We start from the raw sequence: 144,179 nt of genomic DNA on the forward strand, positions 1-144,179 counted from the left end.
TATGATAGTTTGTGCATTTTTACTATTTTAATGAATATAGTTTTTTTTTCATGATTTTTTTTACCACCAAGAGGTACTAAATTATACACCAAGTCCCTTTGATTTAGAGCAATTTAGGTTGAACAGTAATTTCTTTGGACAAAGGCTGGATTGGTTTCATGCTTGACACATTTCCTGAAGTTATGCTTTTGGCCATAGGTGACACTCGTGAGCAAGATAAATAAACAAAATTACAACTTATACTGTGCCTAATGAATAACATGACCTTTATGGATTTGTACTTTAGCTAAATGTTAATGTCCTGCCTTAATTCCATACATTTGAAATATTATTAAAAGAAAAGCAAAAGGATTTTATTTAAAGTACCAGCGAGAAAACATTCCCTACTGATGAATCCTTGACCCAGGTGGTGTATATATTATTAAAATGGACGCTTTTCCATTTCAAGAGAGTAGGCCGCAGAGCCATCTGGAGAAACTATTTTTACTGAGGATCCGCATGAAATGGGTGCTTTACTTTAAATACGTAGAAGTGTTATGATTAAAATGCTTAAATAGAAAATACATGTCATACAGTATGCTTTAGATTTACACCTTACTGGTTACGATGTCTTGGCTGCTGTGTCTCAGACGGTAGAAAACCCTCAGGCAATTTTCCCTTCTCCGCCCTAAGCTACAATAATCAAAAGCGGTTTAAACAGTGAATCGTCTCTATTTCCGTGTGGAGTCATTTAATGCATCGAATTTTCATACTAAAAGTTTACAGGAATAATATTTGCCCTATACCTGATTGCTTTTCCAGTTAGGTCTGTTGTGGTTTCTTAGGAGGGAATTGACGGCGGCCTGCAAGAGCCACATTGACAGATGGAAAATGTTGTCACAACCCCCCAATATCCCCTTCAGACTCATTTACATCACATCATCTGACTTAAATATAGCAGACAGTGTTACCTACTTACCTACATTGGTTACATGAGGCCTAACCACAAACTCAAAATGGAGTTTAATCCACAGTTCCTCTGTTTATTTTTCCTCCTTATTTCACTCGGGTTTAAAACGAGCATCTTACTCATCCTGACTAAACTGGGACATGGAATAAACCCTATTTTTCATGACATTATTGTTTCTCTCATGCTCCTACTTTGAAAGTAGAGAGCTATGAATGATTTTCAGAATCAAATATATGAATTAGGAGCGGCACACAGGCTTGTTTGAAGCAGTGTTGATGTCTATGCTGTCATGAACCAGAACAGGATCAGGATCCAAACGAGAGACGTTACTCACTCAAGCCTTTTATTTTATGGGAAATGGGGAGTCATGCACGTGAGGCAGCACTCTGGCGTGAAATGATAGGAAGCCAGAGGCCGACGAGATCGATACCAATTGCCCGAGTTGATATCGGACAGATGGGGTCGATACCGGACAGGTCGGGACAGACAGGATAGATAATGAAACAGGATATTAAAAATGGTAGGGCGCACGCTTTGAGACTGGGAGGTCGCTGGTTCGCGCCTCGGCCGAGTCATACCTAAGACTTATAACATTGGTAAAATGGCGGCGCCCTCTGTTGGCTGCGGCTGCATCGGCTCGCTACAACGGGTCAGGTGTATCGACATTTCGTTCTTACAAAGAATGACAATACAAAGGAAATTATTATTATTATTATTATAAACAGGACAAACAAGACGGGAAAGAAAACTGGAGAGAATGATAAAGAGGACAAAAATAGAAGGGAACGAAACTGGAAACCAATATTAAACAGGACAAAAATAAACGGGAACAATGCCGGACAGGGAATACCAACAGGAAACAGGACCGAGTCAGAACCCACGTCTTGCGGGGCAGAGGTTTGTTGACGGACTGACAAACGAAAAATGAGAGCGCTGACCTTAAACAGACGGAAAGCCAATCCGTCAATGAGCCGCAGCTGGCGCCACTTGGGCGGGGCCAATTGGGCGCCATGGCAACCGTGAATATGCTTTAATGCTCGTCTAAATAATATTGCTGTGACTTTAACTCAATTTCCAGTTAGATGATGTACAACTGGAATTTTTTTTTGTTTTTGAAGCTCCTTTACAATAATAAGCACATATGTGAAAAATGTAAATACCTCTTTATAAATTTAGGAGGAAGAAATCACTCACAATTGAATACATTAGTTTGTGGAATTTCCTATGTGCAGTGACTGTGTAACACACTGACCCATCTGCTTTTTGTTATTGTTGTTTTTACAGCCATTGCAGCCAATAACCAATATTTGTGACCAATATTGACTTTAACTAAAAAGGGAATATACAAAGAATCAAAATCTTCCAAAACATTGCAAACTCCATCTGGCAATCTTTATGGAAACCGCTCAGAGGACAAGAAAAAACTCCCAAACACCCAGCATGAGGTAAAATGAAAAACCTCGAGAATGGGTTCCGCATGAGGTAATCCCCCTTTCAGAATGAAAAGGCTGCAATGGATGTTGTAAAGGCATCAAAAGACAATACACAGTCAACATCAACATTAAATATAGGTAAAGCCGGAAATCTTACAAAAAGTCCAGTCGACAGCAACAACTAACATCCCCTCTCAAAATTTCGATCCATGCAACAGGTTCTGGAATCTAACTGATAGCCTGCATTAGGCCCAAGTGCCAGATGGCCAAGAAATGTGCAACAATCAGGCTCATCCTACTCTCTCAAGGACAAGAAATCAAAAGTAAACGGTCAACACGACTCATAAACTATAGAACAAAAGTGTGTCTCAAGTCTAAATTTAAACAGTTCCACTGTGATGGCAGATCATATTTCAGAGGGTCGTGCATTCCACCGCACAAGGGCCCCAATAGAGTAAGCTCTTGAACCTGCTGATTTCTTCTTGGCTCTTGGAATCACTACTACACCGGCATTTTCAGAGCAGAGGCTCCAACCAAGGACAAAAGGTGTAATCATAATAATGTGTTTTTGAAAAATAATTCAAGTCCCCCCTAATCCAATCAAATGGGTAGCAACAAATCCCTCTTCCAGGAAAACCCCTCTACAATGGCTATTGAGTGGGCACAAACCAGTCACACATAGTCAAGAAAAACAATAAAAATAAGTACTGGAATCGTGCAAAAGTCCAAAGCAGTAGAAAAATCCTGAACACAGCTGCAAGGAAAGCCTCTGCCTTAGTTAAACCAGAGTTGAGTAATGCTTTTGACACAGTCGACCATTTGAATTTACAATTTCACATCAGTCGAGAGGTGTGTTCAAATCTCTGGTGTTGTTCTAGAAGTCTTTTCAGTCCAATCTAGAGTACAGGATATAGGTCTAGATACTGCTGCTGGTCGGGACGATAATCATCCAGGCCAATAATAATTCTATTTCTTGTTAAAGCCCCAACGTGTAACTGTATTATGTAGTGCGAACAAAAAACAGTGCCTCAGAGCCAGGGTTGGGTAGGGTTACTTTAACTTGATTAATTTCAATTACTTTTGGATTACTCCAATACCAAATATGCTAATAAAAGACAAAATAAACTAAATATGAATAAAATTACTAAATTTTGTGCAGGCTTGGGGAGTAACGGAATACATGGAACGGCAAAAATGATGTTGGCAAGCTGTTTGGATTTATTTTCATTTTGTTTCTGTCGCATTTTATGTTAGTTTTGCCGGAGATCAAAGAGATCAAAGCCAGGAGAGAAAGCTTACCACGTGTTTTGAGTCATAATTTTATTCATATTTAGTTTCTTTTGTGTATTATTAGCATATTTGGTATTGGAGTAACCCAAAAGTAATTGAAAGTAATCCAGTTAAAGTAACCCTACCCAACCCTGCTCAGAGCACTGCGTGGCAGCACGATACCACACAAACATGGCGACGGCTTATGGGTAGGAATTGCACTTTGTTAAAAAATACATATTTCTTGACCTATGATTTTTATCAAAAATAAAATTTTTTCTTACTATTTAAATCATTTTGTCTCATCTCATCTCATCAGCTGTACCGCTTATCCTTATTAGGGTCGCGGGGGGGCTGGAAGCCATCCCAGCCATCTCCGGGCAGTGGGCAGGGGACACCCTGAACTGGTTGCCAGCCAATCGCACGGCACACGTGTACAGACAACTCACTCGCTCAGTCACACCTAGGGACAATTTGGACCGGCCAATTCACCTGAAATGCATGTCTTTGGAATGTGGGAGGAAACCGGAGTGCCCGGAGGAAACCCATGCAAGCACGGGGAGAACATACAAACTCCGCACAGTAAGGCCGGTAGCTGGATTTGAACCCACCCAGGAGCATCCCACGACCTCAGAACTGTGCCGCACATGCGCTAACTAAATCATTTTGTAATTTATTTATTTTTTACTGAATGAATGCTTTTTTTGCACCACTAAGAACCACTAAATATTACACAGTGTCCCTTTAAAAATTCTGAACAAAGCTGCAGGTAAAGTTTCTGTCTTAGTTCCGCTGGAATTCAGTACTACTCTTGACACAGTTGACCATGAAAATGTACAATTTCACAGCAGTCGAGAGGTGTGTTAAAATCTCTGGTGTTGTTCTAGAAGTCCTTTGAGTCCAATCTCGACGACAGGAAGTACTCGGTATGCTTGGCAAATATCGCAAACCAGATGAAAAAGCAAGGTCTAGAATTTTAGTGCAAAACTTAGTGTGGTATTTCTATGTAGTGTAGATGGTAATAAAGTACAAATAAAGCCTTGGTGGGATTGTAAAGCTTTCAAGGTGGTTTATGTGTTTACCTCTTTAGTTTATGCTTGAATGACAGACTACAAAATAATCACCCATATCGACCAATCAAATCAAATGTCAGATGCAGCAACCTCACGGTGTGCCTGGTGGGCACCTGGTGGCCATGGCGGTGGATGTTTTTGGCACGATGCCCGCCAGTCTTCAACAAGGCACCACCATCTAAATAAACGTACGTCTGACCATGAGCGCCTGCAGTGTGCAGTCTCCTGACCACTTGACACAAACGTTCCTCCCACAAGCAAGATCCTCGAGACTGGGTGGCCATGAGGGGAAAGGAAACCGGTTTTGGCACCGATTCAGGAGAATAAACACGAACAGGCGCTAGAGTCTATATTGACACGCGGCAAACAATTTGACGTCTTGAATTATTAACATTGTTTGACTTGGCTTTTATTTATTTGACGGAACTTTTTATAGTGTCCATTATTTAAAAGTTTCCAGACTCCGGGACCAGGAGTGTTTCATTAAAGCTCACAAGGAAGATGAAAACAAAGTAAAATTGCTACAATAGGTCCAAATCTTATTTCTGTTCAATTAGATATTTGAAGTTGGCAGTTCCTTGTAGACCCTATTATTCAAAGTGGTCTGAAGAAGAAGAAAACTTATGAAAATGCACAGGAAAAAAATAATCTACACCTACAGTGTGTAATTTACATATTCTTTTGTTGTTAAATTTGGTTGTAAATTGTCGTTATTGTCATTGATATCAACATTGTGAAACATTGTACTGTATGCAACAAGACTGGACATGGCATTTTAATTTTAATAAAGACTTTAGAGATGAAAAAAAGATAAAAGAATAGGCAGAATAAACAATATATTTGACAGTAAGGAGAAGGAGGAAGGGGCGGGGGTCCCCTAGAAACTGTACAATGTATATTGTGATGCAAACAATGTGAACATTTCTAAATGTAAATATCAACTACTTTATATGTATCCCGATTGTGTGTGTGTTTGTATGGGACTTATAAGCTCAGAAATGGCTCAACCCATTTCCGTGATTATTTACACAGTTGTACATTAGGCCTCCGTAAGTGTCTTTAGCCAGGTTTCGTGTCAAGGCACCCCAATAAATATCAACAAAATCGATAAACATCTGCTTTTTGCGGTTGCTTTCTTGGGGTCTCCAACAGTAGCAAAATCAGGTACTGCAGCCCCTAATCACTGACCACACCGAGCAGCCGACTTCGATCTTCTATTGTCTTGCGGACAAACAGATGATTCCGATCTAAATCTAATGTAAACTACTTTATAAATCCGGATTTGTTTGTGTGAGCGTGTGTTTGTGTGGGTGTGTGTGTGTGGGTTTTTGAATGTATTTGCATGGGACTTTGGGCTTTAATGAAGAAGCGGCTTTGGGGCTGCATGCGGCTGTTTGGCGCTCCCCGGTGGCACCCTGGCAATTTTCAGCAAACCACAGCCCTGACAACCTCGGCCAAGTAGAACGCCCGGCAACAGCGATCCCGGCAACAGCGGGCCATTATGCTTGAAATGACATAAGGGATGATAATGAGTTCATTGATTGATATAAAAAGAGTCATTTTTGGTATGGGTCTTATATCTCATATCATTCCTTTTTATTTTCTGGTGATTTGTTCATTTTGTGAAGTTCTATTTGCAGTTTTATTTTCCTCATGACTCTAAATTTGGCAGCCGTTTTCCACTTCCTTGGGACTAAAAAAAACTCATACAAACTGTAGAGCGATCAGCAGTCAGTCACGGCTGAGTTTCAGAAAACAGCCGTGCCCGATGATTGATCGGCCAGAAAGTTGCAAAATTGCTGCCCCTGTGACGGAACTAAAAAGTGAACTTGAATACTTTTCCACTTTCGCATTATTCATCCATATGCCAACGTAAGACCTGTGATGCCACATTGTTTGACAAATCTTCCCCTTGAAAAAAAGTGTTTTCAGTTTTTAACAAGTCCTCTTAAATTCTCCGTTTGGTGAATCATCAACATATATGAATAAATGGATAAGGAGTCCCAGTTAGCAGTTAGGTAACTCGCTAGCTCAGGCTGTGACCCTAAAATTCCATCTTCTCTGGATACAACATACAACAACTTGGTGTTACTATTAAAACACATCTTGGGCTTGTGATTTCTAATCACTAAGATTTGGCATTGTCATGACTCTGAACACTGAGTTCTGTTCCTCTGTACATTTTCTCACTTCCTCTCTCTCTCTTGCTCGACCTTACCTTATTTGGTCATTTACTTTCAGTTTGTATTTTCTTCTTCACAACTCTTGTCGCTTGTTTTGATTTTTTTTCGACTCCCCTTAGTACTCAGTCTCCTTGGTTCCTAGCTAGTTTGTTGTTTTCTAATCACCTTCAAGCTGACACGGTTGCCTAATGCCCCGCCCGTTTGGCGCCAGCTGTGGCTCGTTGACTGATTGGCTTCCCTACTATTTAAGCTCAGTGCTCTCACTCGCGCTTTGTCAGTCAGTCAACAAACCTCTGAACCCGCAAGACGAGTGTTTTGACTCTGTCCGGTATGTGTTTCCTGTCCGGTATTGTTCCTGTCTATTTTGTCCTGTTTGATATAGATCTCCAGTGTCTGATATCGTTCCCATCTATCCTGTCCTGCTTGTCATCAGACTCCAGTCTCCAGTGTCTGATATCATTCCTGTCTATCCCGTCCTGTATCGACGCCATCTGTCCGGAATATGCTCGTGTAATTGGTATTGATTTTGTCGGCCTCTGGCTTCCTGTCGTTCCACGCCAGACTGCTGCCTTACGACTTTCACCCAGCGATCGCCGAAACACTGGCGTTTGGGTAACGTGCACAATTGCCCCATTTCCCGTAAAATAAAGCTTGTGTGAGAAACATTAAGCATTTGGGTCCTCCTCCTGTTCCAGTTCTTGACTCAAGCACCCTTGCCACATCATTCTTGTCTACTCAGTGTACCTATCACCTAAAGTACCTGACCTCCAAGACTACGTATAATGCCTGATGAACTTTTGGACTGACAGCTTCGCTGTTCGGACTCACTGGAACTCCCAACTTTTCGCTTGTCTATTAGCCAACTCTTGTTTGCCTCTGGTTCTCTGGATACAGTTGCCTAGCTGCCTGCCCTATGTTGTGACTAACACTGCCTAAATAAAGGAAAACCAATTGTACTAATCAGTGATTCTGCATTGTGCTTCCACACCATCACAAGACAGGCCCTGAGAGGCATTTTAAAACAGAGTGTCAGGATTTTTCTATGCACTGTTCAGTACGTAGGGAAGGTGCAGCTCTTCTACATTCCCCCAATGTGTAGCCACCTAACTGCCTCCCTCTAGGCTTCCGCTTTCTTTCCTAAATCTTTTTTCAAAAGTGAAAGGTCTGTAATGAGGGGCTTGATGTGAAGGCGATCTGGGCTTAGAAGAGAGCTTAGTGGTGAGGTAGTCAAATACAGTGTGGACGTGTGTGATGATTAAACCCAGTTTTTCTTTTCTCCCAGAACCTTTACAAACCCAAACTATCCTAGATATAAATGTAGTGTTTCGATTTTGCTGCATAATTTCACTTTGACCTATCCATTTGACATTCTATGTTCTATTTTAAATGACGTGTTTCTCAGAACTTTGATTCTTTGTCCTAGTGTGTTATGCGATGAACACTTTTCACATAAGTGGTAACAGAAAGGAAAAACAATTTTATGATCCCATATTTACTGTAAGTCTCTATGTTTGTATACTTGAAAAATAAAAAGTGGTTTATGCCACCATATGCCCTCTGACATACAAAATACGTTTTTTATAATACAAGCTCTGGCACACCTGTCAACGGCATAAGTGAAAATAAGCAATGATTTTGTCTGCCATAGTTTTGGCGCCGATTGTGTAACGCTATTTTGGTAAATATGATGAGGTATAGGCAGACAGATACTAAGCTTTGTATTACAAATATGACAACTATTCACATTGAATCTTTTGATCGTAGTAATGACTTATTTGAACACAATAAGCTTCGGACTATTAGCAGTCCGACCAAAAACAAATTTAGATGACTCTGTGTTTCTTTGACCTTACAAAAGCTGAATATCTCTAATATTCAGACCTCGTATTAATCGGAAAATTCCCTGCATGTAAACGTGCTGCGTGTATGTAGAATGGTGTTATGAAATAAATATATTTAGTTTTATTTTAGGTTTTCCAAGAGATTTTAATGCTTCTATGTTCTATACTCCTTATGTTTTTGTGACACATATTTGAGCGGGTCGCAGATTAAAATGCTAAATCAACAGAGTCAAACTGATACATACAATTTAAATACAGAGAGTCTGAAACCACTCCACAAATGATCGTCAAAGTCCAAATATGCATTACCAATTTTAATGAAATTAAAGAAATACATCTATCAAAATTAGGATATATTTGGAATCTTACAGATGACGGGGTCAAAAGCACAACAATGGAATCTGATGACTTTGAATGGTGATGATGTCATGTGTCAATGAGAATGCCTAAATAGGCTGAACTAGTATCGGTTCTAATGTGCCTTATCTTCTGTTTGAGAGTTTCCTTCAAAATTTATGTAAAACAAACTACGTAAACTTCAAAATAACTTCTTGGGGGACAGAACAACGGTCATGTTTTGTACTTCAAAATGTTGTTAACATGTTGTTATTATAGTTGTTAGTTTTAGAAATGATAATAGTCCAAATAATAGATAATTGCTTTTTTACCACTACCTGTATCAGCCTAAACGAAATAAAAATATCATATCGGTCGAGCCATATAGAGCACATCATTGTCTTAAAATAATAAGGAGATGGTTCCATTTGACTGGAAAAAAGACCTGCATTCCCAAAAATATTGATTATATTGATTAACAGTATGCTGCCTGTCAACAAACATCAGGGATAAATAAAAGGACAATCAAATCAAATGTTTTCATGTCTGGTTACATCTTTCCAAAATATTTAAAGAAAAGATCAGCGGTCGATTTTTCTATTCTGCTATTTTGGCCAAACAATAAGTGCCAGATTATAGCAATTATTCAGGTGAGCAAAACCGACAAGAAAGCGCAATAGTTCATAAAGGGTCTTGTACCTAACACACGAATAGTCCCATGTTCGAGACTGGGTGGAAATAATTATCGGCCTCGAGAAGAATGGGCGCCACCAGGCTGTACTGGCCCAAGATACACCACAAGAAGTGGTGCCCCTACGACGACCCTTATGGTTAAGGGAACTACTCTATTGGTAGATATTTAAGAGCTTAGAATTAAGCAACCCCACTTTCGTTCTCTGAAAGTGCCAAAAACATTCGTCACGTTTTAAAATACGTGTTATTTGAACTTGGCGTAAAGAGAAAAAGCATTCCAGAAAGTAGCCAGTACCCATATTAAAATGTCAAATGAAACATGTTACTCAAAATGGTGCAATATCACTGTATTTACTGAAAATTATGTTGTATTTTCAAAATAATTAAGTCAAACAACCAAACAACATGATGGCAGCCTGGAAATAAAAATGTTTCTTTTCACTTGTTAGTGGTTCCTATTTTGGGTGAAGCGGCAAATACTGATCCTGTGATTATTTGTTATTTTGTTCACAAGATGATTCAACAACTGTCAATTTCTTTTTTTTTCCTTACACAGTGTCTCTGTGCACTGCCATTTTTTTCATGCTCAAGGAAATAATGCACTGTGATCAAATTATAGTTTAGTAGACACTCAAAATGGGGAGAGAAGACAATATTGAATTCTTAGCTCACAAGCAGAACATTAGAGGACCGTAAAAAAACCCTCACAATGTCAAATTGCAAATCTGTTCTAAAAGACCTCCCCTGAGCCTTTGTTTTTATATTTTCTTGGTTGCTAGAAGCAGATCCATCTTTAAAGCCCCAATGTTTAATATTTGACCACTAAATGGCACTGTGTTGTCTGGTATGAGCCAGGGCCAGTGATACATGGCACAGCGTTGTGGCAGGATGCCGGACAAACATGGTGCTGATCCAACTCAGGATTCCATCGTGACAAAGGAATCCAAATTTCTCAACCCATCATTTATTTTCAATAAAAATGAACAGTATGGCAGTTCATGTATTTTTCCCTAGTATTCAATGTTTTTTTTTTTTGTGAGATGGAAGTTTTTTGTACCACGAAGAGGCACCAGAGTAGCATGTTTCATAACTCATCATTTAATGTATGGTGCAAATTGAGGGTCGCTGATGTTGCCAAGCAACACAATGCAAACATGTTGGGTAAAAAACAACAACAATACATCTATAACATGTGTATGTAATTATAATGATTGCTTGTGATTGGCACATTATTTCAAGCTCCATCAGCATGTGAAAATGCTCCTTGAACATGCAAATCAGCTAGCACTAATTCTATTTTATATAATTTTGATTTCGAGCATCATCGTGATTTAGGTGGGTCAAACATACAACGAATACATTGAACAGTCTAGTTAGAGCTGTCAATTAAATGATTTTAAAACTACAGTATTAGCTCAAGGGGGGCCAATAGTTTTGCAACACCTAGTTTTCTTTAAAAAAATAATCTTTTAGCACTGACATTAAAATAACAGTGAGAAAGAAAAGGTTTGAAATGTTGCTGGAACCTGTATTTCTTTTTTTTTAACATCAAATTGAGTTAATGTCAAAATGGAAAAGGGAGTATCCTATATCAGTGGCATCAATAAAACTTTCTTCCAATTGGTCAAACGTTGACTTTTACTAGTGTCCCCTTGTTACTACTGTACCTGGTCTCTCTTACTACAATACACAACCTTGGACACTACAAAGAAAAGATGATGTATTTAAAGTTGGAAACAAAAACACTCTCGATTTTTCTATTCTTTGGTGGCATTATTGTTTGTTCTTGTTGTAATCAACATGTCTCGAAAACACAGTGGCAGGTTAATAAATAAGTAAAAAATTCAAGGTATGCTGAAAAAGAGACTCCTGTAACATTCCACAGGTGACCACATTAATTGGAAACGGATGAGTGTCATGCTTGGGTCCAAAAGTTAATCCCTAAAAGAATCCGTTGTTCACAAGCAAGGTTCAAAGTGAGCTTCAACATTTAACTCAAACACAAACAGCATGAACAGATAGTCCAACAATTAGGAAGAACATGCCAAAACAAACAAAATCCAGAAGAAATTTTGGGATTACATCACGAAAATCTCAACACAGGCTTTAAAAAAAAAAAAGAATTTTTCTGCAAGAAATTACAAAAAAAAACAACATGGGATGACCTACACCTTGATCACCTAAGCCACTTAAAAACACAAACACACAAAAAGAGAAAGAAAAAATGGGCTACAGTAAACTTCTGAAAAGCTTTTTAGTCAAAGAAGCATGTCACAACATTGTCAAGAAACGGGACGGGACTGTCTTGAAACGGGTCGGGAAGCAGGAAGTAGGAACTCATTTGCGTAGACGATCTGTCACTTTAATTGAGAAAGAAAAGTTGTCTAACACACAAACGGACAAAAAACAAAACAAAGCAAGCTCAAATGCGGACAAAATTACAATCCAGGCATTTCTCAGAATCAAACAGAACTTGCAGGAATCTCTGCATATTACACCGAAGTCCAAAAAGCAAAACAAGAATAAACAGGTATCAACAAGTTTTCAACAAGGGTAAACAACGATCTGGCAAAGGGCAGTTCCAAAAGGCACGTTTAAGTACCCATAGGAGTAATCATGAAATGCAGGTCAGCTGGTGTCAAGGAGCGGGGCCAGCTGGGCGCCATGACAACTGTGCAGGACATGACAGACATCCAAGATGAAAGTTGTGTATCCCAAAGAAACATAAACAGCTTTTCTGTACTTCAGCGCACATTTAAAATAAAAAGATTAAAAAAGACATGACCTCAATGGCACATTATTTTTAATAGATTAAGCTTACTTTATATTACCTTGATATATTTTTACTTCTCAGTTTTTTGTTGCAAGGATCATATAAAATGTTAAAATAATTTAGTTCCACTCCATGATTGTTAGAAAATATTTGTTTGTTTGAAGCCTGAAATGTAGCAATACGACAAAAAGCTCGTTCACTAAAGGCTGTAAATGATTGTCAGCGAAGTTATTAAACAATTACAGCCTAGTTCTGTATTCCTCACAAGCCCAGAATATTCCGTTTTTTTAAATTGTAATAAAAACCTTAACAGAACTGCTCAACTCCAGCACTTGTTTTACCCATTTCGTTGCACAGGCTGGATGTTAAATAAACATGCAGAGGAAGTAAATTGTCATGAACCAGAACAGGATCAAGACCAAACGCGTTATGTTCTCACACAAGCCATTTTTTTATGGGAAATGGGGAGTCATGTACGTGAGGCAGCAGTCTGGCGTAAAATGATAGTAAGCCAGAGGCTGACGAGATCGATACCAATTGTACCGAGTTGATCTCGGACGGATGGGGTCGATACCGGACAGGACGGAACAGACAGGATAGATAATGAAACAGGATATCGAAAATTGTCAGGGACCAGAACAAGCACTCGGATCCAATAGCAACAGTTTTATAGTTTATTTGGACAAGGTTCGGTGGAGCAGGCTTGAGACGTCGGGTCTTGGTAGCAGAAAGCCTCTTTGGACGGAATGGCAGCTCCGTGGTGAAACGCGTGACGAGTAACGTAGCAGGTAAGTCGGTGGCCGGGGCGGGAGAGTAGGTCGTAAACTTTTAACAGAAAAGGGTCAGGCAACGAGAAGCAGGCTTGGAATACACAAAGGGAACGTGGGTACCTTGAATGTTGGAGGCTCACTCATGGAAACGAGGAGTACACTCGAACGTCCATCTCTGGACGCTGACAGCTTAAGTAGAAAGCTTCCACCAATCAGGAAGCACGCCAGCTGATTACCTCAGGTGGCTCCAGTTAGGTAATCACGACAGAACCCCCCCCTCAAGGGACGGCTCCAGAAGTCCCCCAGGGAAAAAAATTAATCCAAAACACGTCACATGGAAACACAGGTAATCCAAGGGAACAAAAAGTCATAGGCCAGTTACGAATAATCCCCAAAACCCAAAATACGTCACCGATAATCCAAAATAGAGAGTCCAGCGGTCGACCGACGAACCCCAGAGGACCCCTCAGAATTCTTCCGAATGGACAGACACCCCATCGTCTGCATCTGAAGGGGCGGTAGCGGGTGGGTCCGCAGGCGGAGGAGTAGCAGCGCCAGACCCCCGAGGACGACCACGGCGCGGTGCTGGTTGGTCTGGATGTAGTCGATGGAACTCCGCCACAAGAGACCGGTCCAGGATCTGCCTGCTGGGAACCCATGATCTCTCCTCCGGACCATATCCCTCCCAGTCGACCAAGTACTGGAAGCCCCGACCCCTGCGTCGGGAGCGAAGCAGGCGGCGCTCTGTATAGATAGGCTCCCCGTCCAAGGAGCGTGGAGCCGGGGGAGGAGGTGGAATGGGTGCCAACGGGCTCTGGCTGACGGGCTTGATCCGGGAGACATGAAACGTGGGGTGCACTCTCATAGATCTTGGTAGACGGAGACGGACTGCTGAGGAGTTGATAATTCTAACAATAGGAAACGGGCCAAGATACCGAGGAGCCAGTTTCCTCGACTCAACCTTCAGTGGTAGATCAGCGGATGCAAGCCACACCTTCTGGCCCACCTGGTAATTTGGAGCAGGACTCCTCCGTCGATTAGCCCCGACTGAATGAGCCTTGCCTGCCCGAAGGAGTGTGGCCCGAGCACGAGCCCAGGTTCGCCGACAGCGGCGTGCGTTCGCCGTAGCTGACGGGCAGTTAACTTCCTCTTCTTGACTAGGGAACATAGGAGGTTGGTAGCCATATACGCACTGGAAAGGGGACATTCCCGTGGAGGAGCTAACCAAAGAATTGTGAGCATACTCCACCCATGCCAATTGCCGAGCCCAAGACAACGGTTCACTAGAGACCATACAGCGAAGTGCCGTTTCTAGATCTTGGTTCACTCGCTCAGACTGGCCGTTGGATTGGGGGTGGAACCCCGATGAGAGGCTGACTGAGGCACCCAACAGACGACAGAACTCCTTCCAAAACACGGACGAGAATTGGGGACCCCGGTCAGAAACAATGTCCAGAGGGATGCCATGGAGGCGGAACACGTGTTGCTGGACTATCAACGCAGTTTCCTTGGCGGAGGGGAGCTTCGGTAGTGCCACGAAATGGACCATCTTACTGAACCGGTCCACGATAGTAAGTACGGTCGTCATCCCCTCAGACACTGGCAACCCCGTCACAAAGTCCAGGGCGATGTGGGACCATGGCCGGCGGGGAACCGGTAGTGGATGTAACAGACCGGCCGGACGTTGGTGGGATGCTTTGTTCTGGGCGCACACTTGACAGGCGGAGACATATTCCCGAACGTCCTTGGCCATGGAAGGCCACCAGAAGCGTCGGGACAAAAAACTGTGGGTCCGAGCCGACCCCGGATGGCAAGAAAAGTGAGAATTGTGCCCCCATTGGAGGACCTCAGACCGTTAGGGTTCGGGGACGAATAGTCGACCCTCGGGACAGGAGCTGGGACCCGCCTGATCGGGTAATGCCTCTCTGACTCGGGACTCGATATCCCAGGAAACTGCCGCCACCATACGGGAGGCCGGAAGGACCGTCGCAGGACCCTGAGGTATCTCATTAGAACTCTGGAATTGCCGGGAGAGCGCGTCGGGCTTCACATTACGAGATCCGGGTCTGTAGGACAGAGTGAAGTTAAAGCGGGTGAAAAACAGAGCCCAACGTGACTGGCGAGGGTTGAGCCGCTTGGCCGATCTAATATATTCTAAATTCTTGTGGTCAGTCCAAACTATGAACGGCACCGTTACCCCCTCCAACCAATGCCGCCATTCTTCCAGGGCTAGCTTGACGGCCAACAACTCACGATCCCCCACGTCGTAGTTGCGTTCGGCCGGGGACAACCGTCGGGAAAAGAAGGCGCACAGGTGCATCTTCTGGTCTTTGTCAGACCGCTGGGACAAGACGGCACCCACTCCCACATCTGAGGCGTCCACCTCCACTACCAGTTGGCGTGCGGGGTCAGGTACCTGGAGTATGGGGGCCGTAGAGAAATGATTCTTTAAACAGTTAAAAGCTGCATTTGCCTCGGGAGACCACCGGAATGGCTCTTTGGGGCTGGTGAGGAACGTGAGGGGAGCTGCCACCGAACTGTAGTTCCTGATGAACCTCCGGTAGAAGTTGGCAAAACCAAGGAATTGTTGGAGTTTTTTGCGAGACTCAGGGACAGGCCAAGAGGTGACAGCTGATACCTTGGCAGGATCCATCTGAAGGGTCCCCTCCGCCACGATGTAGCCCAGGAATGAAACCGTCTTGGCATGAAACTCGCACTTCTCCGCTTTAACAAATAAAGAGTTCTCTAGGAGACGACGGAGAACAAGCTGGACATGTTTTCGGTGTTCCTCGAGGGACTTCGAGAAAATTAAAATATCGTCCAGATACACAAAAACAAAACGATTAAGCACATCTCGTAAAATGTCATTTATCAAAGATTGGAAAACGGCTGGAGCATTGGTTAACCCGAACGGCATTACCAGGTACTCGTAGTGACCGGTGGGTGTGTTGAATGCTGTCTTCCACTCATCTCCTTCCCGGATACGGACTAAGTGGTAGGCGTTGCGCAGGTCAAGTTTAGTGAAGATTGTGGCCCCCTGTAGAAGTTCAAATGCAGAGGCAAGGGATAGCGATTTTTAACAGTGATTTCATTAAGGCCCCGATAATCTATACAGGGCCGGAGTGACCCGTCCTTTTTTCCTACAAAGAAGAACCCCGCCCCCGCTGGAGAAGAGGAGGGTCGAATAATACCAGCCGCCAAGGCATCGGAAATGTACTCCTCCATGGCCTTCCTCTCGGGAATGTACAGGGAGTAGAGGCGGCCCCGAGGAGGAACGGACCCTGGCAGAAGATCAATCGCGCAGTCATAAGGTCTATGAGGGGGCAGGGAAGAGGCCTTAGCTTTACTGAAGACCTCCCGTAGGTGGTGGTAACAGGCTGGGACCTTGGACAGATTAGGTGGGGCCCTCGTGGAAGCAGGGTGATCCGGTTAAGGAGCGGCTCGCAGGCAGGTTTGGTGACAGTCCATGCCCCATTCTAGTATCGACCCAGTGCGCCAGACGAAATGGGGGTTGTGTTGCACCAACCAAGGATGACCCAGAACAAGGGGTTGGCTAGGGGAGTGAAGTAAATGGAATCTGATCTTCTCTCTGTGATTTCCAGACAACTGTAGTTCTATGGGTTCAGTTATTTGGGATACGGTGCCTAACAGGTGACCATCCAAAGCCCGAGCTGATACCGGATTAGGAAGGGTTTTAACAGGTATCCCCATCTTGTGTGCGAGTGACAGATCCAGGATATTGGCTTCGGCGCCAGAATCGATCAGGGCATGTAAGGGCTGAGATGAACCGGAAAGAATGAGATTTGCTCGGAGAACAGGTCTATCAGTCTTGGGGAACGAAACTAAAGCCGAGCTCAATCGGACGTCCCCTATGTCCGACGAGCGTTGGCTTTTAACGGGCAATTGACCACCCTATGTCCCTGGCCGCCGCAGTAAAAACATAGCCGTTCGGAACGCCTTCGCTGGCGCTCTTCGACGGAGAGAGAGGTGCGGTCCACCTCCATCATCTCATAAGGTGTGGTAGAAGTGGAAGAAGGTGTGGTAGAAGTGGTTGGGGGGTTCGGTACCTTACTAACGTCTTGACTATGCCTGGTGATGAATTGGCTGGTATCTTCTCTCTCTCGGCGTCTTGCCTGGACCCTACGGTCGATCCGGGCGGTCAAATCGATAGCATCGTCAAGTGTTACCGGAGAAGCGTGGGATACCAATTCATCCTTGAGATAACCGGACAGACTGTGGAGGTAGGCGTCGACCAGCGCCTCTTCGTTCCAGTGACTCTGGGCTGCTAGTGTGCGAAAGTCGATGGCATAGTCGGCAATGGAACGTCTCCCCTGGCGGATGTTCATGATTGAACGAGCAGCGTCGACCGATGAGGAACCAGAATCAAATACTTTAATCATTTCCTGGCTTAGCAAACTAAAAGAGGTGCATGCTGTCGCCCCCCGTTCGTATTCAGCCGTTCCCCAAAGGCGGGCTCTTCCAGTCAAATGATTTATTACATAAGCCACCTTCGTCTTTTCGTTCACAAAGGTGCGCGGCTGTAGATCAAAAATTAGTCGGCAATTTATGAGGAAGGGGCGGATCTGGGCGGGCTCTCCACTGAATTTCTCTGGCGAACCTACTCGTGGTTCAACAATGCCGGTTCCGGCCTGATCGGAAAGGGGCGGAGCCGGATTTTGTGGTCGGGCTGCCAGGGAAGTGTCGCACTGTCGCTCGAACAATTGTTGGTGATGTTGTACTTGCCGAACCAGTGTGGACACGTCATGGGCCATCTGTTGTACCGCGCCTTCGGTGTGCAGTAGGCGCTGTAGTGCGGATTGCTGCTCGGCATTTCCGCATTCTTCGGAGGTGGGAAAAAACGTCGCTGGATCCATTTTTTGGTTCGAGTGTTCTGTCAAGGACCAGAACAAGCACTCGGATCCAATAGCAACAGTTTTATAGTTTATTTGGACAAGGTTCGGTGGAGCAGGCTTGAGACGTCGGGTCTTGGTAGCAGAAAGCCTCTTTGGACGGAATGGCAGCTCCGTGGTGAAACGCGTGACGAGTAACGTAGCAGGTAAGTCGGTGGCCGGGGCGGGAGAGTAGGTCGTAAACTTTTAACAGAAAAGGGTCAGGCAACGAGAAGCAGGCTTGGAATACACAAAGGGAACGTGGGTACCTTGAATGTTGGAGGCTCACTCATGGAAACGAGGAGTACACTCGAACGTCCATCTCTGGACGCTGACAGCTTAAGTAGAAAGCTTCCACCAATCAGGAAGCACGCCAGCTGATTACCTCAGGTGGCTCCAGTTAGGTAATCACGACAGAAAATAAACAGGACAAACTATACGGGAACGAAAACTGGAGAGAATAATAAACAGGACAAAAATAGACGGGAAGGAAACTGGAAACCGATATTAAACAGGACAAAAATAAACAAGAACAATACCAGACAGGGAATACCAACAGGAAAACAGGGCCGAGTCAAAACCCACGTCTTGCGGGGCAGAGGTTCGTTGACATACTGACAAAGGAAAAATCAGAGCACTGAGCTTAAATAGAGGGAAAGCCACTCTGTCAATGAGCCGAAGCTGGTGCCACACAGGCGGGGCCAATTGGGTGCCATGGCAACCGTGACAGTATGTGTTCAGTGTCCTTTAAACGGATGCCTGTACAAGTTACTTTTGCTCAACATAAATTATTGCTTGGGGATAAAGCTCACTTAAACATTTTCCCCTTTTTTTGCTCAGCTGAGTTCTTTTCATGTCCATGTATTAATGCAACTGAACATGTTTTTGTTCTATTTTATCTTTTATTTTGGTGGGGAATAAATAACAATAAACCAACAGTCAACAATTTGTATATATTCCTTGTAACATTTATTCTTGCATGCCGTCAAAGCATAACAAATCTTGCAATCTGTGATCCGTGGAGTAATCACTGCACACAGCAGTTACCTCCAATTTTCCAGTGAGCAGAAATGCCTCCCACATAAGAGCTTTACTGCATTACAAAGTCTAATTGGAATTTGGTTTTGTTCCCTGAGATGCTTGTTTTGGTTTTTGGCTCCAGAATAAATGGTATTTCCCGATAATACCAGTTGTCCTTGACTCTATGGTGCGGGTAAAGACGATGAATCACCCACAAAACTATTGGTAGCATGCTCGGAATGGAGAGGAGACCCATTACTTGCTGTGGAGATACTATGAATCCTGCTTCCAAAAATTCCCTTAAATTAGTTGTCTGACCTTATCATCCTCAAGCATGATAAACTCGTCATTGATGACAACTGCGTTGAAGAAACAGACATCAAGTTTGTTATGATGGGAATGTAGATGCTATTGTAAGAATGTTTTCAGCAGTTCATTGAGGCAGTGTTTTTTTTAAACCAGTGGGCTGTGGCACACTAGTGTGCCATGAGCTCTTGTCTAGTGTGCCACAGGGAATTGCCCAATTTCATCTTTGAAAAAAGCATGAGATTGTTCAGTATCTATGCTCTCCTCCATTGGTCAGCACTGTAACTGTAACAGTCATGCATTTCAGTAGTTGGCAGCAAATTACCATATTTTTTTATTTTTATATATTAATTGTTTGTTGAAGTGGTAGCCCGGAAAAATATATTTAATAACACATTTTGTTTGATTAAGTGTCATGATTACTGATTCGGGGCACCTGCGGCTGCCCCGTTGGCACCAACAGCCACGGGATCTGATTGGCTGTTGGACTCATTTTAAACTCCCGTCTTCCAAAAGGAAGCCGTCAGACTGTCTGCGAACCTATGCTCTCAGCTAGGCAAGGTTTTGTACTCTACGACACTATCCTGCCCGGTTTCCTGCCTGATACCTGTTGCCGACCTTTTTTCTGGACCTGTTTCTGCTTTTGCTCCTCTGTCCCGACGTCGACCTGTTTTTCCCGCTGCCGACGATTACCCTCGCTCGACACGGACAGTGGGCAGGGGACACCCTGAACTAGTTGCCAGCCAGTCGCAGGGCACACAGAGACAGACAACTCACTCGCTCATTCACACCTAGGGACAATTTGGACCCGCCAATTAACCTGAAGCGCATGTTTTTGGAATGTGGGAGGAAACCGGAGAGCCAGGAGGAAACCCACGCAAGCAAAGGGAGAACATGCAAACTCCACACAGGAGGTTCGATCACATGACCTCAGAACTGTGCCCCACACCTGCTAACCACTGCCCCGCCATGCTGATGTTTTAACTTTTTTGGGTCAACTATGGCTCTTTCAACATTTTTTCACACTCTATAGGGCTGATCTTTTTTTTTTTTTTAAACTTTGACGATTTAGTAAAAAGAAGGGGCTAGGAGGCGAGCTTTAGAAAGGGATGGAATTTTCTTATCTGAGAGCCCTTCACCCAGGCTTCCCAACAAGTTCAAAATCCATTGATGTCTTCTCACCTTGTTTTGAGTCTCTACTAAAGTTCAAACTTAACAGTCGTCTTTATATTAATGGTGGTATATTCAGCATACTATTGTTAGGAACTCCTTAGGGGTGGACTTCCTTTTTAAAACAGGAAATATTGTAGTTTATGGTTTGGGTTGATCTTTGTGTTTTGTGATAAAAGTCTTGGAAATGTTCTGCCCTACTACACAAGTGATATCCAAAACATGCCACTACAATACACACCCAAACTAAATGGTATCAGCTGTACTGCAGGGCGTTGCCTAAACACAATCCGGGCCCAAAACGGGACTACTCAAATCAGAGTACTCTGTCTACCACTTGAACACCGACTTTTCCATCTAAAGCAGATGCTTTCTCTTCAGGGAATCGGACACATCATTACTTTTGACAAACACTTCTAATCTTACTAGAGACATTTCATATATTCTGAATATCCCAGAGGCGTCTGGTGATTAAATGTGGGGTCATATACCTAGTTTATTGTGAAAGTGTCCTTTGCAGGTCGAAAATATCATTTATAAATCTGTCGTGATATAATGAAAAGCATAGACGGTACTTATACCCATATGAAGTGCTTTCTTCCATACCATTTATTCCACGGTTTGTTCCATTACATTTTTTAAATGGAGGCACTTAAAAAAACTCAAATTTGTTTAAATATTAAAATAAAAAAACTCAATTCATTTTATTGAGCATGTAAACAGAAAATATCTATCGATCTATATACCCTGGTTATATCCCTCGAGATGGGTGACAGACAGCAGGACAAATACATACACAAAAACAAATAAAATAAAAAGGGAAAAAGTAGCAAAAAACACACACAATTTTTTTCTACCATGGCCAACCCAAATGCCCAAACACCCAAACAAGTTAGGCACCTCGGCACCCAAGTTGTTCATGCTTTCATCCCTCAGAGGAAACGGGACACAAGAAAGCCGCCATGTCGCTCGGGTCAGGGTGACACAACACACTATTCTGTTCAGCAGCAGCTTTCACTGGTTTACCCCTGCCGCATCATACAAGTGCCCTGCCCATCCCTTAGAACACGTTTAAACATCCCCCTATCCTTTCACAACACGTCTTCACTCATTCTTATCACCAACAAGAGCTCTAGCTTCCACGATATTTAGACCTCTTTCCTCCAGTGCACTCATAACACCATCCATCCACGTCAATCGCGTCCTTCCTCTTGGTCTCCTTCCATTGACTTCTGTTCTGTAGATCCTCTTCAACATTCGCTCTTCATCCATCCTCTCCATGTGTCCAAACCAACCGAGTACACTCTTATCCACACGCTTGCTCAGTTCTGTCTCTCACAATTTAATTTCTCAATCTATCCAATCTTGTCACTCCTAACATACTCCTCAAAGACTTCATCTCAAAAACATTCAATTTTCATCTCAAATCTGCGTTCAGGCTCCAAGTCTCTGCACCATACAACACAGTTGGCACAATCACACTCTCATACAGTCTCGTCTTAACAGCCATACTCATACTCTTGTCGCTCATCACTCTCCTCAGAGTACCCTAAAGTAATATATTTAGAAACAGGGATACAGTCGTCAGAAAACGAGGTGCAAGCATTGATTTTTTTTTTTTACAGAAGTACAAGAATGTATCAAGTCCTACCCTCAACGTAGTGTTGGTGAGCATGGATAAGGACCATTTGTTAGCTTAGTTCGTGTTAAATGTTTACCCTTTAAGTGTCAAATTAACAATGGTTATTTTTAGCTTACACAGCAATAGTGTTAAATTAACACTTAAAGAGTATACAGTATACATAATCCTACGACATATTCATGAGTGTTAAATCAACACTGATTATTTTACAGTATATGACCTTCAGTACTGCATATTTATCTAGAAGTGTGGTGCAATGCACTACAAATATGGAGGCGTTACAGACAAAATCTAACAAACAGACTCACAAAGAATAAACTTATCATGTATAAACCAACTGGGTTATTTGCTTAAAATGAATTGAATTGGAATTGTTGTGTTATCTTCCATGTCAGCGTTTCTCAACTTGTCGGTCCCGACTCAAAAGTGTGTCACGGACACATTTAAATAACAATACATAATAACTAATAAATACATTAATTACATGCTAAGAAGAATATAAAACAGAGGGTCGATTACACTCCTACAGTATCTGCATTTTTGCCCTGCTTGATCTCTTGTTCCTGTTCATTTATTTGGCACCGTCTCCGTTAGAGAGGGTCTAAATCTCATTTGATTGTGATTTTGTTGGTTTTATTTCCTGTTATGCCCATAATAATGGGTCCAATTAAAGTTCAGGATAAGGCGAAGGAAAAGTGGAAAAAAAACAACACAACGATCCAGTCGAAGAAGGAAATGATTGCCAAATTTTAAAATGGTGTACCAGTTCCATTAAAGTGCTGCTGGTAGGTATGGTAAATGGCTTAAAAATGTTATAATTTTAGCTTTTCACCAGTATATTAATCTTTATTATCTACCCAATTTAAAAATCCTTGTTGTTTAAGTACACATTTTCTTGATATTTTGAATTTCTTTTACTGTGTGGCAGGTTTAGCGAGTGGCTTATATGCCAGTATATTCGGCACATGAAGTTGTTTTGGTTTCGTGACAATTTTGTTTCAAGGTGAATATACATTACTATTTCGGTTTTAAAGTGTACAATGCTTTCATTTTATACATTTGAGAAGTGAGAATTTTTTCTTGATTTGGGTCGCAGCATATCATTAGGGGCGGACTGGTGGGTCCTTAAGTCAGACGAGCTGAGAACCATGGTTCTAGGTGACTGAAAACCATAACAAAAAAAAATACTCCGAATTTTACTACCATGCTACAAGTCCTGACAGCTGTGATAATAAGTGACTCTGCGCCACTTTTCCTGAACGGATGAGCCACAGTAAAAACAGCCAACAGCTACGCTACACTTATGCTTTGGACTTTCTCTCAGGGGCCGACCCGTGACAAATGGATAGAGGAACACGTCTTTACAAGTGACTGTATCGTGTTGCTGCACGCCGCCAGCGGTATTCCCAGTTGGCGGAGCGTTGGCCTCCCTCGCTCATATTGCGCCTCGCCAGTTGAGTTTGATTAAGCACTCGACTAACCATAAAGCCTCGTCGGCAACGGCTGAGCGCTCGGCAGGAGGGATGGATTGGGTAATGAGGTTCATGAGGTGAAAGTTGCTCGCCTGAAATGCGATTCCTCCGGCCGTGCTGAACTAGAGTCGGCTGGAATCACCTCATTTCACACGTTAGCTCTTGTGCTCGCGCAGGAGGGAAGCGTTTACATCCTTTAGGCGGTGTCTGCTAACTTAGGGCAGAAAAATGCTGGGAATAAGAATGTCTTCGATGTGAGAGGAAATGTTGGTGTGTTTTGAATGTGACGCAAGTAAAAGGATTGGGAAAAGGTAACGCTCGTAAACATTGCAAAAAAATAAAATCTTACCTCATTGGGAAAAAATGTTTTAATTATTTTTTTGTTTAGTTTCAGGTAACTATTCCTTTTTTTGCTGAATAAGAACCATAAACATAGACCCTTCTCATTTTTGCTTCGGTTATCGCTGGTTTACTGCTTCGCGGATTTTGAATTGAATTGTCTTTGTATGCTATAACAGAAGTAGGTTTTATGCGGGGTTGGGTAGGATTACTTTAACTAGATTACTTTCAATTACTTTTGGATTACTCCAATACCAAATATGCTAATAAAAGACAAAAGAAACTAAATATGAATAAAATTACTAAATTTTGTGCAGGCTTGGGGAGTATCGGAATACATGGAATGGCAAAAATGATGTTGGCAAGCTGTTTGGATTTATTTTCATTTTGTTTCTGTCGCATTTTATGTTAGTTTTGGCGGAGATCAAAGAGATCAAAGCCAGAAGAGAAAGCTTACCACGTGTTGTGAGTCATAATTTTATTCATATTTAGTTTCTTTTGTCTTTTATTAGCATATTTGGTATTGGAGTAATCCAAAAGTAATTGAAAGTAATCAAGTTAGAGTAACCCTACCCAACCCTGGTTTTATGTATGTGTGCTTGGTGGGCGTGGCTGTCAGGCAAACACTGAGGGACTGCAAATAAATCGGATTCTGAGGATAGAGTGCAAAGAAATGGTGATCACCAGCGGGTACTCCGTGGATTATTATCGGGTTCGGGAAGAGAGTAAGGCGGCGTTGGGATATGCAGGTCTGGCTCACTGCGGCTAGGCTACAAGACAACTCCATCACCCATTAAATGGATGACCTGGAGCTTCAAGTCGTGGGAAACTGCTACATTTGGGACCGTTGTATTTTAAACATTGCAAAGATTGGGCTCAATTTGGGGTGACTGATGCTAGCATGCAGCTAGCCAGACATTCTCTAAATTGCTTTCTCAGACTGAAAGGAGAAGCCCTCCAATTCTATTGTAATTTTGTATAATGAGAATAGAGACCATTGATTCAACTGCAATTCCCTGTTTTCATTTGTAGATCTATAGTTGTTATTTTGTTACAGTTGTATACTCTCAGTCGGCAAGGACGTTATCTCGAGGTAAATTATGATCCTTGGGTTCACTACTTTTTGGATTTTCACATATTGCACAGGGTTCTGGTCCCCATCATATCAAGGGATTATTGTACCGTATTTTCAGCACTATAAAGCACACTGGATTACAAGGCATATTCCCTTCAGTAGTCTCTAGTCAAATATTATTCATACATAAGGCTTACCGAAGTATAAGGTGCATTAAGTTGATTTTGCAGTAAGACGTAGTGTTGGTGAGCATGGATAAGGACCATTTGATAGCTTAGTTCGTGTTAAATGTTTACCCTTTAAGTGTCAAATTAACAATGGTTATTTTTAGCTTACACAGCAATAGTGTCAAATTAATACTTAAAGAGTATATACATAATCCTACGACATATTCAAGAGTGTTAAATTAACACTGATTATTTTACAGTATATGATTTTTATCTTTTTTAGTTAAATTTTCTAAATTTACAATTTTATTGTAAAATTAACACAATTATTTTTATCACTCAATTATTTGCCTGCCTTAAAGGGACACTGTTACAAGCGGAAGGAATATTTGACATAAATGATGTAACCAAGATGTCTGTCGGTGAACAAAGATGGGACAAGTGAAGGAGTTTTCCAACAACACACAGTAATTTCAAATTTTTTTTTTCAATCTTATTTTTTCAATTTTTTCACAGTTCTGAAAGAAAAAATAGGTCTGATTCTTAGGGGAAAATATTTCATGTTTACCTTCATTCCTAAGACTTAAAAAGTGGTCGGCGGCGCCCTCTGTTGGCTGCGGCTGCATCGGCTCGCTACAACGGGTCAGGTGCAATCGACATTTGTTGACATTGTTACACAGAATGACAATACAAGGAAATTATTATTATTATTATATTATTATTTACAAGTATGCCCTTCTATTTTGAATATTTCAAGCTTATACATTTATTTTTACACCTATTTCGAATAATCTTCAAAAAAGCAATATTATTTTTGGCTTGACCTGTGCGAGGCATGCTCAGTTTTAAGTGTGTTTTCTAATCTTAGTAAAACATATTTTTTAAAATAAACAAAAGTAGCTACAATCTCCTAGACAATTTTTTTTCTTACTTTACTACAAAAACATTTTTTCAACCCATCGGCAGAAAATTTATTTTTTTGTTTACTTTCAGATAGTTTTACTTGATTTTTACAATATTCTTAATAAAAACAAAATCTACCAAATGGTGGATTGTTGAGAGCTTTTTTGTTTACTTAATCGATGAGACTTTTTATATAGTGGAAAAAGATAAAATATATTAAAACAATAAAAAATATACTTTATTCATATCTTTCTTGACAACCTTCTGTTTTCTCCATTCTCTCATATTCATTTCTGGCTCCGTGATGGAAAATAGTGTGATAATGAAATAAAATCAAATGCCTTTTCATATGTCATCTGTATTATGAAAGGTCTAGTCTTGTGGTTAGGTTTTTAACACTTTCATCGCTGTGATGAAGGTGTTGATCCCGTTGCATACACCGTTTAGCAAATTTGGTCACTGACATTTATTTTTTATTGCACTAATACATACCATAAATGATTATAATGCGGTGCGCCTTATAATGTGGAAAATACAATAAGTCATATTGTGAAGCTGTTTTTTTGAGAGAATGATGCATTTTTCACCACTAGGAGTTGCGAAACAATATACACTTATTTACAATCGCTTAAATAAGACTAGTTTCTATTGTTAAGGATTATTTTTCTTTCCTTTTTTTTGCCAAGACACCACAGAAAATGAGCAACATTTTCAACCGGCAGCAAAGGAATTTATTCTGGTAGTGTTGGAATGAGAGCACATCAAGACTCAATCATGAACTTTTCAAGGACAAGAAATGGAAAGAGAAATGGTTATGATTTGTGTTGGGGCCTGTGCCAAGAAAAACAGTGTGGTAGTTTTCCCTCCTACTCATTTTTCTCCCGTATTTAAGCCGGCTGGTGGTAGACTTTCACCACATCAAGGGCCCATTCAAGTTTCTGTCACTCGAGTTTTTGCGAGAGTATGTGTGTTGTTGGGTGGAGGGGGTCGGGGGATTGAATGAAAATTGCTGTAAAACAATAAAGAGGGCGGAGAGGGGCTGTGATGCTACGATACTCCTGTGTGGTCTCTGGTTTCTCTTCCTTCTCTCTCTCTCTTTATCTCTCTCACTCTCTCCCAGGTTCCTCCCTCTCTTATGTTCTCTCCAGCCTGTGAGCTGGCGAGGGCCCTTACTACACACACAGCGGGGCTTTAAAAAGGCAGGTCTACACTCTGCACACGCTTTCGGCGTTTTCTCCTTAAAAGCGCTTGCATCCAACCTCAGGGTCACATCAAACCAGGGATGCAGATGCCACATCACTGGCTACAGAATCTCCCACTCGTTCTTCTGGGAACGGTTTTGCTGGCGGGGGATTGGGCTGCTGTGGAAAGCCAAGGTGAGGAGTCAGCGCCGATACTAGTGGTCCCTGTGGTTGGGCTATTTCCAGATGCAGGTAAAGTCAAAATGTGTTTGAGGACAGGCTCTCCCTCAGAACGGAATAAGTGTAAGCAAAGGGAGAAGGGTGCAACTCTTCAAATGGATGAAAGAGGTTTGAATTGCATTTTGTTTGGTCTTTCTTTTGGTAGCTGGAAGGTTATTTGAATTATTATGGGTACAGTATCGTGCACAGACCTTTTGAGGGGTCTGGTGCGAGATTTTTCTCTCAAATGGGAACTGCGGGTGCTAGCCAAGTTTTCCCATTTTGATCCATTTTTGAAGGCCTCCAGAAAATTTTGTTTTGTAGCTATATATGCATAGCACATAAACAAAATAAGCTTGGACCCTCATCTTCCGTCAGAAGAAAAGTATGTTTTTAGCTTTTACCATTGTTGGTAAACAACTGTTGAACACGTTTCTTGAAAGTAATCGTTTCAAAGATTATTTGTCAGGAAAAGCGATGCATTTGTGATACTTCCAATATCAAAACAATGCTTTCCATAAATACAAGGGCACTTTGCTGGCATTTTTTTTTTGCAAAAACACTGAACTTATGCATGAACAATGCTTATACTTTGCAAGCACTTTTCAGCGCCCGATGTTTCCGGTGACGTGATCACACGATTTTGGGCCACCCACCCACTCTCAAACGCTGGATAGAGGGCGCAAGGCAACACTAGGGAGTGGGGTCTCCTTCATGTGTCATCTAGTGGTGATTTATCATACTGAAATCATTCCCATAGGCTTAATACTTAATGACCAGCGGAGCAAAACCCTTTAAAAATGTTTTTAACTAGAATTAAAAAAAAAAAAACTATTTTTGCGTGATGACACTGAAAGAGTTGAAGGGCAAGGGGACGTTTTTTTAAGTTAGTTTTTAAATATGTTTGTAAATATTTTACAAACCTGTTTTTCAACGGGAAAAACTTAAAAAGAAATGACCGATAAAGATATGGTATATTGTGTCTGTATAATTATGAGCCCGGGCTGCAATGGTTTGACAATGACAGCATAAAGTTATGAAAAAAATGGTACTCATTTTGAGAGATGTATAAGCAGGTGCTTTAGCACCACCTAATGCTTTTTGATACACGTGTGTCTTTATATTGGCTTTTCATTCTTTATATTCTTAATTTACATGTGTGACTGGCAAACAAAAAACAATCCTATTAACTCCACTGCAAAAAAATAGTTCTTATCCCAATGGAAGACATTTCACTCACTTTAGATATACATTTTTTCATCCATCATGTTGCATCTTTTAATACTCTGGTCCCAGCGCCAATGGTATAAAAATGACATGTTGTGCCATTTTAAACTTTTGATACAATACTGGTCACTCCAGAGTTTTGATGTAAACAGAAAAAAACTAAAACAAATGTTGATATTCTTCACTGGGGTTTATTTTGCAACTTCACTTAAAGACCCTCTTTGTCTTTATTGACCACAGTAAAATGTAAACAATTATGAAAATGGGCACTCTTTTTAGCAGGTATTCAAGCACCACCCTATTTTGATATATATCTATGTCTTTTGTGCTTTGTATTTTTTAATTTAAATAGAATTTTGTGTGACGGGTAGCCAAGAAGGTTTTAACCTTCCAGTGCAAAAAAAAGAATTCTTACCCCAATTTAAGACATTTCTACTCATTTTAGTTATATTTATTCTTATTTATAGATGTGTTGTGCAGTTTTATGAATAAAATAAGAAAACAATCCTTGACATAAGTTAAGGTAATTATTTGCTCATTTTAAGGAATATTTTCTGCCCCCTTTAAATCAAGGAATAAGCATAACTGTCCACTCAATACTTGATACTACAAGTTTGCTTATTTTGAGTTTTAGCTGTTTAATTTTACTTTAAAGAGGACAAAATATCTTAATATAAGAAAAGTTAGATTTACAACAAGGAATACTTTCTGCCAACGAGGTACGATTTTATATTTTGTAGTGTATAGGACGCCAATTTAAGGTTGGAATTCCTTATCTGATGTTTGGGCTCTCCCCTGATCTCATTGCAAGTTCAAAATGCATTGATGTCTTCTCTCCTTACTTTGAGTGTCTACTAAACTTTAGACTAAATACATTGTCATTATTACAATCATTACAATATACTTATTTCTGGTGATCTCCGCAGTCCAGTATGAACATGAACGAGAACCAGCCTTTTGGGATGCCCAGGCCAAGGCGACACTGGATGCTGCGTTGAAACTCCGCCCTCGGGAACACCAAGCCAAGAACATGATCTTGTTTCTCGGAGATGGTATTTATAAATAAATACACACACATACACACCAAAATGTGTCAAAGTCAAGTACTAAAGCTTTAAGTTTGACAGCACTTTAAAGCTTGAAAATTAATGCTTCAACAAAACAGCCTCTAATGGATCCAAGAACAAATTTGTGGAAAACGCCATGACACATAATGGCCACGTTTGCAGGCCACCAAAGACGTCACGTCATTGAAAGTCATCTCAATTCAAGTAATTCAATGATTATTCTTCTGCTGACAACACATTTGATTGCCAAAGAATGAGAGGATTCTGTTTCTAAGCAAAGGTTTGGGTTTGGGTATATGACAGTGCCTAGCGAAAGTAGCGTAAGAGTAACACTGCACATCACCATGAAATCACCATCCCCTCTGTAAATATAAATGGACTGCATTTATATAGTGATTTTCATGTCAATGAAGACCTCCCAAAGCGCTTGACAATGTCCTTCACACTTTTCCCTTTTACACACTAACAAACCGATAGCAGCGTCAGCCTTGCAGGGCAACTACCTACTATCGAGAGGCATTAGGGATTTAGTGTCTTGCCCAAGGACACTTCGACATATAAGACGGTGGAGCTGGGAATCGAACCGGCGGCCTCTTGATCCCGAGACGATCGCTTTACCTCCTGAGCCAATGCGGTCAAACATGATGTTGGCAGCATCATGCTCTGGTATTGCTATTCTTCTGCAGTGACTGGGAAGACAGTTAGAGTTAATTGGAAGTTAGATGAGAAAGAGATTGATGAGCCAAATACAGGGCGATTCTGGCAAAAATCTGTTGGAGTCTGCCTGAAACCTAAGACTCTGGGCGCAGTTTCACCTTCCAACAGATCAGCAACCCTAAACATAAGGCAAATTCTATGATGGAATGGTTTAATACTACCAATTCAAAGGTGTTAGAATGACCAAGCCAAAGTCGAGTCATCAATCATATACAGCATTTGTGGAAAGATCTGAAAAATGTTGTGCACAAACAATCACAGTGAACGCTTTTGCAAGACACTGTAAACTTTACAGTGTAAAGTATTCTTTGTCTAGAGATGCTTGTTTCTTGAGTAATGAGATCCAAGAGATGTTATTGTTGAATAAAAGTGAGCCTTTGAATTCGAGTTAATTCGATGACCTTTATGTTTAAATGAATACATTATTTCTGAATGCATTATTGCCTCGGACTGAAAGACACGTTTTTGTCTCACCCTGTAACAGTGTTGGATACAAATTTTTCATCACTTTTATATATTGTAACAATATTAACCATTATTTAGCAGAATAAATTATTTCTAAAGGCTAATGTTGGTCAAGGTTAACTTAGATTTAGAGCATTAAGAACCAAATAAAAGTAAAGCTGAATTTTGAATGAGGGACAATGCGTAGGTAGTCGATAAGCTTTCGTTCATGTTGGACTAAGTGGATGTGAATTGAAGAAGGGGGTCAAGTACATGTGCTGTGCAGAAGAATGACAGCTTGGCCCATCCATTTGAAACAGATTGTTTTAAGATTGACTAGGGTGCGGGGTTCCAATTCTCTTATAATAAAGATAAATTTCAATAAATATTGCTCTGAGCGGATTTAGTGAAAAATTCTAATGTGGAATAATAACAAGCCCACAAATAGGACTCTAAACTTGAAGTTGAACCTTGAGCTATGCATTTGTCAGCCAAAGTGAAATAAGATTTTAACATCTTAATTGAAATGTAATCAAGCCAAACTGAGCATTGAGGCCAAATTGAGCATTTTTAGGTCAGCGGTCACTTACAGCGAAACGCATAAGCCGAGCTTGTGTAGAGTGTTTACCATTTTGACTTTATGCTTAGATTTAAGGTAGCACCTGACTTACAACATGGCAGCGTTCCATCCGCTCTTGCGTACGACTACAGCCAGCAGATCCTCATTTTTTCCAGCTTATGCTTATTTTTGCCAGTAGATGCTCAGAATTTGTGCGTCTGGCATTGCATAATGTAGCAGCCCGGCAACACATACAACTATCTTGGTAGCCAGCCGGCAAAGCAGTTTTCAGCAGATGGCGTCATTGCAATGAACCTTTATAGCAACTCAGCCAAATAATATCTGCAAGCACATTTTGCTTGAGATGCCCACAAGAGCATGCTAAATTCTACTAAATCGAATGTGATGCAGTATGATGAAATGAAATGCTCTGCATTTATATAGCGCTTTTCAAGTCAATGACTTCCCAAAGCGCTTTACAGTGTGCTTCACATTTCCCAATAGCGGCCTTGTATTGCAGCCATGTAAGACGCTAACCTGCTTATTGGGGGTATTAGGGGATCAGTGTCTTACCCAAGGACACTTCGACATGTAACAGGAACAAGCCGGAGTTCGAACTAGGATCCCTTGATCCCAAGCCGAGCGCTTTACCTCCTGAGCTACTCCCGCCCCAAACTACAAACAATTTGCTTTGTCGTTTCCCAAACAATATTCACATTAACTAACGTAATTACGTATAACAAGAGAGTTAAGACCGAGACGTGCAAGATTGAATAAGTCTAAAATCCGTGCATGTCTGACGGAACAGCAGTGACATCATCATCACGATGTCTCAAAAAGAAATTACACGTTTAAGAGCAGGGAAATCTACAAAGTAGACAAAAAATTCATATGATAATCCAAAATCGTATTCATATCTCCGTACGATTGAAATATTTAAACAGAAACCTGTGTAATCCTTGTCATAATCATATGAATCAGAACGAGATGAAGAACTAGTATACTTACAGAGTCAATTAAGCACAACAAAAGAGTCAAAGCTGAGCCGTGCTGTGGCACCCCTGTCACCATTTCTTCAAGATTGAACACGTCAAGAAACCTTGTATGTCTGTAGGAACAGCACTGACATCATCAAGTTGTCTCATAAAGGCACAGCATGTTAAAGAGCAGGGAAATCTACACAGTAGGCAAAGGAGTCATACGATAAACCAGTCAAACGATAAAACATTAATTTCTTTATATCAATGTATTGAAATATTATAAAAAAAAACTGTGGAACCCTTGGCGTATTCATATAATTTAAGATGTATAAGTAATGCAGTCAATAGTGCATACCTGTCAACCTGTACGTTTTTGCCGTACAAAGTACGTTTATTATGCATTTAAGAAGTGTACGACGTACAAGAAAATCTGTACGGAGATACGCAAATTTGTCAATTATGGGTACCATCGGGTATACACATTCTATCACAAAACGGCAAATCAATTGAGTCAAACGAGTTCGCCGCGGAAGCCTCTATCTCGGTATCGTTTTTTTTATTGCAAACGAAGCGACTGGTCTGATGCTACTGTGCGCATGCGTCTGCCGCCTAGGGATTTCCCATCATGCATCATTCCGGAAAAAAAATATGGTGTAAGATTATTTTGTATTGTGTACAGGAAAATACGACAGTTTGTACGGGCATGGAGCCATGGAGGTTGACAGGTATGATAGTGGGGTGTTTGTTTCACAGGGAGCTACGGTAATAACCTTTTAAGTTTACAATGCTAATAGGTTTTGCTTTGAGACAAGAAAATACCCTTTGCTGCTAAACACAACCAAGACTGTAAAATTAATTAGAAACAACCTGTTTATTCATTTAGGTAATATTTTCTATTGTGAAAGCTTATAATCACAGAATTCTCTTCAGATGAAAGTCATTGATTGAAAAAACAGAATCTCAAAGACAGAAAATAAATCTTAAACATTTCATTCCAATGATATTTGATGGAGTTGGGATTCAGGGATTTCAAGTTCTTCCACATTAAACTCATCGATGCATATCTTTATGGACCTTCTGCACTGGAGAAGTCACGCTAGAACAGAAAAGGCCCTTCACCAAATATTTGGTTAAAAGTTGAGGAGGTTTTCTAAATATCTTTAAACAATTATAATCTTTTACAGATGAATTTTAGCACATAGAGTCAACTCAACAAAGGATTCCTTTAAAATGTTTGGAATATTTTGATCTCAAAAGAAAAACTTACATCAATTTGCAGTCTTCTTTTTTTCTCAGGTGGGTAGATAGTCTAAATGCAAAACGACATTGCGTGACAGATTTTCCATTATCTGAGTCAGGGACGATGACTTTTTTGCTTCAGGGGTGACGATGAAGGTGGCGATAGCGATTCGTGGAAGCGATGGTTGTCAGATTACATCAACAAGATGCGTCCTCTTTCCGTACCTGAAGTGATGACTATTAAGAGTGAATAAAGTTTATTATCAAGAACTTTCTGAAGGCAATCACTTTTGAGTAATCCAAGTCTTGCTAAGGATCAATCATTCCTTGTCTTTTTGAAAATGGGTCTTCCATGCATCAGCTACTGTGGCACCCTGTATTTTTTCCAGTCTTATACAAACTGTAGATTGTGATTCCTCCCCCCTGTGCATTCCGGCGGTTGATGCTGATGTCACTAGCAGATGTCAGGGTCTTTCATAAAGTATATACCATCATGTACGTTTGTTTTCATTGGTCGACCAGTGCAACATCTGTTACTTAGTAAATCAGTGGTTTCTTTGGAAAACCAAAATGATGGTATTTTTTTGCAGTGACTGATTTGATCTGATTATTCCACATTCTCTCTCATCTTTAGAAACTCTTTGAAATTCTTCAGGGTTTGATAACTATTGTTTGGTCCTCTTACGAATCAGCAGGAAGCCAAACCTATAAGTGACATGAATAATGCCTGTCGTTAAACAGGAACATATTTCCTTAAAGTTTTATGAACTCGAAATGTCTATTTGATAAATGGTCTGCATTTCAGGTCACAGAAGACCTCAGAAAGCGTTTTACAATGTGCTTTACACTCACCTATTCACCCACATAATCCAGAGGCCAGACGCAGTCATGCACGCCTACCTGCTTATATGTAGTCCCTGTTACCAAAATATAGTCAATGATATGAAAATGAAGTTGCGATAGTACCCACCCAACCCACCAAAAAACAGAACATTTTATGAGAGTTGATTTTTCTTTCGTGGACAGGAAACATTGGTTATTTTATACAAAACTGAGTCCAGCAAATATGAAAAATGTGACGAATATCATAAGAAAAGACGTTGTGTTTGATATAAAATTCTATCTAAAAACGTTAGAAATTATACGGAACTATTTAAAGTAAATCTCCTACAAAATATCTCTTTCTAGGCAACCAATGAGCAGCATAGTATACAAATAATAAAATAGTGCTGCTGTTAATGTGTATGTGTGGCCCCTAAAAGAAACCAGGGCACTTTCGCCTTGGAGACCCAAGTGAAATGCAATCTAAAGCAAGGGGGTGACTGGCCTTTTTGATAATAATAAAAATAGAATACTAATACTAATGCTACAACTGCTGATAATATCTAATACAAGAATACTATATAACAACAATGCTTATTCACAATAACTATAATAATTATAATATTCATTCATTCATTCATTCATTATCTGCACCGCTTATCCTCAGTAGGGTCGTGGGGGTGCTGGAGCCCATCCCAGCTATCTTCGGGCAGTGGGCAGGGAACACCCTGAACTGGTTGCCACCCAGTCCCAGGGCAATATTTGTAATAATAATTTATTATTATTATTATTATTATTATTATTATTATTATTAGTAGTAGTAGTAGTAGTAGTAGTAGTAGTAGTAGTAGTAGTAGTAGTAGTAGTAGTAGTAGTAGTAGTATTACATTTGGTTACTAATAATTCGTAACATAATTATAGTTATTATTGTCTGAAATAACAATAATACTTACATTAGTAATCATAATTATTATTTATCAGTATTTTTTTTCTTAATGTCTTAGACAATCACCATGATCTACCAGTGGTGATGTTTGAGTCATTCATGGGACAGAAGGGTGGTTAGTTAATTGGCCAGTCCAAATTGTCCCGAGGTGTGAATGCAAGTGAGTTGTCTGTCTCTGAGTGACTGGCTGGCAACCAGTTCAGGGTATCACCTGCCAACTGCCCGAGGATACCTGGGATGGGCTCCAGCACACCTGTGAACCTACTGAGGAAAATCGGTGCGGATAATGGATGGATGGATAGACTTACCACTCAAGTATAAGCACATAATCAAGAGATAAATATGTAGCCTACTGGTATTGATACTTGTAACTCACCTAACTGCCTGTAAACGATGATGTTGATATTCAATGTTGTTCTGGCCAGGGAGTGTGGAATGTCTCTCTGGGAAAATAATGCTGAGTCAACAAAACCAAAAGTGCTGAGTAAGCTTTCTTGTGTCATTTTTCACATCTAGGGAAACCTACTCAACAGCCAATGAAAGAAGGTGGTCATATTCACCAATCATATTTCATCCATTATTGTTGCCAGGGTCTGAAATCAGTCAGACACTGCAACATCAAGGCCTACTTGCAGTCATAAGGAAAGGTCAGGTTGGGGGACGGTAATGCACCAATGTCTAAAGTCTAATATTTTATTAAAGTGTACGAGCATTTATTTTTTTCATCCTAGATTTAAACTTTGAACTTTTTGAAACTAAGCAACTTTAATGTCAAGCAACTCAGAATATCTGAAAAACACACAACAAAATAATTGGTATTATTGATTTTTCAGTGCAAGAAAAAATAAACTAAAAAAGAAGAATATTTACATTTTGTCACGGTTGCCATGGCGCCCAATTGGCCCCGCCCGTGTGGCACCAGCGGCGTCTCATTGACGGATTGGTTTCCCTGCTATTTATGCTCAGTGCTCTCACTCACCCTTTGTCAGCCTGTCAACGAACCTCTGCACCCGCAAGACATGGGTTTTGACTCGGTCTGGTTTCCTGCTTGTGTTTCCTGCTTGTTGTTCCCGTCTATTTTGTCCTGTTTAATATCGATCTCCAGGTTCGTTCCCGTCTAGTTTGTCCTTTTCAATTTTGATATCCAATTTTGATATCAATCCTGTCTGTCCCGTCCCGTCCGGTATCGACGCCCTCTGTCCGATATCTGCTCGTGCAATTGGTATTGATTTCATCAGCCTCTGGCTTCTTGTCATTCCGCGCCAGACTGCTTGCCTTACGTGTTGCGCTCAACGATCGCCGAATAGCTGGCGTTTGAGTTTACGTGCATGACTGCCCCATTTCCCGTAAAATAAAAGCTTGTGTAAGAAACATCACGCATTTAGGTTCTCCTCCTGTTTCGGTTCTTGACAATTTTTTATGTCAAACACAGTATCCCTGAAATACACATTTTCCCTGAAAAAACATAGGAAACAGATGTACAAGAAAAAAGATAAAAAACAAAACAGTTGTAACCTTTTTTATCGTCAACAAATTTAAAGTCAACACAGAATCCCTGAAAAATAAATGCATATTCACCAACCCAAAAAGAAAAAAAGCACTTGAAATAGTTGGGTTCCCGTCATTCACATCCAAGATCCACATCACTGAAGACCGTCACTGAAGGCCTAGGTGTGAAACACACAGCCCATCACTGCAACTCAGTAACCTGTATGGCATTGTTTTGTAGGGATGGGCGTGTCCACCGTGTCAGCGGCTCGAATCCTGGAAGGTCAAATGCAGGGCAATGCAGGCGAGGAGACGGTACTGGCCATGGACAGCTTCCCGTATGTGGCACTTTCCAAGGTGATGTCATGCTCATTAATAAAAAAGAAAAACCCACAAAAAAATCGTAAATATTTTGTTCCTTTCATAAATTCATACTTCTATGCATAGGAAGGAAGCTGAGTAGTGTGTGTTTGGCAAGTTCATTTTTAAATGATTGACTCTTTACACGTTGCCTTTTGGCCTTCCGAGTAAGACTTTGGACTTGAAATCGTCAAGTTCAAGACTTTAAGTCGACAGTTTTTGTAAAAACGCTGACATTGTGGCAAAACAAGAGAAAATGTGTTTAAGGTGGGATCAAAGTCAAATCCGACGTAAGTCTTTAATTATGATAATCACAGAGAAGGGACGTTAAAAGCTGTACTCTCGATGTTAAATACTGTATTTTCTTGTGTGCCATGTCTAATGTTTCTCAGAAATATTCCCTGCATTATTTTAAAAGAAGAACTAACAAACACCCTTAAAAGCTATAAAGAAACAATTTTTTTTTAGCTGATGTAGTAAAAGCCAGCATACAAATACGGCGCCACAGATTCAGGTATTTTCTTTTTTGTGCGAGTGAGTAGCTGAAAAATAATTGAAATAAATTACGTTAACCCTCAAATTTGTTGGTGTCTCAGAAAATGAAAATTAGTTTGGTGAATACGAAATCGGTATCATTCATATACACTGGCCAACATTATGGGTATGAATATTAGCAACAGTCAATGATAATGGTATTGTCCACGGCACATTTGGCTGTAAAGTCAGGCTTATTTTTAACTCTATTCTGAGTTTTATATGAAATATATTTTATAAAATGTAGTGGAAAAATACAGGAAAGTTAATATGTATATTGCTATCATTTTATGCTAATGTGCACCACGTACATATAGGTGAGTACTGAATAGTATTGTGGACATTTCAGTAATAATAATAACAAAATGTATAAAATTACAGGGAAAAAATAAAAATAAAAATAATATATATATATATATATATATATATATATATATATATATATATATATATATATATATATATATATATATATATATATATATATATTGCTATAATTTTATACTAATGTGCACAATGTACATATAAGTGAGTACTGAATAGTGTTGTGCCCATGTCAGAAACAATAATAACAAAATGTACAAAATTCCCATTTAATCCTATAAACATTTCAGTGTGCCGGCAATTCTTAATAATAACTATTCAAAAACTTTGACTTGGTCAACCTGACCCGCAACCTGGAAAAGTTAAACATTTCATCCGGTGTACACCACGTCTTGATACAAAACGGTGAGTTCAAGGGTCACTTCTCTGTTTGAAAGACGATTAAAACAATTGATAAATAAAAGCAGTACTTCACAACCCGACAGGACATTTAAATGACAATCACTGCCATGTTTTCTCGTACTTATAGGTAATTTTCTAAATCCTTTTTGAATTTATGTAGGAATGCAATGTTTACAAAAAAATATTGCAAAACAAATTAAAAAATAATCATGCAAAAATGCTGATGTCTTTCAAAAATAGCAATGACAATTCCTAATTGAAATAAATAAATATACATTTTTGAATCTATTTTTGAATAAAAACAAAAACTAAAAAGAAAAAGGGAAAATAAAGAGAAAAATAATAAAAGGGAAAAAAGCAAAAAAGGATATATCAAAAGAAAAAAAGGTAAATTCCAGCGATTTCTAAAGACACCATGCAAAATTAAATCCATTTTAAAAAACATTAATAATTAAATTAACATGAAACGATATGGACTAATTATTAACATACGCTTGTTTTCTAAAATAAAGGTATTCACTAGTATTTTCACATACAGTAATTCACAATAGAAAAGCCAAACAGAGATCTGACATGCTGTGCTCTAAAGGAGTTTGCGGTGATCCCCGTGATAAGCAAAACCTGTGAAGAAGAAATTTTTATTTATTTTTTCATAGCTATCATAAAATTCAACACTACTATACATTGAATTAACTAAACCATATTACAGACCCAAGCATGTGTTGAACAAATAAAAGTACTATATACTGTGCCTGTAAACATGTGCTTATTTATTGTTTACCAATACCTACTCTCTTAGGGACTGTGTATCAGAAGAACATAATGCATGATGAAAATCTGTAAAGCAGTGAGACCGTGAAATATGAACCTCGTTATAGCGGGATATTAATGTATATTTATGATCGGGTGTCACCTATTTGTAGCTTCAAGTTACAGCTACTGTCTCTTCAAATGATAAATGATCGTGTTTAGATGTTTGGTCTGTCTGAGGGACTAGAGTGTCCATGCTTCAAAATGATTAAATTCATCACTTTTCAATACTACAGCACATCCAGGTTTTAGAGTACCCAAAACAGTATTTGTAGTATATGCATTTCAAATGTGTTTCTTCCCTCCAGACCTACAGCGTTGACAAGCAGGTTTCAGACAGCGCCAGCACAGCTACAGCTTACCACTGTGGAGTGAAAGCCAACGCTAAAACCGTTGGACTGAGCGGCAAAGCGGTGGCCTATGAATGTAACAGCACATTTGGTAACGAAGTCTATTCTGTGCTGCGACGCGCAAAAGCCAAAGGTAAAGGGTCAGTGGGTTCAAGTGATTTTTATCTGTGTAATAAGATGAATAAAACCGTTGTCTGATTAGCGTGTTACTGGAATAGCGATGGTTATAGTTCAATGTTCACCAAAGGCCAAATTAGGAGATCACTCGGCACAGCTTAGCACATTTGTATTATTAATCAGCTGTTTTCATGATATTGATATAGTCTTTCTTAGAGTAAAAACAACATTTATGAGTTTTCTTAAAGTTCAACGAGACATTATTTTTTTAATGATCCATCAGTACAGTAGACCAGTGTTTTTCAACCCTTTTTGAACCAAGGTAAACTTTTACAAGGTACACCGTCCGTCGAAAATGTTTGAAAATTAAGTTATGTCAAATATTTCACTGTATTATCTCATAAGCAGATAATTAGTACATAACAACTAGAAAATAATACTTAAAATAAAAAAGAATGATGTGCTCTATTTATGTTTTTATTTTTTACAGAGCAATCTTAAACCTCTTTGTTAAACAACTTAAGTTATCAAATGTAGTGTGCTACCTCATGAGCAGATGATTAGTATATAAAAAGTATATAAAAATCTACTGCCATCTACTGATATGGATGACTATTACAGTTCCTCGTCTGAAGAAAGCAAAAATACTGAATAATAGCCTGATTTTTTTGGGAAAGATAAAATTGGGCAAATTCCAGCGGCATAATAGACATGGTCTCACAGCACACTGGTTGAAAAACACTGCTCTAGACTGTCCACAAGCCCATCATTCATCAGTCGTCGACACTGACAGTACCTGAACCAGTTAGTGACATACTTTTAAAAGATATATTTTTTGTCTTCTGTGTCAAGGTAAATCAGTTGGTATTGTGACAACCACCCGGGTCCAGCACGCATCACCAGCCGCTGCCTACGCACACTCAGTCAGCCGTAGCTGGTACAGTGATTCGGATCTTCCCAGTAGCGCACGCCATCAAGGGTGTGTTGACATCGCAACTCAGCTAGTTACCAACGTTGACATTGATGTGAGATCATCTTTATTATTAGTTTTATTATTGTCGTAACGATTTTGCTCTTTGAAAGTTGGGTGGATGGATGGATGAATAGGAGGATGGATGGATGGATGGATGGATGGATGGATGGATGGATGGATGATCAGATGGGAAAAGGGTAAATTATTTGGGTTTTGGATGCATGAATGGTCGGGTTGGTGGTTGTTTCTGAGCGAATGGATGGTTGACTGGATGAAGGACTGATTGGTTGATATCGAGGTGGATGAATGGATGAATAATACGTGGGTGATTGAGTTTTTCGGGTCTAGGTTTGATGTGTAGATGGTTGAAATGGATGCATGGGTTGTTGATTTTGGGGTTGATGGATGAATGGATGGATAAATGAATGGGTGGATGGATTATTTGGTTGATTTCGGGGCGGATGGATGGGTTCGTTGGCTGATTTCTGAGGCTGATGGATGGCTTGATTAATTTTGGGGTAGTTGGATGATGGATGGTTGGAAAGATGATTGGATGGGTCAGTGAATAGAGAGATGGATGGATGATTGAATTATTTGGCTATATAGATTCTTGGATGAATGGAAAGATAGGTTGGACGATTTTGCCGTGTTGGATGGATGGCTGGATGTACAGCATATGTTCGTAGATTTTGGTTAGGTGAATGGATTGGTTGATTTTGAGGAGGTTGGATGAGTTGCTGATTTTAAAGTTTATGGATGGATAAATGGTGGAATTCCACAGGCATATTATTTAATTTCCTAGTAAATATCGTACTGTTTTTTAAATAATATTTCCACTGCCAAAAATACTTTGCAAAATGTTTATTGATTGGCCTTTCGAGTATATGGTATCTTTATTATTTAATGGCTGGGTTTTCTTCCAGTTTATAATGTGTGCAAGGACTTTTGGCTGAGTTAAACAGTTAAAGAATGTTCCGGAAAAAAATGAACTGAATCACTTTTCGCTTTCATGGGGGATTAATGTTAAACATTTGTTGGGATCGTTACCAAGAACTTCGGCTGCTAGTATACATGACTGAAGAGTTTGAACAAACACTATAAAAATCAGAGGTGGGCAAACTACTTGAGTTGTGTCATTAGGTTTCAAATAAAATTCCCTGAGGGGGCTGACCTCAAGGAAATTAAAGATTGATTGGATTTTTTTGTATCTGCTGATACTGAGTCTCCAATCCAATACCTCTCCAATACATGAGGAATAAGAATAATGTAGGCTCATCCATTTTTTTCACTAGTATTAATGAATGAGTATGCATGCAGACGACTACATTTATGTGTTATACTGCATCCCAAATTTGTTTATTAAGATAACATCAAATCAATATTTTTTTGATACATTCAGAATTATAGTAACATAAGTACCCTTTTGAAGCACGACATTTCAATTGAAACATTCAATATGCAATAAAGATGGCTAAAAATATTTGCATGAAATTGGATAAATATATTGATATAAATGATTAAAACATAGCATATACATATACAGGTAGCCAGGTATTTGCACATTGGCATTGAATGTAGTCAATAGGAAAGGACACCCAAGACAAGAATGGTACAACATTATATTCATTCATTCAATTATTCATTCATTCAGAGATTCAGATTCAGATTCAGATTCAGATATACTTTATTGTCATTCTTGTACACATGTATACAGAACGAAATGTCGATACATCTGACCCGCACAGTTTCCTTGAATGTACAGATATAAATATGTAGTATTGAGTTGGAGTATTGAAATACTAAATAATATATTAAATAATTAAAGCTATGAGTACTATACAGTACTGCAAAGAGTGCAAGAGGAGCAGCTGAACAGCTGTGCAAAATGGGCAGTCAGGTAAACAAGTCACTATACAATAACAATAACAATGGAGTACATTCATTCATTCATTCATTCATTCATTCATTCATCTGGGCTTCGGTTTTAAGGCTGCTGCCCCCGCGACCCGACCCCTGATAAGCGGAAGACTATTAATGTATTGATCATTCATTCATTCACTCATCCATTCATTTATTCATTTCATGCAGTTTCAAAGAAAACTATAAAAACATTTGAATTAGTGGTATGTTTTCTGATATATTCTTAAGCATTTTCTTTTGGCAGGCTAGATTACAAAGCCTGACGACCCGCATATGTCCAGTCAGGCCGTAGTTTGCCTCCCCCTGCTCAAAATACGACCTGTGCTATGTTCAGGCATCTTTCAGTCACACTCAGTTGACAATTGCGTCTATCAGCTGATCCGAAGCCAGCGCACAACAGCTGTTTCCACAACATTTTCCCATCAAAGCCTCGAATTGGCTCCGTTGACTGCCTTAACATGCTCCTTCCTAGGGCCACCCGCCTGCCAACTACAGTGTGTTTCTTGACAAATTACAAGCCACATTTCAATGTTGCTTTCTTCGCTGTGCCCACTTTTTTTCTCCCATGTACATGTGGCCAAAAATCAAACACGGTGTTTATCGTGAAAAAAAAAAGTGGTTTCTTTTTTTGACTAAATCCCTTAATCATGTTTGGTCAGCGTTGACTTCACATCGGCTCCTAGTAGAATCTTTTTACTCTGAGTTTGTGTAATGATTACCACATTTACCTGATACTGAAGTACCTCATTTATCTAGAAAAGCTATATCGAACGCAAGAAAATGAATGTCATCCATGCATGTTAGTTTGGTAATAACAGTGGGGGGTTGTGCTCTTCCCACCTAGGCCTTCAGCAGTGCTTCATCTGAATCAATCCAACCCTCAGTAACTATTTTATGACTATAAAATATTTACTGCAGCTACAGATGCGACACATAATAAAAGGAATCGATAATAACCTCATAAAACTGCAATGTTTTATATGGGAATATCGCCACATTTTACTCACCATAAATCCTTTTTATTCGTGCACAAAATCCATCCTTCTTTCTTTCCTCAAGAAGATTTCAATTACACTGTTGTTTCGATTATCAGTGCATCTCAGTTCCACCAAGAAGTTTATTTCTATCGCCATCGATGCTGATGCTGAAATTCGAGCCTGTCCTAAAATATGTATCTGGCATAAATTATTACTATTATTATTCGATTTAAGGTTGAAAATATCCTTTTGACAGAAACAGTGGACACGGGAATCTTTTTCTTCACTTTTCCGTTGCGATACCACCGCCTAGCCATTCATAGTTTGTGAAACCCTTGACGTTTCCTTAGGAAAGGAGGAGCTCGTGAGTTTTGTGCTAGATAAATAAAAGGAATGTTATAAAAACATGCCAATAGAATAATTGTTAGCAGGTGAATTAAGCTGAGCTGGAAAAACTACCTTTTTTGCATGCGGGAAAGGTGAGACATTTTTATGAAGTTGCGTGGCACTATTATGGCAACACACTGGAAAATAACACTCAATTAGACATCGGAAATCTGATAGGCTAAACCAAAAGTTGAATTGTCCCTTATCTTTTACCTCAGTGTCTGCAGAACGGATTTTGAAGATCTCTAGGTAGATTTCTGACCCTGGCAACAAGTAATGGCTGAAATGTGATTGGTTAAATGCCTAAATATGAAAGCACACATCAAGCAGGGGAAAATCAATGGAAGGAAGCTGACAGACAATTAATGGACAAACCATAATTAAGATCAAACGGTTCGGATAATTTTTAGGCCAGCAGAGAAGGCCTTGCAGGCCCTGACAGGCTACTACTGGGAAAGAGAAGGAAAAAATTAGCCATCTGAAATCCAGATGTTTTTGTTTCTACTTTATGCAGTTTAATAATGGGGTAATAAAAATGTCTGCCTTTTCAGGTGATCTTGGGAGGCGGTAGGATGTACATGACACCAAAAGGCACTTCGGACCCTGAGTATCCGACCTCCAGCTCTCGCAAAGGGGACCGCAAAGACAGAAGAAACCTCATTAATGTGTGGTTAAAGGCCAAACCTGTAGGCACATCTATAAACACTAAATCAATGATGATCCAATGAGATACAACAACATTATTTTTATATTTCAGAACAAGCTTTCACACTACGTCTGGCACAGGAGGGAGTTCGATGAGATAGACGTCAAAAGTACTGATCGACTCATGGGTGGGTACTTTTTAAGTATCTAGCAAATCGAACCAAACAATGCTGTTATACTCACCCGTCCAATATTGGCATAGCTATATACTGTAGTTATTGATAGACAGAAATCCTTATCTCATGTTGTGAACCTTAGAAGGTTCAGAAAATATACATTCATCTTAACAGGCACATGGAGTCATTAAAGTAGAGCATCGTAAATCCATAGCCGTGTGTTAATAACTCCTCAGAATTGTGATAAGAAGCAAAGGACACGTTTCTTGCTCCGATTGTGATCCACGCACCTTCTTGCTGCCTGCTGTTTAACCCCACACTCACTTCTGATAAGCCAAATAAAACATTCGCAAATTCATTTTGAACTCATTTAATGCTATTAACGGCTTTGGCTGTAAGATATGCCTTCTCACTGGGCTGAGAGGGTGTGCATTTGATTGTGAACCTTGCTGTTGCATCATTTCTGGTAACTCCTCACTCTACTTTGCATTTGTGCACACACTGAAGAGGAAAGTGTCACTTAGCCAAAAGTATTTATGGTTACACTGCTTTTAGTGCTGGTCACAAGCAGTTCAATGTTCGTTTCAGACCTTTTTGATCATGCAACAGCATGGAGGATATCTTATGCCTAATTTAGTGTTAATTTCCAGTGTATTGCCATAATAGTCCCACGCAATTATATACAAATGTCTCACCTTACCTGCATGCCAACAACTTGACTTTTCCAGCTCTGCTAAATTTGCCTAACAATTATTCTATTTACAACATGTTTTCATAACATTCCCTTTATTTACCTAAATGTTTTTTTCTCAACACCTGAACCGTTTTGGCTGTTGTTGAAAAGAAAACATATAAAAAATGCTAACATTTTCTATTAAAAACACACAAATAAGCATTTGTAAAACATTGGATAAGCATTAGTAATCACTCATCTATGTAAGTCGATACGTTTAAAGTTTAGTAGACACTCAAAATAAGGAGAGAAGACATAAGTGGATTTTAAACTTGCAAGGAGGACAAGGAGAGAAACCTTCATATAAGAAACTTCAGATTTGCCCTAAAGGTTTTAGATATCAAACAATAGAAACATGATTGGCCTATAGCAAAAATGATATAATAGTCAAGAATAAGAGTGTGAATAAGAGTGTGCAATAATAATCAAAATAAAGAAATGGCATCCTATGAAATGTCCTTTGCAGGTGTGCAATCATCAAAGATGGATGTCAACCCAAGAGCGATAGATAGATAGATAGATAGATAGATAGATAGATAGATAGATAGATAGATAAATACTTTATTCTTTTTTTAAATTCACATTTCTTAAAAATTGCATATTTTATGGGCCCCAACTAATCCAAACACAACATTTTGATCTTATTAGTATTTTACAATACAAAATGAAACGTTAAAGACACCTGTTTTTAGCCGTTTCTGGCGGCGGCAGACATTTTGGGAATACTGTCGGGTGAACAATCACAAACACTCGGGCTTGGGCTAATGACCTGCTTTCTCTCGCGGAGTCACACTTGATCATTGTCTGAAGCTTGATTGTTTGTGATATCAACATCCCCAGTGAAGACTACAATACAAATAAGCATATCAACATCATCCATATTTTCATATAGTTGTGAATTATTTAGGCTTTGGTGAACTAGTTTTTTTAAATGTTTCAAAAATAAACAAAAATAATAAATTATAAGAAGTGATTTCAATGACATTTTGAAGCAAAGGCTACTATAATTTTTCCTTGATGATTTATTGAAGACATTTTATTTTGTTGAGATACTTATGTAGGCACGATGTATTGATTTTAATTTTTGTCGTTTATTGGACTCGAAAGAGACAGAAAGTGAATTGAAGACTGTACAATTCAAAGATGCATATATACAATAGCCTTATTTTTGTATTGTTGTGCTTACCATGTCAATAAGTCCAACGTCCACAAGAGAAGGTGGCACAGTGATGAGCTGTCGAAATGGTTGATGGCAGGATATTGATCAAACGATGATACACAACCGAGAACAGTTTTATAACGCCGTGGAAAGGTATAAGAGCTCTCTTCAGATGTCATACTATTACGAGGTGTAGCCCTTGTATACATCACAGTGATGCCCGGAAGATATTCTCCCCCCAAAAAAATGGTCGAGAAGCTGTTCATCTCCAGGCTCTGATTCTCACAACATTCCCAACACCTGAAGTTCAACAAACTTGCAAAGGACCAGAGCAGAAAATAACAATCTTTCAACACTAGACACCAACACTCCAAATTGCTGGTCCCAGAGATGGATAAAAACTGGTGGATAGTTCATCTAAACTCACGGCATTTTGTGTTTTTAGACCATACGTTTGGAATAACCATACTAAAGGCCCATTCAGAATCACATTGTTAGGAATTCCTTTGAGTTAACTTCGACTTGAAATAACCCTAACCCAATGAATCAATACCTACACATCCATTGGAAATGATTAAATCACCATATTAATGCTTAAATAATTCAAAAAGTGTGTTAAAATATTCTTCATGTGACGTACATTTTGAGTGGAAGATGACATATGCTCCTGATAGAAAAAACATTTAAAAAAATTCTTCAATTTCACCTTTGTGGTTCCAGGTCTTTTTGAGCCAAAGGATATGAGATATGAAGTTTTCCGAAACACAAGCAGGGACCCATCGATTGTGGAAATGACAGAGAAAGCCATTCAGATCCTCAGCAAGAATCCAAAAGGCTTTTTTCTTTTTGTGGAAGATGAGTATTTCATATTTGCCTTGTGTCGTGATTAACTGAATACGATTTCCAGTGTTGTGGACAAAAAAACGGAAAAATGCTTCATAACTCAAATAATTAATGAGCTAATTGGAATTTGGACTACCAATGCACTTGGTAATATGGACCCAGAAAGTGGACCATGGTCCTAAATCTCCTAAATCAACCAGATATATGTATGTATTTATTTATTTATTGAATACTCTTTCATATTGAAACCAAAGAATTTACCATATTTACAAGCGCAAACATTTATTTAAAAGTTTGGTGCGTGATTTGAGGTGTCCTTAAAACATTGAAAGTAGAATATTTCATTTATTAAGTATATGTTAATAATGGCCAACCAAGTTCAAAGAGCCCTTATGCTTTTGTTTTCTCCTTTGCGCCTATTTGCTTACTTGGATCAGAGCTGTTCGGGGTGGAACACATTAGGTTCAAGGAAAGAGGGCTGGGGGAGGTGTGGGGGGTTTGATGGCAAGAGACGTCATGCCCTGCAGGGTTTTTTAATTTTTTTTATTTGTCATTGGAGCATAAGAGTTCTGAATATAAGAAATGTCCAAACACCAACCCCAAAACCCCAAAAAGACGAAAAAGGAAAAGTTTACCTGAGCACAATACATGCCTGCACTAGCATGAAAATTTACTGGCTTTAAGCCACTAGGTGGCATCAGAGAGTAACACATTTTTCAAATCCTGCACCCTACCTTTAACAAAAAATTAAAATGATTTGAGCGTTTGGTCTAAGTTTGTCATGCTGTTTTAAATATGTGAAGAACTTGAAACTGCAACATTATTTATGCACAAGTAGACACAGGGAAAAAAGGGGCGGGGTAACAGTTTAGCCAATCAAAATGCAGAACACAGCATATGATGGAAATACGCAAAATAGCGAAACTGCAAAAAGTACACCCAATACAGCGATCGATTACTGTGAATCAGGGATGTCAAACTGGATTTGGCTCTGGGGCGGGATTTAGACTTTCCGTTTCTTTCCGTGGGTTGGATCAGTCAATAAATGTGAACTTCCAATTTTTAGCTTTGTTTGTCGGTGTAATTCTATAATTTTTAGCCTACATTGGTAACATACCCTACATATTCTAATCACAGAAGAAATATAAATTCTTTAAACACAACACATTTATTTAGAAACAATGTGGAAACAATTATTTTCATGTTTGGCATTGGATGTGTTAATTGGTCTATTTTAAAAGTTGAGTGAACGCAGTTTTACACCTGAACCAACTTACAATGCAATACAAACTCAACACTGCCCACTACTGGCCGGAGAGAGCATTTGCTTTGCATTTAATAAAAATCGAATAACTTTTGGTAGACATCACCTAGATAATTGCTTCTTTTTTGACATACTTTGAAATGTATGGCAGGCCTGATGTTTGACACACCTAATGTAAATTAAAACCACTGTTAAAACAGTGTGAACATTCAAAATTGTCACTTTCTTCCCATTACGAGGCAGAATCGATCACGGACACCACGACGGCATTGCCAAACTTGCACTAACGGAGGCTGTGATGTTTGACCGAGCTATCGAGCGAGCTTCACAACTCACCAGGGAATCAGATACCTTAACGGTAGTCACAGCCGACCACTCTCACGTCTTCACATTTGGCGGCAATACGCCGCGAGGAAATCCGATCTTTGGTAGGAAACATTCAAGCTCATGTTCTTCTTCACCAGCCTATTATTATTCTCATCCACTGACGTTTTTTAAATTTCCTAAACCAGGGCTAGCACCAAAAAAAGCAGATGACCAAATGCCTTTCACCAGCATCCTGTATGCAAACGGCCCCGGATATGTGCATATAAATGGAACCAGAGGGAACATCACTATGGTGGATTACTGTAAGCACACAATAATAACTTTCAGATGTAGGATTTGTCCGTGCGTGGGTTCATTGATTTAATTATAGCGTGCTCTTAATCACTGGAAAGCAAAAGTTCAGTCATCATATTTAAAGGAGTCACTGTGCCGTCTTCTACTCAGTTGAAACACTTTCCAGTAATTTAAACAAAAAAAGTTGATTTGTGGAACTCTTTGCAAGCACATAGACAGTTTTTCCTTCTGTTGTTCTGCGTAATTCAACTTAGTTTTTTCATCTCCCGAATTTAATTATCTGTTTATTTTTTAAAAATGCTTGTGACTCGCGATTTAATATATATTTCTAAAAAACTTATTTTGGACGAAACCGACCCATGAGTTATAAACTTTTTTTCAAAATCGTTCAAAGTCTACTCATGTGGTCCTTGGTGGTGGGTGAACTGCAGGCTTGCAATATAGACTTAAGGCGTGTTACCTATTCTTGAGTATGTTAAAGGGACAGTGTGTATTATCTGACCACTAGATGTTGCGTTATTGTGTAGTGCAACAAAAAACAAGTGCTAGAAAGCATAAGGAGGAATACAAATTACGGAGCACCATTTTACTTCTCATTTTTTTGCCCAACCTTTTTGAGGTTTTTGGGTACCACTAACCGCAAGGTGGCGGACAATGATGTCAGTTCCCCAAGGGGTAGGCATATCCTTTTAAAATAAATGCAAATTTATTTGACCTACAAGTTCAGTAATCGCTCTGTTATTGTGGTTAAGGGGTGTGTGGGTGGGGGGATGTGAAAATCCATGAGGTTGAAACTATTAATCATTTAATCATTTTATTATTTAATTATTTATTTTTTACTCAAAAACAAACCCAATTTACAGGCTCAGGTATTTTTTTAACAAATAAAAGTCGTGGAATTTATGATTTTATTTTTTTTTTTCACAAACAAGTTGTGTAGTGTTAAATTATATTTAAAAAAACCCTTGCTGTTTTTATGGCACAACTCTATTAATTAAGGACCTGATCTACTTCTCTTCACTTGGTACTTGGTACTTGATACGGCATTCTGTGGCCATATGAAAAACTGCATTTACCTTTCGCTTCTGTCCAACAGAAATCAAATCTTTTTTAAAAAGCGCCAGGGAGCTAAAAGGAAGCACCAAAGACCTGCAGGTGCCTTCTGATCATGTTTAGCGGGTGAAAAGGTCCAAATTGTTGGCGATACAATGCATCTTCTTCTGTATAGCCAATCAGGATGCAGAATACAATGCACAATGAAAGTCGTCAAGGCACAGAACCGCTGATAACCAAAGCACAAAGTCGCGAGGTGTATCTGTATTTTAAAAATGTCAAAATGATAGTTCATGTATTTTTGCCTATTATTTGAATCTATATCGATTTTTTTTCGCTGAATCAAGTTTTCTTCACCACTTGATGGCCCCTGGCGACCTAATGAATGCATAGATTAGCTGGATCTCTCCATACGCCGCAGGGCTGAAATTATGTACATAGTCCAGAAATTACAGTAACTCTATTTATACCGACAAAGGAAGGACTCCATCTCACATGTACAGTAGCTTTAGAAATAATTGCCTTTCTGAAAATTATTTTAAACCCTCTAATTTACTCATTATTGGCACTGTAGTCTACAGATTAAATGGATCATACTCGCACTGGCGGAAAAAGGCAGGCAATTATGGTTGAAAAGTCAAGTAGTTAATTATCTTCTTGGCAAAAGTGAGATCTCAATTGACAACTTGAAGGCCGTTTTGGCTTTACTATGCGGTTTCAGTGACATTTCCCTTTGCTCATTTTGTCCGCAGATGACGAAGAGTACATGCAACAGGCGGCCGTCCCGCTTGACGCCGAGACCCACGGTGGCGAGGATGTGGCCATCTATGCAAAAGGCCCCATGGCTCATCTTTTTCATGGGGTCAAAGAACAAAACTACGTGGCTCACGTGATGGCCTACGCTGCCTGCTTGGAGCCGTACACGGATTGCCCTCCTCTACTTCATTCCCACGGATCTAACGCGTGCATTAGCACACCCTCAACTCTAATGTTTGGACTAATTGGCTTACTTTGGCTGTTCAGATGACATCTACAAAATTGCATCAACTGACATGAAAAAAATATATAAAGTCCTAGCATTTGCTGCAGGAAATACTGTCATTTTAGAAAATGTTTAATGAGCTTTCATATTTTGACATTCAATAATTACAGTACCGTATTTATCCGTGTACAACGCACATTTTTATTTCCCTAAAAAAGAACTCAAGGTTTCAGTAAACGTTGTACACGAGGCTTTACGGTAGTATATTATTTTTTGTGCAATGATGAATCACTTGAAAACTAGTGCTGACCACAATTGCAAAGCATTGGATGCAACAGAAATCGAACTCATGTCTCAGCAGTGGAAGAGTCATATTCTAATCACTAGACCACCAGTGATATTGGAGAAACTAGGAGAGGCATTCGATTTTATCCTCATTATCACACTATTTCTCTCGGTACGAATGTTAGAGAATTGAGAAAATATAACACAAAACAATTTAAAGAGCCCTTATGCTTTGTAATCCATTGCGCCTATTTCCTTTGTTTTACTTTTATCAGACCTGTTCGGGGGGGCACATTGGTTTAAGGAAAGGGGGGTGGGGGTTTGCTTGAGAGAGACGTCATGTTCCTCTATGCAGGTTTTTTTTTAATTGATTTGTCAGTGGAATTTCAAATTGGTGAAAGTAAGAAAAAGCCTCAGTCTAGTAAAGTCAACCAAACCCCCCCCCAAAAAGAACAGTTTATTCAAGCATGAACAGGCTGCCCAAGGCTGCAATCATGGTTTTAAGCAAGGAAATGGCGGGAGAGGGTAACAACATGTTCAAATACCGCAGCCCACCTTTAACAATGAATACAAATACATAAAAATCTATGCTGTACACCTGCAAACATGTAAGATATCTTTTTTCCATAAAGATGGCCTTGAGGCGCACTCCACCAGGCCAATGATCTACTACAGTTCGTCAACAGATCCAGAGGACATTGCACGACAAAATGTGGGCTTGAGTCACCCTCTACAAGATAAAAGTGTTACTACAAGCCCGAATGTCACAATGAAATTCAATTTATGTAATATTATATATTATAAATCGCGTGACACAACCAAAGATAAATTTCTTTGCCAAAGCTTTCACTATCGGTTTTAATCGATTTTACCGATTCGTTATTGCAGCCATACTGTCAACCATTGGGATATGAACGCAATATTGTCAAATGCTGTCCGGTTCTCTCATACTCTCTTCATTACAAAAAAGCTTGCATATGACCAAAAACCAAAGGATCACTGTTCATTTTGTTGTTAAACGGGAGCCGTACTGCCATGCCGAGCGGCAAGACCAACAGAACTTAAGAATTTACAATGGTACTTGACATTTATACAGGATTTGAGGCTGTTAATTTAGAGCGATGGTGTCAAATATGATCTTCAGAGGCACCCCATGTTACTTTTTGTTAGCCCGAGTTGCTGTCACAAATCTATTTGGATTTTCCGTGAATGTATTTTATACTCTAAATGTATTTTTCTACACAATTTTGGCAATGTCTGGTATGAAAATATTAAACAATATTAACAATATCTTTGCAGTTTCTTGGCTAAACTTGTAGATTTTCTTTTTTTGTCCAAAGATGATAACTGTCACAATTATGTTTTTGTTAGACCTTCATAAGAAAAAGAATACAATTTAGTATTTGTTTATTGAACATGCTCTATGTAGGATATTTGTTTGAGTTGCTACTGCTAAATACGGCAGAAAAATAAAACACACACTGCCACTTGCATACTGTACATCAGTGACGTGGAGTCAGAGCAAGTAGGTGGGAGAGTCCAACCTGTCATCGTGGAAATATTACGTTAAATATATATTAAACGGTTATATTTAATCAGTGTTAAAGTTCTTTCTTCGGGATTTTTCTTTTCAAATTCATTTTTATGTAGCATTTGTTTTTTTACATTACATTATGAACACTATTAACCCAATTAGTCCACACCTAGACCAACCAGTAATTTTTTCTCATTTAATTGACTTTTTTTAGAATAGAATAGAATAGAATAGAATAGAATAGAATTTACTTTTATTGTCATTCTTTGTTACAATGCTCACAGAACGAAAGGTCGATACACCTGACCCGTACAGTTAAACTGTAGCGAGCCGATGCAGCCGCAGCCAAACAGGGCGCTGCCATTTTAGTCATTAGGTGAGCAAACCCCCCAATTCCAACCCTTAATGCTGAGCGCCAAGCAGGGAGGCAATGAGTACCAATGTTGTAAGTCTTAGGTATGACTCGGTCGAGGCTTGAACCAGATAATAATGGAGGAATCTATTGATCATGTATTCATAATAAGCAGTGCATGTACAATATGTTTATTTTCTTTGTGAGAGTTTATATATTGCTTTTTTTTGCTCTGTCAATCAAGCGATATATGAGATATGGGTTCATTCATTTCAGACTGTGCTTCACCAGACACGAGCCCCACTGCATGTCACTGATGTACATAATAACACAGGGAATTGTAATCTGAATCTGTACTGGAATTTAACTTAGAATTAGAACTAAAATTGTCTTTATTGTCTTTGACTTCCACTTTGTGAAACATTGTATGCAACGAAATAGGACATGGCACTCCAGGGTAAAACATGTAATATAGAGGCTTGAAGAGAAAAGAGATACAAGACTATCAGGATGAATAGGTCGAGAATTACTATCACAGCATAGTGCTTAGAAAAACTGGTCTTTTTTAAAAATAGTATTAAGAATAATGCAATAAATAATAGAGCATTGTAATAATAGTGCAAAAATAATCGTGCATTGTAAGAATATTGCACTGACAAGGGCAATAGCATTTAGCAGCAGAAATTTTTAAAAACCCAATGTAAATCACCACTCTGGACAGCTTTCTCCACTGTTGATGGTTACCGGAATGTTTTTGTGTCGTGGCAAAGTCGGCACCAGTCCATTCCTTAATGTTGTCGGCCCAGTTCTTTTTTGGTCTTCCTCTCATCCTGCCCCCTTCGAATGTGCCCTGAAAAATGATCTTGGCCAGTTCTGATGATCTTGTGATGTGACCATACCCCTGAAGTTTACGTCTGCCCACAGTTGGCAACAGTTCTTTTTAGGGTCCAATCTGCCCCCTGATGGTGTTGCGCACGGATTTGTTTGTCACATGGGCCTTGCTGGTGCAAGGTGCAGGCAATTGTAAAAGTGTTCCAACCACGGAGTATAGGTTCCTACCAATCATACACTTATCACCACCGACCTGGTAGTTTGCACAGCGCACAGTCCTTTTTTGAGCTGTTGTTGTCCATCATGGGGTGTGTCTTAGAAAAGCACTGCATGGCAGCGCCCATCTCTCACCAGACCTGACTGAGCTTTAAAAAAGGTGAGGAGTGATTGGCTGATACCTAAAACCTGATCAACTAAGAGCCATGTTATTTTCAGAAGACAAGAGATGGCCATCTCTTGAGATTAATAAAAATGAGTTGATTTTTCAACATATTTTTTCACAATTTTTTTCAGTTTGGAGTTTTTTTATATGAGTAGGAAGGAAACAATATATAGTTATTCGTTAGATACACAAGTTTGAGTTGCATATGTCAAAGACTTATTAGTACTAATATGTGCCAAAAATATAAATACTCATTGTTTGCCTAATGGACTACAATTCAGTTCTTGGCTTAAAAATGTGATCTTTACATCTCCGTATACAATATCATGCTGGATTTATGAGCTAGCCATACATTTTCCCTTATAAATATGAAAATAAAAAACAGCAGAGACACACCCAATGTTGATAACTACTGAGTTACTGTCTCTACATGTGAAGTGAATAAAAATATCAGACATTATTAAGAAACAACTGCTATTTATGCTTTTATGGGTGATTATTCAAGCAGTGTGGATAATACCGATGCAAGTCCAGAACCTCATTGATTTAGGTCCCCAACACTCTTTCGTTGGCCTAGTTAGCTTCTCCTTTGCCTGTTGTAAAAGATTTGCGCCCTTTGTTCCTTAACGATGGCTATAAAGCGATCAAGGTGTGTTACAACCCTTTGCATTATTTTTAAACTCCGATACCATCGATATCATGGCCGGGACGTATGTGTTTGTTTTATGCAGTTTTCTGATTTCCATTTCAATCGAGAGGACTGCCTCAGTTTATGGTAAACATCTTTTATGTGTTTCCCGAAACTTAATATAAAGTTGAATATTTGGCAGCCCAGGATGACATTATTCTTTGATTGTTGGAGTCTTCCAATCCCACATCTGGATCACACTTACTCAATGTTTCTTTTTTTCCCATGAAGAGGAAGAGCTCCATGCCAGTTACTGGAACAACAAAGGGATGCAAGCGCTTCACACTGCTCTCAACGTTCAGCCTAATTTGCACCAGGCCAAGAATATTATTCTCTTCCTGGGGGACGGTGAGTTGGGGGAAGTCATGATCTTCCTAATTAAACAGACCTTTTTGAATTGGAAAGGTAATTACATGCCACTGGAACATTTAATCACTGAGTTGATGAGTTTTTAAACTAAGTAGACAAAATGAAGTTGTAGTGAGATGACTTGTTCTTCAAATTGCATTATCAATGAGAGGTTGTTTTTTTTAAATTTCATTTTTTATGTTCTTTTGTTTTTACATTCTTGTACAGTTACCCATCAGTTATTGCGGGTTATCCCATGCAAAACATGAAAATTGGCCAAGTAGCGATCCCCCTTCATAAACGCCCCTAAGGGTCAAACTTACCTCGAGATGACATCCTTATTGACTGAGAGTTTATGACTGTAACAAAATAACATCTATCGAACTACAAATAAAAACATATAACAATGAATTGCTGTTGGATGAACGGTCGGTCATTATACAAAATTTTAGGGCTTTTCCTTTCAGAGTAAGAAAGTGATTTATAGAGTGGCTGGCTGGCTGCACACTAGCATTGAATATCCTCGGATTGAGTCAGGTCTTCCCAGTGACTAAATAACAACCGTTGAGAATGTACTAGTTTCCCACAAGTTGTAGCTCCAAGTTATCCGTTTTGTAGGTATTGGATCATGGGTTGTTGAGATACATGCTTGGCAGGGGAAGCTTTTGAGATTTGTTATGTAGCCTAGCCGCAATAGGTGGGACCTGCGGCGCAGCTATTGCCTTCTTCCTGATGCCGTATCAGTCTCTTACTGGACCTGATAATCATCCTCGGAGCACCTGCTGGTGAAAACTATTTCTTTGCACACTTTTAACATTCCTTAGAGTCAGATTTAAATGATGCATTTCATTTCAATGTATAGCACCACTAAAATCCTAGCTGTTGAAGTTTGTTTTGGTGGACACATTGACCTGTGCGCCAGACCAACCCTGCTGTTTGACCGACAGCCTACACCATTACGTAAAGCCCTCCCTAATCTACCCTTGTCACAGCATTGATGTGTGCAATGCATGATATGTTGATATCAATTACAAGAAAAACAATTCCACAATGCAGTAAACCAGTGATAACGGAAGCGGGAAGCAACGAGGTGTACCTGTACTACAGTCAACACAATCAATGGTCAACACTGATATAGTGATATGTATGAAGAGCGTTATCTGCATTTTAACCACATCTTAATTCAATGATAGATATGTTTTTTTTCTTCTTTATCTCCCCCCCATATTCTGTCATACATTTGAACAGATTTAGGAACTAGAATACTGGTGTATTGATTATGAAATGGAGATAAATGTCTTTTTTGAACAGGTACTATAATTTTGCCAGTGGCAGCTTGTTTTCTCTTGTCTTTTTTATAATTGTCTATCTACAGTACAATTATATTTGCGCTACTTAGTACGTATTAGAAATAAATACACACATAAATCTAGTGAACATTTGATTTGAGTGATGAGAAGGATAAAAAAACGCTGAGGATCAGCAGTTCCTCAGGGTTTTTTATAACAATAAATCAAATAAAAACTAATAAAACAGGCTTGTGAGTACAGAACAAGGATGTGAGGTTTCAAATTGGCTTTCAACCATTTATATACCGGGCTATGACAAAAATGAAAACTAAGTTAGTGCAAGTGGATTGATAAGACCCAGGACAATATCCAAAGCCTCCCTCTCAACAATAAATTAAAAAAAAACAATGTCGATATTGTAAAATGACTACATGAATGTGTACACTGAGACGTCAAATGATTCAAAAATGAAGTACACCTTTGATAATATATTGGTTGCCCATAATGGAATGTCTCCTCTAAAAGGCAATGTTGAATGTCTGGTGTTGGTGTGGATGAGAAAATCAGGTTTACGTATCCAACTTCCAGGTATGGGAGTCACAACAGTTACTGCTGCCCGCATTCTTAAAGGCCAAATGGCAGGACAGTCTGGAGAAGAGACCAGCCTGGTCATGGATACTTTCCCTCACCTTGCATTGTCTAAGGTCAGAAAGCTTTTTACAACTCGTTTTAGAAATACACATGGCTGTAAATCTGGAACATATTATGCACAAGGTTGAGTAAATAAAATGACTACATTTTGTTTAACATAAATGAACTATGTAACTTTGAAAAATATTTGGAAGAAACCAATGATAGGAAGTTGCTTATAGAATTGCAAACAAATCCTCAAATTTTAGCCACGTACTATAGCATCCGTCCATCCATTATCTTCACCGCTTATCATCAGTAGGGTCGCAGTGATGCTGCAGCCTATTCCAGCTGTCTTCCGGCAGTGGGCAGGAGACATGCTGAACAGGGGCGGCAGTAGCTCAGGAGGTAGAGCGCTCGTCTTGGGATCAAGGGATCCCAATTCGAATCCCGGCTCGTCCGTGTTACATGTCGAAGTGTCCTTGTGTAAGACACTGAACCCTTAATACCCCCAATAAGCAGGTTAGCGCCTTACATAGCTGCAAGGCCGCTATTGGGAAATGTGGAGCACATTGTAAAGCGCTTTGGGAAGTCATTGACTTGAAAAGTGCTATATAAATGCAGATCATTTCATTTCATTTCATTTCATAACTGGTTTCCAGCCAGTCGCAGGGCACACAGAGACAGACAACTCACTCGCTCAGTCACACCTAGGGACAATTTGTACCGGCCCAATTAACCTGACGTGCACATTTTTGTAATGTGGGAGGAAACCAGAGTGCACGGAGGAAAGCCACGCAAGCACGGGTAGAACATGCAAGTTCCGCACAGAAAGGCTGGTAGCTGGATTTGATCCCTTGACCTCATGCAAGTTCCGCACAGAAAGGCTGGTAGCTGGATTTGATCCCTTGACCTCAGAACGTGCTAACCACTGCGCCACCGTACTGCCCTGTAGCGTAGTTTATTAAGCAAAAATAAAATTTTCTTTTTGACTTAGCAGACAAGAACACATTATTGTTTTAAACACACTGATTGTTCACTTTCTTGATTTTCAACAAACTTGAACCTACAATATTCAGATTTATTAGGCTAAGTTATTATTCTCACAACAAATCAACACAGTGATCAAATAGTGGATTTTAAACAACTATTAACTGCAAAATTAATAAAGAAGACAATCAAATATATAAATATACCAAATGTCCCTGAATGCATTACTAGCGTAACTGCGCTAATGCGCAAACACGTGAGCAGCCCCAATCACAAAACTGCAGGCTTGTACCAATTAACAAAATGATTGAAGGAAAAATACAAAAAGACAAAAAGAGAAGTGTTTTTACATGCAACACATTCTGATAAACATTCATTGGTGGATAAGGCGCCGCTCTGTACAATCTGCACAACAGATACGGAATTGTGCCGAAAATCGTCCACCCGGCATGAAATGTAGATATAATTGTTAATATGGACCCTGCAGACATACAATGTGGATCAACAAATGCCAGACAGCGCAGGTACGGCCACAGCCTACCTTTGTGGAGTGAAAGCAAACTATGGCACTCTGGGAGTCACTGCTGCCACTCCAAGAGGAAACTGCACAGCCTCTTACGGAAACGAAGTTAAATCTGTGCTGTATCGGGCCAAACAAGCAGGTAACATTTAACAGGTAACATATCTTAGCTAAAACAGTCCAATTAAAATGACTAGTCCATCTATCTATCTATCTATCTATCTATCTATCTATCTATCTATCTATCTATCTATCTATCTATCTATCTATCTATCTATCTATCTATCTATCTATCCATCTATCTATCTATCTATCTATCTATCTATCTATCTATCTATCTATCTATCTATCTATCTATCTATCTATCTATCTATCTATCTATCTATCTATCTATCTATCTATCTATCTATCTATCTACCCATCTATCTATCTATCTATCTATCTATCTATCTATCTATCTATCTATCTATCTATCTATCTATCTATCTATCTATCTATCTATCTATCTATCTATCTATCTATCTATCTATCTATCTATCTATCTATCTATCTATCTATCTATCTATCTATCTATCTATCTATCTATCTATCTATCTATCTATCTATCTATCTATCTATCTGTCTGTCTGTTTGTCTGTCCGTGTGTCTGTCTCTATCCAAAATATCTTGGATTTTCATCCATCTTTGATGATTGGATACACGCAAAGGAGATTTCATAGGATGCCATTCCTTTATTTTCACTATTATTGCGCACTCTCGCGCATTTTCTTGACTATTATGTCATTTTTGCTATAGGCCAATCATGTTCCTATTGTTTTATATCTAAAACCTTTAGGGCCGATCTGAAGTTTCTTACCTGAAGGTTTCTCTCCTTGTCCTCCATGCAAGTTTAAAATCCACTTATATATTCTCTCCTTATTGGAGTCTTTACTAAACATTAAACTTATCAACTTGCATAAATGAGTAATTACTGATGCTTGTCTAATGTATTAGTAACGCTTAATTGTGTGTTCTCAATAGAAAAGGTTGGTATTATGTATCTATCTATCAATCTAGAGACAGAGACAGACAGAAAGAGAGAGGTATACACATATATAATACTGTTCAAAATTTTGGGGTCACTTAGAAATGACATTCTTTGCGAAAACAACGTTTTTTTCTCATAAAAATTCTTATTTCTAACCTTCTCAAGGTCTCGACAATCCTTTCCATTGGTTTTGTAGTCAGTACAGTCTGTTTTCTTCTCTCATCCTAAGTGCGGATGATCAGGAAACCATAAAGACAGAAGGATGCGGCGTCTCATGTACAGTATGTGCGGCTGTATTTTAAATTTTATAAGACAGGAGATGGAGAATGAATTATCACCCTGTGTTCAAAGCAGACAAAAAATATTGCTTCACAGGGGACACGTCAGATCTTTTGAGTCATCTCACCACCCAAAATTGCATACACATGCAAGGCTTAGAGAGTTACATACTTCCATTTCATCTTTATATTTTGTTTCCTTCATTTCAGGGTTTGTTTGCAGATTAGGTATTTCTTATTTGTTTTAATACAATTTTAAGGAATGCCAACAGTATCTTATATCTTTTTCTGTACAAAAAAAGAAAAAAAAACTGGTTGTCACGTCCAGAACAAAGGGTAGACCCAATTGCGTAACGTTTCTCACAAGTTTATTGAGATAGAGAGAGGAAGGGCAGCGCCCGCGATCCGGTGCTCGCTAGACGTGGGAAGCAAGTCCCTCTCGCAATCGTATCGTGATCCGAACACGGAAGTGGATCTTCCTTTGCGAGCCATGGCGGTGTCAGGGACCGGAAAACTGGTCAGTAGCCGGGACTGGGAGAACAAAGCGTGATAGGGGTCGGAAACGAGTCGTAAGCCAGAACGGGAGAGTAGAGGTAGTCGGGAACAAAAATGGGTCGTAAGCCGGGAGGGGAGAGTAGATGTGGTCGGGATCAAAACAGGTCAAAGCCGGGGACAAAAGGGAGCAAAAATAAAAAAAGCATTTGTAATATTTATCTATTTATGTAGCAGTATGTTCTTATTATAGTATAACTGTATTGGTATATTTTTTGTAATTCACTAGAAATATTTTGAAATATCTCCATACTAATATATTTGTAGTATTTCTTAAATATGTTTTACAATTACTGTAGTTTTTGTGGTATTTCTGTTACAATATTTCTGTAATGGTTTTTTGTATTATATTATTACTGTAGTAGTATTTTTACAGTATTTCTATAGTATTTTCTCTCATCAAAACGAAGAAAAAATAATATACTAGGTCCATTTTTTTGAAGCATTAAATTTGATGTTTAGTTTTCCATTCATGTTGTATTATTTTGTACTGGTTTTGTAGTATTTCTGCCAACTGATTGGATTAGTTTCACCACTGAGCAGCAAATGAGGCAAACTCTGGTGCGAAAAACTCAGTACAGACGCTCCCCAGACCTAAGTTGAATTCGTTCGTTAGTTGCTTCAGTGCTATATTTTGTATGTTTAAGGTTTATATATGTTTAAGGCTTGTGTAACCTGTATTGTTTTGTACTGAAAATATACATTTAATAAAATAAGATGCTCTATAAAGATAAATAAAGTGAAGTTTAACTTACTGTTGGAAGATAGGCTTCAAGAGTTAGGCGACTTCCTCCTCCGTTGTAGAAAGTGGCTGGAAAAAAGCAATCCAATCATTTTCTGAACTGCATCAAGCTCCCTTATTCCACTTCCTTTTCAAATGAAACGGCTTGCCTCTTCTTTACACTTTACACCAACCATATTGAATGGATGCACGAGATAGTAAACAATAGAAATGTCAAAGTTCTTAACGTGCTGGAGATACAGTACAGTATGTTTACGCAGAAACTGGGACTGTGAGAGGAAGAGGAAGCCGGATTTCTTCCTCGGGGTGGGTCCTGGGTGAGCTCTCACAGCGCCACATGCCAGTAGCGGTGCAAAGAAGCACTGCGTACTGTCTTGAACATGGAAAAAGGTGCACAATACAAAATCTACCTTGCTGCAATGTCCGGATATTTTTTGACTTCCCGAAAAAATGTTTTTAAGTAGGGGAGCATCTGTAATGGGCCTTCGGATGCTAATGTAAAGAAAATAATGGGAACCTTGCTACATTTACAGAACAATGGTGATTAGATGGGCTGTTGAGTTGATTGTTTTAAATAACACAGCCTTTTGGCTGTCCGCTGGTCTTTCTGGAGGGGTACGCAAAATTCCTGGGACTTCGAGTGTTAAGGATATAAAACACATCTAAATCCAGAAAGCCTGTCATCTAAATTTTTACCTGCATTTTCAAAGATGTTCAATGTAAGCACCATTTGTCACATGACACACATTAAGCCGATAGTCAAATTCTTGCCGCACGTGTCCCAGCATTGCGTTGTCAATGGTTGCAACAATTTCTGTTATTCCTGCCTTCAGCTAAAAATCATTGCTAAAAACAAGCCGGTCTTCAGATCTGTCATTTGCTGATTTATCAGTGTCCTTCAACTATTGGACTAACTGTATCTTGTAAGCCGTCATGTGCAGTCATCTTCTTAAGACATGCCAAACAGTTGTTTTAGGACACTGGAGTACTCCAATGGCTCTTTTAATCTGTTTGGGTGGACTGCGCTGGAAAGCAGTTCAAAGTTGTTCGATTCCATCTTCTGAAGTTGAGGGGCATTCTGTTCTTTTAACTGTGCATAGGCGCCCGTTCATTATGGATTTACCGTGCCATCTCATAATGGACTTCCTCTTCGTTGGCTCCTTTCTGACTATTATGCCAAATGCACATTGAACAACAATATATGATTCACTTATGGAAACAAAAACGCCTTTTCTAGTTGAGTAAGCCCCGTTAATGGGTCCCAAAAGAAGAGAAAAAAACTGGTAATTAGCTTAATAATGGCACAACTTTTATCTCACTGCCATTCATAGTTAAGAAGATATTGGGACTTCAAATGTGCCCAAGACTTTTGGAAGACCCTGTATATCTTTTTCTTTCCCAGGGAAATCGGTCGGAATTGTAACTTCAACCCGAGTCCAGCACGCATCTCCAAGTGCAAACTATGCCCACTCGGCGGAACGAAATTGGTACGCCGATTCGGACCTCACCCTCGAGGCTATCCAAAACGGCTGCAGAGACATTGCTTACCAGCTTGTTCACAATGTTGAGATAAACGTAGGTGTATTACAGTCAAGGCAAGGATTCGTTGCTTCTTGTCATCGTTTCTTTTGTGCCTTAAAGGTCATACTCGGTGGAGGCCGACAATACATGATGCCCAGTGACATGGAAGACCCGGAATATTCCAAAATCAATGGAGATCGAAGGGATGGACAGAACCTCATTGATGAGTGGCTGAAGAATAAAACGGTAAAATAAAAGGAGTTATTTACAGTACACGTGTTCTTAGTAGTAAGACCAAATTTTTATTGTTGTGTCCTTGCAACACGCTACAGAGAGCTACATATGTCTGGAATAAACAACAGTTTGATGCTGTCAATCCTAAAAATACAGACTTCCTGATGGGTAATTTAACAACAAAATAACTGGCTTCTATCAGAAATCTGTTGGTCTATTGTATACTCATATTGTTTTCATTCAGGTCTTTTTGAACCTAAGGACTGTCGCTATGAGTTGGAGCGTAATCAGTTGACTGACCCGTCCCTGACCGAGATGACAGAGAAAGCCATTGAGATACTCAGCAAAAACCCAAAAGGATATTTCCTTTTTGTGGAAGATAAGTAAAGTTAACAGGATATTATAATATGTGTACTTCATGTGTCAAAAGGAAAACATTTGATATAAAGTAAACCAGATTCCATTTCCCTTGCAAAAACGTTTAATTATTTTAAATGTAATTTATAAAACATTAATTTGGAATCTGCTTAGATTTTTGTAAGCTTTCCAAATCATAAATTGATCAGTTACAGTTATCCTTTGCTTTGCCGTGGCTTACTTATTATTGTATTGTGTTCTGAATTCTGATTGGCAAACATTCAATAAATTACTTTACTTTAATATTCAGGGCACTGGGCAGAAATCACATCGCATCTAATCCTGCCGTGGGCCTTTGAGATACTTTGTTTGAACAAACAGTCGGATGACTCTTGTCTACCGGACGTCCCGCAGTTGAGTCGTCGTCAGGGACCCGTTTCTACGTGGCAGCTCCGCGTCTACGTAGATCTCCCTAGCTGCGGTGGTGTTCACCTTCACAAATCCAAACAAACGTTCACTTTACATTTTTGTGGCCAAGGTTACAATTAATGGACTAAAAACAAAAGTACAGCATGTGTAAAAAACATCTTAGCAGCACAAAATGAATATCACAAATTATTGAAAAGCGGGTTGAAATAATACTTTACATAGCTTACAAACGCAGACATACTGATCATTTAAAATCCCCCAAAAACACATGAAAATGGTGCCACGGGGAGAACATGCAAACGCCTGACAGGGAAACTAGTCGCTGGAATGAAGTCCAGGACTTCTAAACTGTGAGGCAGATTTACCGTGTCGCCGCAAATCAACTTTTGTATTAAGATATGCTCCAATGACTCTGGCGGTTAAGGCATCAGTGAACTTCAAATAAGAGTTACGTTAGGTCAAATGCTCGTACAATTTCTACTTAGTGATATTATCATACTCACCTTTTCGCTCCCGCCCTGAGACCGGAAGGTCGCTGGTTCGAGCCTCGCCGAGTCATACCGAAGACTTACAACATTGTTACCTGTAGCCTCCCTACTTGATGCTCAGCTTCAGGGGTTGATGTTGGGGGTTCGGTCACCCAATGACCCCCAACAACAGGCATTGCGATGCATCGGTTTGGTTGAGCGAGGGGCCTGGGAATCCCCTCCTCTGTATTCAAAGTCTCTGTAAGAGTCAAAAATGCGAGTGTGTTCTTGACTCTAGCCACCTTCCATTAGGGGGGCTAGGAATCTACATGACATATAAAACCCATTCAATTTTATTTCATCATCACACTATATTTACTCATGGTACCACGTTGTACAACATTGTTTTCGCTGAACTCTTTCCCACAATGCTTCATTACAATGTTGTACATTGTAGCAGTGTAAAAAGAGTGGGATGTGCCTTCTCTTATGTCATCTACATTCTTTGCGGTCTAGTAATTATAAACCAGTGCTTTCACTGCCGCGATCTGGGTTTGATTCCCGTTATAAAGAGTCATTTACAACATTTACAACGTATTGAGAGTGTTTTCATGTTATTTTTATTGGAAAAAAGGTGCTTTTAAGGACATTTTTTAGCCACCTCAAATTTATGACCATCGAAATCATTTATGTTTTATTTTTCATATTATTTTCCCACGAGGGAGAATAGATCACGGACACCACGGCGGAAGGGCGATCCGATCTCTCACTGAAGCTGTTGAATTCGATCGAGCTATCGGGCGAGCAGCGGAACTCACGAGTGAGCTGGACACTCTTTCCATCGTCACCGCCGACCACTCGCACGTCTTCTCGTTTGGGGGATATTCAGCCAGGGGGAACCCTGTTTTAGGTAACATTTTCACACTAAGCAAGAGTTACCGAAAAAACATTTTCTGATGCATATGTATCATCTGGCCTGCAGGGGTTTCCCGCTCAATTGCTGACGACAGGAAACGATTCACTACTGCTGGTTATGCAAACGGTCCAGGATACCAGATCTTCAATGGAACTCGTCCGGATGTCAATGAAACCCTTTCAAGTAAGTGAAATTTCAGTGAGGCAACGTAAAATAGCGGCTCCAACTTGTGATGTGGCAATGTAAAACTTAATTTTGTCTCGGGGGCAAGATCCAGAATTTCTGTTCTCCGACAGGCCGAATCAGCAAAATAATATCAACAAAAAAAATGTATCCGCCCGTAGTTTTTTGGTATTATGCTTCATCATTCAGCCTACTTGAGTAGCATACTGTCAGGAACCAGAACAGGATCAGGACCCACACAAGCCTTTTATTTTACCGGAAATGGGGATTCATGCACGTTAGACAGCGGTCTGGCGTGGAAAGACAGGAAGCCAGAGACCGACGAGATCGATTCCAATTGCCTGAGTTGATATCGGACAGATGGGGTCGATACCGGACAGGACGGGACAGACAGACAGGATAGATACTGAAACTGGATATCGAAAATAAACAGGACAAACAAGACGGGAACGAAACTGGAAACCAATATTAAACAGGACAAAAATAAACGGGAACAATACCGGACTGGAAATACCAACAGGAAAACAGGGCAGAGTCAGAACCCACATCTTGCGGGGCAGAGGTTCGATGACAGATTGACAAAGTAAGAGAGAGCGCACTGAGCTTAAAAAGACGGAAAGCCAATCTGTTTATAAGCCACAGCTGGCGCCACACGGGCAGGGCCAATTGGGCGCTGTGGTAACCATGACAGCCTACCCTGCATAATTTAATCACGGATGACATGGGATCTTTTCTAAGAATAACACATTTATTCCCAACAGTAGGGAAAAATGAATTTTCATGTTTGTCATTCAACAGGTTTATTTTAACAGTTGAGTGAATTCAGTTTTACTCGTGCACAAAAATACCACACTATGCAAACTCAAGCAAGAGCTATGAAAAAATAACAACGTTTTGATTCGACTTCATCAAATCAAACGACCAGGCTAGGTCTACTAATGCTGAGAATATATTCTTTACTGCCTTCTAGTGGCCAGAGGGAGCATTTGATTTGCATATTGTAAGGAAATCGGAACTTTTGATAGAAATGACCTAGAAACTTGCTGATTTTTTTGACTTGCTCAGAAAATTTATGGCATGTATGACATAAAGGCATTAAAGCAACAATTGCCCTCAGTTGCAATGTTGCACAGCTCTTTGTACTCATCTGATTTACGGTGTGAAGTTTGTGTGGTTCACCATAAAACAACGTTTATCAATCCATTCTAAAGCACACTCGTTTCTTTGCGAGATTCTCCATTGCCCAAAAATCAAGGGTGTAGTTTTGGCAGCAACGAAGTGGACATGTACCCAATATTATTGGGCAATCATTGTTTCGTCCCCACCAATATTATGTGATCACGTAACAAAAACATTTACCGTATTTTCCGCACTATAAGGCGCACCTAAAACCCATTATTTTTTTCAAAAACTGACCATGCGCCTTATAATACAGTGCGCCTTATTTATGGATCAATATTAAGTCGCAAAGTCTTGCAACTAATGCAGCAGCCGGCGACTAGATTTTCCCCCGAACGCCAAGTAGTCTGCGGTGTATGCTGGGATTTATTTACCGGCGTTTCATTGGCTAACCAATGTGTCAATCATCATTTGAATCGATCACTATTGGCTAAAGTTATTCGGAGGTAAAGGGGGCGGATCCTTTTTATTATTTACAGGCTGGCATAGGCTAAAGCGGCAAAACAAAGCCTGCAATTGGCCGAAAAAGATGAATGTGAATAGCACGTTGGGTTGACGGCATAGAGAAAACAGTATTTTACTATTCTGTACTGTATTTGTAAACATTTTACTCTCCTGGATTTACTACACTCACGGATATAAGAGGACCATGGTTGCACATTATTATTGAACACAACGACTTCGGTGAGCTACTCCGGCTCTATATTTTCCCTGTATCTTGTTTCAGACTGAACTTGATGTTTCTGTGATAAGCGATGCAGATAATGGATGGAGTGTCTATTTTTAAATTAAACTCAATTCCAAGTGTTTATTGTCATATGCACAGTAAAGTTGCGAGCGAAAAAGAAAATAGAAACTAAGGAATGGTTGGCATTTCTTGAATCCCAAGACTTTAACCTTCCGAATGATATTTGGAACGATGCATTTGAGTGACATCGTACGACACGTATTTGCTTCTTTGCAAGCTTTCGGAATGTTAAGGGGGTAATAAGTTTGACTGAACTATCTGACTGTTTTGTCGACGTTCCCATTGTAGCGCCTTATAATCCAGTGCGTCTTATGTATGTCAAATATAGGACCAAAAACTATTTTTTTGGGGTGCGCCCTATAACCCGGTGCGCCTTATAGTGCAGAAAATACGGTACTATGTCCCCACCAATATTTTGTGATCAACCTAATAAAATATGAACTATGTCCCCATCAATGCCAGGACCAAACCTACACGTTTGCTGTTGATGTATAGAAAAATAATATTCTTAACATATAGAATAATATTCAAATTGCTAGATTTAGCTTAAATTGACAATATAAATGTTTTCTTATCCAATAGTTAGTCCTTTGTGTCTCTCTCAGGAAGTAACACAGGTAACATTTGAAGGAATTATTATTTTTTTGTAATTATATAATTTTCTTTCTAACCTGTTTTGTCTAATTTGATCTTATTTTTCTACATTTTTAAAATGGAAACAAGGGAAACACAACTTAAAATGAACAATACTTTTTGTCAGTGGAACAATCTTCAAACTACATTTTCAAAACTAAATTACCAAAATGACTTCCCAACACAACCTCCTAAAAAGGTTATTATGAAGAAAGCGACTTGTTGCCATCTACTGAATATGAGAGGATATTACACTCACTCGAGGACCTAAAGACTGAATAGATCAGCTGTTTCTCAATCTTTGTGAATAAAGGCACACGTTTTGTCATTATAAATCTCGACGGCACGTTGAAATGTTTTTCAAAATAGACCTGAAACTATTAACTCTTCTCATTTGTGGACACCGTTGCTCAGTATATCATTCAGGGTAATTCATTTTGGTTATTAATTTTGTTGCAATTTTGTACTTTACTTTATTATTGATCTGTTTTTCAAGTTTTACTAAATTTATACCGTGTTTTCATAAAATAATAACAGATATAATCCTTAAAATGAGCAGATATTCATTGTTTTTACTAGGTTCTGGGTATTTCCTTTAAAAAAAAAAAAAAACAGCTTCCTTCCAAAGGCAATACAGTAATCACACTGAATGCTGCAAAATAAAACTGGTTAACCATGCTAAGATGAGGATTGTGAACAGATGACAAGGGATGATTCAGTTCTTTAGCTCATCTCATCTCATTAGCTACACCGCTTATCCTCAGTAGGGTCGCGGGGGTGCTGGAGCCCATCCCAGCAATCATCGGGAGAACATACAAACCCCGCACAGGAAGTCTGGAGCTGGATTTGAATCCACGCAGGAGGTTCCCAAGATATGACCTGTGCCGCACATGCGCTAACCACTGCGCCGCCATGCTGCCCCTCAGTTCTTTATTCATGTATCAATTTTCAAGATTTGCTATTACTTAATTTCATACTTTTACCCTTAAAGGTGGAGTGGGTCGTTTGAGGTGTCTTTAAACAGGTGAAAGTGGGATATTTTCTATATTAGGTTTGTTATAAAAATGCCCGACTAAGTTCAAAGAGCCGTTACATATTTTTTTCAATCTGCTTTTATCTTACTTTTGGCACCGCAGGAATCAGGAAATGCGGGAGGAGGGGACAAGGAGTGATTTAATTCTCATCCCTGGGTTTTTTTGTTAGTGTAGCCTGAAAATGGTGAAAGTAAGAAAAAGCCTGTTTCAAATACAGTCCAAACACCAACCCAAACTCCCAAAAATATGTTAAACAAAGGGTTTATTAGTACTTGAGGAATGAGCCAACTGAGGCAGCAGAGAGTTGCAAAATTTCTAGTTGCGTACATCACCTTTTAGTGACTGTTTGAAACTGTGGTAATTTCTCCACATACTATTCGTAGCACCATTAGGATGGCACTTTTTGAGTTTTGTTATGCATTTGACTTGTTACAAATACATTAAAATATTTTCTATTCTCATTGGCACTCTTTTAAAAAAAAATATTAAACTGGGCAATGCCCTACGGCACCCGTGTGCCCGGTGCACTGGTTGAAAATCATTGGCATAGATACTCGACAAGGGCACACATTTTGCGAATTATTATTCGATGAAATTGGCTGCACGGCGGAGCAGTGGTTGGCGCGTGTGCGGCACAGTTCTGAGGTAATGATATCGAACTTTCCTTTGTGGAGTTTGCATGTTCTCCCCGTGCTTGTGTGGGTTTCCTCCGGGCACCCCGGTTTCCTCCTACATTCCATAGCTATGCATTTCAGGTTAATTGGCCGGTCCAAATTGTCCCTAGATGTGACTGACCGAGTGAGTTGTCTGTCTCTGTGTGCCCTGCGACTGTCTGGAAACCAGTTCAGGGTGTCCCCTGCTCACTGCCCGAAGATAGCTGGGATGGGCTCCTGCATCCCTGTGACCCTACTGAGAATAGGCAATGCAGATAATGGATGGATGGATGAAATTGGAAAATGATCTGAGGCACACCAGACAAGGTCTCGCGGCACACCCGCTGCAAAATGTTGCCGTTGAAGGGTAAAACAAAACCCTGTGTTTGTCGGAATTGTCCCAAGACATGCCTCCATTTAGTCTAATAACCTTTTTATCCCTCTTTCAGTGGATGCTGAATACCGCCAACAGGCTACAGTCCCTCTAGATTCGGAGACCCACGGCATCGAAGATGTGGCAATATACGCCAAAGGGCCCATGTCTCACCTCTTCCATGGGGTCCAGGAGCAGAACTACATTGCCCATGTAATGGCTTATGCAGCTTGTCTGCCACCGTATGAGAACTGTAAACTCGACCTTCCCAGTCATGCCAATACCTTCAACCCCAACTTTCTGCTTCTTCTCATTGGCCTTCTTATTTTTTCCATCTCAGCATCATAACTGTGCTTTACATAGTGTTTTAAAAAAACATTATAGATAGGAAAATGCATATACTCCAACTGCAATTTCATTCATTTACCGAACTGTTTGTCTTCACTACGGTTACCGGGACTGCAATTTAAAGTAATTTTATTTATTAAAGTTGAAAAAGGTTGTTTGCTGCCCATTCAAATTTGAAGTCTTTGAGACCTCAAGCCAACATTGTGATGGCATCAGATATTGATACCTGGTATTGGTACTCGCTAAGGGTAAAATCTTGGGCCCAGACCCGAACCCGGCCCAAAAATGTCAATGATTAAGTCCGCCTGGACCTGGCTGGGCTTCTCCCTCGCCTTTTTTTTTCTTATTTGCGGAGGATTTGCACAGAATGCACTTAATTTTCCTTGTTACTTCTTGAGTGATATTGTTCTAAAGCAGACATGGGGACTTGAGACTTAGTGACTTGGACTCGAGTCGACTCGAGTCGCTGTTTTTATGACTTGTGACTTGACTTGGACTTGGCAATCTAAGACTCGGGACTTGACTTGTGACTTGACTTGCCCAAGAAAAAAATACTTGGGACTTACTTGGGACTTGAAGGTGAAGACTTGAGACTTACTTGAGACTTGCACATGTGTGACTTGGTCCCATGTCTGTTCTAAAGTAACAGTACTTTTACCTGAGTAACACACTTTTGAGCTGCACCTCAGCGCCATGCGTACTTTGGCGCTATAGTGCGCACTCCGGCACTGCACTTCGAGGGTGCGTGTACTTTGGCGCCGAAGTGAACACTTGATTTGAGGGATCCAAGCCCGGAGTCAAGCCAAAGCTGCACCTCGGCGTTGAATTTCGGCGCCGTGCGTACTTGAGCCGAAGAAGGTTCTTTCGTTACCGAAGCATACACTTTGGTGCCAAAGCGTACACTTTGGCACCAAAGTATGGACGGAGCTGAGGTGCACCATCGGGTTTACTTCAGGCCCGGTTCCTCAAATCAAGTTAATTGGTCAAACGGGCTAGTTTGGGCTTTCATACCCACGGGCCTGGTCGAGTTAGGCTGTATTTCTTAGGCCTGTTAGGAAATTAATACATTACAATGTATCGTTTACCAAATTGTTCGAATTAGTTATCTGACTCCATTAACCAAACACAACTTACATTCGCCTAACAATGCATCCTCGTTTCTCGATGGAAAAATGAACAAGAGACCGGCATTTCCACAAGGGGGCAGATTTAATTTCTTAAATAATAAATTAAGTGAATTCCATCGAATTAGCCGAATTATTCTCGCTCTTTGTCAAGCCTCTCTCTCGATTGTCCCTCTCTATCTCCGATCTTCCTTTCTCCCGGCCCACGCCTTTTTCCCAAGCTGGCGTGTCGGCTCCTCCCACGGGCATGCTGACTCCTCCCATGGGCGGGCCGACTTCTCCCATAGGCGGGCCAGCGACTCCCCACTTGGACTCCACCTCATCGCCACCTCGTTGCCACCTCGTCGCATCGATGTCTGAAGAAACTCAAAACAACACCAAGCATTTATCAAAACAAGGCCTGACGTCCTTTGTCAGCGCCCTGTTATCAAAATTCCCCTGCCAAAACACTCCGCACTTGGAACGGTGCGACCTGTCATCGAACTTCAGCCTTCTCTGTGAAAAGTCTTCATTGCATTCAATAAATGTATCTTGTATAAAATCCTGTATAGTAAAATGAATAAAATATCAAATCCTTCATGCCCACTCATACCTCTAGTACTTGTCAATTTTTTATCAAATATAGAGTATGCCTTAGCCAGTGGCGGTTTTACACTAAATTACTCACTGGGGAAAAACCACTTCCAAGCGCTTTCCCTGATGGAAAATCATCGATAAAATCGTCATAAGCAATCTGCTCCCTTGGGCAATCATTGACCATCGGTAAGACTTTATCAACTTCCGTTTTAAAAAGCTCCTCTCTGCCTGAGCCATCGTGACTGGCAGAGTGAGAGAAGTGTGCAGAAGTTGGCCTGTATGTGCTTTATTTGGAAGACAGGAGCTGCCAACTATTTTTTGTATAGTAATAATACAGAGAATCTTTCCTCTCTCCAAGTGAAAGGTGAATTGTCCCCCACGTCGTCTCTGCATTATGCTTTTCCTCGTTTCACCCTCAGTCTCCGCATGCCTTCGCAGCAGGTGCATCAAAGCTGCAACGAAGGGGAGATCACTTGACAATAAGCAAAGTGATATGTTGTTTGATAATAACGCTTTGCGGTGCACATTTATTATAATTGTTTTTTTATTTTTTGGAAGAACATCGTGAGACCCCCCATGTGTCATGGTAATAATGCCGCCCAGGGCAGCTGCCCGCCTCGCCCGTCCCTAAAACTGCCACTGGCCTTAGAAATCAATCCATTCCTCCTTCCTTCCATCCATCCATCCATCCATCCATTCATCCCTCCATCCATCTATCCATACATCATCAGTGATGATTATTTGTATAGCCCTTAACATAAGAAGTCTCAAAGGGCTGTACAGACTACAAACTACCATTACACCATCTCCTGATCTGATACATGCATAAAGCAAATAATATCCAGTATAAGAAATGAATTTTATCGTTCTGAAAACAAGGACAAAACTGTAGTTTCAGCATATACAGTATGCATGCGTAATTCAGGGTTCATACAAATTTTTTATTGCTAAGAACTTTTTAAGAACTTTCAAGGTCAATTTTCCCATTTCTCCCGTTCCATTAAAATAAAATCCGATGTGGATCATACATTTTGCAAAGTCACGAACATTTCTGCGAGTTACATATGTGATTTTTTTTTCATCTGGCATGTGCATTTATCAAGACATATGCTTTTTGGATCTTGAGGAAATTGCGAGTTATTTGTTTTTGAGGCAAATCTTTCCTCATATAGGCGTTGGGTAAAAATGCAGCTTACATTTTCACTTGCAGGAAGTTCTTCCCATACAAATTATTAATAAAATCAAGGCCTTTTTTTCTTGTACTATATCTTTGTAAGGAGGAATCCGCCCCACTGAACTGTGGAAATTCGAAGGCCTGCCTCACTGAGATAAAAGAATGGATGTCACTCAACCTCTTGTGTCTTAACTCTGAAAAGACCGAAATGTTAATTATTGGTCCATTAGCCCAAACTAAGCTAACCTGAATTGGCTCCCTGTTAACTTAAGATGTGATTTTAGGTTCTGTTGGTACTGTACAAAATCATGCATGGACTTTCTCCCTCATATCTTTGAGATTTAATTTCCCCCCATGTTCCGGTCCAGAGCCTTTGCTCTGAAAATGCTGGTCTACTAGTGATCCCAAGAGCCAAGAAGAGATCTGCAGGTTTGAGAGCGTTCTCCATTCCGGGCGTGATGTTGTAGAATGCTCTGCCCTATGAGATTCGATCTGCACCCTCAGGGGATGTCATGAACCAGAACAGGATCAGGACCCAAACGCGTGATGTTACTCACACAAACCTTTTATTTCACGGGAAATGGGGAGTCATGCACATTAGGCAGCATTCTGGCGTGAAATGATACCAATAGCCCGAGTGGATATCGGACAGGTGGGGTCTGTACCGGACTGGATGGGACAGACAGGTTAGATAATGAAACAGGATATCGAAAATAAACAGGACAAACTAGACGCGAACGAAAACTGGAGAAAACAATAGACAGGACAAAAATAGTATACCGATTAAAGGGATAACCACAAACCTTTCTTTTTTCATTTTATCCTTTTATACTTCCTTTTTTCTTAACTTCTTTTATACAACAAAATAATTCGTAATATAATGCATCAAAACAAGTGAGCCGTTTGAGAGCTGGCTCTCTTTAATGAGTTGAGCCAAAAAAGCCGGTTCTCTAAAAATAGACGGACTTCCTTTCACTACACAACTACCACATGAAATCCCTTTTTTTAAGACCACATGTATTTCAAATGCTCAATCAACCCCGCCTGTTGTTTTCAGATCTGAATGATCTACGGCGTTTTAATTCAGGTTCGACCATTGCGACTTGATGATTGTATCGAAAGAAAATTCAAAACTATGTTGTATTGTAGGCCTACTGCTCTGCTTTCGCTTTTTTTCACGTGTAATCGGAATGATGCATGATGGTAAATCCCCAGGTGGCAGTAGCATCAAACCGCTTGCTTCGTTTGCAACGAAAAAACGATACCGAGATAGAGGGTACCGCGGCGAACTTGTTTGACTTGATTAATTTGCCGTTTCGTGATAGTCGGTGTGTACCGGATGGTACCCATAATGGAAAAATTTGTGTTTTCTGTACAGATTTTCGTCTTAAAATGCATAATAAATGTACTTTGTACGGCCAAAACGTACAGGTTGACAGGTATGGAATGTTTTTTCATCGTGTGCCCCCTGAGCTAGAATTAGTTTGACACGTCTGACACAGCAAAAACAAAAACAAAAACAACAAAAAAAGTTTTCTTCCCCCCAAGGTATTTAGCATTCCTGTCCGGGAGGAGGCAGCAGTGCATCTCATCTCCTTTAGGCGAGACTGTGCATCCGTAGACGTCATCTAAAGGGAGGGTTCTTTTCCAATGGAGGGAAGATTTGTTTTGTTCAAAATCATACACACTGCACGGTTGATATAAAACAATTCCTGGCGATTTAACACAAGAGTTTATTTCTATTATGCAAGCAATGCGTACAGCCATTTGGGACTGAGGAGTGGGTTTAGTTTTTAGCCTCTCTCGCCGTTTTTTTCCGGCCATGTCAATAACAATTCTAAGGTGAAGATGCGAAGGATTGAAAATCCAGTTTTATTTTGAACTAATGTCGACATGGATCGGAAGAAAAGGAAATTAGCGAGTGAACTCTGCGCTGCGGTGAAGAATGGAGATCCGAGGTGATGTAGACTTTGTTCTTTTGTTGAATAGGTGCCTGCACCCGCATCGATTTCTATTTTGACGGCTCAGTATTTTCTTCGTCATTGTGTTGATTGTTTTTTAAGTTTTGTGTTTCTGTCGTCAAAATGCGTGTTACGTGACGTTTGATTAGGTAATGGAGGATGTATGAAGGATATTCCATTGCCGATGCGATTTCTTTAGGAAGCGATGATCAAGATGCTACGTGTGCCTTGCGTGAGTAAAATAATTTGAAATACGGTAAAGCAAAACAGTGCAGATCGGCTAATGATGTTGAGGATTTGTCGGTAAGATCGGCATTGTGGAATTTAAATTGTTTTATTGTTTGTCCCATGTTCCTCTGCATCTCTTTGCTTCATTTTAAAGCTGCGCTCCAATTTGCCAAATGATCCAAGTTGTTTTCTAGAAAGAAGAGTGAAGGTTTGACTGGGCACTTTTTTGGGACTAATACTAACAGACTAATAAATAGCTGCTACCCAAAGGCAATACAGTCAAGTCACATTTATTTGTATAGCTCTTAATCATAAAATATCTCAAAGGACTGCACAGGTTACAATTACACCATCTGTTGCCCTGGAGCTTCCGCTTCTTCAAATCTTACAACAAAAGTTACACTTCCAAGATGAGTTCATGCTTCTAATGATGATGACCCAAGAGTAGAGATTTCCAAGTGGCACTTGAAAGCATGCAATGAAGATGGAAAATTTCCTACAAAGATTGTATGGAGTGATGAGGACACGTTGAATGGTCTGCATTTTATATAGCGCTTTTCAAGTCAATTACCTCCCAAAGCGCTTTACAATGTGCTTCAGACTTACCCATTCACACACAAACTCACACACATAGCAGCCATGCAAGGCGCCGACCTGCTTATTGGGGGCATTAGGAAATCAGTGTTTTGCCCAAGGACACTTCGACATATAACACAGAGGAGCCAGGAATCAAACCTGCGACCTCTTGATCCCAAGATGAGCGCTCTACCTCCTGAGCTAATGCCGCCCTTCATTCCAATGCTTCATTTTGTTCAAATAAAAATGTTTTGGACAGAAAGAAAAATATTGCACAAAACAACAGATTATTTGATAATATAAAACAAAGTGTTTGTTCAATTGGCTGGACAATAAACAAAAACACATACAAATAAATGCAATAAATCTGCAAATATGTAAGATACTATTTACTGACCACCTTATCCAAATATATTATATTTTACTTGTGCAAAACAAAAAAGTGTATTAAAAATAAATGACCTATCCTTGTTATTTTGCACATGATGTGTGCGCGTTAAGTTTTGTCCTACTGATAACAATAACCAATAAAATCCTTTATCTGTACATCAATACCGATAAAAGATAACTTTTCTTTAAAACTTTGCAAAACACACAATATCCATTTTTTATGTTTGTCTTTATTTTTGTTTGCAATTACACAAACTGCTTCCGTAAACAAATCTCCAAAAATAGTGTTAGAGAGACTAGAGCCATAATCAATCAATCAATCAATCTATGCTTTGTCAGTAACAGCAATAATTACTTGATATTGTTATGAGCATTATAACACTGACTTAAAGATATTGCTGAAATAGGATCAAATAATGGGTTTGTTTGTTATGTGAAAATACATCACTTGGCTAAGAAAAATATACTACTTGTTTTAACCAATTCCTTATCTTAGCTGTACACATTAGTACCTATAACAAATACGAATAGAGATCCAAATGCAGATGTAAACTGTAAAAATGTAAAATTTGGGCAATTACGGCTGTAGAGGTCTTTAAGTGAAGGAAATATAGAAAAAACTCTAATATTCGGAATTGCAAAACAGAAATGCAAACTTCCAACTTCTCAAAACATTCTCAAAAGGTTGACCCACTTTCTAAACCTTATGTTGGCTTTTTTGAAATGACGTTTACAAATAATATGACGATTACTCTTTCCATCCTGTGGGAATATTGGTGAGAACCTATAGGTGAAACTAATGTGCCCGTGTACCGATTGGGGACATTAAGGGGTAATGCCAATTCCCACATAGTATGTTGTGAGATGCCAACAAACTTGAATATATGATTAAAGCAGCATGAAAAGATACACTCGTCTTGCTAGTCTTATTCATACAATGCATCAACAATGTTACATGGTGTCAGAAGTTGGAATATTCCCACAAGGCCCTCATGGCTTAAAGGGACACACCTTTGGCACAAAGCGTTTCTCCTGCACAGCTGCTAATGGGTCAAAGCATTAGAACACCCCTGCCCATCAGTCAAGTATACTTGGAACCAACAAGCTTTCACTGGGAAAGATCAACATATGAAGGAGAAACAAACATCCTATTTCAACAAAAGACACTAAACAGAGTAGAGACAGGAGCTCAGACCACAACAGACGGTCTGGCTGAAGAACACAGCATAACCTTGTGTCACAGGGCCAACCCATCGTTCCCTTAACCACTAGGGTCGTGTGGGCACCATTTCCTGTGGTGTGTCTGGGGCAATGTATAAAACACTGATGCACATCCCTCAACTAATTTTTACTGCATCTGAGTAATAAGGCATTATTTATATATTTTTGGGGTAAAGATTATTTGCCTGGATGGCGATGAACATTTTCTCGGTCTTGTAATGTTCTCCATTCCAGGACATGCTGACAAAGTGCAATATTTTTCTCCCCTGCCACAGATCTGTGAAGCTATTCCTGTCCCAAGGTGCACTCCCAGACCTAGTGGGCAGTAAGGGGGTGGCTGCAATACATTTGGCGGTAGGGAAGGAAACTGAAAAGAATATGCGATGCTTGAAACTGTTACTGCAACACGGTGCCGACTTGAATGTAAGGTGGGTGAATGACACACACACAGTGTATCAAATATATGCATTTTGACTCATTAACTGAGCGGTTAATGCTCTTATTTCAACCCCTGAAGTACAAAAAAAAGGCATTTTACACTTTCCTTACAGATCATCAGACGGGCTAACTCCACTTCATGTCGCTGCAATTTGGGGATGCTATCAAAATCTGAAGTTACTCTTGATAAATGGCGGGAACCCCAACATAAAAGATAATGTAAGGTCTATCGTCTGGTTGTAGTTGTCAGCAAAAGGGACACAGTGTTGACCCTGAAGTACTTATTAATTCACGCAGGAAGGAAATACACCAATGCGCCTTGCAGAACTCGAGGACAACCGAAGGTGTGCTCAGCTTTTACTTGAGTATCTGTCCACTGATGAGGGTGCAGAAGATGATGACCTGCCTCATTTCAAATACAGTAAGAAAATCTTTTGGCCAACAATAGTTTTTAAACAGATTTTTTGTAGGTAATTTATATTCATTAAGTACAGACGCTGCCCTACTTACAAACAAGATTCCGGACGATTGTTCGTAAGTTGAATTTGTTCGTAAGTTGCTTCAGTGCTATATTTTTTATGTTTAAGGTATATAAGTATGTTTATGTATTGTTTTGAAACTGAAAAATAAATGTTTAATAAAACAATATGCTCTATAATGTTACAAAGCAGGCTGAATGATTAAGCATAGTACTGATAAACGAAGCTACACATCAGGCGTTGACATTCTGTGGTCTGTGAAGCTCTTTGAGACTCCTTGTGATTAGGGGCTCACAAATAAACATGACTTGACTATAAAGATAAATAAAATTAAGTTTAACTTAATTTTGGAAGAGTTTGGCGACTTCCCCCTCCATGGTAAAAAGTGAACCAAAAAAAAACCGATCCAACCTTTTTCTCAACCGCATCAAACTTTCTTATTCCACTTTCATTTCAAAAGAAACAGCTGGCATCCCCTTTACACTTTACACCAACCATATCGAATGGATGCACAAGATATTAAACAATAAAAATGTCAAAGTACTTAGCATGCTAGAGATTCAGTGCAGTGTGTTTACATACACACAAACTAGGAAGTAGAAGCCAGATTTCTTCTTCGTGGTGGATGCTGGGTGACCTCTCACAGCACCACACGGCAGAAAGAAGCAAAATTAGTCAATTTAGCAACTGTGGAGGGCGGTTAAACAGTTTGTTTATTCTTAAAATAAACACAATGGCCTACTGTCCACGAGTGTCATCATATTCCAAACAACAATGGCTCTGAATTGAAAAGATCCAAATTGCACCAATGTCCAATAATAACAACTATGCAATATAGTAGCAGAAATTTGCCTTTTAAGTTTTTTTAGTATGAATAAAATCTTGAAGTTACAACTATAACATACAACAAACTACAATATAAAGCAGTGATTCTGAACTTTGGGTCGTGGAAAAAAAATATTTCCAGTAGATAATTTTACTATAGGCAGCACGGCGGCGCAGTGGTTAGCGCTTGTGCGGCACAGTTCATGTCATGGGAACCTGTCGTGGGTTCAAATCCAGCTCCAGACTTTCTGTGCGGAGTTTGTATGTTCTCCCCGTGCTTGCGTGGGTTTCCTCCGGGCACTCCGGTTTCCTCCCACGTTCCAAAAACATGCATTTCAGGTGAATTGGCCGGTCCAAATTGTCCCTAGGTGTGAATGAGCGAGTGAGTTGTCTGTCCCCGTGTGCCCTGCGATTGGCTGGCAACCGGTTCAGGGTGTCCCCTGCCCACTGCCCGGAGATGGCTGGGATGGGCTCCAGCCCCCCCGCGACCCTACTGAGGATAAGCGGTACGGCTAATGAGATGAGATGAGATGAATTTTACTATACTCCCTAAATTCTAAAAATGTTGGTCTAGTATACATTATTCACTCAAAACCGAAAGCGCCCATGTGCTTGTGAGTATTATCTGTAATAGGAAGATAAGTTGTTTTTAAATTATGGAAAATAATCGTACATTTTCCATACTGTTTTCTTAATATAGTTTTGAGTTGGTGATGGCAATTTTTCATTGACCATTCAGCGTTTATCACACATGCAACAGGTTTACCTTGTGATTGAAACAAAAATCTAACTGCAACTCAAGATCAGTTCCTAAATGCTCAATCACGCTAATACTCCTTTTCGTCTTCTTTTTTTTTGTCTCTTCTTAGCTGTATATTCAGACCACACTGATACATCTGGTTATCCTGAATCTGGCTCCAGCTTTACTTCCCAGTCTTCTCTGATAAGTGATATTGGTGAAGCCCCTTTAAGTAGCACAAGGTGCTCATCATTCTTTAACCCCTTATGCATAAATGGAAGGGTAGATTGCAAAGGTGTAATCCACAACAAACTCCTTGATGGAGAAACGGAAATGGGACATAATCCGGACAGTAGCACTTTTCTACACTGGGAATCTGAGGACGTCTCTCTTCTATCCAGTACTCGGATGTCAACGGCCGGACCCACAAACCCAATTCCAAAAGAGAATCTTTTTTTCAATCCTGCTGATATAGTCTCGTCAGAGAAGGGTGCACTAAAACCCGGCCCAGCAAATCCTGACCAACTAAACAAGCTTCCAAGTTTTTTATACAGACGTCCAAATCGTAAAAGCGTCAGCTTCTGTAATGTGGACGAATATTATCCTGTTTTTAGTCCTGAAACTCCCAAAACAATAGCAGTTGATGGTACTCATGGTATGGAAAACCTGTCTTTTGACCTGACTGAGTACTCTGGATTCCTGGATTCTGAACGATTGGCAACGGTTCTACCACAACAAGGCTTAGACGTCACCTCACCAGACCATGTCTTTGTTTTCTGTCGGGAAAGTAGTACAAGTACAGAGGAAGACTTGGATAAAACTGTCATGAGTCAGTGTGCTTTGCAAGACCTCGATAATAAAGGAGAAGGGGTTGTGAATAAAGATCCAAGCAATAAAGGCCAACAAAAAAATCCAAGTAGGTCTAACAGTAGCAGTGGGGGCAGTAGTAGTTATGGTAGTTGTGAAAGTGACCATTACACTAGTGCCCTGGATATTTGCACTTCTGCTAAACAGCTTTCTCTTTCAGAACAAACTACCAAATCCCCTGAAGCCATCCCACAATCTTCTAGTAAACGTTTTGTTGATGTTTTCAAACATGATAAGGAGCGATTGACAAGCGAAAATTTTCCAAGTCAGGAATTTGTTAACGCTTCTCTTGATCATGAAGCAGCCAATCCGTTGGATGTAAATCCATATAAAGTTAATGAAACATTTACACCAAGTCCATATGTAACGAGCCGATCACAGTCGAGACAAAGTCGCTGCTCACTTAGAGAGAGCAAAACCCCTGAGGGCCTTTTACGCACATCTTGCCTATTTGAGGAGACTTTCTCCAGTCCAATGCGAACTCGACATATAATGCCTAGATCTCATAAAGATGACTACAGTTCACCCCGAGGTAAATTGTCCATTTCTGAGAAAGAACCAAATTTGTTACCAGAAGACTACCCGGAAACTCAGTCCAGCAACCTAAGAGCAGGCTCCTGTATGAGCTCAAGCCTGCCTGAGACTATCACCCTTCCCAAAAGAAACGGTGGTACAAATGTTGATTCACAAACTCTATGTGACACAGTCATCTTGGAGGAAAATCCTGAATCCTCGATAGATTCTTATGAAAGAAATCTTGCAGAGGTTATCCAGGCTCTTCGGGGACAAGAAGTTGGACTTTCTGATGGTCATGAGTTTTTGACTGATGATGTTACAAGTACAGATGAGGTAAAAAAGAAGGAAACTGATTTTCCAAAAGCATCTTGCCAACAACAGGAAAAGGTCTGGATCACGGGGGACTCTAGCTCTCAAACAGGATCCGTCTCGAGTTCATCCAGTTCCAGTTATTTTTCTCCAAAGAGCTCAAGAAAGAACTCAAACCTTCTAAGCACTCCAAACACTGGATGCACTCCAAGATACAACATGAGTCTTCTGTCCACTAGCCGTAGGTCACACAACCTTGCCAACTTGTCTTATACTCCCGGGGGACGTCCTCATCTCGAAGATGCTGACGGACCAGTGGAATATCTTTACACCGACACAGAGCAGGGTTACAAACTGATTGAGGCCCACATTCCACCAACAGCTAATACCTCATGCAGCTCAGGCATGAGTACTACAAGCAGCGAAGAGACCATCCTCTATGACTGGCGCTCCATGCAGTCCAATAAAGGAGACGGAAAAGAAAACCAGAAACCAACAAAAAGCCCTGATGAACAGAAGGCTGAGGAAGTTAAGTGTAGGTTACTGCTGGAGACCGAAGGGTTAACGGATAAGGAGCTCAGACAGAGGCTCATAGAAGTAGGGGAGAGTCCGGGCCCCTTCAGTCGTCGAACCAGGCCAGTGTACATTCGAAGGCTGTGCCGCCTTTTGCAGGAGTCCGACTCGAAAATGCCACAGCAACAGGATCAAGATGAACACTCAAAAAAAGGTATTCATTTTGTCACTCTGTAAACTGTTTTAATTTATTTTTCACACAGTTCGATAATCTTGTTTTTGTTCCCCCCCATCCTTGTGTAGCAGGTTATAGCGTAGAACTAAATTTGGCCTTGAGGACATTTAAGCTTCCTGAATGTCAGGACGACGAACAAGCCTTGTGCCGACAATTTGATCAACCTGATCAAAACAGAAAGTGGAGAGAGGGCAATATCAAGTCCAGCTTCAACTATTTGTTGCTTGACCCAAGGTGATACTGGTGCTCTATATTATGTTTTACCCCTTTTTTTTTTTACCTTCCATGGCCCATTTTTGCCCCGCAATCTTTAGTCTGAACTGGCCAAACTGAAAAAAAGAAAACTCTAAATGGTTGGTAATTACTTTGGAGTATTTCAGACTAGGGGTGTCAACATTTTTCATTTGAGAACAGCATATCAATAAATGATTTTCTTTGAAATGAAATCAACACTTTAAGATTGAGAAATCAAGAAAGTATTGTTAGTTTACAGCACTAAGATCTAAACTGCTACAAAACAGTTTTCCTAATGGAAGTATCAATGCCTGTCTTAGCCCAGAATTGAATAGCTGGTCGAATTTTGAATATTGAGAAAATTCACTCTGTAATATCTCCAATTTTCAATTATCACAGTAATTCCAGTTCACGTTGATTAAAATTTGTTATTCGTGGTAAATGCATCATTGGCAATCCTCATTTGCCAATCGTGAAATAATTTTTTTGTTAATACCGTTGTAATGACTCCAACATGACAAAATTCAAATTGCTACACCACTGTCAGTACTTGAGATAAATGTAATTTAGAAACTAAAATATGTAACACTCTTAAAATGTCCTTTTTTGAACATGTTATATGTATTTTGCCAAGGCAGATCACAATTTGTTGAGACTTCATTAATAATTTTGCCTGGTCCCTGTCACATTTTCAAATTAAAAACTGTCCTGAGCTTTTAAAAATATTTTGTATTCAGCGACCTTGCCATATTACAGAAAGTAAAAGATGTTGGTCGACATTGTTTACTTCATTTTTTGTTTTATATAATAAACGACATTGCATATTGATATTTGCGGTGGCAGAATTATTTTTTGCAGATCCTCACACCGCCAGTTATTTGGTACAGTATGTCACAAAAGTGAGTACACCCCTCAGAATTCTGCAGAGATTTCATCATAATGTTTAATTAAACAACTCCGAAGAAACATTATTTTGAGATAATGAAAGGTAGCCTGTGTAAAGCTTATATAACAGTGTAAATTTATTTTCCCCTCAAAAAAACTTAAAATAGAGCCATTAGTAGTTAAACCCTTGGTAACAAAAGTGAGTACACCCTTAAGTAAAAGTTCCTTAAGTTGAATATTTTGTGTGGACCCCATGATTTTGAAGAACCACTTTAATCGTCCTGGCCATGGATTTCACCAGAGCCTCACAAATTGCCACCGGAATGCTCTTCCACTCCTCTATGACAACATGAGTGAGCTGGGGGATATTCAAGATCCTGTGCTTCTCCACCTTCTGCTTGAGGATGTCCCAAAGATGTTCTATTGGATTTGGAGACATGCTTGCCCAGTCCATCCCGTTTACCCATAGCCCTTTTAGAACAGCCTTGGTCATCTTCGAAGTGTATTTAGAGTCATTGTCAGGCTGCAATATTGCCCTGAGACCCAGATTATGGAGGGAGGGCATCATTCTCCGCTCCAGTATTTCACAGTATATGCTTGAGTTCATGTTGTCCTCAATGGAATTTCAACCCCCAACTCCAGTTGCACTCATGTAGTCCCAAACCATGACATTCCCAACACCATGCTAGATTTTAGGCACAAGACAAAGGCATTTGTACTCCTTGCCTGTTTGCTGCCACATATGCCCCACACCATCTTAATCAAATAATTTAATCTTTGTCTCATCAGACCAGAGGATATCTTTCCAGTAAGCCATGGCCTTTGTTGACAGACTTATTATTGTGCCAAAGCAATGTTTCTTCTAGTAAATAATATAATGAAATCTCAGCAGAAATTTGAGGGGTGTACTCACTTTTGTGACATACTCTAACTAGCCATGTGGTCCATGTTAATTGCTATTTCTAGTATATTTTGTAGGCCTAAAAAAATACTGACGGTGGTCCACAAAATCATCTCGCTTACTAGTTTTGACGCCCCTGAGCGAGCAAGGAAGAAAGAAAGAAAGAGAAAGACGCAGAGATAGAGAGAAAAACAGATCAGAGAAAGATAGAAGAAAATGATTGAGAAAGAACAGAGAAAAGAAAGGAAAAGGGGAGAAAGATAAAACACAGAGTGAGGGAGAAAAAAGACAGCGAGAGAAAAACTAGAGAGAGAGAATCGAAAGATTGCGTGAGATGAAGAAATATTGCTCCAGCTCTTTCCAGAAAATAATTATCAGCGCTACCTTTCTTTGAGGCGTTTTCTTATCGATGGACTTAAATAGATAACAAATGTATTCAAATTTTTTGATGCTTTGTTTTTTTTCAGAGTGACAAAAAATCTACCATGGCGAAGCCAAAGCATGACTCCACAGGACAGTTTCCAGACATTTGTCAATGCTATTTTTTATGTGGGTAAAGGGAAAAGATCCCGCCCTTACAGTCATCTTTACGAAGCCTTGGAGTACTATAAAGGCGATAAGACGTCAAAGGTAAGATCGGGTATTACATTTCATGTTACAGTATAATTATGTGCAGGTTGCATTCGACTCACGTGTTGCTTTACTTTGGTCTACCTGTAATGACGACCACGGCCAGAAGAGGCTCATTTTTTTCATTCAATGTCCAGCATTGCAGTGTGTAGCAGCCTGGAAACACGTACAATGATTTTGGCAGCCACCTGCCACAGAAATCTACTGCTACACCCAGTTGATCAGCGTCTCTGCAGCAGATGGTTGCACTTGCAATAGATTTATGACCTGTTGTTCGTAACCGATCCCAGTTGTCTGGTACTTGTTCTTTATATGGCTGTTTGCAACTATGTTATTGTAGTAACTGATTCAATTGTCTTATATGTTTTTTTATCTTGGCAAGTATTCAAAGTATCTTCTTGCACTCATGATGCCAATCATGAATATAAGATTGTGTACTCCAGAATTGTGTACTGATCTTTGATTTTTGCATTCCGGAGATGGAATAAGAGCTTGCTCTGTCCACTCCACGCATCGGCCCGGTATTGCAGTACCTCCGGGAACGGTGCTTTCGCAATGATCGCAGCAAGGCTTTAGGGCTAGGACTTTAGCTTGGCCTTTTGGCTGAGAGTAGGTGTCCCGGCTCCTAGGCTTTGTAGCGTATTATGAACTGACCGATAACGGATAATGGATAATGAATAACGAAGATAGAACAATAACCCTTAAAAACCCCAAAACCCCCCCTTTCAATTAACAAAAAAGCTTACAATCTTATATTGATGATGTACTAAATGCCTTAAAAAACAAATTGCGTAATCATTCAATTTTATTCGAATTAAAAAAAAGTTATATTTTGATGCAACGACAAATAATAATAATAAAAAAATACTTAATTAATTGTATATCCAAAAATTTGCAATCATTTTCAAGATTCAAGCTTGTCTTTATTGTCAATCACGTAATAATGCCAATTATTACTGTGAATGTGTAAAACTAGAGTGTCATGCCCAATTTCGTTGTCACAATATGTTAACCCATTTTGTAACAATGACAATAAAGGTATATTCTATTCTATTCTAATTACATTTTCTTTGGCACCCCGGTGTAAAATATGGATAAAAGAAGTTTAAAACTTGGATAGAATAAAAATTAAATTAAATATGTCCTTAGAAAAAGTAAGACTATTTGCATATATTCTGTGTTGTTGTATATATATACATTAAAATGCTGCTGAGTGTAAACAATGTGCTTTGTTCTTTGACTTACAGCCAATAAGATATTGTCCTTCAGTTTGATATATATATTTGATATATTATTTGTAATATTAGTACTTGTGATATAATAGTTTTTCGACCACTCTGCCTTGGCATAGTAATTAATTGTCGTACTGTGTCGTGGAAAATTATCCAATTTGTGTGCCTGTGCGGTCTAGCAAAATCTAGTTTTCATTTGGATTTAATTTTACCGTAGATACAACAGCACCGACCGGTGGTGTAATGCGGGATTTTTTTTCAATGAAAGAAATGTGTTTTGGCTTAAAAAAGGTTGAAAAACACAGATCTAGAATAAATGTACTACTTACTCTAAAATATATTTAATAAATGTAACCTTTCTTTCATCTCTGTGATAGAAACTGTGTCCCAAAGTGCAGCAAATACTTCAGATATGGAATGCAGAGAATGGAGTCATCTCATTGCATTGCTTCCAGAATGTCATTCCAGTGGAGGCCTACACAAGAGAGGCCTGCATGGTGGAGGCCATCGGTATGGCAAAGAAGAAACTGCATTCTATACAATGTTTCATTAGCGTAAATTCTGGACTACAAGCCACTACTTTTCTCATAAATTGTAAACACTGCAGATTTTAATACTGGTGCGCCTTGTTTAAAAAAAAAAAAAAAAAATTCACGGGACAGATGGTCTCAAGGGTGTCGGCGGGAACTTTAGGCAAATCTCTCTGGTTGCAGTGCTCCCTGCCCTGTCCGGTGGCGATTCCCCGGCATTTCGCCTCGGCCAGCGCTGAGCAGCTTGCTCAGAATTGGTGCGGACAAGGGAATCTGACTGTTAAAACTTCACGATTTCTGCCGGGTGCTCTTAATGTCAAAAGTAAAGAAATTTAATGAAGCGCGGGTAAATCGAGCGAGTAACAATGGCTTTCTTCAGTCGCCAAATCCCTCATCATCTAATTAGTGACGTACATGAATGGATGAACGAGATTCCCACTGTCCATTTGGATCAAGATTGCGCTCTTGGAAGAATCAGCGGCGAAATGTCTAGGAAAGTAACACATTGACACTTTTTGCAGACTTTGTCCACAGCTGTCAATCTCAATCAACCAGTGCAGCAGTTAATATAAATTAAATTGGCATTAACAAATGCACAGGCCAAACAAAAACATATATGTTTGGAATTTTTCTCACTTGTAGTGTCTGCTCATTGAATATTTAAGTGTGGCAGCAGGTGACTATCAGGTATTTACCTTTCCTAATGTGATGTCACAGTTTTCAACCCGCTAGGAAAAAAATACCCAATTTTTAGTCACTTTCTCCAATCAGCTGACAGTACTTGTTAGAATGATTTCAAGCATTTTTGAATAACAAGCATATTGGCCTGGCTTCGAGCAAGGTTGTCGTGGCTGGTGTTTTTTTAAAAAATCACCAGGTAGCCACTAGGGAGTGCCGAAGAGCAGTGTGACTGAATGCAGCCCCGGAGCTGCTTGTACACAAAAGCGGATGTTTATCGATTTTGTTGGTATTTATTTGGGGTGCCTTGATACAAAAGCTAGCTAAAGACACTCCCTTCTAAGGTACCACCGTGTCACATTTCACAAAAAAAAAAACAGTCCAGCTGTTTTGAAGCTTATAAGGCACATACAAATCACACATACACACATACAAATCGGGATCTATATACTAGTCCAGATTAAGGGTCTCAAACTGGATTAAGCGGGGGGCCGCTGGCTCTAAGGTCTTGGGGAGTTCTGGCTAAATTGGGCTTTCCACAAAAAGTTTGGATAGAAATATCACCCTGTTTTCAAATAATTTTGTTCCTTGTTCCCCACACAAAATAAGATCGAAAGAAAAAAAAGGAAATTTGTTTGAAAATCCATCAATCAGTAATAAATTGATCCATAAACGCAAGTGCTGCAACTATAGGGTCAGTGTGTGGTATTCAGTGCCTGATAGGGGTAAAAATGTCAGTTATTGAATAAAAACTATGGATGTAAACATCCATCCATCTATTATCTGCACCGTTTATCCTCAGTAGGGTCCCGGGGGTGCTAGAGCCCATCCCAGCTATCATCGGGCAGTGCGCAAGGGACACCCTGAACAGGTTGCCAGCCAGTCTCAGGGCACACAGAAACGGACACCTCACTCGCCTATTCACACCTAGTGACAATTTGGAACCGCCAATTAACCTGATATGCATGTTTTTGAAATGCGGGAGGAAACCGCAGTGCCCAGAGGAAACCCACGCAAGCACGGGAAGATAATGCAAACTTCACACAGGAAGGTTCGATCTCATGACCACAGAACTGCTGCGGACGCGCTAACCACTCAGTCGCCGTGCTGCTTGATTTGAAAAAATAACAAAAATTACATGAACAATCATAAAGATGTGCATTATTTGATATACTGTTAAGATATTGGCATTTAACACAAGCTTCACCTACAAGCAGCCGACATTATTGTCTGTCATCTTGCTGCTAATGGTTCCCCCAAAAAATATATATCTGGCAAAAGGCTTGGCAAAAAATAAATATTGTTTTATGGTCACTTTGAATCTTGTAATTTTTTTTCTTACTTTTAATTGTAAACACTCATTTTAGGTTGAACAGAATACTACAACATGTAGTGAGCAAATAATACACACTGTCCCTTTACTTTTTTTATTTTATTTTTAAATGCTATAAATGGACATGAATGAGTTCATCTTTATGGGTCTTTTAGGCTGGGACTTTAAAGCCTGTGCGGCTTTTACGGAGACCAAACTCAGATTTGTTCGTAAATTTGCGCATGCAACTTTAAATCAGGTGCGCTCACTAGTCCAGAATTTATGGTTATACGTCCTTGAAAGAAGTCTGGTCTCATTCAAATCATCTTTAAATTATGTTGCAGGGTTGAAGATGCTCACCAACCTGAAACGTGGGGATTTCTACGGAGTGGTATCCAATTGGCCGGTGAAGAAAAAGCGTGAGCTCGGTGTCCACCTTCTGTACAGGGCCATGCAGATCTTCCTGGCTGAAGGTGAGCGACAGCTCCGCCCAGTGGACATAAGACAGTAAACGGGAAATAACAGACTTTCTAAAGCAGACTCAAATTCAAGAACTGGGATGACTTTATTGTTGATTTTGTATCATGTAAAGGTAAAATTGGGCCTAAAAAAATCTGCGGGTATGATAGCCTGACCAAACCCGAGTCCGTCAAATTAACTGGATTTGAGGGACCGTACCCGAAGCGAACACGTTTTTTTTGTATTTTATTTGTGACAACTCTAGAGGCCAAATTGTGTTTTTGGCCACATTTCGGGTTGGGCTGGTGCTCAAGCCAAATGTTTCACCTCTAGCTTAGGGTATGTAGCATAATGTTCATTTTTAAAATGTATTCTGTATTTAACTTGGGATACACGATTGTTTCGGAGTCAACCAGAAACAAGCTTGCATTTCTTATTATTGATTACGTATCAGGGCATCAAAACCTCTGGGCCCCTCCTCTATCACTGCTGTAAATAGCATAGTGTTCATGTTCATTTTTTTAAAACTTAGATTGTATTTACACTTGGGATGTGATTTTGTTTGGAATCATCCACTAACAAACATGAGTATTCGAAATCAGTTCATACCCTACTGCAAAGAGCATACTCAAAATTATTTTATTTATCAACACATTATCACTGACGATTGATAGATGGACTGGCTAACAAAAATGTTTCCTTACTTGTATTATGAGAGAATAGAATACTAGCACATGTCAGTAAATTTTAGTATTTACAGTACAAGCATATTTATTTTTTTAAAATTCAGCCTGCACATACATGTGCTTAAAATATGCCAATATACTGTGAAAATATTTACATTTTTTAATTGTAAACTCATTGTCAGTATCATTGGAATGTTTTGGTGAATAATAATAGATTCATTTTAGAATATCCTTGCATGTTTTGCAAACGTATTTTGTGTTTTATGGTGACGTCAGAAATATTTCATTTATTATATTTAAATAGTTCAGTGAAACTCTAATTCGGCTGTCCTTTCCAAACAAAATCACTTAAAATACACTTTTTGGGTCCCACAAACGGTGGAAAATCTCTCTCAATGGTTTAAATTGTGTAATTGTCTTTGTTTATAATCACAGAAACCTGGCCATTTTCACAAGGGTGTGTGTGTATTCCAAATGGGCTGTTTACATTCCTTATCAATGTGGTGGTTTTTCTTATTTCAACCTGAAATGATCACTGGGTGAGAGAAAATGTCTCTATCACGAGGCAAGGACATCTTTTGTAAAAAATATCAATCATGTAAGATCATCATTTTTGAACAGTAGGAGCTTTGTGTTAAGTTTTTTTAGTCAGTACTATCCCCCTCTTTAACAATTAATTGATTTTCCACCTTTTTACATATAATTGAAGTCCTTGAACATATTGTTGACATGTTACTTATATTACACAGAAATTGTATAACGCCTGATTGAGAAAATGATACTGTCGATGTGCAAATTTGCTCCAAATGCTTCATAAACATTTAGTTTTACACATCAGAAAATTGGATTTTGATTGTTTATAATGTGTTTTATTTCCTTAAGGGTTGGGGTTTGCCTGTAGAGTTACCTAAATGACATTTTTGAGGATGCAAGCTGTCATTCTGCTGTATTTTTTTTTTTTTTGACTTGTGAAAAAAACTGATAAACAGAGTCTGTCTGATGAAGTTTCTCAACCCACTTGGCAAGAAGCATTTTTGTATGTACATTGAATGTTAATTAATATAAAAAGTATGTTTCCTGCTGTTTCCTGCCACTCACCCCACAGAGGTGAAAAGAAAATAGGTGCAAAGAACCACTGATCATATAGCCCCACTTTGATTTGCTTTGAGGGTATCTATAAATCTGTCCAGTGTAACCTCTTGCAATGTATGTCTCATTTTTGAGGGAGAAATACATGATAGCACTTTTTAGTTTGATTATTTTTATTATTGTTTTTATCTTGGTGCTGGAGTGAATAAACGCGGTTTCCACACACTGGCATGAAAATATCAGATATGCATATTCTGAGTGTGGTTAAGGAGGAAAAAATCAAACTTGGATGTTAAAATCAGTATTTATGCTCAACTGCAAAATTGTGCTATTTCCCCCCCAAAGTACATGTCTCTCTATCTCTATCTCTCTATATCTACCTCTCTATCTATCTAGTCATATCCCTCGAGAGGGGTGACCGACAGCAAGACAAACCCATACACAAAAACAAAGAAAATTAAAAAAAGGGAAAAAGTAGCAAAAGACACACATACAGTTTATTTAATTTTTTTTTAATTTTATTTTGACCATGGCCAAATGCCCAAACACCCAAACAAGTTAAGGAGCTTGGAACCCAAGTCGGTCATGCTTCGTCCCTCCAGATGAAACGGGACCCAAGAAAGCGGCCATGTCTCTCGGGTCAGGGTGATACAACACACTCTTCTGTTTAACAGCAAGGCCCGACAGCTTTCACTGGTTTACCCCTGCCGCATCATACAGGTGCCCTGCCCATCCCTTAAAACGTGTCCAAACATCCCACTATCCTTTCACAACACCTCTCCACTCATTCCTATCACCAAGAAGACCTCCAAGTACATGTAGTCTGATAAAATTGCATTGCGTACAAATCAGCGCAAAATAAGGCTGGACTGTCCATTAAGTGCTAAACACATTTTAGGCAGGCGTCTTTTAGGACAATGTTGATGCTTACTAAATTATTATTTAACCCCAAGGGACTGACTGACCCATCATTAAGAAGAATCAGCCCATTAATCAAATTCCTTCTTAGACGGCAAATTAAGTCAATCAACTTTGTTGGCAGGCAAAAATCCCTGACTTATTTAAAAAAATAAATATTGATTTATGATCCTATGTACGGCACAGTTCATGTCATGGGAACCTGTCGTGGGTTCAAATCCAGCTCCAGACTTCCTGTGCGGAGTTTGTATGTTCTCCCCGTGCTTGTGTGGGTTTCCTCCGGGCACTCCGGTTTCCTCCCACGTTCCAAAACATACATTTCAGGTGAATTGGCCGGTCCAAATTGTCCCTAGGTGTGAATGAGCGAATAAGTTGTCTGTTCCTGTGTGCCCTGCGATTGGCTGGCAACCAGTTCAGGGTGTCCCCTGCCCACTGCCCGATGATTGCTGGGATGGGCTCCAGCACCCCCGCGACCCTACTGAGGATAAGCGGTGCAGCTAATGAGATGAGATGAGATGAGATCCTATGCCAGTCTAAACCTTGCAATTTGGAGTATGAGTGTTTCCCAAGTGGTGTGAACTGGTACGGTGGCTCCCTCTTATGGTCATTATATTCAATTCCTTTATTCTATATTACTACAGTACATTAGATAAGAGATAGGTTTTATGTTAGCTTAATTTCAGTATGTTTAATAGCTCTCAGTCCTAGTTATTTTATTTAATCACAAACAAAAATATCTTCTTTGGAACCGCGATACAGTACTAAAGACACATTATTATAAAACCCAAGGTCTTGGACGTGCATAGCGCTAATTTTCTAAATTTCAATTCGATTGACCAGCGGCCCCAAAAAACAAATTTTTCCTTGTGCAATTTAGCAAACTTGGAATTAGACACGTGCTCATTTTGTGGTTCGCTGGTTAACACGCTGCATGGCCCGCCAACCACTTCCCTAATTATGTTCCATGGGCAAAGCTTTCTCCATTATCCAAGCAGATGTCATCACCTTATTCACGCAACATGAATTCATTACATAAATCGCAAATTAGATCACATTTATTACGGAAGATTGGCTTGCATCACTAACCGAGCACCTTTTCATGATAGAGGCGAATGCAAATTATGTTTTACTCAGGGACAAGAAGACGACTTTTAGACAATATAATCATCAACCTGTCCGAAAAATACTTAGGTTTTGTGGGATACTAATTCACTGACTTGAAAAATGTTTTACTACTGTTTTTTTTAAATGTTTTTATTAGATACAAGTGGTAGTTGTGAGTGTTTATGTGCAGTAGCGCATGTGTTCATCAATGACATTTAAGAATGAGTCTTCAAATTGTGTCAACATAGTTTGATATCAATTTAAATTGTAAAGTAGCCTTTTTCTCATCAGGGTTATTAACTGTTGGCTTTCTCCCTATGTCAGTTTCTTTCTTTTTTTTCTATAAAGGATTGTTAAAACAAGAGCAGGGCCAAATGAGTGTTTTTGTTGTGTTCAATGAGTTCTCCTGTGGTTAATTAAGAAGTAACCTACTTTCCGCTTAACCTATAGTGGCAATTAGGTTACAACTGCTGGTTTATGTCTTTCTATTAAATACAAACATTTATTGATGTTAAAATTCTCTCTATTTTAAATCTATTGGCGCATTTTGGTCCGATTGTCAACTCATCAAATTTATTTACTAAAATAACTTTCATTTGTGGGTTTTCGGTGGAATATTTGCATGGATAAAACATTGATCATATGGTTTCATACAGCTGTATTATAAGGCTCTCTAATGTTTAATTTTTTGCAATTTTTTTTATGTATTTAATTTATGACATAATAGATTTACTTTTTTTATATAATGCTTTTGTTTAAGGGGTATACGTTTTTTTGAGTATGTTTGAATAGTTTATTTAATTGTTGGATTTTGTAAAAAAACTAAACATGAAGTATAATTTATACATCATAGCACTGTGTTTGGCAAATTAGAAAACAACTTTATTTGACAAGAGACTATTTTAAAACCACCAATTAACCTTCCAGCTCAGTGTACAAACTTACAGAAAGTCATTGAAGACAGTGTATCGTATTGTAAAACTAAAGATGGTGTTCCAATATTGTTTTCAGTTTTATGAATTGACAAATGTAGTAGCCTGAATATTTTTTTCCAGATTTCTCTGAAAAAGAGCCATTATGGAGATTGCATGAAAAAACTGCCCAAAGTGCCTTTGCGACATAAGCAATTATTTAAAGGTGACAAAATCTAGAATATTTATTTTTTGCCTTTAGCTACATATCTGATCATATTATCCATCATATTTTGTGAGAGAATAGAGAGGATAGGAAAAAAACCTCAGATACTTTAAAATCTATATTATAATTTAAACAATGTGATAAGATTATGGATTGACAAAATATTTTTCTTTAATTATGTAAAATATGATAATTTGTTCAAATGATAGACAAAAGAAGTGTCAAATCTTTTTGAGGATAAGCTTTATCGTTTCTATCCATCATCCCTTTTTTCTGTTCAGGTGATATGTTCATTTTGTGATGTTTGAGAAGAAAAAACAAATAGATGTGTAAAATACAACAAAAACTAAAAAATACAATACTTTTATAATTCTTGAGTATTAAAATCTATAAGTTAACCCAGGAGTCTGCAACCAGTGGCTTTGGCGCTGCCTGGCGCTTTTCCAAAATTGTTTTGATAATGGAAAAATATAAGGTTACCATAGGAGCACAAACATGACATGAACTTTCTTAACGTGTTTCAATGAATACATATCGATAATATATGTATATACATGCACATTTATATCTCTGTATGTATGTATGTATAGATGTATGATATAAATGTATTACAGTATGTGTTGCCTTACTTCTAAGGCTTATATAAAGCGTTTAATTGTATGCGGCTAATAACGCGCTTTCTTTTGTTTTGTTTTTTTGGTCTAATATGGCTCTTTCAAGAAAAATAATTCCCGAAGTGCTGGTTGTAGATATCCTTATTTTGCTTTTATCACAAACGCATGCACATTAGATGAACAAGAACTCCTAATTGTCCAGGTGAAGATACAAATTGACTTAGTTTTGTATGTTATGCAATTTGCTGATCCACCTGCCATGAGAATTATTCACCTTTGGTCAAAAATCAGGTCTGTGAAGTGGTCAGGAAACTGGATCGTTGGGTAGATGGATTAAAAACGTCCAAAAGGAAGAATAAAAAAAGACACGTTGTTGTAGACATTATTTATTAAAACTCAAAGGAAAAATGATTCTTTTCATATTCTTTGTTTACAAATCTTCTGCATAACATTCACGGTGGCTTCAGAGAATATTTTCAGCTATGTCATATATCAAAAGTAAATGCAATTTTCTTCTAAAGGTCATTTCCTTCCCTTAACTATCTCTGCATCATCTCTCCCCCTACCTTTCCTGCGTTGACTCTGTGGCTGGACTCAAACCCCTGCAGCACAGCCGTGATGGAGATGCAATCTGAACTTCCTGTCAGTTTGCGCCGGCCATGTTTGCCGGTTATTGGTGGAAGGCTCGGAGCAGGGCCGGGCGGCCAGCAAAACAATGGCGTCATCAGGCTATTGTGATGTTATTCGTTGTGAGGGTGGGATGAAATCTGGGACACAGTTGCATTCATCGTTCAGTGAGCTCTTCTATACAGTTAAACCCACCGACAGCAATGAATGTTGATTGTGACCTTTGCGGTTGTTTCTTTAAAATACAAGAAAGACAACATGGTTTTCTGGCCGGCAACAGGCTATGAAGCATTTCTTTTCGAGGTGACTGCTTACTATAGGGTACAATCAACGGTCGATGGTTTTTCAATTTAGCCAAACTCACCGACAGCGTTGAATGTTCACTGGAGCAAGCGTAAAGATAACACCCAGCTGGTGCGTTAAGAAACCCAATTTCAATATTTCTATGGCAAAAAATGATCTCACAGTTTAGTTTGACCATAATTTCAACAGCAGGGTAACAAGAATTTCAACATTTGGAAGTACATTTAGGAAATATCAAGATCTTAGATTCCCGAGGCAGTTACACATTAACAAATAACAATGCGGGTGCTTTTAATCATTGAAAATGCTAAATATTTTATTGCTGTTTTTATCAGGCTTTGAAAAGTGCTTGAAATCTGGGTAAAGTGCTTGTAAAGGCTTGAAATTGTTTCCATGTTTCCAAGCAGTCTGACTTGATAGACCACGCATAAACTTTAAGGCATCTAAAACAAGTCTGTTAAAAAATGACGACGATACTGCTCTCTAGTGGCTTCGCTATGCCATTTCCGTTCTTCTTCCTTCTTGATAAATGACAGCGGTTATTAGTTTGTATGGAATTGTCTTATGAAGCGTCTTCGCCCCCTACTGGTCACATCCAAGAAGACCGGTGCATGCCACACCTAAACAGAACACTAGGACATTACGTATCAATTATGGACATTTATTATGGAACATGCAAAAATCAAGTAGTGTTTCCCAGTGGTTAATTGGAATGGAACGTACAGTTTCACCAGATGCTAACGTTAGCATAGCGCTATATCTCCTGCCCGCTGCTAAACATCAGCTTGCTCTACCCCAACGGAGCTTTATCGTCGACGGCGACTTTAATCGGGCATGTTTATTGACTGTACTCCCAAATCCTTACAATTGTGGACTCCCAAATCTACTAAATTGTGGACTGAGCGATTCGGAACTGGACCGTGTAATGTAAGATCAAACATTCGGTTGTGTCCGGGAACTCTGTTTGAAACCTCACAACAAAATCGCTCGAATCACCAGTGTAAAAAATTAGATTTAATCAAGATCGATTTCACGCGCGTGCTGGTTGTTTTCATTAATTCGGGGATGATAATGGCACAAGTAAAAATGACTGTTTCAAATACAATCCAAATGCAAAACCAAACCCCCAAAAAGATGAAAAAAGAAGAAATTATCTGAGCATTGAAGACACATGTGCACCATTTCTTCACGGACTTCTGTTCTAAAGGCAGTGCATATAAAGGGACAGTGTGTTTTATTTAGTGCCTCCTAGTGGTACAAACCAACTTTTATCCAGTAAAACAAAACATGCACAAACTATCAAACCAAAATTAGCCCCCCCCAAAAAAATCATAGGTCAAGAAACTTGTATTTCTCTTTTACCTTTTTAATCACATATTCGATCGGCACTCTGGCGTGTAACACTGGCCCTCGCTCGTACCAGACAACACAGTGTCATCTAGTGGTCAAATGCTACACATTGGTGCTTTGGTTTTGTAAAAACACGTTTAAGGTGTACGTGATTTTTACATTGTTTATGTAACATATATAACTATATATTTATTTTGTGAAGGGTTGATTTTTTGCAGTATCTTGAGCTAAATCCCACTTTTTTTTTAAACAAAATAACCCATTGGAGTAGTTGTTTAAGACAAAATAGCCCAAATATTTGGAGTTATTAAAAACAGATTCACCCATTTAACTGGAGTAAAAGGACAATATGTATTATGTAGCGCCTCCCAGTGGCAAGAATCTTAATTTGAAAAAAAAAAAAATCCCTCTGATTTAAAACATTAGCAAATACATGAACGATATAGGTCAAGAAGTTTGCATTTATTTCACATAAAATGAGCCTCACAATGACCTGACCAAATTGTCAGCCATCTTTCGGCTACGCGTACCCAAAAGCGTTATGATCACTTTGAGTCTCATAGCTTGTTTATTAGCACTTGTTTTGGTTATAATATACAATACAGCGAAATCTAGTGGTCTAATAATACACACTGTCCCTTTAAACTCCAAGTAACTTTTCAAAACAAGTCAACTATTTATATTTGATCACTCTCTTGTAAAGAAGATTATGCAAAACTAAAAATACATTTTAACAGAGATGTCTTGATTAATCAGCGATTAATCAGCGATTAATCTTGTGTAAATGATGCGCATAATTCCGATTGTGTATAAACATGTATACTATTGCACACATTTGCAAAAATATTTTTAAGTTGCAATAAAACAAAACTGCATTCATAAACATGAAATTTGATTTCCTGATACTTGTGAAAACCCACCGTCCTGTCTTCTTGACTTCCACAATCTACAGAAGCACATGTCTCCTTTCATGTCCTCCACATGCTTTTCAACCTTGAAATTACAATGGAAAAGTTTTAAAATAGAGCCGCCGTTTTGTTGATAAGAGTATAAAAAGACATATGTTATTAAAGCTGCAACGCTCTGAATTTTTCCACTAACAAGGACCTTGCACAAAGAACCGAATTGAACTCTCTCATTGATATATGTCGGCTTTGTAAACACAGACCTGCTGCAAACTGTCACCAGGTCTTGTATGCACGTTATAACATGTTCTCATTATGACACTAAGGATAGCGTCAGTTGGCTTTATTTCCTGTAAACTAGAATCAGAAAGGAAGTCATGGCAGCTTATTAGGTGTTTTTAACGGAGGCAGTCTCGGGTGCCTCTTGCATTGCACAAAATGCACCTAAAGGAATCACTTGCTTTATGATAGAAACTTGACTGTTCTTCAAAGAATGTAGGACTTCTATTCCTGCAATTTTCAATCTCTGAACAACCGAGTCAAAAATTACCGGCTCAAAATTGACTTGGAACAGTTTGTTCATTGTTTTTTTTTCAGTTTTTTTGACTTATTCTAAATGAACTACACTTCTTATCAAGGTTATTACACCTTTTTCATAGCAAAATTCAAGCACTTTTGGAGGACTTTCAAAGCCAATTTGAATGTCTCCAGTACCAAGAACAAAAAAAATCAGATGTGAATCATGTATTTTGCAGAGCCACAAATGTATCTTCCATTTACATATGCAATTTTTAACCTTGCATGTGCACTTATCAAGACACGTTTTATAAATCACAAATACGTTTGTTATTGAGACAAAGTATACTGTAGGTATTGGGGAAAATGTCAGTAATATGTACCTTTTTTTTCAGTTGCAGGAAGTCTTTTCCATTATGATTTGCTACTGGGGAACACTACCTTAATTTTTTTGCAAGGCCCATAATAAATGTCCATAATAGCGATGCCGCTTTGTAAGACAAGGCTGCTCAAACTAATGCCAGCAAAAGTTAATCGCGAGGAAAAAATATGCAATGGAAAGGCTGCGTCATTTTTAAGCAGACTTGATGAGAAACACGTCAATAATTCCAAGCAAATACAAGCATTTAACTCAAAATGCATGCACTCCTTAATCCTTGAAAACACAACAATAAAAATCAAGCATTTTCAACGATTTAAAGAAACCCTACAAACCCTGTTTTTTAATTTGCTTTGAACTATATGACCCCCACTTAATCTTGGGAGTTGTTTTAAACAAATTGACCTCATATATATGGCATTTATTATAAACAAAAAAGGCCCATTAAATTCTAACGCTAATCCTAAATGTGATTTGGTCACATTGAGTCTCTTCCGTTTGTGTTGTTTTGCGTTTTTTTAGGACTCGTTTTTGTTCGAACTACACATTAGTGGTTTAAATAATACACACGTTTTGGCAGGTTGTTCTTTCAGGGTTAAAAATAACGCCCCTTTTTGTGAGGTTTATTTTCAACCCAGAAAGTAATGTCAAATTGTATACTGATCTACTGTAGATTTAAACTGGGATAGTTTTGATCCAAATCTGTAGTGTAAGTGCATGGCCAGTAGGTAATAGATATGCAATTGCTTCAGTAAAAAGAAAGACAGCTGTTCAAGCCCCCATGCAGTAAAAATCCCTATTCCAAAAACACCCTACAATGCTCTCATTAAGCAGGATTTGAATGACAGAGTTGGAATTGACAGAAGTGAGAAGGATCTTGCATTTTAAGGTCTTCTCTGGCCGCAGGAAGAAGGTGACAGGAAGAAAGATCTGGGCCATTGAGTGAGAATGAGAGAGGGTGTGAGCAAGCTAGGACAGAAAAGAGAAGGACGGAAGGGCCCCGAGCTGACAATGTCAAGCTAATGTGAATGACAAGGTCTGCGTGCACATCAGCCCTGAGAGCAGCCTGCATGTGTGGGAGATGGATGATGGTGGATGAAGGCAAAGTCAGAGTGGGAGCCAGAGAGAAATCGGAAGAGACAAGGGGACGGAGGAAACGGGGGCCGGGTTTTCGGGTGTCCAGCCGTCAAAGAAGATGGCCTTAATGGCATGGACAGCTCTGACATTTAACTACTGAGTCATCGTTAGATAAGAGTAGGCGATGCTTTCTTAAGGAAATCCAAATGTGCAGACGCCTCTTAAAGGTAATGCCAAAGTCTTAAATATACAAAATAGTACATGGTCTATATACATTCAGGGTTCGTACAATCGCTTGAAATTTTAATGTAAAATGGAAAGGGCTTAAATTTTGGATGAAGTGCTCGTAAATGCTTGAAATTGTTGCCGTGTTTCTCAACAAGTCTGCTTAAAAATGTCACCAACACTGCTCTTTAGGGCTTCTCTTTGCCATCGCATTTCTACTTCCCTTGTGATCAACTGTAGCTGGTATTAGTTTGTGCAGCATTGTCCCCCCCTTCAGTCGTGTCGAAGAGGACAGGTGTATGCTACACATAAACAGGAGACTCTAAAATGTATTAGTGCAAGGATTACCAATCAATTATGGAAATTAATCATGAGCCATGCAAATAATTAAGGAAGCGTCTCCCAGTGGTAAATTGTAATGGGAAAAACTTCCTCGACTGAAAATGTAAGCTACATATTACTTTATCCATCCATCCATTATCTGCACCGCTTATCCTCAGTAGGGTCGTGGGGGTGCTGGAGCCCATCCCAGCTATCTTCAGGCATGGGCCGGAGGACACCCTGAACTGGTTGCCAGCCAATTGCAGGGCACACAGGGACAGACAATTCGCTCGCTCATTCACACCTAGGGACAATTCAGATCGGCCAATCAACCTGCATGTTTTAGGAATGTGGGAGGAAACCGGAGTGCCCTGAGCAAACTCACGCAAGCACGGGGACAACATGCAAACTCCACAAAGGAGGATTGATCTCATTACTTTACTATTTATCTCAAAGACAAATATATTTGCCATGTACTCAAGATCTAAAAATCGTGTCTTGATGAATGCACACACTTAGTAAAAATCCCAATACTAAAGGAAGATACAATCATTTTTACGCCTCATTTTTGTTTCCCAGTAACATGCACATAACATCATCTGAGTTAAAAAAAAAAGTTTCCCTGATCAATAGTTAAACAATTATAATTCCATGGTACGTAAGTTATTTGTAAAAACAAAAAAGGTAAAAGTACAGTAACTTTTATTTGTTAGACACTTGTGCCTTTAAATAGGGTTTGTTCTTTGGTTTCATTGTAAAATAGAGAAGATGATTCGTCTCAAATTGAAGACCAGTCTGATTGATGTTGAAGTGGAAAAGCCACAGTTGCGTTTATCAAGTAAGGATGCTGCTTATCGCCTGCGGGTGCAGACCGGCATCCTCAGTCTGTCTGCTGATATCAAAAAGTTACGTGATCTGCATTTTTCCTTGAGTTAATGCTCACCTGCTCCCGCATGTGGTTGTGCGTTTGTGTGATTTGGTGTGTTTTTGTGTGCATCTTGACTTCCTCTGTCTCGTCACAGTGGGAATGTTGTATTTATCCCGTGCTCTGCAATGACAGACACACAAACATATGCAGGAAATTACAGAAAGATCCTTGCTGGGAGAACAAAAGATTAAACTTGACTTGTCTCTGTCTGAATCTCACAATTGAACCTTAATTGGTCACTATTTGCTGAACTCACGCTTATCCCTGAATGTAAATAGTTGGCCATATTGGATGGGTCCGCCAGTTCTACTTTAAATGTATTTTTTTCACAAAAAAAGCTGTTTTTTTCAGATTTATTCTTGAAAATGAGTATTTTCAATAAACTTAGAAATGTATAACGGTTGTATACTAAAAAAAGTAAAGGATAGAAACATACTTTTTCTTTTGGAAGCTGAGGGTTCAAGCATTCTCTTTATATCTCGATGCCTTTATTGCTACAGAACAGAATTTTTTGTAGGCCTTTGAAAATGAGTCAAAATGGAAAAAATTGGAAGGCACTAGCTTTCTCAATTTGAGAAAAAACATCTTGCATTGAAGGATTTAATTTGTTCTTTTTTTTTACCGTTAACTGGGAGTCCACGTGCAAGTTTATGTGGGCTAGCAAAGCGTAATGTCATGGGAGAGGAACAAAGCAGGGAGGAAGCGAGAAGTGAATAATAGCCACTAGAAGGCATGAAGAGTAAGAGTACCTAACTCTCACATTATCCTCCCTTCCTGTGAGACGCACACACCCAAAAAACGCATGAGAGACTCCTCAGGGCAGCAAAACACTCTCCTTGTCATTATAGTCACCCGGCCGAAGCACCCTCCTGTTTCCCCGCACGATCCATGCCGTGTCATTCACATTGTGTTGTAAAATGGCCGCATCAATAGACTCATCGGAAAACGGAGCGGGTCTCTTCCGCTCTGATTTTCGAGTGTGTTAATAGCCGGCAATCACACTCTTGAGTTGTGCCTTGTCAGGACCGAGAACCAGACGAGCCACGCTAAGCCCAAAACGAATGAAACCGAGTGCTATCGTGACAACCGATTCTTGCTTCCAGACTCATATTTCACATTCAATGATGGTGATTTATCAGGCAGGATTTTGGGAATAACGTTATTACAGTAATCCCTCGGATATCGCGGTTAAAGGGAAACGGAACTCCCTCTGAATCGATAAAATCCGTAAAGTAGAAACCTTTATCTATTACTATTATTCAACTAAAACGAGGGTTGGCATGGATTAGAGATAAGATCTGGGGCCCGAACACGACTAGAACTCGGGTCCGATCTTAAAATGTCAAGCATTAAGCCAGGCCGGTCGGGCTTCTCTCTTACCGTTTTTTTTCCCCATCAAAGAGTATTTGCACAGTATGCATTTACTTTTACTCAACCAATTATTTGGATAAAGAAAATGCTTAAGAAAATATCAGTCCAACTTAAAATCACTAAATCCAAAGACATTTTCCTCCTCAGTGTTAAAAGGGTAAAAGAAGCACGGCTTCCTCCTTCCACTTCCCTTACGTCAGATGTCAATTCTTCAGTTCAAGCTTTACAAACTTTCTTTCTGCTTTTTGGCCAAATCTTTCAATGTTTGCAGCTTATAATCTGCAGAATTTGATTTTCTTTTCGATGCCACTGTGTTCGGTTTTACTTTCATTCGCTGCATGTCGCCGAGTTGCGCAATTCGAGGCCAAACCGTTCATTTAGGCGCTGCACTTGATTCGAGGGACTCCAAGTAAACCCCAAGCTGCGTAGTTCAGCCGAAACCCACAATTTGGCGCTGAAGTACGCACAGCAGGGGTAAATCTTTATGTTTACTTTGCAGGCAAATTAAAGCTTCTGGTTTATTTCGGGCTCATTTATCAAATCAAGTTAATCTGTCAGGTTCGGGCGGGTTTGGGTTTATATACCCTCCGGTTGGGTCGGGCTGAATTTCCTACCCCTAGCATGCATACGTACACTGCATAATAACCCTAGTCAACAAACAACGTGCTGACACAAAAAAACATGCCAGACTTAAAAGCTACGTCCCGAAAATTGTGATTGGAAACAGTGAAAGAGTCAAATAAGACTAAATAAAAACAAGAATAGGAAGTACTCACTGCTTTCAACTGAACATACCACTTCTTTTAAAGAACCGTATGATAGGTGGAACAAAAATGTGCACATTTATCAGGAAATCGCTATTAGTGTTGTGTGCATGCAGGCATTGGGAGGACGTCTCTATGGGTAGGAAGGAATTTTAGAACACCGGTCTAAAGATGTGGTCTCACAGAAGCATGCACAGAAAAGTATACCCCAGGATAGTCTGATGTGAAACTAGTCTCTATTATTTAAAAAATGTACTCAAATTTTCTCACCCCCCCGTTTTAATAATAACACACTTACAAAAGACAGCTACCCCAATATGTACATATATCAGGGAAAGGTGATCCGTACAATGTAATTTGGGCCTCGTGCTTTTAGAGGGAGGTTTGGGAGGGGCACCGGACGAGTTGGAAAGTGCAAGGGGTTTGTGGGATATGCGGTGAAGCTGTTTCAGGGGATTGGTTTGGACTTCTGAAAATAGATATGGCACATACACTTCAGTGGCGATACTTTTGCACGCACATTTACTCCTGCAAAATCATAACGAGTTGGGACAGAAAATAATTAATCTCTTTCATGATTCTCTCATTTGGTTAAATCACAGTACATACATACATTGCATCCTCAATTTTAAGAATGAAATTCAATCTTGTCTTTGAACAAGTTACACCAGATTTAAAGCTGCAGGCACAAAAAGCCATAAAAATAAAAACTCATTCACGTCCATTTCTTACATTTTAACCGCGCGGTGAATTTGGCGTCGACGCCTTTGGCTGCAGAACGCCAACAGCACCTCGTTTTAGGTTGCATCGTTTTTCAGTTCTGTGAGTTGTTTACGTCGCGTGTTTTCGGATCATGTGCCATTCAAGGTGGCGATAACAAAGATGAGCACATATTTACTACTGTGCCGAAAGAAAACGCGAATAGGTGTGTTGTGTAAAATGTATATTTCTTGGCGAATGCAGAAAGCCAACCATACTGTGGAGCAGAGGTGGCCAACCCCGTCCTCGAGAGCCGCATGTCCTGTTTGGAGTTTCTCTGCTCCAATAGAGGTGATTCCAAAATTGGCATCACCTGTATTGGAGCAGAGAAACCTCCAAAATGTGGAGAACAGTGTCGCATTGCAACACAGACATTTCTTTTTGTGTCGTCGCCCCGTAATGCACCAAATGTAATTCGTTTGTCATCGGTCCTCGAGGATTAAAAGAAACTTGAGTGATCTGACACTGACGCTGTTTATGAAAGATAACCTACACTGACGTAAATTTGGATGTATAAATTGAGGACTTGATTTGTGAGTGAAAAAATTGAAATAGTGTGAGTACTTTTTGAATTTTCAATTGAATACTGTTTTGCTTCTGTTATGTATTTTACGAATAATGTTTTAATATACATTGACTAATTTATCCTCTATATGGGTGTCATACATGTTTCCAGACATCACTGCGGTGTTTTGTACTTAGAACACATGGGTTGTGGAAAAGAGCAGCTTACTGTTTTCCCCTATGCTGCCAATGAAAATAAATGAATAAGCCGCACCTATGTAAAGTGTAAAATGTAGCAAAAAAGTAGTCTGGTAATCCAGTATCTATAGGACAGACTTGTGCATTCATTCATCACCCAAAAGTTCTTTAAACAGAGATTGTTGTGGTGCTTAAATTTTTGAGTGAAGTGCTTGCAAATGCTTGGAATTATTGCCATGTTTTGCAGCAGTTTGACTGGATGGACCACAAACTAATTTAAACAAATAAAATGAAACAAGTCTGCTAAAAATGACTCCAACACGCCTGCTCTGGTGGCTTCACAGAGCCATTGCATTTTAATTTCCCTTGTGATTAACGGCAGCTGGTATTAGTTTGTTTGGCCTCGTAATGTAAAGGGTCATTGCCCCCTAGTGTAGAGGCCTTAGAGGACAGGAGCACCAGACCAAGATGCCAGGGGGGGTGCTGTTTTAACAAACGATGGTTTGAAGACGGAAAATACAAACAATGGCTAAAACGTGGAACAATTTCATGCCCAGCATGCTGCAACGGGAGAGTCAGAGGTCTCCAGTCATAGAAAATGTAATTCACGAAGATGACTAGCTTAACTATGATTCTTTTGCTAACCATATTCTACATGCTAAATCTAAAAGGGGAACTAATAAATGATGAAATGTGTATTCCAATAAGGATTATCTATAGATTTTTGACATTTATTACGGGTCATGTAAAAAATTTAGGGTTGCATTTCCCCGAGGTGAGTTTTTTCTTTTAATGGTACTGGCGAAATTGGAAAATTGACTTTGAAAGTGCTTAAAATGTGCTTGAATTTGGCCATGAAAAAGGTGTAAGAACCCTGTTGGAAAATAAAAAGTAATTGTCTGTATTTTAAACATTCCTTTCCGAATAAAACGAGAATATGTCATTTTGAATTGATGTCATTTATGGCGGTACGGCCTCATACCATAAAAGGTGAGGGTGTGCGTGGCATCCGGCGACAAATGCGGGTTCGGTGGGGGTGTTATGCAGACCACAGTCAGATGTTTCGGCGCCTCCATCATGTCTCGACCTGAACGGAAGAAAATAACATTTTGTGTGTTTAGTTCATGCTATGAAAACATTTGTTAGTGGTAAGTTCTTTGGTATTGAGCAGTAAAATAAGATGGAATAACTCTTCAAAAGTGCTTCATCTCCACATATGTCACACTGTTTTGTTTTTTATTTGCACAACATGCCCACTCACCACCTATAAAGACTGGGTGGTCTCAGGAAGAGCTCACTTTCATGTAGGTTTGCCCCCTATTCATCTTTTTTTTAGCCCTTTAAAACAGTACATCAGGTTTCAGTGAGCTCAGCACGTTGGGCTGAGTATCTAAAATTACATTGTCGGTGGCTTTGTTCTGTTGCTTCTATCCAGCCTGTCGCCAACTACAAAAATGGTCATTTTTAGAAGTCGTGTTGAAACAAAACATTGAGAGAGTTTGAAGCAAGCCACCCATAATGAAAGGGGTGTCTGCTGAAAAAGATCCAAACTTGTCTCCAATTGTAACTCATCTGTGGCCAATAAGCTCATTGAAATTACACTTGAGTACAATATTTAGAAATGTATTTTGAGCCCTTTGAAGACAATACTTTGGAGAGCGATTTTCCCACCCTATCCTTTGCCATAAGAAGCATTTCGTTCTTCCCAAATGTTCGCCCGAGGTCACAATATCATGCGGCGAGCAAGGACTTCTTTCTAAAAATATCCGAACGTGTACAAAACACGTTCCAAAAAGCCCCCGAAGCTCAAAGTACACATTTGCATGCAGATGCTAAGCCCGATCTCTTATTGGAACTCTTTTTTTCTTGACGGGCAGTAATTCTAAATCTTTTGTTATTTAAAGCAGTGTTCACAAAGCTCCCTTGAAACCCGTTTGGCACACAAACGCCGTTGTAATAAATTAACTTAATGCAAAGAAATTATGGTGACAATCTGTATACGCAGTTGCTAAAGAAAACGGGGATCTCCCTCAAAAATGGTGGAAAGGTGGCTCGCTACAAAGAAACTTGTCAGGAAAATATATTTCTTCAGAATTCCGTCCGGCCGGATCGCAGTGTGGGAACAATGGCTGACCTTGGTAGGATGAAAAATTGCCTCAATTGTTCAGATTTGGCTTTGATGTTAAAATAAAATGAGACGGGTCGGCACAGGAAGCCTGTCACAGAGAAATTACATCTTTTGTGCTGCCTTAGAATCTTATTTGTCATTTCTAAATCCGCATTAAGGAGTTTCTTCTCTGTGCTCTTCGGCTCCCGCAACAGTTCAACTTAAATACGTTTTGGTGATTAAAATTAGCAAAGGTAATTGTACATCTGTAGACAAGCTGCCCAAAGTTTTAGTCACGTTGGGTACTGAATATTTGCTTTAAGTCTGAGCGAAAAGAGAATCCGTGGATAACGGTATTTTTTGGACGATAGAGTGGATCCTAACAGTGTAAGCGTACCAACTTTGCAGAAGCAAATGGCGCATTGTAAAATTTTAAATATTTAAATAAAAATATTTTTATTTACCCGTTTCTTCTAGAATCTCGATTTTTTTTGCCCAGTTGGACAGATAGTGAGCTTTAAAGTCCAAAGCTGCACAGTGGACAATTTATCCTGTCGTACGAACACACATTGTAAAAAATTTGCATTGAGAGGTCCGTGCTACATTAGGCTTTTAGCTAGCAGTAAACTAGGGTTGACCTCTTCTGTGTCAAGAGCTAGCGTCTATGTCTTCTCTGATGAAAGTAAGGGTTCTTCCACCCTAAATGCTCGCTTGTTTTTATGTTGAAACCTAGAGCTGAGTCGAGAGCTAGGGTAGTCGTTTCTTTTATTAAAGCTGGTGTTCTCCTCACCTCTGAAAACTTGCTTAATCTTTCACATTTAAAACGAGAGTCTTATTCTATGCTGAAAACTAATGTTGATATATTCTAGTCGAAAACTAGTGTCTTCAACTTTTCTGATGAAAGCTAGAGTTACTATCTTCAACCTTAAAAGCATACTTAGTCTTCTATGTTTAAAGCTAGCATAATTTTCTTCTATGTAGAAAACATTTTTGATCTTCTGATTTGTTCAAAAAAGCTTACATAAACATTTGCAAAAATTTAGCAGTAGGGTAATTTAGTAGCTTCTAATGGTCTCACACAATTGGTACAGTATTCTGGTTTTATAAAGATTTATTTTATTTTATTTTCCACAATACCACAATTTTTGTGCCTCATAGAGTGGACTGTGTATAAATATACTTTAGTTTATTTTACTCATTATTTGTTATTAATAAGTGTATTTGTTTTTCATTATTACGAGTTTGAATAGGATGTTAGTTGACTATTATTGCGTGGTTCTACTTTCTATGGACTATTATTAGCTGTTTAAATCATTGTTACTATTGGCCAACCGATTGCTGTTCTTTGATTCCCACACTCTTTGGGGCGTATTTGTTTTTGTAATACAGAATATTTGATCAAATTAAAGGGCTCATCCCTGTTCTCCTTGCATTTTCAAAACCTGTGGATGTCTTCACTCCTTATTTTGAGTCTCTACTAAAACATTTTTTTTCTTACTGAATTAATTTCCTACTCTAGCTACCGGATCGATGCTTTTCCTGTTAAACAGCCTTGCAACAGCTTGATGTTTAAATGTACAATTTCCATGTTGCAAAGAAATATTTCTAACTTGAAAATTCCTCAATTTTCTGCCGCTTTTATTTGTGCATATAATGGAACACAATGTTTATTTTATTTTTTTTCAATCCGAAATTGCTGCCAGCTAAATGAGGCATGCTCCAAATGAACAGACGTTTGAACTTTTAATAGCACACTTGTTAATCATGAAAATGATAAACAGGACTGACTTTTTTTTTTTTTTTTTAATTCTTCTTTTGTTAAACTCTCACAGTAATTGTGTTTGAGTCACAATTTTGACTGCCGATCATCATTTGTTGGTTAGTTTTGTTTATGGCTGCACTACTTTGCCAGTTCTTAACTTGTACAACAAATTCACAAGATGCTCGAAGATTCTTTTTGGCTATGCCAATGCAATGTTTCTCTGCTACAACTGCAGGCTCAGACAGGCAATAACCCTGCTTGTAATCATCAATAAACTTTTTAATCACAGGGCTTACGAGTGATCAAGGGCGGCAACGGGCTAAGGAAAACAAACATTATGAGAGTTTGGAATCCGACTCTAGCCAGACTGCGGCGCAAGCTATGTTGAAATCGTGATGGATGGATGCCTTCTGTAAAAAGCAACCACTTTCTGGGTTTTCAATATAATTGGAGAACAGAAGCACAGTTAGGAATACAAAATTAGTTTGTTCTTTTTGTTAAAGCCAGGGCAAAAACCAATAAATATGCGCATAACTCTGCAAGTTGCAGATTGGTATTGTTAAACTATACCCGAACTGCTTTTAACAATCATTTTACTGACAGTTTATATGCATCTGATTTACAGTATTTTGGGTTTGATCAGAGCAGGGGTGGGCAGACTACAACCCGCGGGCCCATTGGAGCCTGTCTGGCTTTTTAATCCAGCCCACTACATAAAAATTGTAAAAATATAATAAAAATATAACAGGGCACATTGCCATACTGGCATGTGTATGATGATGCAGATGGTTGGTTGGATCCCATAACTACTAGTGTCATAAGGGCACCATTTCTGTGTGTCTTGGGCAAGTACAGCCTGGTGGCGCCCATCCCTCTCCAGGACAACATACTGTATGTTTCGACATGGTCTTGAACCGCGGACCTTGTGTGTGCAAGCTGTCAACAGCCAAGCGGCTATTTTGCTCTCCTTAGAGGCTCCCTGGCGGTTTTTCATCAAACCACAGCCCCAAAAACCTAGCCCAAGTAGAATGCCTGGCATCACGAAACCCGTCATTCATTTATTCATTCATATCAGGCATTTATATTAGAGAACTTTGGCCATCCCTGCATATTTTTGACTCCTAGCTGAAACTCAAGTAGTCTGGAACTACCTAAGTGAACATTTCATGTTAAATTATTGGTAAATTTTAGAGACAATCACCCCATGCATGAGACACATTTCCCATGGCTCCATCATATGCAGCTAGCCACTCCGGCCCCTTTAGCTGATTACTTTAGCAGACGCACTCGCATCGCTAAGCATGGATATCGCCCCTATTGTCTAAACTGGAAATAAGAGAGTTAACACTAAAAGCAACTAAAATCGACTTTGTATTCGTTCCAGGCCAAACGAGCATCTGTTGTAAAGAACACAGCTTCTGATCTCATCAAAAGGAACCCCTCTTGCCGAAGTTACATGAAGCTAGATGGCAATATAAATTCACATGCTGAGGTGGCAGTTTGCCATCATTGACAAATTCTACGTAAACAGTAGGGCGGCGCTACGGTGGGCTAACGTTTACGATGATGCCGCACAAGTTCGGCGTAAATGAGCCAATAAAGACGTGAAGTTGGCAATAAGGACAAAGAATTAGACTTGGCTCACTTTTGATCCTGTGCCTTCTTGTTGCGGGGATTGTTGTTTTTCAAGTAGGAGTGGGCAATTATTTCAATCTTAGTATTGATCCGACCCAAGAAAACACACGGTAGTGTCGATCAATACCATATCCGATTTTGCTACTTTTAGTTTCGAAATATGATCTTTCAATAATCGAACATTTCCCTCCTTTAGTTTATCATTAATTACGATAAACAGCACAGTGATTTTAGGCACTCAAAATGTTCAGTGTTTTTTTCAGTTAACAAACACGATGAAAACTTAAACAGTACAAAAAAGTAAATAAATATTTATTTCAAAACTTTTGGTACAAAAGTCAAGAGAGTCAAATAAAACAAAGTAGCAATGGGATACAAATACAATATAACAATTTCAATAAGACAACTAAAGTTCTGCATTTTCCAGATTATAAATCCCAAATTAGTCAGAGATTTAAAAGTGCACCTTACAATGCAGTGCACTTTTATAAAGCCAGAAATACAGTAAATAAATCAAGACATCAATAATTACAACAAAATTCTACAGGATTCCTTCATATTTATGTTCTATGAAATATGTTTTTATCTTCTTAATTTCATGCGTCTTAAACTTTGATGTGCCCTATACAGTAAATGGAAAAAAAAAATATTTCACAACGGGCTATTTTAAGGGTACATTTATAATCAGGAGCGCCTTGGAATCCGGAAATTACGGTACCTTTAATCACACAAACAAACTTTGAAAACAAACTCATGGGTACAGATTACTAAAATCTGATCGAATTTGAAATCTAAAATGTAACTAACAACGTTATTATAGTGATAGTTAAAATTGGAAAATAGAAGTTTATCATAGATAATGTAAAGATTCTGGCAGGCCAACAGGGTTTCATAAAGTTGGATTATTAAAAAATATGATAATCTTTTTAGATATTCTTGAGTTCAATGGTGTATAACACCACTATTGTATAATTACAGCCCTAAATTTGTTTTGATCAAAAATTGTTAAAAAAATCTTGTCTCACATTTTCTCAGGTCAAACTTTGCTGTTGGGTAAAACAGAAATTAAACACGGATCACAGCAGTAAGAACAGATAATTCAAACCGCTAGAATACCGGCTGTATAGATAACATAAGAAAAGGCACTCGATTAATCACGGTACAAGAAAAAAATGTAAATTTATTTGTGTGTTTCACATGTTACAATGATAATATATTTGCCACTTACAGTGCCTAGAATAGAACAGAAGAATAGAAGGACCCACATTGATCATAGATCTAGCTTAATAATTTGCTCTAATCTCTCATCAGATCGATGCGTTTGCATTTAAAACGTAGAAATGATTCCCTGCAGCACCCTCGACGGTCCACTCACCAGGGTCTCACAAAATTATATGGGCAACACTGGACAGTATTGATTTTCAGACAATAGTATCGATCCGATCCAAGTCTCTTTCAGGAACGATAGTATAGATATTTTGATTTTCGAGCATTTGGAAGTATGATAACTGAAAATGTGGACACCCGATGGAAACCGATAATGAGTATTACAACAAAGGGTTACAGCATCTGAATAACAATAGAAAATACTCCCCACAAAAAAAAATATCCATTACCCTTGTCCACCCCTTCTCTCCTAATGTTTCCAATGTGGCATCCGTCGCAGATCAATGGCTTAATCGTGCTCCTGTTGTATTTTGGCCCCGGCACTATTGAAAGCTATTTGCAGCAAGCAGGAAGGCTAATGACCCTGAGCTGATGCTATGTGTTTGGCCGCCAGCCCCGATCAAACCAAGGTAAGTAAACTCATATATTCTCCGGGGGCCACGCTAATGAGAGGGAATGGGAACACAAGCTATGGTTCATCATCTACTTAGGAACTTAGAAATTCGACCTACTTGTACAAAAAATGTTGTTGCTTTTGACTAATAGCAATACTTAACCCTCGAGTCTTATTTGTACAAATGATGTGTCTTTTTTGAGGATGTTTACCTTAGTCATTTATGAATTTTTAGGGCCCTCAAAATCCTTTGTTACATATAACCTATTCATGCATATGGAGTTAAAAATAATTTCACACCCTTAAAACAACACAAATTAGACTAATACACATGATAATAACACAAGTTAGATCAGATATCTATTTCTTGCTTTAATTTCAGGTCTGGATAAGCCAATTAGGCTTTAAATTAACATTTTGTATGAACACCATTACTGTACACCATTTTCATGCGAAAATTCAAGAACGTTTTTATAACTTTTCAAACTGGGTACATGGCGCAGTGCAACCGAAAACAATTGGTAAAAAACACAAGGAAGAATACAAACTACGGATACTCAATGTGATTTTTTTTATTATGGCCGCTGGAGGGCAGTGTTGAGTTCGTATAACGTGGTGAGTTGGTTCAGGCGTAAAACTACTGTTAAAATAAACCAGTTAACACATTCAATGCCAAACAGAAAAATATTTTCTCCCATTGTTTGTGAATAAATGTGTTGTGTTTAAAAATCTGTGATTGTAATATGTACGGTAGTTTACTATCAGAACAGAAAGTCTGGATCTGCCCACCAAACCAAATGGAGTTTGACATTCCCGCAATAGATTAACAATGATTACATGAACCAATAATGGGTATAAACCAAGGAGATGACCATAATATACAGTTTTTTTTTTAGATTTGCTTCTTTCCGTGTCCCCAAAATTATATATATATATATATATATATATATATATATATATATATATATATATATATATATATATATATATATATATATATATATATATATATATATATATACATGTATATATATATATATATATATATATATATATATATATATATATATATATATATATATATATATATATATATATATATATATATATATATATATATATATACATGTATATATATTCATTTGGTTTGGTTTCAAAGTAAAAATGGTGGATGTTGGGCTTATGTTCATACAAAACAATATTGTTATGAAAACATTCTGTGCATGTGAATATAAAGCTCAAGTGTTAAGTGCCAAAACGTGTGTGTTGAACCTTTGGCACTTTAACTTTATTTTGACATTTCCAGAATCTTTTCAGAATAATTATCTATTGTACAAAGGTAAAAAACCCGCTATCCACCTATTATAAGTTTGTTGGCTATTTAATATCAGTGTCCATACATTTAGGGACATCCTGGATGCTAAATCCGAGAACCAATATTAGTTTTTTATAGTTTCGTGTTAATGGTGTGGCCACTGGTGTAAAGTGTCATAAATTGTGCCACGATTATCTGCCTTTTCGATTTGTATCAAGCCGGCGGCCTCTCACTTGTTTGGCACGCGCGAAATATTTAAGCTTGTCAATGTAGAATAAATGGGAGGTGGGGGAGGGCGGAAGGGGGGTTGTCGTCTCTACAAAAATAAGGACCAAGAGCATTGTGTATTTCGCATGTGCATGAGCGTTTTAGTGTGTGTTGGTAATCCCTCACCGGCAGACTAATGATAGGTCTTATCGACACCCAGCAGTCAATGTGAGGCTTTGTCTCCTCTCAGAAGGCTTGACGGAAAGCCTCGGGGAAAGAAAGGGGGGGACTTTGCTTCTCGGTCTTTTCATTCTTCTTGCAACTGATAAAAATGAAGGCTAAAATGGCTACTTTTTCAATGCATCATAGACACGAGACAACTTCTTTATGGACTGGTGCATGGACCGATACTCAAGATTTGCTCTGATGGAAGAAAATGAAGACATACATAACGTCATTGTTTAGAAAAAGCAAGAATAATGTAGCTGAGATAGGAGCTGCACAAAGCTGTCTTGGACTTTTTGAACAATTTGACACATTACTTATGTTTATTGACTATTTTTTGTGTATTGTTACTAAATGCAACATCTTTTGCAGCCTGGTCAGCTTGGAGGGGGGAATACCTGGAGGTTTCTTATTTTTCTCATGCTGAGGTTTTCGAGTTTTTCCTTGCCTTCATATCGGTTTCAGATCAGTGGATGCTGTCATTGTGGCCCTGTGCGTTCCTTTGAAACATTTTGTGATTAAGTTTTACAAACACATGTGATTTTTCAGGCAGGTAGCCCTCTGTATACGAATCTAAATAAAGAGCCATCGCTGAATGGTTGTGGTGATGATAATGATTCCAAGGCGATCGTATTCAATGTTTGTAAAGACCCACGCACTCTACGTCAAAATTGCCAATGATAGTGAAATTCTGATCTTGGTAGTAGCAATACTTAGTCTCCATTCTATCATTTTGTCAAGATCGTGCGACTCTCCATGGAAAAAAAACTAATCTAATCAGACCTGTGAAATCACGTCGGCACGGTGATATTGAGTTTTGGTTTGAGAATGCTTTTACTGCACTTGAGCAAATACTGTATGTCAATGCCGATTTAATTGATATTGACAGCAGTGGAGACAGTCTGCAAATTAATTTCTTAATCCCAGCACAATGTGTTACTTTTCTGTAGTAGTCATTTATCCACTTATTCTTTAAAAATTGAAGAAATGGACCTGAAGGAGTCAATTTTTATAGTTGTTTAAGCCCCTGGCTTCACATCCGGTGTGACTTGTGCATACAAAGGTTTGAGTTTCTTTCTTAAATGTACACACGCTGCTTTTATTCAGGTGCACTCTGTAGTCCGGAATCTCCGGTAGTTTATAAGGGCAACTGTATACATGTGCGGTCCCTTCTCAAGGTTTCTTCATTTTCCTCATGTTGAGGTTTTTGAGTTTTTCCTTGCCCTCATGTTGGTTCCAGATCAGGGGATGGTGTAATAATAGTCTGAAAAAATAGTCTGTGTAATAACCTGTGAATCCCTTTGAGACTCTTTGTGATTAAGGGCTATACAAATAAAAATGACTTGACTTGACTATAGCAGTGGTAAGTGAAATTATTATCATGGAATATGTATATTACATGAACTACTATCATTGGAATTCATGTTAAAGAGCAGAAAAAATATTATATTATTTTATGCAGAAGCAGGTGCTCCACTGCTGTCAACACTTGTCCATCAGCTTTATTTGCACCCGCTGATTACAAACTGAGTAATCGTGTCTCCTCCTCAGCAATTTAAACGGCTGCCCATCTTCGTCTCGTCTTTTCCTCACAAGCGTGAAAGGGACAATGACCCGCTCTGTCCCGTGGCCTCGCAGGGAATCGAGCGGACTTGACTGAGTGACTCACTCGGCTGTCACTTCCCTTGAACGTCTTTTGTAACTTGACAACAAGTGACAACGTTCGACGTCGAGTTTTCGAACCATACTTCTTTTTGTCCAATGGGTTTAGAGCATGGGTCTGAAACTCTGGGCCCAGGGGCCATTTGTGACCTTCTATATGCTAGTAGCCTAAATATCAAAGCTCAAGGTACAAAGTGCTTGATTTAACCACTAGATGTGGCTGTATTCAAGAATACTAGAAGACTAACTACAGAGATTCAAATTGACTTTGAAGCACCACTTTTCTTCTTAATTTTTGCCCTGCTTTTCACAAATAAAACAAGAAAGAGAAGGTAGAAGAAAAAATGAAAAAGCAAGAACAAATAAGTAAATGATGTGTGAATTAATGAAAAAAGGCAGAAAAAAAGATAAAATGAAGAAGAAAAGAAAAAGGGCAAAAGACAGGAAAATGAGGAAGAAAATACGAAGGAAAGTATAAAAGTTAGAAATGATGGAAATACCGAAGGAAAGACAAAGAAAAGAAAAAAGGGAAAGGTAAAGAAAAGAGAAAACAAAAAAAAGCGAAAAAGTAGATACAAGAAAAAAAAAGTCAAAAACAGATTTGGGTTTTTCTAGGGGTAACCAAAGCAGCACCCTTTAGTCAAACAATGTCTTAAAAAAATGCATGTTTATATATGTTTTATGTGTTTTTTACTAATTTCGATGAATGGTTTTTTTAACCACTTACAGGAGATGCACTGAATAACACACACTCTATCAGATTATGGATTATGTCTCACCAATTGATTGCTTTACTTTCACAATGATTTTTAACTTTTTCTATTTTTTGCAGGGAATTAAAAAAATATATATATTTGAGAATAGTGGAACATTGTTTTTACACTTTTTTTGTGGTAAACCTGATTTGGCTCAATGTTGCCCACAAACTAGTACCGCAGGCCCCCATGTAAATTGAGTTTGAGACCCAAGGTTTATAGATACTTGGACGCCCCTAAGAGGCGACACTAAAGAGGAAATGAACTCCATTCTGGATATGACACATTAGGATGTGTAGGAAAGGTCAGTGAACTTCTGACTTTGTGTTTCCTGTTTTTGGAAAAATCCTCCTTTTGGTGAGATGGAAGGAAAAGCTGAAGCAGCTGCCCAGGCCACAGGAACAACCATGAAAATAGAAATATGGCGCTTGTGTGTTCGTGTGTGGGCATTCTAAGTGAGTCGAGCGAGAAGCTGTGGCTGCTAAAAAGAACAGAAGGGAGGTGGAACAGGAAAATAGACTCACAGGAGACTGAAAAAAAACAGTTGGAAACTGTTATTTATAGTTTATACAAAGCGTTGATCCAAAACGTCTTAAATCACAATTCTGTAAATGTCTCTTTTTTCCTTCAAATCTATTGGCCAGTCCCAAGAGGCCCAGTCCAAATGATTATTTTAATAATCTCCTCTATCCATTATCATTCTTATCACTGTACAGTGTCTAGCAAAAGTAGTGCCCCCTCCACCCAGGTTTTCTTTGGTCATTTTGCCACATTTCAGGTTCTCAACCTAAAGCTAAAGAACTAAAAAAATATCTAAGAATCAACAACACGTGAAACACAATTGTGAAGTGGAACCAAATTATTTCAACATTGTATACAAAAAAATTGAAAGGGAGGTGTTGCAAAATTATTAGCCCTCATTTCTCTCATTTCAGCCCGTCTCCCAAAGTGGGTGTACCACGAGACTGATTCAAAAAAGGATTCACTAGGTTTGAGTGAAGTCTGAAATAAAAGCGGCAAAGTACCTCTGTGGATCCCCCTTAACCTCGCGGGAGTCCAAAAACTTTAGAAAAAATGTCTGATATTGAATGAAATATTAACCTGCAATTTATTTTACCAACATTTTACATTTGCACTTGTTGCACAGAACAATTAATGTTAATGAACTCTTCAAACATGATATATATATATATAGGCTTAATCGCTATGGTCTAAAGTATAAGCCGAACATTCTACTTCTAATTTTATTGAGATCAAGGAATAAAACATATTTGTTCTAATTTTAGGTTTGCATCAAAACACCTGATTTTGGTATTATAACCCAGCGTGTGAGCTGAACAAGTTTTTGGATTTGTTTAAAATAAAATCACAGTAACCAAATTGTGATATAGGAGTTTTTGTCCTTAACTTCATACTTGGATAGATTTATAGTTGGACCTCTAATTCAGGGTGGTGTAGTTTTGTGTTAATGCTAAAAAACTTCTACTAACCCACCCAGCAATAAAACAAAAAGGAAGTTTTAAAATGTTTAAGATGTGATTGTGAAAAAAAAGTTCATTTTTAAGGCTTGAAATGACATCTTATAGTCTGGGGAACTAAATTTGGACCACATTGGAGGAGCTAAACACAACGACAACCATTTTTGGACTAAATTTGGACCATGGGCTGAAAACAAGAAGATATATTTGGCTAGACTTTATTTATCCCTCATATCAAACTTTTAAAAGGTGCAGAAAGTAGAGATTGTTTAAAAAAACTTTCCTCCAAGTACACCCCAAGTGATTTTTATGAAATTCTTACACTGCACATACTGGATCCTATCATCCAAGTAACTTTGTACCAAACCTTTCACGACATTTTCTTCTGTTCTTGTAATAAAATATTAAGACCCATTGCATCAAATTCTCTTCACAAGTCAATAAAAATCCAAACTGTAAATTCTTTTTTTCTATATGGGTAACATTGTCTTCGACAAGCTCCATTACTTCCAAAGAGTTGGATCTTTTTCAATTAAATTTTATAGCGAAGATATGCAGGGTCGTAATTGTTGGTCATGAGCGCCACCTTATCATTCTCGTAGATACTAAATTTGTCTGGGGAGTGTTTCATTCTGTGGCCAAAACTATTATAGCTTGGACGGTGAAGCAGTCATCTGAGCTGGTGACTGGAGCATGTTGTCATGACAAAGATGCAGGATTAGAACAGGTTCAAGGGGACATTTTTTTCTTTTTTTCCTCATTCAACTCCTCTCTAGCACTACTACTTTGTCTTTGTATTTTCTTCCTCTCTCTATCTCACTTCTCTCTCTCTTGCTCGACCTTACCCTAGATGGTCCCTCACCTCCAGGGTTTTATTTCCTTCCTGATAGTTTAGGTCACTTGACTCTTGATTTCCCCATGGTTGTTCCTCCTATCACGACTCATCCTCTTCCCTTTATTAGTACTCTACCCCCTTGGTTCATTGCTAGTTTGTTGATTATCTTGTCACAGCGCTTTTCTCTACCCAGCGTACCGTACCTGTGCCTGACCGCCTGGACTTCGAATTCCGTCTGAGGAACTTTTAGACTGTAGACCTTGCTGCTTGAACTCACTGGATTTCCGAAGCTTTCGTTTGTGTATTTGATAAGGCTTGTTTGCCCCCGGTGTTCTGAATACTGTTGCCTCACTGCCTGCTTTTTCAATTGACGAACACTGCACTGATTGGGGACAACTGTTCTATTGTACTAGTGTGTGCTTCTGCATTGTACTTTTACGCCATCGCGAGGGAACTCATGACAATATTATTGACACAGTTGTAACAAAGTAATAGGAATAATTGGGTAATATAGTACTGTAAATTACAGACTAAAAGCCACAGCTATTTTTGCTACATTTTAGACACTTTAGATTTTAATACGGTGTAGATTATTCTTTTTTTTTTTAGTGGCTGCACCAAGGAAAATGGCGAGCTGTTCTTTTTCACAACGCATGCACTGCTGCAGTGGCAACTGGAAACATTTATGACTCCTTAAAAGGAGCAAAACTGGAGGTTTAACAGTACTTATCAATGTTAACAAATGTACTCACGATATTTCATCCACGAATTAAGTCTCCAATTGATATCTACAAATTGAACCGTGGTGGAAGTTATCTATCAAAATTGCTTCACTTCTCTTTCTGTGTCAATGTCAGGTCGCTGACGTTTCTTTTAATGCTTGAGGAACGACAACAAGCCAATGCAAGTTGGTCCGTCAGCCAGGCAACCGCCGGTGACAAAAACATAGAAAGACGACCTTCACGGCTGGGTTGAAATCTGGCATTATTCTACGCCATATGGTTGCCCTGGTGTAGTCATCTAGAAATACAGGGCTCGCATTTTACTTGACGTAGTCGAAATCTGCTTTATGTAATCCTATCTTGAATGTTCACATGATCTGAAAACACAACTTTGGAAAACTGCGCGGTACTAATACAAGGCAACTGAAAACAGCGTCAGGTGTGCAGGAGGAGTGAGCCGTTGGTATTTTGAAGCCAAAGGCATCAGCGCTAAGTACTCCTCGCTTAAAATCCGAGGCGGCTTGTACAAAGACAAAATTGAGTTTCGTTCTTAAATTTGCGCTTGTGGCTTTTAATCAGGTGCCCTCTGTAATCTGGAATTTACGGTATATAAATCTTACAAGAAATCCACATTTCTTACTTTAGTATATGCTACTTAACATCAAAATTACAAAATAAACAGCATTTCCCAGATCTGAAAGCGGAATCTCTTGGGAAGTACCCGAAGGAAAATACTGCTATGCGAGACAACGTATAAGCCTAAGGCAATGTGAGTTCCTGTACCTCTCCTTCATCCCTTTAGCCTTTTTCTTGTCATGTTATGCTCTGGGGTGTCGCTTCTTCCCCCCTCTGTGTTATTGTTTCTTCTGCAGTTCCATAGATGACCTAAACAAAAGAGCAAAGAAAGAAAATGCCAGGTAAGCTCAACCCGTAAAATCTTTATCAGGAACCCTTAAGACAAATTAAATCTCCTGCAAGACTCCAGCTTTTGTGCCTTTAAGTTAATCGCGCCAGATGTTCAAAAAATGCATGAACAAGATAAGCACAGACGAAGGTAGTTCATGACCTTTTTTCAGCGTAGCTAGAGTAAATATACTTTGTGTTGTATTGTCGTTTGGTGACTTTGTTGAAAGCAGAATCTTTTAAATCTTTTAAATCTTTCATGTGTTTGAGGTAAGAAGTTTGCTCAGGGGAGTGATGTTGAAGTTCAAGTTAAGTATGACAAAACATATAAAACACTCATTATTTTGAGTCAATTTTTAATTTTTATTTACTATTTGATCTATCATTTTATATGTTTAATTTTTATTTCAATTAACTTGTTTTTTTCAAATGTATTTATTTTAATTTCATTTGATTTTTTTCTTTAAATTTTATTTTATTATTTTTTTATCATTTTGTTTTCAATTATTTTAATCGTTATTTAAAAAAAAAAAAAGTATTTTATTTTATTTCTTTTTATTTTGTCCTTAATATTCATTTCCTAACTCATCTCATTTTCAACTAATATTTTTTTGGGGTCATATTTATTTTAATACATTTATTTTTTATTTACAATATTAATTTCTTAACTAATTTAACTAATGTGATTTCTAATTCTTCTAAATATTTTCATTTTGGTTTTCGATTGTAATACAACACAATTATTTATTTTCTATTCCATGCATCAATTTTCGGAACCGCTAATTAAAATAGACTTTTTTCATTTATAATGTTATAGTAGCGTTAACACATAAGAAAAATATATCATTTTGTGCATAATGCTAAATTATTATTAGAAACAGAATATTCTGTGCATGTCATGATCACTGATGAGACTCAGCTGTGCCCGCTCCTTTGGCGCCAACTGCCTTGGACTCTGATTGGCTCCCGATCAGTACTTGTACCCAGTCCTGTTAGTCCGCTTTTGTCAGTCCGTCTGCGAACCTCAGTTAATACTAGGCAAGCCTTTTTCGACCCTGACCCCCACCTCTCCCAGTTTTGGCTCCCGTGTGTCCCCCGGCTTCAACCCGTTTTTGATCCTGATCCGGCTACTGTCCCGTCCCGGCTTTCGACCTCTTTTTGTCCCTGACCACGTTTTTACTCTCCTGTCCCGGCTACTAACCATTTTTCCGTCCCCGACACCGCTCGCTACGGAAGGTCTACTTCCACGTGAGGAGCACAATCCGAGTTTCAGAGCGACCTTCCCGCGTCCAGCAATCACCGGATCGTGGGTGCAACCCTTTCTCTTTCTTCCAATAAAACTTGTGAGAAACACAACGCAAGTGGGTCCTTTCTCCATTCCGGTCCTGACAGTGCAATGTGATATACCAAACAAGGCTGTACGGTTTCATAAATGTGCAGTCAAATAGGCTGACAATCACTTTTTATACTATACTATACATATATAATATATATTATGTGCCATTTGTATTTATATATATAAAAACATGATAGTACAAGCACACATTTTTAATATGTATTTAGAGTGTATACATGCGTTGAATCTGCCAACAGCTGTAAATGCTGCTGTCACACGCACACATTACACACACAAGCATGTTGTGGTCTCATTTGTTTCATATAGCTGTGCAGATAAAGCACAGTGTTGGAGCAAATTGCGTATAACGGCAAGTAGACAATGACGCATTCCCATCCACGGCCTATCTCACACGCTCACTCACACAGTCTGCAGCTTTGTCATTGTGCGCTATAAAAATAAATGAAAATGACTTGCACTGTTGGCCCTTCTTAAAGCTGTGAACAAAACAGACAGCCCCGCTCCTCTCTTCATTCATTTTAATGAAAAAAAAAAGACAGTCTTTTTTCAGGCCCCCCTCCGAAACCGAACCGCGCCAAACCAGCCGAGTGGGGACCCTCCCGAAAAGCCACAGCCAGGCAGAAACACTGATCCTTTGTTTAATAGCTTCAACCCCCACAGCCCACCGCCACTCTACTTCTTCCTTTCTGCAATGGAGGATGCTGTTGAACAGTGACCGAGGCGTGCCTCAACACGAATCCCATTCTGAAGTTCGAGATGTTTAAAAGTTGGGCTCCAACTAAGAAAATTTGGTTACAGTTTTTAGCCAGCTGGGTCATCACCTACAAAAGCAAGACCGGGGGAAAAAACCCAAATCTGATGTACGGTTTTATTTTATTACTCTGCTCCGAAGTAAGTGTGTAATCTTCACATATTTCTTTGTGAAAATAGTCTCGCAGCACAAAGCTTTCATGTTTGGTTCTCACTTGTTTGTTTCACATTCTAGCCATTCAAATTTCATACAACAGTCCTTTGTATGCAACAGGTGAACAAATACATAACGCCTGCAAATTAGAGATGGGAACTCCGGCTCTATTTGGAGAGTCGACTCATTTGGCTTGAGCACACTCAAAAAAGTCAGCTCCCAAACAGCTCCTCTGATTTTTTTGGGGTTCCTTTAATTGCTATATTACCAATAATAATGTAAGTAATATTTCTATAATGCTTTATACTACTATATTATAATGGCGTTTTTTCACTCTACAGTGTACTTTTAACTAATTTAACTTTAACATTATTACGTTTAAAAAAAAAGTTAAAACAAAAGGGATCACTGAAAAAGCCACAACATATAATTTGAAATAGTTTGAGATATGCCAAGTTCACGTTATGATATACAGAACAATTTTAGGCTTTTATATACTCAACAAAGTAAAACGAAACCTGGGAATTTCTAAAAAATATGCATTTTGACCAATTACTAGAAAAAAAGCCTCTACAAAAGGGCCAGTTCCTGATTGGTAGGAGCCAGGCTCTGTTGTTCACGAATGATTTACCACTACTGCAAATATGTATATAGGCCTAAAAAAAAAAAAAAAAAGACAATTCCAGTCATTATTTTGCAATGTGTCCTTGCATATATAGTCATCTTTGTAAGGGTTCTTCATTTATAACATTTAATTACTCTAGTCATTTATATCTCCTTCACTGATTAGTGGTAATAATTGCGATTGATAACTATTCATATATCTTGGTGTAATTATTTATGCCTTGCTGCATTCATTTGATGTATTGATTCATCCATTCATTCCGTTGCTATCCAGTCTCTACATTGTTTCGAGTAGTGTTTTTAGTTAAGACAAAGCCTTAAGTTTAATCAGTACTTGTCAGACTTCGTCCAAGACAGGGGGCTGGTGTGAAGTCAGGATTTTTCCACTGATTTTTCCACTGCCCATAAAGTTATGTTTTTGTCATAGCCTATTCACCCTAGTATAAAAGTAATTGTCAGCCAATTCTTCTGTGCATGTTTGAAACCACACAGTCTTGTTCAGTGCATCACATTGCCTGGAGTATTCTGTTTTGGTTAAATAAAAATCTCAGCTGAACTGCCCTAACCCCAAACTGCTCATCTCCACCGCTTGTTTTACCCGTCACGATCAGATGTCAAACAAACACACAGAGGAAAAGAGTCCTTCCTTTCAACACCTGAACTAGTTTGGCATAAATACCAGGTTGACATAAAGGTAAAGAAATAGTCATGAAAATAGTAACTTTGGTCCCGGAGTCAGTCCTGTGTATATAACCAGGATATAACCTGTGTATACTCTAAAATACGTAACCCGACCCAAATATCAACCTTTAAAAGCTTACGTTTTTTTTCTCTCTTGTACCTTACGAGCCAGCAGTTGGTATTATTGATTTTGGGTTGGCACTTTGCCGTTTATGTCAACCTAAGCCAGTTAGTGAATATAAAGGTTTTAGACCCAAACTTTTAGAAAACGTCACAAGAAAATAATCGTCTTTTGTATCCCAGTCTCTTTTACCCCACCCATCTAAAATCGGAATCAAAGGGTTGTGACAAGATAATTGAGTATTTTCTTCATTAAAATGACACAGGTACATAAATTAAATCATTATAAATGTAATCCTTGCACTTGGAATTAAATCAAAAGGGCCACAAAACTCTCTCTTAATAGATGTATCTTAGACGATAGCAGTCAAGTATATTATCTATTTGTAAAAAGTCAGAACTGAGCTGACACATATTAATTCAAATACTGAATTATTCTATCGAAATAATACGTTTGGTCTGTTTTTAATATTGGACACTTGCAAAGGATATTGCAGAGGATGCTATTTCATTGTTTTGACTATCATCACTCACTGTAGTTCCTTATTTTGACCTTTGTACCTCATTGTTGTTTCGTTGACTATTATGCACTATCTACAACATGATCACTATCGGACAATATTGTTGCTCTTCTGTGATTTCCGCACCTTTGAAAACAGATCTGCTTTTTGTAACCTAGGACAGTGTTTTTTAACCAGTAGTAAATTGTTGTACTGAGCCGTGGGAAATTATCCAATTTGTGTGCCTGTGCGGTCTAGCAAAAACTGTAATTTGGTTTACTTTTAAAAGAAATGCAATGGCACTGACTGGTTGTGTTCCAGGGTTTTTTTTTAATGAAAGAAATGTACCTTGGCTTGAAAAAGGTTGAAAAGCATTGACCTAGGAGAGTTAATAAACAGAAAGGGTCAGGGGAAGGCTTTTAGAAGGGATTTGGAATTGGCATTTTGCACAGTCCTATCCTGTTCTCCTTGCAGGTTTAAAATGCATTAATGCCTTCACTCCTTATTTTGGGTGTCTACTTAACTATAAAAATATCACTTAACAAAATAGTTTTGAACCCAATCTTGTAAAATATTAGGAATGTTAATTCATGAACCACACTGATGTAAAATATTATTTCCAATATAAGGCTTGTCAAAGGTATAAATACTTACGGCAATAACCGATAGCAGTACAGTATACGAGACTAGAAATTAGAGGACTGTTTTGATTTAATTTATTCAATCTTAAGGAGAAGAGGAGGGAATTTTATGTACTAGTGGTATGTATAGCTGGTATCGGTATTAAGTATGAAAATACCTGTAGATTGAAACGAGTGGTATCGAACAAAATGTTTTATTATTGGTTTGAAGCATGTTTAAAGCTTTAATTCAGAGTTAATGCTTTAAAGCAATGTTTTTCAACTGGTGGTTTGGGACCAAAAATGGGTCACGGAGGGCCTAGATGGTAGTGTGCCCGCTTTGAGACTGGGAGGTCGCTGGTTCGCGCCTCGGCCGAGTCATACCTAATTGGTAAAATGGCGGCGCCCTCTGTTGGCTGCGGCTGCATCGGCTCACTACAACGGGTCAGGTGTAACGACATTTCGTTCTGTGTACATTGTTACAAAGAATGACAATACAAAGGCAATTATTATTATTATTATTATTTACACAATAGACAACGATAATACATTGCGCGATCTCCTCTTCCTGTTCAGTCAATCAACGCCAACCCAATTGTGTTTGAGAGGGACCACATCTCATTTAATTGTGATTTAGGATTTATTTCCTTTTTCTGACCATAATAATGGGTCCCAAGGAAGTTAGTGATAAAGTGAAGGAAAAGTGGCAGACAGTGACAACAACAATTAAGTCAAAGAAGGAAAATATGCGAAATACTAAAATATTGTTACGAATGACTGCCATTGAAACACCGCTTGAAGGTACAATTAATTTTTAATTCCAACTTTCTTACCACTACAGTGATATTTATTACCTAAACAATTAAGTAATTATCATTCAGGAACACAATATTTTGGGTGCTAATATCTTTTATTAAGTAGCTTTTTTAAAGCAGTTTTAGGGGGTCACTTATATGTGATGCAGACTTATATGCAAGTATATACAGTATTCAAAGTTGTTTTGATTTTGCTAGTTATTTTGTTTGTAAAAAATGGTGAATATATTCCACTGTCTCTGCTTCAAACTGGAAAATCCTTACATTTGATGCATTTAAGAAGTGGAATTTCTTTCCCAAGTTGGGTCTCAGCTTAGGGTGGAATGGCGGGTCTTCAGGTCAGACCAGTTAAGAGACACTGCTTTAAAGCTTTAAAACGCGCGTTTGATTTGTTTTTGCATGTGAGATAGGGCTGCACGGTTAACCAAAATCTAATCAATATTTTGATGTGGCGTAATGCAATTGCGTAGTCACAGGACACTGCAGTTTTTTTTCAAGGATTTATAATTCCATGTTTTTTTCTGCCTTTGTTATTTGAGTATTCAAGTGTTTTGCCAACCAGAATTGTCACATTTCGGGTTTTAAGGGCGACGGCCAATCAGAGGCAAGTTTTAATGGCACTAGCCAATAAAGGCGAGGCAGAGTTTGCGAGAAGCATGATATGCCCCACACCCACAGCAACCCTATCCTCCCAGAAAAGGGCACTGTTTTCTTAAGATTAAGGCATGTCACTATGTTTAAGTACTCACCCCCCAAAAAAAACTGAAAACGCCCTTTTCCTTTAAAATTGAAAATCTCATCGAATTTGCAGTACTGGTGTGAAAAATCGCAATTATTATTATTTTTTTTCTGCAAAATCGTGCAACCCTAGTGAGAACACGCAAGTGCATAGAAATGCCAGTGATGCAGCTCATCCTTGATCTTGATTCCCGCCTCCTTCAAACTCCCCTGCTGCGCCTCCTTCATTAATCAATAGGACAGATGAAGACAGACTTTTGCTGCAAAGCAAAACAATAGACGGCGTGTGTGAGTGCGAATGGAAAGGAGGCTGAAACGTCCTCAGGGACAACCTGGCAGACATGATGCAAGGCTTCAAGGCTTCTCCCCACACAAAGATCATTCACACTGGATTTGCTATCTTGTACCGGCCCCAAAAAACAGACTCCGTTTGATAGATGATTTACATACATTACGTGTCTGGAAGCCAGCGTGCACATGTGTGTGTGTGTTGGGTGTCTGTGTGTATGCAAAAATACAGCCAGCTTTGCTCCTTTGATCAGGTACGATTTTTCTCCAAGTCCAAAAATTGTGCAAGTGCGCAAAACAGCAGGGTTTCCTGCTCCGAATGATGTGTGTGTCAACTCTCAAACTTTAAAGCTGAATCGTAACAATCTCCTTAAATTAAGAAATAAATAAAAGTAGAAACTCGAGAATTAGCCGATCCGCCATGTAATCTCGACAGTTCTGCTCAGTGTGTCTATTGAAGTAGGCCCTTGAGGAGAGCGCATAGTTAGTCGCGCTTATTGTGGCAAGACATCAAGCCGAGTGACGTGATTTCCTATTAACAGCCGTTCAACTTTAGTAAAAACAAATGTTAGAATTTGTCACGAACCTAATTTGAAACATCAATCTTGTTTAATGCATGCCTTTTCATTAGCTTTGACATTTTAATTATTTATTCTATTGGATATTGGTTGGCTTCGGAGTTTAAAAATATGAGCCGCATAGTTGAAATTTTTGGAAATGACCCTAGGAAATGATTACCAGGAAATTATCTTGTTTCACTTATTTTCGTTTTTTTCTGGTCTTATAAACCAAGAAAACCGTCAAATGGCATCTGGTTATTATTTACAAAAAAATCGAATTTCTTGTTCCTACTAAACAGACTACAACTTAGAGACATGCAGTGAGGTTCTTCTCTGGAGAATAAATTCACCTACATCTTATTCATTATCTGATTAGTGAAGCAAAACACAATCAATAAAAAACTCTAGAACAGGAAAAAATATTATTGTTAAACTTATAAATGAAGCCTGTGCGCTCAAGACCATGTCTGACCATGTTATAAAGAACCTCACTACTATCTGATGCGTTTATAGTTTAGTAGACACTCAAAAAAAAGAGAGAAGACATCACTGAATTTTGCACTTGCAAGTAGACCAGGGGATGAAAGAACAAACAACCCTCAGGTAAGAAAATTCCAATCTGTTCTAGCGGTAAATCTAAATCAAAGAACAATAACATAATTGGCCAATAGTGACAATGACGTGAACAGTGCATAGTAGTCAAAATAATACTCAAAATAGCGAACCACCCTAGCATCCTATGCAATCTGCGTTCCAGGTGTCCCATGTTCAAAACAGAAACTAGCACAATAAACATATCACGATCGTTCAGAAAAAAAGGATGAGAAAATGTATAACTCTCTTTTGAATTTCTATGGTCATGAGCCATTCAAACCAGTACAGTGAAAACCCAGACACGAAATCCTGTGTTAGCTCCTCACCCGAGATGCCCTCGTTGTAGTTCTTCACCCGAGATGCCCTCATTGTTGCAGCACATTGTGCACGCTGACATTGTACCCATGCCTGACACGCAGACAAAGGAACCAGTGCGGGCCTCGAGGGGGCAGATGACAAACACTCCTAAACCATGGCCAGACATAATCCCCCTGCCCCACCCCACTCCAACTCCCGTCAAAGCCCACAACAAACGTGTGGAAGAGGGGGAGCTATTCACAGCATATTAGAGAGGTGAAGGAGGCCAGGCACTGGGGGACCCTACCCCCTTGCCTACCCAAAACCCCCACCTCCACCCTACACGGTGCTCCTAATCATCTGAGACAACTCCTCCGGAGGCAGACTGACGCACAATTCCTGCCCCAAACCACTTGCTAGACACCCCTTCCCCCTGTACTCCACCCAACATATGACCCAGACACATCCAGGGTGCGCAAGGGTGGGTAGCTATGATCTTGAGAGGCTAACCGAAAACCAGCATTCCAGTCAGGAAAGGCGGCAGAACTGTCCGTCTTCTCGGGCCAAAGAAAACAAATTCTATAAAACCGCTGTGCGCATAAATATAACAAACCTGGCATACTGTTACCTTCTATTTTACTGTCGTTATTACTTGTAATGATACTGAGTTACTCCACTGTCATATACAAAATCATTGTTGTCACATACATCCCTTAATCTGGTAGAATGAACTTCTGAAGGGTATTCATATTTACGTACAAAATTGTCAAGCACTGAGTACAAGTGTGCTTAAATTCTATTAATCTAGATATTCTCCCTATTTTATATACTCACATCCAAACCGAATTTACAACGTTAAAAAATTAAGTGCTGAAATTTGGGGTCAGTTTATACGCGCAAAATATCGTGTGGAGGAGTGTGTGGCTTATACAGAGTCCAAAAACTACAGTGGTACCTCTACATGAGAATTTACGAGTAATTGGTTCCAGCAGTGACTTTGTATGATGAAACCGTTGTAAATCGAAACACCTTTTCGTTCCAAGGTCATCAAATGCAACCAAACCCTATTTAATCAACTCAAACTGCTCTGTAGGTACACTAATGTTTAGTAAACGTTCATAAATAGACCACATCGTATAAATAAATCCTAAAATAAGATTAAAGAAATGCAAAATATGAAGTTACTCTACAGTGTAAAGCTATTTTTAAAGTCAGTTAAAAGTCTTGGCAGGATAAAACAGCGATCCATCGAATATTTCGGTCTAGATCTCAGGAAGTCTTTAAAATGTTTCAGACAATTTTCATCAACTCTCTCCATTGACCGTCCATTGTCATCTATAACGTGGTCAAGTCCTTAGCGAGCTCTTTTTCTCGTATCCAAATCATAAGAAGCCTTTTTATATTTTCATTTATTGCTGTTTTCCGGCCTAATAAAACAGTGATAGCCATAATAGTTTGCACTGGTTCGTTTTTTTTCTCTTTTCCATTTGCAGGTCTAGTGGCTGGAAACATAAACGATGAGCAATGACGAAAATGAACTGAGCCCTGGTGGTTTTTGCCAATCAACTACCGGACTAAACCCTTTGGCAATTTAATGCACGGGGGTTCCAAGGGTCTCACTGAGCGGATAAACCACGTAAGACCCTGTTGGTGCATACCTGTGCGAAACTTAAGTGGTAGCGTCACTGACTTCGGATACTGGAAAACTGATCGTATAAAAAGGATATATTTTATTCAAATGCGAACTTTGGATACCGAAACATTTGGAGGCAGGGTCGATCGTAAAACGAGGTACCACTGTAACAGGAAATTAATGTTGCAAATGTGAGTTTAGAATTTACGGGAATGGTTTGCTGATTTTTTTTCTTTTTTGGGTCAAATTATTTTTTCAATACACGATGCCTAAAGAATAAAACAAGTTTTGTACAGTAGCCAGAAACGAAGAATGAAATCTTCCAGTGGTTTGAAGCCCAGAGACAAAATGGATATGGAGTGTTTGTTTGCAAACTCTCAAGATTGCACAAACCAAGAAATCCTTTTTAATGGTTTTTCATGGCATCATTTTTAAGGACAGTCAAAGCCAATTTTCCTATCTTTCTCCAGTACCACCAAAAAAAAAAAAAAAAAAAAAAAAAAAATCCGGTCCGAATCCTGTATTTTGCAGACCCACAAATATATATATATACGGTTTGCATATGTGATTTTTATTCATGCGTGTGCATTTATCATGACATGAGTTCAGATCTTGAGTAAATCGTGAATATATTTGTAGATCTGAACAATAACGCGTGAAACAATTTTTGGGTCAAAATGTAATATGTAGCTTACTTTTTCAGTTGCAGGAAGTTCTTCCCGTTACAATTTACCACAGGGAAACACTACCCTAATTGTTTGCATGGCCTTTAATAAATGTCCATAATTGATATATAAACCTTTCACTAATACACATTTTATATTGTGGCATGCCCCTCTCTTCTTGGGCGTGACCCTTAAGGAGCAAAGAAAATTCATAGGAGAATGTCATACAAACTAATGCCAGCTGCAGTTAATCACGAGGGAAGAAGAAACGCAATGGCAAAGTGAAGCTATCAGAAAGAAGTGTCAGCGTCCTTTTTAAGCAGATGTGCTTTATTCTTGTTCATTTAATTCTTGGTCAAACAAGTCAGACAGCCGAGAAACCTGGCAGCAATTTCAATCATTTACAAGTACTTCATCCAAAATACAATCGCTTTTCCAACCTTGAAAACACAACATTGAAATTCAAGGATTTTAAGCACCTGTACGAACCCTGAAATATAAAGAGTTCACCTCTTTTACCGGTTGGTGTACACGTTTTCTGATTCTTTTCTTTAGTGGCTATTCCAAAGCAGTTTTAGGGGGTCTGCCTGTATGCGAATACGGTAATTTGTAACTAGATAGTTATTTTCAGAGTTATCACGCTACTTATTACTATCACTAATCCGTTGGTTACTGAATTACTTTTTAAGGGAACTAACAGTAACGAATGACTTTTTTTCAGTAACCCACCCTCTCGTCATTTTACCCAATGCGCCATTAATGCTGAATGATGAGCGAGACCCCGTGGTCTGGTAATATTGTCTTCAATTAGGACGGAGATGATGAGGAAAGCGCTAGTAATCATGAGACTTCCCAACTCACGCTGCGAAAGAAAACTTCATTACGCATGATGGTCCCGTGCCGACGATAAAACTCCAAAAATGTGTTCGGTTCTTTCACGGGGAGGTTTTTTAAGCATAGAATTTTTCGAATGAGGGAAAAACTGATAATGTAGCTGAGGGTTCTGAAACAATGGCTAACTAAAGATATCGACCCCGGTAATTAGAATACGTCGTTTGATGTTAAATTTAACAACTTCTCATCCCTTTATTAAGCAATATATTTTAGAAACCTCCTTTGAAAAATATCTATTTTTATACTTGTTACTATTGTTATTGGTAGTTAGGGTTACGGGCCAAAATGCAGAATTTTGAAATCTGGTATTCAGAGAGCCAATCAAATTTTGCTTATGGAGGTCTGAAGCAGTACTGCACTATTTAAAAAATGGAAATATGTGAAGATAGGCAACATTTCCTATAACGTCTCTGGTATTTAATACAATAAATACTTCTTGTACAACAACAATAGCTTGCTTTTGCCTTTGGAGGTAAGAAGTGGTAGTTAGTATTCTAAAAAAACTGAATAAGTGGATTGAAATGTTCCTGGAAAACAGTTAAAAACGTCTTTGGATCAGAGTGCTACAGAATCTCAGTTTTGCCAGCGTTGGTAGTACGTTGTGGATGTGGATGTGTGGAATCACTAGCTAGAATAGGGGTGTTAAACTCATTTTAATTCGGGGGCCACATGATCGAACAAACATTATCTCGGGGGCCGGACTAGTAGATTAGAGAGAAAGAAATAGGAGAAAGAGAGGGAGAGAAAATGGGAGAGGGTGGGACAAATAAAGAGAAAAAGGGAGAGAGAGAGAGAAAGAAAAAGACAGAAAGAAAGAGAGAGAGAGAACATGAGAAACAAAAAGAGATAAAAAGAGAAGTAGTGAGAGTTGGGAAGAAAGAAAGAGAAAGAAAGAAATCAAAAGAAAAATAGAACGAGAGAAAGACAGAAGAGAAATAGAGAAGGGGAGTAAGAGAGAAGGGGAAAGCAAGAGAGGCACCTGGCTTTGGCAACAAGTTGACATATTTCAACCTGCAGATCGTTTTTCTCTTGCGCTTCTCTCAGCGTATTCTCACGGGCCAGATTCAATCCCTTAGCGGGCCTGATGCGGCCTGCGGGCCGCCTGTTTGGCACCCCTGAGCTAGAACTTGCTGCCATGTTTGTCTGACATCTTGCTGCTACGCTGTGCTCTTGACACTGTTTTTTGTTCACACCTAGTGGTCAAATATTACATACTAGGGCTTTTGAAATGTTTTTGAACTTAAAAAAATATACAGTGTCTTTCCCCTCTACAATTATAGCTCACTTTGGTCTCTTGAGGTAGGATGTGGTACTTTTACCGTTTTATTTCTGGACTATAAGTCGCACCAGCCAAAAAATGCATAGTTGGGAAAAACATGTGAGTCGCACCTGGAGCTTAAGTCACATTTTGAGGGGAATTTATTTGACAAAAACCATCACCAAATACATACATGTCATCTTGAAAGGCAATTTTTAATAAAATTGAACACAACAGGCTGAATAAGTGTACGGCATACTAACGTCACATGACTGATATGCCTGGGAATGTCGATGACGACATAACATATTAGGAGTTGCAGTGGAACCTCGGTTTTCGAACGCCTCTCAGTTCGGACAAATCGGTGTTCGACCAAAAATTTCGAGAAATTCTTGCTTCGCTGTTCGGTCAAAAAATCGGAGTTCGAACGCCGGTATGCTAGGGCGCGATGCTGAGCGGCGCACGGGTGATTTAGCCCCTGATTATGCCTCCGAAGAAGGTCGGTGCACGCAGGACGGGTGAAAAAAGACAAGTTGTTCGTAAAACTATTGCCTTTAAGAAAGACATAATAGCTAAATATGAAAGAGGTGTACGAATTTCCGATCTTGCTAGTGAATACAGCATGGCTAAATCTACTATCAGTACGATAGTAAAGAATAAGGAGGCTGTGAAATCGAGTGATGCGGCTAAGGAAGTTAGCGCTATAAGCAAGCAACTGCCGCAAATTTTGGAAGAGGTTGAAAAACTTTTGAGTATTTTTCTCTCCCTACCGTCCACCACAAAGGTAAGTAATCCTATTCATAATCCTTTTTTTTATTTTTACACGTTCATGTTAGCGTAATATTTTGTAAGGAAGATTACGCTAACGCGAACGTACGATTAGCCTGGGTTAGCTTCATGTTACGTTCATGGTAAACATTCAGGGTGTTGGAACGCAATAAAACGATTTTACATTACTTTTAATAGGGAAAACGATTTTGGTGATTGAACAAATCGGTTTTCGAACAAGGCTCTGGAACGGATTATGGTCGAGAACCGAGGTTCCACTGTATGTCACTTTACGAGTTGTGTCACTTTTACCGGTAAACAACTCCCCCAACTCTTGAGGTAGATGATAAGCCGCTTTACTTTCGGTTATGTTACCTCTGCTACCCGTCATCTCGAAACTTTGTTTCTGCTGCTCCATTATCATTTTCGGCTGCATATTTCACTATTTGCAGCCATTAAGTGCCACTTTTGTTCAGCTCTTCTGTTATTTTTATAAATGACTGCCAATGTTGAAATATTCATCACAGGCCTAGAGCCCCTGTTTGCGGTTTAGTGTGAAAATAACATGTGAAATGATAAACTATTTTGAAAATGATATGATAACGTGTTAAAAAATTCACATATAAGTTGTACCTGGAGTATATGTCGGCCAAACTATAAAAAAACAATGCGACTTATAGTCCGGAAAATATGGTATGCTGTTAAACAGTACGAAGATAAATTTAACAAGAGGTAGTCACTGGTATTTTTAGAGAGAGCTACTTATGGTGGAAGAAGAGACGAGTGCACTAGTGAATTTCCTGGCAGGAATTTGCTGACATGAAGTGAAGCTGCGATGTCGTTTTATCTCGGCTGCCGCATAAAATGTTATAAATGTTGTATTAAAAAAGGACAGGCAGTGCAAGAGAGCGCTGAGCTGAGAGACTTGCTATTTTCATGGCAAACTTCCTCGGTTACTTGCTGTTCTATCTGTCCAAAAATTTGAAAAACGGTTGTCAATGTTTAGCATCTCTGACATGGATTTTAAACACACTTAAGATTATTTTTTTAAGCTGTTTAAAACCCCTGTTGTTCTCATTTTAAAAGTCATCTATGTTCTATTTTACACATGAAAGTATGGATGAAAAGAACAATTCATTTTTTTCTACTGTTGAAACCAATCAAAGAAAAGTTATACCATTTAAAAATTATAAAAGTTTTATTCACGTTTTTTTTTTCTGGGTTTTGAACTCATTCAATGCCAGACGTTTTTTTCAAATTGGAAAAGCCAATTTTGCCATTTAGATAGATAATTAGATAGATAGATACTTTATTCATCCCCACAGGGAAATTCACACTTCCAGCAGCATCCCTGCGCTGGAGAATAAAACAGTAATAAAGCAAAAATAATACAATACACAAATACCCAATGTGACTTGTTAATACCCAATGTAGCGTGTTATATAGAGTATCTAGATAGTGACAAATACATACACAAAGCAATAAAAATACGGTAATATGCAATGTGGGGGTGTTTTTTAATGTGGGCCTTTACTCCCCCGGATGGAGTTAAAGAGCCTCATGACATGAGAAAGAAAATATCTCCTCAGTCTGTCCGTGGTACAAGACTGTGACAGCAGTCTGTCGCTGAAGCTGCTCTTCTGTCTGGAGATAATGCTATGTAGTGGATGCGATGGATTGTCCATGATTGACCGCAGCTTTTCCATTGCCCGTCTCTCAGCTACTCTTGTCAGGTTGTCATTTGGATTCATTTATAAAATCCTAATGAATATTGAGTCTTTTATACAAGCGTTTTTCAACCACTGATTTAATAAGTAATTGTCGTACTGTGCTGTGGAAAATTATCCAATTTGAGGGTCTGTGGGGTCTAGCGAAAGCTATATTTCATTTGGATTTGCTTTTATTGGGATGGAACAGTATTGACTGGTGGTGTCCCGCAGGATTTTTTCAAAGAGAGAATTTGCCTAGGCTAAAAAAAGGTTGAAATAAAGTGCTTTTGTGAAAAATACATTTCAAGGAGGACTTTCACTTCCTTTTTTAAAAACATTGTTTATACCTCAAATCTCTAAACAATGCTTTCCATGGCCACAAGGGAAAAATAACATTTTATTGCAAGGGCTCTGAATTTATTCATGAGCATTCAATGAACTGTGCACTTTTTAGCGCCCAATATATCCAGTGATGTGATCACACGGTTTCGCATCACCATGGCGATTGCGTTCCTGCGGACGTGCACCAAATGTCATTTCTCCTGTCCAGACGATGACGATGGGACATCTTTTTTTGGAAAGGAAAAAACTTGGTTTTGGAAAGGAGGTTTTAACTGCCGATTATTATTTGTCCATATCTCGCGACCCTCACCACATTGATTTTACTCGCCATATGGGGCTCTCTACACACACACACATGTCTTCCAGGTAAAAAGAAGCAACACTAGGAAGTTGGGCTCTGTTGATGTGTAGACAAAGTTCTGATGGAATCCACTCCTGCCAACTAATAGTGTTTCATCACATTGAAATCATTCCCAGAGGCTTGACACTTACTGATGAGCATAACCAAAGCCTTTTTTTTGTTTATTGTTTTTTTAAATAAAACAGGAATAACGTTTGGGGATTCGGGGACAATCCTGAACACGTATGTGTTATTGTGGCATTGAATGAGTAAACCATCAAGGTGGTGTGTCATTTTGACCCGAGGAAAACAGGAGGGTTAAGTGATAAAATAGAAAAATCCATTCCCGGAAGATCTCAAAAGAAGATTTTGAGAAACGACTCATTTGATTTCTTCCAACTGAGATTAATATGATCCCCGTTCAACCCTTTCTAGCCCACAGCAGTACTTCTAAAGACACTGCTCAGTTTTGCTTTTATACATTTGTGAACCGTTGTGCCAAAATGGCAGGATCATGGAGTCGAGCTGCCCCGGGGCCCAATATCCGCCCCATTAGGGGCTCCCATTTCTTATCTGATGCCACCAAGCGGGGTGCGATTACAACCACGGAAGCCTTTTAATTTGTTGTCCCTGTTTTTGTGGGTTTTCATTGATCGCAAGGTGTCCTTGTTGCGCTTTTATAGCAAAGTATGGAGAGTGTATCAAAGATGTTCTCTGCCAGAGGCCGGCTCAGTAAAATTCAATCTTTTTTTCTATCCTCTGTTTAATTTGTTTTTATGATTATGTTTTTAATTCGGCTGACAATCAGGGAAGTGGCTTTAGATAGGGGTTTCGTACACCATTCTCATGGTCAAAATCAAGCACTTTTTAAGGACTTCCAAGGCCAATTTTCCAATTTCTCCAGTACCATTATAATCCGGTGTGGATCATGTATTTTACAGAGCCAAAAATATATCTGGAATTAACATATGTTATTTTATTATTTTTTTCAAGATATATGATTTTTGGATTTTGAGTAAATCACAAATAAATGTGTTTTTTAGATAAAAACATCCACACATAAGTGTTAAAAAATTGTGTAAAAATGTACAGTAGCTTACATTTTCAGTTGCAGGAAACTCGTCCCATCACTATTTACCACTGGGGAAAACAACCATAATTTAGCCCATTGTAAATGTCCATAATTGATACGTAATCCTCGCACTAATACAGGTTTCATAGTGCCCAGTTTCAGTGTGTCACGCACCTGTCTTCTTCAAAGGACAACGCCATACAAACTAATGCCTAGTTGGCGTTTTTGTCAAGGGAATAAGACATGCAATGGCTAAGCGAAGCCACCAGAAGGCAGTGTAAGCAGAGTTGTTTAGAAAAATGGCAAGAATTTCAAGCATTTCAAAGCACTTCACCCAAAATTCAACCATTTTTCAACCCTTGAAAACACAATGTTAAAATTCAAGCATTTTCAATGATTTTAAGCACCCTTACAAACCCTGTTGAAGGCTACAAGGATTAAAATTTGAAAATCTCGATACGTTCTGAAATGAAATGTTTGGCAGCTTTGACTAAATGACTGTGATCCAGATACAGATCATTAGACATTCTCATTGCTTTCCTTGTGAACGCATATCGCCACAAAAGCTTTAACCGCATGCTAAACGTCAAAAAAGTTTATCAAACCGCGTGGTATCGCCACGTGGTATCGCCACTTCCTGCACGCAACAGTGGCGAGCATCTGTCTTGACTCCCCCAAGAAAGCCCATCCATACCCCAGATGGTAGCAGCAAGCACAAAGATGAGTTCATTACCCTCAACGTGCTTTTACCGAAGAACCCTGCAGAGAGTACAATCCTTCTGCGTCTTCTCTTAGTAATAACGCGAGAAAATGTACACAAATGGCTCGTGATGATTAAAACTGTTGTTATCAAACACTGCATTAATTATACAATTATAAATGTATCAAAAATACCTGCAAATACATTCCATAAAAATAAATGAACACGTTAGTAAATGATGTAATACCTAGTGACAAATGCAATGTATTCATTTATTTATGCATTTTGTCATTTTCTTTGTCATTCATTTATTTTGTTGTGTCTTTCGCCGTGAATACTGTTGTGTATTATGTCGTTAATTATTTTGTCATATTTTTTGTCATGCATTTTGTAGTGTTTTTGTACATATTTTGTTGTGTATTTTGTCATGTACTCCATAGTGAATTTTTCCGTGTATTTGTTGTGTATATTGTCACACATTTATTATGTCGTGTTTTTTCCGTGTACTTGTCATGTATTTATGTATTGTGATGTATTTTGTCATTTTGTCAAAAATGTTGTCATGAAGTTTGTGTATTTTTTGTTGAATTTTGTATTGTATTTTGTCACGTATTTTGACATGTATTTTGTCACGTATTTTGACATGTATTTTGTTGTATGTTTCGTCGAGTATATTGTCATGTATTTTGTCAGGTATTTCATCGTGTATTCTTTTATATATTTTGTCACGTATTTTATTAATTATTTGGTCCTGTATTTTGTACTGGATTTTGTCACGTATTTTGACATGTATTTGGAAGCCTATTTTGTTGTGTATTTTGTAGAATATCTGGTCGTCTATCGTGTCACACTTTTTGTTGTGTATTTTGTCGAGTATTTTGTTATTTGTTTTGTACTATATTTTCTCATGTGTTGTATCACACATTTTGTTGTGTATTTTGTCAAGTATTTTGTTATGTGTTTTGTAATATATTTTGTCGTGTATTGTATCACACATTTTGTCACGTATTTTGTTTTGTAATTTTTGTGTAATTTTTGTGTAATTTGTCGTGTATTTTGTCGCGTATTTTGTCGTGTATTTTGTAGTACTTTTTGTTGAGTATATTATCATGTATTTTGTCATTTACTTGGTCCTTTATTTTGTACTGTATTTTGTCATGTATTTTGTCTTGTATTTTGTCACGTATATTGGCATGTATTTGACAGCATATTTTGTTGTGTATTTTGTTGAGTATTTTGTCACGTATGTTGTCGTGTATTTTTTTGTTTTTTCACATATTTTGTTCTTTATTTGTCCTGTATTTTGTTGTGTAATTTGTTGTGTATTTTGTTGAGTATTTTGTCACGTATTTTGTCGTCTCATCTCATCTCATTAGCTGCACCGCTTATTCTCAGTAGGATCGCGGGGGTGCTGGAGCCCATCCCAGCAATCATCGGGCAGTGGGCAGGGGACACCCTGAACTGGTTGCCAGCCAATCGCAGGGCACACAGGGACAGACAACTCGCTCGCTCATTCACACTTAGGGACAATTTGGACCGGCCAATCCACCTGAAATGCATGTCTTTGGAATGTGGAAGGAAACCGGAGTGCCCGGAGGAAACCCACGCAAGCAAGGGGAGAACATACAAACTCCGCACAGTAAGTCCGGTAGCTGGATTTGAACCCAAGTGCCGCACACGCGCTAACCACTGCGCCGCCGTGCTGCCTGTATTTTGTCGTGTATTTTGTAATTTATTTTGCCTTGTATTGTCGTGTATTTTTTTTGTTTTTTCACATATTTTGTTTTTTTATTTGTCCTGTATTTTGTTGTGTAATTTGTTGTGTAGTTTGTTGTGTATTTTGACATGTATTTGAAAGGATATTTTGTTGTGTATTTTGTCAAGTATTTTGCCGTCTACCGTGCAACACATTGTATTGTCTATTTTGTCACGTATTCTGTCATGTATTATGTAGAAAATTTTGTCGCATTTTAACAAAATGCATGACAAATTATATGACAAATATATGATGAAATAAATTAGATAATGCATACATATTAATCATTTGCATATCTGGCATATACTTACGTACAAGTTTACTAATGTTTTCATTTTTTAAGTCAAGTCATGTTCATTTGTGTAGCCCTTAATCACAAGAAGTCTCAAAGCGCTGCCTAGACTACATACTATTTATACGACATATATTCATTGGTATCTATTTATCTACACATGTATTTCTACATGCAGTATGGCAGGATTGGAACTCCATACTCCAGGAATTATTGTAACATTCGGAGTCCACAGACATATCTCATTCTCAGCTCTTTTCACTCAAGTGTGGAGTAAAAAGAGAGTCGTGCACTCAAAAGCGTGAAAAATGGACGGCGCCAAAGGCCCTGCACCTGGAGCGAGGAGGAGCATGCTTGGGTCAAAGTTCATCTCGTGGGCCTAAACAGGAATGAGGCGCTCCCTTTTTGCTTTCACACAACGCAAACCTTTCACGTTTAAGCCCCTCCTCTGCAACGATCAGTAGTGTGCAAAACATTTTTAGGGAGAAAATGCACGGTTGAAAAAAACAGAAGTTCGTTTCCACATAAAGGTGTTCATTTAAAGGGACATCGCTGTACTGTACAGTGCAACCAAAAACAAGTGCCAAAAAGCACAAAGGAGACTACGGAGATCCAAAGTTAACAATTTGTAATGTTTGGCAGCTCTGATTAAATCACTCCAATCCAGATTTGCATGTAGCTCCTGAGCAGGTTTAGCGTGTGAACAGGTCCAACTTTGTTGGTGATAGAAAGAATCCTCCTTAGTTGGAATGCATAACACAATTCACAGTGAAAATCTGCAAAGAAGTGCAAAGTAGCGCGGTGTCTCTGTCTATGAGGATCTCTAGCACCACCTAGTGGTTTTCCCTGCACGCTACAATTCAAAGTAATCAAAAGTCAGCCTAATTATTCGTCCGTTTCTTTCCTCGCCGACGGAGATTCCCAAAACCGATTAACCTTTTCGCGGCCGGGGACTTTTGCCAATGTTAATTGAATGACTCTGTGCCGACCGGGACTTCACCCCTTCACGCATAAATCTGCTTATTGGAAATTTTAATCTGCGTCTTTGTGATTGTCCAAAGTCATTATCGCAGAGGTTGCACCACTTCACCGCAAGGAGGATTTAACAAACTGTTTACATTTGACCTACTTAAACGCAACATTTACATAATGCGCGCAATTCTGCTACATTTTTTGGGGGTACTGAGAAAAGAAGGCTTGTTTTCCACGTTTTGGACCGGGGCGCTAGATAAAAAGCCTCAATCTGAATACAGAAGAAAATTCCACTTTACGATCTATTGATTTAAAAGCTGACATCACTGTTGGCCATCTTTCTTTCCCTCCTTTTTTTATCTTTGTTTCTAGCCTTATTTCTTATTATTTCATTTTATTTTCTTATTTTCCCCTTCTTTTTTTCTTTCATTTATCTGCTTTTTCCTTTTCCCTTCCTTTTCTTTTTTTAAATTATATTTCCTTTTTTGATTTTGTTTTTTTTTCTGCTTTTTCTCTTATTTCTTCTATTTTCTCTCTTTTCTATTCCTATATTGTTTTCACTCTTGTTTTCTTTGTTTTTTTACATTTTTCATTGCCCTTTTTTCTTTTATTGCTTTATTTATTTATTCATGCTTTTTTTCTTCTTTTCTCTCTTCTCTGCTTTTCCTTTTTGTTTTTTGTTTTGTTTTTCCTTGCTTTGTTCTTATTAATCCTTTCCCCCCGTTTTTTTACATCTTCCTTCTCTCTTACTTTATGTTTTTCTTTTGTTTTTATTTCTCCGTGAAACAAACTTTACCAGTCATTTTCTGTGGTAGGAAATGGCGCGTGTCTACTCTTAAGAAGTGTCATCGACCCTCGGTTATCAGAGCAATCAATTTGCCAAGGCAAAGGCCGTTGACCCACCTAAAACCTGCCGGCGGTCTACTTTTGTTTCCTGACCCACAGGTTGAGAAGCACTGAGTTTGACTATTTCACACCAGGTGTCTATAAGTTGTAAGAGCATCCCCCCACATCCTTAGGACTTCAATAAAACGTTGTGTTATGGAGGGGCCTCCTATTCATCTTCAGGTAGAAAGCCTCAAAGTGTAGGAGGGAAGAACAGCTTGTTGCATCCATTGAACTTTTTATGACTTCCGGCTGCTTCAAAGAACGCCGGCCAAGGAGAGAAATTAGAGATATCCTCAATCCCGAGACGCCCACAAAAACTACCGATACTGACGTATGTAGATATACATGAATACCTACAACTATGGGCCATATAGACAAAGGAACACGAGAATAAATCACGTAATACCTAAATTTTTCCTGTATTTTGTCATTGATTTATTTATTTGTCATTTTTTTTCGTTCATTTTTTTCATTGGCACGATTGTCATTTATTTTATTTCGATATTTATTTTGTTGTGTATTTTGTCATTTATCTTTTTGGGTATTTATTTAGTCATGTTCTTTGGTTGTGTATTTTTTAATTCATTTTGTCATTTCTTCATTTTGGTATTTATTTTGTCAAGTATCTTGTAATTTATTTGGTCGTGTATTTTGTCATAGATTTATTTTAGAATTTATTTTGTCCTGTATTTTGTTATTTATTTTGATATTTACTTGGTTTTGTATTTTGTCATGGATATTTTGGTATTTCTTATCATATATGTATTTTGTTTTTTATTTTGTCCTGTATTTTGTCATTGAATTATCTTGAAATGTGTTTTGTCTTTTATTTTCCCATTTATTTATTTATTTTGGTATTTATTTTGTCCTGTATTTCGTCATTGATATTGGTATTTATTTTGTCATGTATTTTTGGCGTTTATGTTGTCATTTACTTATTTATTTTAGTATTAATTTTATCATGTTTATTTTTAAGAAAATTCATGTTTTTGTTGTGTATTTCATCATTTATATTGGTATTTATTTTGACATGTATTTTGTCATTTTCTTGTTAATTTGTTTATTTAGGTATTTATTTTGTTGTGTTTTTTTAATTTGTTATGTATTTTGTCGTGTATTTGGTCATTTATTTAATTTTCTTATTGTGTATTTTGTCATTTATATTGGTATTTATTTTACCATGTATTTATTCATATAGTTTTGGCGTGTATTTTGTTGTGTATTTTGTCATGGTTTTTTATGTTTTTTTTTTTA

General features: G+C 38.9%; 3 protein-coding genes, 1 long non-coding RNA gene and 1 pseudogene across 7 annotated transcripts in view; 4 read left to right on the forward strand and 1 right to left on the reverse strand.

Annotated features, from left to right (window-relative positions):
- Positions 1–27,464: 27,464 nt before the first annotated feature.
- alpi.1 (alkaline phosphatase, intestinal, tandem duplicate 1) lies at positions 27,465–53,395 on the forward strand. Its single transcript, XM_088349904.1, has 11 exons — positions 27,465–27,679; positions 29,857–29,982; positions 37,434–37,549; positions 39,931–40,105; positions 40,942–41,114; positions 44,898–45,032; positions 45,104–45,179; positions 47,780–47,914; positions 49,403–49,594; positions 49,679–49,795; positions 51,593–53,395. The coding sequence occupies exons 1-11, from the start codon at positions 27,586–27,588 to the stop codon at positions 51,865–51,867; spliced, it is 1,614 nt and encodes a 537-aa protein (XP_088206030.1). The 5' UTR covers positions 27,465–27,585; the 3' UTR covers positions 51,868–53,395.
- A 2,510-nt stretch (positions 53,396–55,905) lies between these two features.
- LOC148355262 (alkaline phosphatase-like) lies at positions 55,906–71,345 on the forward strand. The gene is made up of 11 exons (XM_088349206.1): positions 55,906–55,981; positions 56,126–56,242; positions 58,120–58,235; positions 59,639–59,813; positions 63,673–63,845; positions 63,912–64,037; positions 64,124–64,193; positions 64,270–64,404; positions 65,997–66,188; positions 66,261–66,377; positions 71,074–71,345. The coding sequence occupies exons 1-11, from the start codon at positions 55,906–55,908 to the stop codon at positions 71,343–71,345; spliced, it is 1,569 nt and encodes a 522-aa protein (XP_088205332.1).
- Positions 71,346–75,907: 4,562 nt separating this feature from the next.
- ankle1 (ankyrin repeat and LEM domain containing 1) lies at positions 75,908–92,375 on the forward strand. 4 transcript variants are annotated; one of them, XM_088349991.1, is made up of 9 exons: positions 75,908–76,177; positions 78,871–79,023; positions 79,147–79,252; positions 79,331–79,454; positions 81,207–83,495; positions 83,585–83,750; positions 86,004–86,166; positions 87,776–87,908; positions 90,263–92,375. In XM_088349991.1, exons 1-9 carry the CDS (start codon positions 76,113–76,115, stop codon positions 90,427–90,429), a joined length of 3,366 nt encoding a protein of 1,121 aa, XP_088206117.1. In that variant the 5' UTR covers positions 75,908–76,112; the 3' UTR covers positions 90,430–92,375. The 4 variants fall into 4 exon arrangements, with proteins under 4 accessions (XP_088206117.1, XP_088206118.1, XP_088206119.1 ...); XM_088349992.1 differs by having other exon boundaries at positions 83,588–83,750; XM_088349993.1 differs by lacking the exon at positions 75,908–76,177 and adding an exon at positions 76,383–76,483.
- On the forward strand, positions 86,557–86,721 carry LOC148355264 (U2 spliceosomal RNA; annotated as a pseudogene).
- Positions 92,376–96,295: 3,920 nt separating the features above from the next.
- The window catches only part of LOC148355265 (uncharacterized), a 54,132-nt gene continuing 6,248 nt past the window's right edge, over positions 96,296–144,179 (reverse strand). The window contains exons 2-4 of the long non-coding RNA XR_015852276.1: positions 121,419–121,520; positions 107,135–107,239; positions 96,296–102,676 (exon numbers count right to left, since the gene is read on the reverse strand). This is a non-coding gene — a long non-coding RNA (uncharacterized LOC148355265). The remainder of the gene's footprint in view (positions 102,677–107,134; positions 107,240–121,418; positions 121,521–144,179) is intronic.

Source organism: Urocampus carinirostris, chromosome 12 (genome assembly GCF_059441175.1).
Source record: "Urocampus carinirostris isolate Australia breed hairy pipefish chromosome 12, RoL_Ucar_1.0, whole genome shotgun sequence".
In the NCBI taxonomy this organism is placed as follows: domain Eukaryota; kingdom Metazoa; phylum Chordata; class Actinopteri; order Syngnathiformes; family Syngnathidae; genus Urocampus; species Urocampus carinirostris.

Bases quoted from the DNA above. Each gene is read 5' to 3' on its own strand.
- alpi.1 (XM_088349904.1), top strand. From the start codon at position 27,586: ATGCAGATGCCACATCACTGGCTACAGAATCTCCCACTCGTTCTTCTG. The intron at 37,550-39,930 runs GTGATGTCATGC...TCTTCCCTCCAG, and splicing joins CGTATGTGGCACTTTCCAAG to ACCTACAGCGTTGACAAGCA. The intron at 49,595-49,678 runs GTAGGAAACATT...TTCCTAAACCAG, and splicing joins GCGAGGAAATCCGATCTTTG to GGCTAGCACCAAAAAAAGCA.
- ankle1 (XM_088349991.1), top strand. From the start codon at position 76,113: ATGGATCGGAAGAAAAGGAAATTAGCGAGTGAACTCTGCGCTGCGGTG. The intron at 79,024-79,146 runs GTGGGTGAATGA...CTTTCCTTACAG, and splicing joins GGTGCCGACTTGAATGTAAG to ATCATCAGACGGGCTAACTC. The intron at 83,751-86,003 runs GTGATACTGGTG...GTTTTTTTTCAG, and splicing joins TATTTGTTGCTTGACCCAAG to AGTGACAAAAAATCTACCAT.
- LOC148355262 (XM_088349206.1), top strand. From the start codon at position 55,906: ATGGCCGGGACGTATGTGTTTGTTTTATGCAGTTTTCTGATTTCCATT. The intron at 55,982-56,125 runs GTAAACATCTTT...TTTCCCATGAAG, and splicing joins GAGGACTGCCTCAGTTTATG to AGGAAGAGCTCCATGCCAGT. The intron at 64,038-64,123 runs GTAAAATAAAAG...AACACGCTACAG, and splicing joins AGTGGCTGAAGAATAAAACG to AGAGCTACATATGTCTGGAA.